This window comes from Populus alba, chromosome 1 (genome assembly GCF_005239225.2).
Source record: "Populus alba chromosome 1, ASM523922v2, whole genome shotgun sequence".
NCBI lineage: Eukaryota > Viridiplantae > Streptophyta > Magnoliopsida > Malpighiales > Salicaceae > Populus > Populus alba.
In genome coordinates, this window is record NC_133284.1 from 2,526,096 (window position 1) to 2,647,991 (window position 121,896).

Here is a 121,896-nt window from a genome sequence, read left to right on the forward strand (position 1 = left end):
TTGGTGGGGTCAAGTGTATCTATTCTTGCTCTTAATTTTAAAAGTAATTCAGAAACTTATAGATTGTTGATAAGTATAAATCTTAGATAATCAATGTAATGGTTAGTCATTATTGTTCAATTAATTTGTTTATGTTTGGAAAAACTCTTTTACTCTTTTATTTTTTTGAGGTTATTGAAGCCATACTAACCATATTTAGTTTTTGACTAAAACTTTATCTTGTTTAATTTCAGTTGAAACCTTTGAATCCCATCTTTCGAAGAAAATGTCGGTGTCCAAATTGACCAAGAAAGACTGTAGTTTGGATGTATCATGCAGATTCATTCAATTACCTGATGAATTGATTGTATCCATCCTGAAAAAAACAGGAGACCCTAAAACCCTTGTTTGTTGCTCGGCAGTTTGCAAGCATTTGCAATACCTTGTCTCCAAAGTTGACTCAGTCTCCCTTAGATTCTCGTATCCAGGCACTGCAGGCGATTATCTCCCATGCTGGAGATCACATCATCACATTCCACAAACAGCAATTCCTGGCCTCATGAAAGTGTTTGCTAATATGATCTCTCTCAAAATCGAGCTCTGCCTTTGCCCTTCACTAGTCCCTTTGTATTCTGGAATAGCCCGCACCCATGGCTTCAAGTTCCAGCTGAAGGCAATGGATATGAACGATGAAATGCACACTCAAATGTGCATGGCATTTGAGGTTGGGTTGTTGTCAAGTGATGGCGAGGGGATGTTATTACCTGAAGCAGAAGCATTGGATATTCTAAACGTCAAGAATCCTCTGATGTTGTCCTTTTTTCTTGTATTATTATGTTATCGGCCTAAATTGCTGAGAAGTGTGGTGATTTTGAGTGCTGGGTTACTGGGTTATGGATTAGAACGGTATATACCAAGACAAAAGGAGTTGTATAGATCAGGTGGGAATGTGTTTATGGAATCTGGACAGTTGGCCAAGTTTCGTACTTTGAATTCAAGTGAGAGACTGAACAGGAGCTGGCTGGAGAATCCGCAGAATCTTATATGTTGGCTTAAGAAGCATGAGGAGAATAAGTATCGGCTTGGAGAGAAGTTGTGGCTTATTCATAAATGGGAAGGAGAGAGATGCAACATGAAGCAATCAATTGTAAAGAAGACAGATGTAGATGAGTTGCTGCGCGCTTTTGATGAGGATGTTGATGAAAAACCATGAAAATGCAGATTTCTTCTGACAGTAGTTCGATAGTATAATGGTAAGTTATAGGGTTTGCTTTACTGTCTAAAGTTAGAAAATACTGCTTTAGTTAAATGGTATATCTTTAATTTTTACAACTGTGTTTGAATTTAGTCTGATGATGGAAGTGTAATGGACCATGTTATGAAATAGTTGTTTCCTTAATAACATTACAACCATGTTTTTTTATTTAGTTCATTGATTGAAGTGTAATAAATTGCAAGGGTGTGGAAGATTGTAACTTCCGATGTGAATGGTATTCAACTTTGATAGAGAATTCAGCATCTCATTGAACTAAACCACCGATGTCTGTATACATATACGAACGAATTTTACAGATTGGAAGAAGAAATACTAATCCTGTGGAGCATTGGATTCACAATCTGCTTCCAAATCGATTTGCATCAGAATCTGAATACCTGAACAGTAACTGATATGCAAAATTACTGGTCTCGGTAGGGGAAAGCTGACCGAGAGCAAGCTCAAAATTCTGTGTGAGGGCTAAAAGATTAGCAATAATCCGTCTAGGTGCAGATAAAGGAAGAGTCGATGAGTTTCAAGGCATGAACGTCAGCTTGCCAGTCTGATGCTAGAGCAATCTGCTTACTGCTTATAAACCATCTTGTTTGCCAAAGGCTAAAACATGATAAATTATCACTGCCACTGCTTCGGCAACACCGTGTTTTACTGCCTCGCTATTGCAGCAAAAGCAGGGGAAGATGGCACTTTTTTTGCCTATAGGATAGCACTTTTTTTGCCTATAAGAACAAATTAAACTTGTTGGCCAGGGCTGGTGGCTAATAGGATAGCTTGACTTTGAACTTACCGCAGGTCCGCAGGGAGCAGCCTTGTCTCATCTTTATCAGGCTGGGCGCTAATATTAGAGGATAATGTCAGGGATGTGGGCTGTAATGCTTAACATGTCTTATAAAATTGCCATTGCTATTAAACTCCAATCCTTTGTGACACATTGCTTCTCACAAGAAAAGATCTCTGCTTCTCTGCAATTTGCATCTTCAAGAAATGGGAAGACGGCTTCTCTGCAATTTGCATCTTCAAGAAATGGGAAGACGCGTATAGTCCCAAGAACCCCATAATCACGTTAAGGTCTTCAAGACTTACTGCCAAATTCCAGAAACTCCCAGATGAATTAGTCCTCCCAATCTTTTTCAAAGTTTCAAGATGATACCGAAACCCTGATTCACTGTTCCTATGTTTGCAACAAGTGGGCGTCTCTTATCTCCAAACTTGATACTCTCCCCTCCAGATTCTTCATTCCAATATCTTATGAAGGTTTTACAAACCTTAAATCTCTTGGAGTTAAGCTCCGCCTCAGCTAACTTCTAATGATCATACCTACAGATTGAAGACAATGATGGTGTATTCTGATGTTAACAGTTATGCAGGTTCTTTGTTGATGACATTGGAGATTGGATTGTTAACAAACGGTGCTTCATTGTCTCTTGAAACGAACCGAGGAAAACCTGGTAAAAGAAGTGCTGTAGTCGTTCTTTGCTGGAGGTTTATACGCTAATGTTAGAGAATATGCCTGAAACATTGACAAGTTTGGTGATTACGAGCGCTAAGGTAAATCTAAGATGAGATTAATTTTGAAGTCCTATACGGGGTGAAAGTCCTCGTGCATTCAACTCAGTGAAAAAGAATTTCAATGGCGAAACAAATGATGTTAAAGAATCCGAGAATATCGCTCACTGAAGGAAAACTCTTCTCCATTTTATGGTTCCCATGAGGGTGGAATTCATGGCTGAGTTGCCAAAAACTTCAACAGGAAACATTCAGAAATTACAGTTAATGGGATGATAAGTTGCCAAGCAAGAAAACTACTGGAAGCAGCCAACCTTCAGCATCTGGTCAAGTCAATACAGAAGTACCAGGATATGCTCAAGTTCATGAACAACAGAACAAGTTTTGCTCTGACTCGTCCTAGAACTTTGAATTTAATATTTGATTTAACATTGGAATAAGATGTGTGGAGGTTTTTTTAATAGGTAACTTTGTTAAGATTAATAAGATTAATCTCTTCTATTTATCCTTGTCCATTAAGAAAAAAAATATAATAACTAAAGAGTTATATTATAATATTTTTTGTCTCCAAATATATCAATAATTTCTCCACACACACACACACATATATATGATATTTTAGGAACGGTAAAACATACACAATTCAGTATTTGAACCAATTTTACACACTCGAAATAGAGAAATTATTATTCTACAAAAAAACAAAGAAAGAAATGGAGAAATTATTAAGGATGAGCTCAAATTCACAAAGTGATAGCATAGTTACAATACCTGACTCGAGGGCCAGCTCGTGAGTTAATGGATCCAGCTAAACTTTGATTTTTTTCTTCAAAAAGGTAAAAAAACTAAGTTGTTTTAGTAAAAAAGAATGAGCTTTTCCGCTCTGGATCAATAGATCACTAGGTTGATCCAATGGGTCAGGTTGTATATTATAACTAGGACACCACTAGAAAATTAGAAAACACGGATGAAATATTCCATCAACATTCAAGAAAAATATTCATCATTGTAGGAAATATTGATGAATGCAAGATTGGTACTAGGTTGTTGTCCATGGCTTTGAAGCTGAGCACTTTCAGGGATTGAGTGACCTAAGGTTTGGCACAGCTAGCACTTGACATTGGACCATTATGAAGAGTCATGATTCCTTTGGTTTTGTTGCCAATTTCCTTGCTTCCAGTCATTGTATGAAGACCTATTAAAACTTTAAAAATCAGATCTATTATGAGGGCTTTTACGTTGTTGTTAAAATTATTACACCAACCTCCACGAAAGTGTCTTTTGCCACGATTGAAATTGTAATTGCTGTTATACGAACTAGAAGTATAATGTTGGGCAACATCAGTTTATAGGGGGTGAATTGGTGTGGGCAATAAAGGAGTAGCGACGATAGCACCCATGGATTAAAGGGAGGTTTTGTGAAAGGAACTCATGAGTTAAGAGATGACCATGAATATTTGCATTGAAAAAGGTTATGTCTTAGTCACGAGGCTTGTTATCAAGTCTTTGAACTCACCCCAAAGACCATGAAACGTATACAAATTGAAGTCCTCTAGCGAAACTGGTAGGCCAACAACAATTAATTCATCAAATAATGCCTTTACTTTTTGCATAAATATAGTGATCGAATCATCACCTGTCAAAGATCTTGAAAAGAACCATGAAGTTGCATACTACGAGAATTAGATGGAGAAAAGAGGGTTTGCTTAAGAGTGCACCAAACATAATGCAAGGTTTGGCAATCGACAATAAGATGCAGTACATCCATTGAAAAAGAAGAAAGTAGTGCATTCAGAATAAGTTGATTTTATTGTTTCCAAAAAGAGTGATTAATCTGAAGAGAAACACTATCAATAGCAACCACACGAGGAGGAGGACATGACAAAGAGCCATCAACAAAGTGGAAAAGACCTTGTCCAAGGATATATGATTTCATCTGCATTTATCAATAAATATAATTTGTGTTTGTAAGTTTCAAAGAAATAACTTGATGAGTATTGAATAGGAGAACAATTGATGCATCCATGGTGGCAAGATTCACGGCAGCAGTAGGGGAAGAGTGCACAACATCAACAGGAGAAAGTGCATAATAGAGGGAGAAGAAATAGTCTGAAGATTCATGGCAGCAACATGAGAAGCTTCCAAAGCAGAGGGAGAAGAAAAAGTATGCATCGGTAGCTAAAAAGAAGAGTCCATTGAGAGAAGGAAAAAGAGTTTTAAAGTGTAAATGATCTGATATCAAGTTGAGAATAATAGAAAAGCTAATCTATTAGTTAACCAACCTTTTCTATTTATACATGTTGGACGATGAACAATAGTTAATGTAAGGAGTATAACACAAAAATAATAAATCTTTTCTAAATATGTACAAGCCTATATTATGTAATATACTATAATAATATATGAGTTAGAATCGACTAAAGGCAACTACGAGTTATTTATTTATCATTATTATTAATTCTATAATAAATAGTTTTCTCTAAATTCTCGACTTGATAATAAAATTGATAAAAAAATAATTAATATTCATTAATTAAATACCATCATCTCTTCAATTATAACACATCCAAGTTATAAAATCAAACTTAATTTCATGAAATGACAAATAAAACCAATTCGCCCCAAATCCCAAACAAAACCTAACATATAAATCATGTATTTATATAATAAAATTATCTAGAAAAAAGCTGTAAAACACTTGAATATACAAGTCAATTAAAAATACCACAAAAAAATCTCAATAAAATAACCTAAAACATAAATGAGTTAAAAGAATGATAGATTTACTTACTTGGTGTAGTGAAGCCTTACAAGAAATAGAACCAATAAAGGAAAGCTAACACTACTGACATTTATAGATCGATGCTATCGAGTTGGGTGGCTGGATTTGTGAATGAGGTGGTCAAATTTGCTAATTAATTGGGAGAGAGGGGCTGCCATTTTAAAAGAAAAGGTTAATTCATTTAGATTTTTCAATGGAATTTTAGTCGGCATTATTGATGTGTCAATTTATCGACTAAATTATTGATATCTTTTTATTTATTTTATTTATTTTTTTATTGTTTTGATTGAAAATTATTGATGAAAATATTTTGTTTCTTTTTTCCATCAATAATTACTAATTGAATATTTTCCATCAACATTTTCATTATTATTAGCTAATTTTCTGGTAATGGGAGTGATAGGTATAAAAGTCATGGTGAGTCTTGTTCACGCAATAATTTTTCTTTAATCAGTCTTTATGTAGGTTATGAAATCTGTTTGGATAACTTGGATTCATTCAAATGAAAAAAAATCTTTTAATAGAAGTTTTATTCAGTGATAAAGGAATAAATCTTTTTAAAGAAGTGAACCAATAAAATTGATGTGGCTATTAAATCCTCGTCCACCATAAATGGCAACTGAAACCTCGTTCTGTTCAGTACCATTCCCATATAATTTCCCTCTCATAGGAACCCAATTCTTGTCAAACTTAAACCCTACCTACTACAATCTCTCTCAACTGCATCTTAAACAAGAGAAAAAGAAAATGAAGAGATTCATATCAGCCCAACAAAGCCACAATCAAGAGTTGACGTTGAGGAGATCAACAAGATTGGCAGACAAATTTCAGAAATTACCTGATGAACTGACCACCAAAATCTTTTCAAAATTGGAAGATGACCCCAAAACCCTCATTCGCTGCTCAGCTGTGAGCAAGAAGTGGGCATCCTTTGTCTTCCAGACCGTCCATCTCTCCTTCATATTTTCCTGTACACCTGAAAGGAGTCGTTTTTTTCCAAGCTCAAAACTACACAACCATATTTCATCATCTGCAATCCCTGCTATCATGAATGCGTTTTCAAATCTGGAATCTATCGAAATTAAGCTCTGTCGTTGCCCTTCTCGGACTCCACAACCACCTTATTGTCAAAACTTCACCAAGATGAACGTTGTGTGGACAGGTGATGGTTCTCAATCTAATACATGCATGGCATTTGATGTTGGATTGTTATCAACTATAGAAGGGGCTAAGCTGTCTCATCGTTTGAGCGAAGAAAAAAAAATCGCTACCTTCCTAAGTTCTTCGGTAATGGACTTCTATTGGACAATGTTGGAACACCGTCCAAAATCATTGAGAAGGGTTGTGATTATGAGTGCTAAGATGGAAGGGTTTAGATCCGGAGGGAAGGTTTTTATAAGATACAAACAACTCTCAAAATTGCGTGATTCGGTTTCGAATTCAAGAGTGAACGAGAGCTGGCTCGAAGATCCACAGAACGTGGTTTATTGGCACAACAAGGACACTGACAAGGAGCATTTGCTTCAGGAACAGGTGTGGCTTGTTTATCACTGGCAATTTATACTAGCCAACAGACAATTTACATTGAAAGAGCTGAATTTAAAGAAGGCAGATTTGATGGAGGTGTTGGATGGATTGGATGCTGCTGCTGCTGGCGGTGACAACGGCACTGGAAAGCGCAGATTTCAGTATCAACAGTAATAATTCTTCTGTAAGTTCGGGATTCTCTTTACTGTTTGAAGTTACTCTTACATGTTTTAGTTCGGATAATGAATTTTAGGTAGTTATTACATCTTATGCTTGGATTTGTTTCAAGTTAGGAAAATGAAAGAGATTGAAATTAAAAAATGCAATTGCTGTTTTTTTTTTTTTTTTTTGATAACTAAAGTATTGCATTAAATCGCCTAAAGATGGCCGAAATGTCAAAATACAAATCTGCATAAACTCAAGTTTAGCAACTTTATCAAAACAAGAAGGAAAACAAGACCAAGAAACCACAAAACAGTAACAACAACCAAATGATGCAGCTTTGTCTCCACACAACCAAACTACCAAGCTATATTTCCAAGGGATACTTCCATAAAACCAAACTTCTATGTCGTTTCTGATTTATATTATTACTATTTCTTTCCATCTTAATTTCATCTTCTTTTTCATAACAAATCAGATCTTCAGTCCATGCTACTAACATCTTGAAACATCATCCCCTCCTTAGTCCTACTCTGATGTGCCAAAAATAAAATGGAAGAGAATGAATGATATGGTGTAGAACCAGACCGCTCCTTACCACTTGCTGGAACCAGCCATGGCCTCTCTAGAAATCAATCTTCAACACCTAGAAACAAGCCATGAAATAATAAAATCACCATCAACAACACCAATTCTAGCTAATAACCAGCCATGTCCTCTCTAGAAATCAACCTTCAACACTTAGAAACAGGCTAGCCTGTGAATTGGTGTTTCCTTTGATGAGAATATAAATTCTTATGTTAATTTCCGAGTTCTAGGATGAAAATAAGCTAGCCTGAGAACCCCGACATTTTTGTTTATTTTCTTCATAGCCCTTGTCGAAACAAACATTGCCTAAGCGCTCGGTTCAAGAGAGCTTATTGCCTGTTTGTATTTTGATAGCATCATGGACTGAATATTATAGGCGGGAAGTGCCAATAAAGTTAGAAATCGAACATTTAGATACTATTATGATGGGGAGGGATGTGAAAAGACTTGTTAGGTGATTGAAGATGCCAGCTTAGTAACTCTTTCTTTTGATTATTAGTTGGTCTCTTGCTTATCATGTTTTTTCTCATTTTTTTGGCATTTAATCTGATCTTAATTTATTGATATTGATGTCAACTTGTTTGCATTAAAGCCAAGTTATGGATGCCTCTTTTGATTTAGATTGCCTCTCTAACTAAAAATTGAGGTTAGGTTCGGTTCAGGTTGAAGATCATAGCCTTTCTTTAGCTTGACATTCACAGTATTGAATTATGTTTACATCATATTATATTGGAATTTGGATTTCCTGTACGTTTTTCTACCTTGCAATGCTAGACTAGTAAGGTATAGAGTTTGTTTGACAGTGTAATTGTGATTATTTTTTAAATAACTTTTCGTGTTAAAATGTATGCCAATGATTTTTTTTTTTTAAATCATTTTTGATATCAACGCATTAAAATGATTTGAAAATACTAAAAACATATTAATTAGAAGTTGATAAAAAAAATAAAAAATTTTAAATTTTTCAAAAAACACTTTTGAAATACAAAAACAAATAGGTCTATAGTGTCATCTTTCTTGTTACTAAGATGCATATCTTGGAGTTTTTCACGGTGCGACATCGTATTGTAACAAAATTATTTATAAAAATAGAACAATTGATTGAGTTGCGGGAGTATCATTGACATGACCGAATTAAACTAATAGTGTCATAACCAATAAAATTTAATTTGAAGTCAATGACGCTATTGCAGGTCAATGGACTGTTTTATTTTTTCAAATAAATTTTTTATCGTTCTATTTTCCCCAAAAAATTTGGACCCTGTGCTAGTGTTTATATATATATATATATATAAAACTCCATATGAAGCATATGCGGTTTTGGTCTTCTGCTATCAAGTTAGAGAAAATGATGATGATGAGATGGTAAAAATTGCAACTATTTTACAGTACAATTATGGTTACTGAGTTGTGGATGGTGATGGTATAATTATCCTTGTCTATTTAAGAACTACGGTTATGGAAAACATTGTAACATATGTTTTAATTCTCTGCAGAGTGGAAATGGCAGATGAAGAGCTCCATGTACCATTAAGTCTGGTGAGTTTTGATTAGGCATTCGACGGTGCACCGCCTCGAAGTTCAGAAAAGCTCTGCAGACATACTCAGCAGTTTTCTTTTACTGTTGTATTTTAGTACTCATACATGGTTGCTATGCTTTCCTTATTCGTTTGAAGATTAAACGTGAACCCTAAATCATTATTCAGAACTGCTGAAATTTGAGATTTGTAATAATTGGCCATGAGTTACTCCATGGTTTGAACTTCAATTTAGAGAAGCGTGCAATGCATCATCTATCTATCACAAGGTTTATCTCTCTTGTCACTCCCATATCTTAGAGATGATGTCGTGTTCGAGTATGGCATATTGTCTCCTTAGTGTAGAATTGTGAAGGGACTTCACGAGTGCAAACCTCTAATAACATCATGTTCTTTGATTACTAGAGTTTGGAGTTTTTTACTCTCGCCATCTGACACATTGCAGTGCTCTATCAAACGATTTTGCGATTAGGGCTACATCGATGGCAATGGATTTTGAAGATGCAACTGTGCATTAGTTGACTGTCGCTGTTGTTTCCTCCTTCAACGTATAACATCCTTGATAAAAATTTAATTCACTAATAAACAAAGCAAGTTTTAGAGGGCCAAAAAATAAGGGCAAAATATTTAAGTTACTACTTATATATTCATGAGTTCGAAGGTTGTTAAGGAGGTGCTTGTTCTGTTCCTTGATGATTTGAATTCAAGTCTTAGAGTTAACATATTGGAGACTAATCTCTAACGGTACTACTTGAGGTACTTGAGGTATTTGGTTGTTGAGAGACAATATTATTTTTAAGAAAAAAACTATATGCTTGCTTAATTATTCTCCACCATCTTTTATCGGGTTACTATTTGGTTACATGTTTTGTATTCAAACTTTATTTATATAGAAAATGACCTTTTTAAGATTTGCTAATAACATCTAATTATGGTATGATAAGAAATCTTAATTATTTTCAGATTTGGTTCTCCTTTTCTAGTCTTTTTGTTTCTATTGAAGCAGACCAGCACTAGTTTTTTTTTTTTTCCTGTATTCTCTTCCTCTAAGTCTTTTCCCTTTTTTTCATGTTTGGTCTTATCCTTGTATATTGCTTCAGTTAATTGATTTTATGGCCTTTTCAATATACTTTTGATATTGATTATGTATATAAAAAAATATATAATTTTTTTTATATATATAAATACACTATAAACCAATATAAGAGATGCATGTTTAAGATTTTTCGAGGAAGGATCTAATCTTGAATACCGATATGAGAGATGTGTTTTTAAGATTGTTCGGGAGGAAGCTCGACGATACCCTGCCTATAAAAAGAAAATGAAAAGCATTTAAGGTAATTCATTTGTTTTTATCTGCAATAACTCGAATAAAAATTTGAAATTCTATATGTTTTAGAATTAAACAAATTTCTTTGTCGAATCTGATCAAATCAAGAGAATTGGGAACCCTGAATTTTGCATATATATCCAAGACTACCATGAGAATGTGAGCCTTAGGGACAAGCAGGCACGGTGCGCTTGCTATCTATATAATATATTAATTAAGAATCCTTTGGAAGTTTGAGTAATTATAGGGCTTTTATAACTTAGTTAAAAGAGAAGTACATAAAAAATAAAAGAGCAATAGCCCTAAACGCAACCACATGTCAAGAGTCATAACCCTAAACGCAAACACATGTCAGGAGTCATAATTCTATCAAGAGGCATAACCCTAAATCCAGTGTGTTTTTTCGTCTCAAACAAATATCAGAAGCCGTAACCCATAAAGGGATATAATCCTTCACTGAAGAATGAAGATGGGAAACAAAAAGTCGCTTATAGAAACTGTTTTTACATACCAATTATTCAATTAAGAAAATAAAACTATCTCCAAATTATAGGTATGTTCTCTCTTTCTTTGCGAGGTGGGTATATGATTGCTAATCAAACCAAGAGACCGATTTTAGTTTTATGGAGAATTGGCAAAGGTAAGAGCCGTAGTCCCAAATTATGGGTATGTTCTCCTTTTCTTTTTCATTCTATTAATTCAAGGGATTTGTGTGTGTGTGTGTTTTCACTTGATTTAGTTATTTCTCATTAATTGCTTAATTTGTGTCACATGGAATATTTTCCTGTCCTTTTTTTAAAAAAGAAAAGTGAAACATCAAACATTAAATTGTGAGATCTTTCAATTACTACATCTTTAGAATTATTATTAATTTGATTACAATAGTAAATGATTTTCAAATTACTTCATGATGCATGTGTTCTTTTCTTGATCTTTTAGGTTTGTTTTACATATTATCTAGGATTTTATTAAATTTATCATCCATCATAGTTATTTAACTCGTCATGACTTGGCTAAACTCGATTAATTTACCCTATATATTGATTTTAGAAACCAACGACCCGAAACTTAATTTAACTCGAATTTCAAATTAAATTATATTTATTTTTAAAAAGATAACGTCACTTATTGTTTCAGGACATGTATTTACTCAACAATAGCATATTACAAATTTAATTTTGCGTTTGTGGTCCGAAATCTTTATAAAAATAAAGAATTGAAAAGGAGAGAAAATTATACTGAGAGCAAATGCGCAGGATAACGACTAGTGGTTATTTAATCCTCGTTCTCCCCAGATGGCAACTAAACTTCCTACAGTTCGACATTTCCATAAATTTCCTCTCACATGAATCTAAATGTTGTCAAACTTAAGCCCTACCAACTACAATTTCTGCACCTGCATCTTCAAGAAAAAAAAAATGAAGAGATCCAATTCAACCCAACAAAGCCAAAACCAACTTTTCCCGTTGAGGAGATCAGCAAGATTAGCAGACAAATTTCAGAAGTTACCTAATGAAGTGACCATCAAAATCTTTTCAAGAATGGAAGATGACCCCAAAACCCTCATTCGATGCTCAGCTGTCAGCAAGAATTGGTCTTCCTTTGTCTCCAAAACTGTTAATCTCACCCTGAGATTCTCGAGTACAGGTGAGAAGGGTCATTCACTTCCATGCTCAAAACGGCACCACCACATTCCATTACCTGCAATCCCTGCTATAATGAAGGTGTTTGCAAACCTGGAATCTCTCAAAATTAAGCTCTGTCGTTTCCCTTCTCAACCTTGTTGTCAAAACTTCACCAAGATGAAGGTTGATTGGGAGGGTGATGATTATCATACTTATATGTGCACAGCATATGAGGTTGGATTGTTATCAACTATCAAAGGAGCTATGCTGTTTCATGATTTCAGCAGAAGCACTTTTGCTGCCATCCAAGGTTTCCCAGTCACCTACTTTTATTGGAGAATGTTAGATCACCGGCCAAAAACACTGAGAAGAATGGTGATTACGAGTTCAAAGATGGAAGGGTTTAGATCAGGAGGGAAGGTTTTTATGAGATACGAACAGCTCCCGGATTTGCGTGATTCAGTTTCGAATTTAAGAGTGAACGAGAGCTGGCTTGAAGATCCACAGAATGTGGTTCACTGGCACAAGAATCACTCGGACAAGGAGCATTGTCTACAAGAACAGGTGTGGCTTCTTTATGAATGGCAATATTTTGTAACTAACAGAGAACTTGATATGAAAGAAATGATAGTGAAGGAGACAGATTATACAGAGCTGTTGGATGGATTAGATTATGATGTCGACCGTAATAATTCTTGTTGTAAGTTCTGCATTTTCCTTACTGTTTGAAGTTAATATTAAATGCTAAATCATGAGGTAGTTATTACATATATATTATTGGATTTGCTTCAAGTTCTGAAAATGAAAGAGATTGAGATTAGTAAATGCAACTGCTGTTTCCATAAGGGAGCCTGTTCTTGTTTTTGTCAAGCTTAGCTATTGAAGAACACCAAACAATCCCGTGTAGTAGTTCGCGATTTCTAGCCCTAACTAAGAAGTTGTTAGAAATATTTGAAAGAGAAAAGGGGAAGCATTGCGGAAGATAATCTCCTTCATATAAATATTACTCTCCCTTTAGACTTGGATTTAGATTTAAATACTCTGAGCACATATTTATACTAGTTTAGGATAATTTCATAGACTTAAAAGATAAATATATCTTTAATAATTATACATACACTTGTCGCACCCCAAAAAAATAATCAGGCGCGCGGCATCGGCTGGCGATTTTTCTCGTTGTTGCATTTGCTTTGAATTCGTTCGTGGGAGTCGCCACCTAGTAATTTATTGAGGGCTACTAGGAAACCTGATGTACTGGTCTTGTCAGAGATCATGGGTAAGGGACTGGTTGTGGTTAGGGAAGGTATTAGCACCCCTAACACACCCTACCTGAAGTAAGCTGCTTCGTGTTCTGATGTGATTTGAAAATTTAAAATATTAATTAAATTCTTAGGCTTGAATAAATCAGTTATTAAATCCCCGAATATATGTAGAAACTTGTCCTCATATTTTCATGGAAAATACAACTTGATTTTATTTGCCCTTGAGATATTTAACCATATTTAAATTACCAATTAAATCTTTTTATCCTTTTTTTATTTTTATAATTCAATAACATAAATAAAAAAATACAAACACACACATTCACATTTCACTATTTTTGCTTCTTTTCTTTTCTTTTCTTTTTCTTTTTCTTTTCTCTTTCCTCCACAATACAAATACAAATACAAATACAAACTCAAAACAAATAAATAAAAATTACATTAATTAATTTAAAATTTATAAAAAATGGTCCCTAAAAATCTAGAATTTGCAAGGGAGGACTTCTGGACCCGCAGCAACAGTAGCGGCGCGTTTTCCCACGCGCCTCCGCCACTGGAGGCGCGTGGGTTCACGCGCCGCCGCACAAACCCAGCAGCATGGGGGGCTGGATCGACTCCCCCTTTTCAGTCTCCCAACGCCGGCGGTGAGGACCGCCGTTACCAACAATAACAGAAAAGGCACAACACAGTCGATTTTAATTTTTGTTTTTGTTCTAAAATCTGCTTCGGTTCCTTTTTTTTGGCAGATCGGCTTCTGTTTTTTCTTCTTCTTGGCAGATCGGCTTCGGTTTTCTCCTCTTCTCTTTTGGTGGCCGCAGATGACTGGGAAGCTGCTGCGGTTGATGGAGTGGACGGCGCTGATGGGATGGACCGACGCTGCTGCTGAGGCGAGGTTGATGGCGGCGTTGAAGCGGAGGAATGGACAGATCGGTGGGTGTCTCTGCTGGAGGCGGTGAACTGGGTTGTTACTGCGATGGAGAGGAGCTGGAGACGCTGCTGAGGAAGGGGCTTCGGTGTTGATGGGTCTGTGGGTGCTGGAAGAGGGGAGCTAGTCCGGCTGCAGAGGGAAGGTCTTGGTCGGCTGAAGGAGGAAAGAAACCCAAATCCCCGGGGGCGCCGCTTCTCTTCTTTGCTTCGCCGGGTTGAGAGATGACGGAGAGTGGCTCTGAAATGGCCGGCCACAGGGGAGGCACCGTGGTTTTTCTTTTTTGGAAAAATGGGGAGCTGAATGAAGGGAAACGGTGATGGGAATGGAGGTCCGGTGGAGGTGGCGTCTTCGGGTGCCTGAGGAAGAAAAAAAAATCGAAAGGGAGGGGTTTGGGGCTGTCTTTGTCTGGCTTTTGTTGCAGTTTTGGGGAGGTTGAGAGTGAGGGATGAGAGACAGAGGGAGCGGCGGCAGCTCAAAGTGTTTGAGTGAAATGGAGAGAAAACCCCCAATGGCAGAGAGGGGCTGCTGTCTGGGTCTTGATGAGAGGGAGATAGAAAATCCCCAAAGGGATTGGGGCTTCTGGGTCTCCCCCCCCTCCTGCTGATCTTCGAAAAAAATGGCACCCCTCTCCCCCCTTTTGGAAAGCTCGGGATGAGAAGAAATTGAAGCTTTTAACATGAGGAAGGCCACCATTGGCTGGAAATAAGGAAAGGAAGTCCTGGGTGGGGTTGAGCTGCTTAACTTTTAGCCGAAAGAGAGGGATTAAATAATGGTAGTGGGCCAGGGGCAACGGCTAATTTCGGGTGAAGAGAAAAAAATTCTTAGGTTGCCCCCTCCTTCCAAAATTCAAAATTCCCTTAGGCAAAAATATTGTTTCGGCCTCAAAATTGGTCCCTTAATTTTCTTTTTTTTGTAAAATTTGATTTTTCTTGTTTTTTTGTATTTTTTTGAAAACGAGCAATATCAACGTCGACTCAAATACGAAAAATCAATTATTTTAAAAATGACGCGTGAAAAGTCGAACGCGTTCGAAAGACCCTTAAAAATTTAAAATTTTTTAGACGACGTTGAAAAATACTAAAATGACGAAAATATATTAACAAACATATTTTTTTGATTTTCATTGTTTTTCTCTATTTTTGGAATTTTTTGAAAATATATCAAAAACATGGGTCAAAAATTGGGTAGCAACAGATGCCCCCTCTTTACAATGCTTACGAAGCAAAAATCCTCAATGTTTTGCATAGTAAGCTTTGTAAAGAAAAACTTGTCTTTCTGTTTGCTCAATATATTTTTTTTTGTTAACCTGAGATCCCATCTGGCGACCTCCTTTACCAAAACCAAAGAATGCGTGTAGCTCGGTCAACCCGAAACCCCAATGGAGATTCCCTTTAACCAAAGCTACATGAGATCCCATCTGGCGACCTCATTCAACTGGAACAAAAATATTGTGTAACTCGGTTAACCTGAAATCCCATCTGGAAATTCCCTTTAACCAAAGCTACCTGAGATCCCATCTGGCGACCTCATTCAACTGGAACTAAACTGTGTAACTCGGTTAACCTGAAATCCCATCTGGCGATTCCCTTTAACCAAAGCTACATGAGATCCCATCTGGCGACCTCATTTAACCAAAACAAAAGAATGTGTAAAAAATGGTCTCATTGTACGGGTGACTAACCCTAGAAAAAAAAGCTAGTCTCATTGTACGGGTGACGAACCCTAGAAATAAGCTGGTCTCATTGTACGGGTGACGAACCCTAGTGCTGGTCTCATTGTACGGGTGACGAACCCTGGTGCTGCTGGTCTCATTGTACGGGTGACGAACCCTAGACAAGTGCTGGTCTCATTGTACGGGTGACGAACCCTAGACAAGTGCTGGTCTCATTGTACGGGTGACGAACCCTAGAAAAATGGTGGTCTCATTGTACGGGTGACGAACCCTAGAAAAATGGTGGTCTCATTATACGGGTGACGAACCCTAAAAAATGTTGGTCTCATTGTACGGGTGACGAACCCTAGAAAAATGCTGGTCTCATTGTACGGGTGACGAACCCTAGAAAAATGCTGGTCTCATTGTACGGGTGACGAACCCTAGAAAAATGTTGTGAAGTGCGGTCTCATTGTAATGGGTGACCTACCCACGTGGAAAAAATATGAAGTGTGGTCTCATTGTAATGGGTGACCTACCCAGATAGAAAGAATGTGAGGTGTGGTCTCATTGTAATGGGCGACCTACCCAAAAAATGGAAAAAATATGAAGTGTGGTCTCATTGTAATGGGTGACCTACCCAGATGGAAAAAAATATGATGAAGTGGTCTCGTTGTGATGGGCGACCTACCCAAATAGAAAGAATATGGAATGCGGTCTCATTGTAATGGGTGACCTACCCAGATGGAAAAAATGTGATATGACAAGTGTGAAAAATAGGACTTACCTGACGAAGTCCTGAGGGGATGACAGAAAAAGGGCTGGAAAACTTGGTGCTTCCTGATAAGTCCCGATCATAGGATTTGAAAACTCGGTGTTTCCTGACTGCAAGGGTTGAAAACTCGAGGCTTCCCGATTGCAAGGTTGATCTTTTCATTTCTTTGGGATTTTCCTAATGGTAGGGTTCATCCCATCGTCCTTTTATTCCATGATCAAAACCGATTCTTTATTATCATCACCACCATGCTTCTTTCTTTTTCCACCATCTTGCTGGACCTCCTTAAGGATTTTCCTGTAACAATTCAAAAATATGTGCAAATTTTTTTTTTTTTTTTTTTTTTTTTAGGTTAGATGATATGCATGCATCCTTACCTGATTTGAAATATAGGTCCCCCCCTCTTTGATGCTCCATCGTCATAGGGTGCCTTTGTTTTCATTCCAAAGCTTTCCTTGCTCTTTCGATGCGTTGGCTCATTCATGTGCAAGCCATCCACTCAGCTGTAAATGTAGTGCCCAACCCGGGCTGTCTTCGACAATTACTGCTTGCATCGTTCATCAAGCTTGACCCTGCCCCCAAGTGTGGTACTGCTTGATTCATCATGAAGGATTTTCTCCTGGCTTCTTCTGAGAATTATCCTCTGATTGATTGTGTGCATCATACCAATACCCATCAAAATTGTTAATCAGTCATGAACTTGCCTCTATTTGAAACAGTACTCTTCAAGTACATGTTATCATCAGCCTTCTTGGAACTCATTCAGTCATCCAATCATGCATCTCATAGCTTGCAGTACAAAGGCTCATGGTTGTATGCTCAGTGCTCTTCTCATGGACTCCTTTCAACTCTTCTAATCAGATTGTGAAAAGAAATGCCTCGGCCTCATCAATGATGCTACTTCTATCACCCATACTCATGCGGTGAAGTGCTCATCTGGCTTAAAACAAATTGTCCCACACAGTCAGTCTTCGGGGTGGGTGCCTTTCTGACATTCATTCAATGCAGTTGCGTGGTAACGTCTGTCGATAACCATGTTTCAAAGGATGACAATATGAGATTGTCCTTCAAGTGCAGCATTGTTCCACAGTCAGTCTTGGTGGTGTGCATATGTTCGATGTTCATTCAAATGCACTCACCCGATAACATCTGTCAGGAGTCATAGCCATGTTTCAGAGGGTTACCCAAGATGAAGATATGAAAATATCCTTCCAGTGCAGTGTTGCTCATCAATTGCTGCTGAAGTTCACTAAATCATGGATTGTCTTTGAACAACATTGCCCCTAATTGATCTGAACATGCTCATTCTTCTGTTTACAACCAAATGGCTTTTGTGAATGCCAGGAATGACTTTGATGGACTTTGATGACTCATCATGTGATTCTTTCTTTGCCCCCAGTTGATCTGGATACTGTTTGTTTTCCTTCTTAAGGTCCACTGTATTGCCCCCAGCTGCTCAACTTTTCAAGGAGTGTCGAGGACTTCAATGTCATTTCTATCAACGATTTTGCATACTCAATCAATGTTCTTCTGTGTTTGATATTCTTCCTTGCTCTGGAATCAACTCTCATATTTCAAAGATCATGTCTATTCAAAGTCTAGTTTGTTGAAATGAAATCAGAGATGTCCTTTTTTTGGAAATCTTTTGAAAATCAAGCTTTTTGATCAAAGACCCAACACACGTTATTCGAAATACACCGTCCTTTGATTGTCTTGTATTTTGAAAACAGAAATCGACCCGTTGTAGGATTAAAATGGCTTTTTTCCATGGTTCTTTTGTATCAATTCGAATCCTTGATATTGGGTATATCATTTGATGGTCTGTGATGAGGTGACATTTTTGTGAATTTTCAAAAACAAGATGCTCAGGCTTTATCAAGAAAAGTTGTTTCTTTTCTTAGCATTTATTTTATCAGCATGCATAATAACCAGTAGTTTAATTCATGAAGCCACGACTCTTATGGAAAAAACTCTTCAAGTTTTTGAGAGCGCCATTTATCGGTTCAAATTTCTTGCTTGATTAAAAAGGGCTTTTAAAAGCACGTAATGCAGGCTATGGTTCATGGCTATGAAAGAAAGGAATTTCACAGGCTCAACAGGTGTTTGAGGGTTTCAAAGACCTAGGATCAACATCAACTATTCATCAACTCTTTTCTATTGTTGTCTTTGTAGAGGAAACGACATATAACCTTGTTAACCTCAAAGTTTAGACTTTTCTTAACATAAGTCATAATGCAAATCCACATTTCCTTGATGAATAACCAACCTTAATCATCTGATAACATCAGAGGCTTTATAATGAACACCAAAAGTCACGTTTATAGCTTAGTCTTTTTTCTGGTATTGACTTTTGTTGTGCCTTTCCTTGATTGAAATTTCTTTTGCTCTTCATAGACTTGATAGGCGTTCTCCTTCCTTTACCTTTGACTTGTATTTAAGTGAAGGCAATTTCAACTTCCCTTTTTTTCGTTCTCTTTTTTTTTTCTCATAGCCTTCCTCAAAACTTTCTTATATGCCCCCAGTCTATGTGTCTTCTTCTAGCTCTCTCTCAATCATTAGACTTTTGTTCTAAGCCTTCCCCTTTATCCATTAATTGCATCAATGTCTTCAAAATATCTCTCGTTTGCCCCCAGTGTGAGGCGTGATCCTAGTCAGGGTTTCCTTTTGAAAGAAAATATTTCACCAGGCTCAAAATGGGACTACAAGGGATATAATTTTTAGAAAGTGAAGGGATATCAAAGATGGCCTTTTCTCATTTCAAGCAAGGTCAGTTAAAACCGATAAATTTTGACCTCGTCCAGTGTAATGATTGGGACTTGTAAGAATCATGATTCACGAGTCCATAACTACCGAATCCACTACATGTCATTATGCATACTGTTAAAACATAGCTATATGATGTGTGGTTCAGTTTCAGGAGGTATGAGTTCAAAATTGTTTAGTCACCTCATGTCATTTCAACAAGCATCAAGTCATTTTTGTAATCAAAACACTTTTAATCTTCCGGATTGATTAACCTTTATCGCATGTTGGAGTTTGATCAAAATATTTTGTCAGAATAAAATGCTAAACATCTGTTGATTTCAAAACAACAAAGAGACAAAAGCAAAGCATGTTTCGTTGAAGGATGAGATGTGATCCCAAAACAAAATGCAGAATTCCATAACAATATGATTGACTGTTCATCACCATTCTCGAATAAGCTTTTCTGGCAATATCTGTGTTTTGCAAAACATTCTCGATCACATGTGATTCTGAAGTTGTTCGGGGAACAATATAGCCAATGACACCCTTCTTCAACGACTCCACCTGTCTCTTGCTCACCAACTTTCAGACTCCATTCTTGCAATTCTTGAAACTGTTCACTTGAAATGGTTGAGGATCCCACCATGACATTACATCTCTTATCTGGATTATACCACTGAGAAATTGGTGGTTGCATGGGAATTTTTCGGAGTCAAGCAAAATTATGGAATCTGGTAGATGCTGGTCGACAAACTTAAACGGCAGAGGAATGTCCCATCTTGGCAAAGACATTTAAGCAATTGATGCTACCGTGAGACCTGGCTATACCCCATAATTAAGGGTTCACACCGTCAAAGTCATCTCCTGATTCACCTCTCATCATTGTTCTGGAATCCATGGCAGATCCTTCACTCTTTCCTCTCTTCATAGCTTGTTCAAATCTTCGGCAAATCCTCACAACATTATTTCAATCTTCCAATGTTGCTATGGTTGGTTGAGGATTGTTAGAAAACTTTCCAACAGCTTGGTAATCTTGGCAGCGCCTAGAAACTTGTAGTATCGCCACTACCGACGTGTGGAATCATGTCTTATCTCTTTTATGGGAGAAAATGATGGACATGAATCTCCTCTATTTCTTCTTTGATTCCTCTCGAACGGTGCAGCAAACAAGCACCAATAGAGGAAGTCCTGCTCTGTTGAAGTTTCAGTATTCTTCATGTTTGTTAGTCTAGGCATGTCTCTTCTCTCTACTTTTGTGTTTTAATACTGACATTGTTGGAGAGAAATCATAGATGATCTGAAACTACTGCATTCCTTCTTGGATTTCCCACTTGCGGATCCACAAACAGATTCCTGCCGAGAGAGCTCTGCTACGTTGAAGTTTGAAGTCTGCTCATATTTTCCAGACCAGGTCTGGCTCTTCAACCTACTAAGATGTCTTCGTGCTGAAACTGATGAGAGAAACATTTGTAGCATATGCAACTTATAAATCCCCTCTTGCATTCCCAATTTGCAGAGCCATAAATGGATTTTTGTAGAGAGAGCTCTGCCACGTAGAAGTTCAGTGTCTAATCATGGTTTTTCAGACCAACATCTTGTGCTGCTGAAATGGAATTGAGCTCATAATTGGGGTAGCTTCAAAGAAGACTAATGCACCATGTACAAGAGGCTAGTAGTCATTTGGTTCCATTAGATGATGTGGAGGCAATGAACACTTAAGAGTGCAACAAAGCAAGAACCAAAGTTATCATTAGTTGATGACTGAAGGCATTGTTGTTGTTGTTCATGACTGAAAAGGAGAGGCAGCTTCAATTGAACGTGGACAAGCAGTGTTCCCACAGAAGACTGTGCAGACATTCTCTTTCCATTTAATGCTCAACACTTGCTCGAGCAAATCTGAGTCCAGCTACTTCGCCTTTGATGCTCCCCACCTCAATCTGGTAATGAGCCTCTATCTGACATTTTCTTTTTGCTCCCATCATCTTTCTTTAATCACGTGCAGCACAGCTTGTGCGGGGACCTACCTTTCAACCCGGTACATGCATGATAAATGTATGAATATGTAATCTATATGATGAACTCGCCCTTCGAGGGGTGACAAAATAATCGTAACTCTTGTATAATGGAACAAGAATCGTGATTTTGCTCAGATGCAAACAACGATAGCACATACAACTTAAAGACAAGTTCTATTTATTTTACGTGAGACAGGGTAGGTTTGCTATTTGGTCTCTAAAAGGGTCTCTTGTTGTCCCAGTGATTGCCCTCGTAAAGGCAATATAGGGGTCCAGCAGGTAATTGGTTGGCACGTGTCCAACTATTACCAGTCTAAGCACTCAACAAAGAGTTGGGGTTTACACAAACTTCAACCTTGACTCAAGTCGTAAGGTAAGCTGCTAGTCCCCCACCTAACCTAAAGCTTGTGTGTGCTTTCAAAAATTAAAACTTGTGATGCATGAGAGAATTATATACAATGCATGAATAAAACACAAATAAAATAAAACAAAGTACAAAAAAAAAAAAAAAAAAAAAAAACTTAAACACATCAAAACACAAAGCTTAGTCCGATAAAGTTGAAAACAATACCTTTCCCCAGTGGAGTCGCCATTCTGTCGCACCCCAAAAAAATAATCAGGCGCGCGGCTCGGCTGGCGATTTTTCTCGTTGTTGCATTTGCTTTGAATTCGTTCGTGGGAGTCGCCACCTAGTAATTTATTGAGGGCTACTAGGAAAACCTGATGTACTGGTCTTGTCAGAGATCATGGGTAAGGGACTGGTTGTGGTTAGGGAAGGTATTAGCACCCCTAACACACCCTACCTGAAGTAAGCTGCTTCGTGTTCTGATGTGATTTGAAAATTTAAAATATTAATTAAATTCTTAGGCTTGAATAAATCAGTTATTAAATCCCCGAATATATGTAGAAACTTGTCCTCATATTTTCATGGAAAATACAACTTGATTTTATTTGTCCTTGAGATATTTAACCCATATTTAAATTACCAATTAAATCTTTTTATCCTTTTTTATTTTTATAATAAAATAACATAAATAAAAAAATACAAACACACACATTCACATTTCACTATTTTTGCTTCTTTTCTTTTCTTTTCTTTTTCTTTTTCTTTTCTCTTTCCTCCACAATACAATACAAATACAAATACAAACTCAAAACAAATAAATAAAAATTACATTAATTAATTTAAAATTTATAAAAAATGGTCCCTAAAAATCTAGAATTTGCAAGGGAGGACTTCTGGACCCGCAGCAACAGTAGCGGCGCGTTTTCCCACGCGCCTCCGCCACTGGAGGCGCGTGGGTTCACGCGCCGCCGCACAAACCCAGAAGCATGGGGGGCTGGATCGACTCCCCCTTTTCAGTCTCCCAACGCCGGCGGTGAGGACCGCCGTTACCAACAATAACAGAAAAGGCACAACACAGTCGATTTTAATTTTTGTTTTTGTTCTAAAATCTGCTTCGGTTCCTTTTTTTGGCAGATCGGCTTCTGTTTTTTCTTCTTCTTGGCAGATCGGCTTCGGTTTTCTCCTCTTCTCTTTTGGTGGCCGCAGATGACTGGGAAGCTGTTGCGGTTGATGGAGTGGACGGCGCTGATGGGATGGACCGACGCTGCTGCTGAGGCGAGGTTGATGGCGGCGTTGAAGCGGAGGAATGGACAGATCGGTGGGTGTCTCTGCTGGAGGCGGTGAACTGGGTTGTTACTGCGATGGAGAGGAGCTGGAGACGCTGCTGAGGAAGGGGCTTCGGTGTTGATGGGTCTGTGGGTGCTGGAAGAGGGGAGCTAGTCCGGCTGCAGAGGGAAGGTCTTGGTCGGCTGAAGGAGGAAGAAACCCAAATCCCCGGGGGCGCCGCTTCTCTCTTTGCTTCGCCGGGTTGAGAGATGACGGAGAGTGGCTCTGAAATGGCCGGCCACAGGGGAGGCACCGTGGTTTTCTTTTTGGAAAAATGGGGAGCCGAATGAAGGGAAACGGTGATGGGAATGGAGGTCCGGTGGAGGTGGCGTCTTCGGGTGCCTGAGGAAGAAAAAAAAATCGAAAGGGAGGGGTTTGGGGCTGTCTTTGTCTGGCTTTTATTGCAGTTTTGGGGAGGTTGAGAGTGAGGGATGAGAGACAGAGGGAGCGGCGGCAGCTCAAAGTGTTTGAGTGAAATGGAGAGAAAACCCCCAATGGCAGAGAGGGGCTGCTGTCTGGGTCTTGATGAGAGGGAGATAGAAAATCCCCAAAGGGATTGGGGCTTCTGGGTCTCCCCCCCTCCTGCTGATCTTCGAAAAAAATGGCACCCCTCTCCCCCCTTTTGGAAAGCTCGGGATGAGAAGAAATTGAAGCTTTTAACATGAGGAAGGCCACCATTGGCTGGAAATAAGGAAAGGAAGTCCTGGGTGGGGTTGAGCTGCTTAACTTTTAGCCGAAAAAGAGGGATTAAATAATGGTAGTGGGCCAGGGGCAACGGCTAATTTCGGGTGAAGAGAAAAAAATTCTTAGGTTGCCCCCTCCTTCCAAAATTCAAAATTCCCTTAGGCAAAAATATTGTTTCGGCCTCAAAATTGGTCCCTTAATTTTCTTTTTTTTGTAAAATTTGATTTTTCTTGTTTTTTTGTATTTTTTGAAAACGAGCAATATCAACGTCGACTCAAATACGAAAAATCAATTATTTTAAAAATGACGCGTGAAAAGTCGAACGCGTTCGAAAGACCCTTAAAAATTTAAAATTTTTTAGACGACGTTGAAAAATACTAAAATGACGAAAATATATTAACAAACATATTTTTTTGATTTTCATTGTTTTTCTCTATTTTTGGAATTTTTTGAAAATATATCAAAAACATGGGTCAAAAATTGGGTAGCAACAACACTTAGGAGAACTAAAAAAACTTTGACTTCAAAATTAATTCCAACACTCCCGCTTGATTTTGAAAGTTTCACCATTCTTGAAATTTGAATTTTGATTGAAAATCATTTTGTCATGACTTGCTAATGGCATCTTATTGCCATCTCTTCTATCTTCCTTTCCTTAAGAGTGGTTTGTCTAGACATGGTTACTCCTAGCTATTTTTTCTTCTCTTATGGATACTGTCACAATTCTCTAGCCAAATACTACTTTTCAAGATTTATTTTTTCAAGTGACCATTATATTTTGGCTCACTATTTATCAAACTGGTACCTTTCTTGTCATGGCTTCTTGGCCATTTCCCATCTCCTTTAGAAAGACCCCTCTCTTTATTTTCTTCATGTGTGGTATCTCTTATGCAGTAAGTTGTCAACTTGCACTAAGTCTCTTTTGTAGGCTTCTTCTATCTCTTTTTGAAGCAAAGTCTCAATTGTTTTATTGGGCTCCATCATCTTGCACCTTCAATTTTTTTCCTTGACTGGATGTCCCTTGTTCATCTACACTCTTATCTATATATATGCTTTAATTTCTCAAATACCTTACTAGATTGATCTAGCTCTGATACCATGTTACAATAAACAAAGGGAAAGGAGCTCTTACATTTCATTACACTTAGAATTATACTAGTTACATGCATATTTAAAAATCCTTTACTAATCATTTTATTCATTTTATATTTAAAGTGTTAGGATTTAGTTGTAAACTTTAATATTTGAAGGTGTAAAATCATATTATATGTATACCCTCAGATATTAAATGTACAAAGTGCAAAATAAATACGATATTAAAATTTGAGCCTTAGAACAATTAGGGTTTAACCTAATAAGGTAAAGACTTCTTTACATGAGAAGATATGCCTTGAATCTTTACATAATACTAACGAACGAGATCATGATTTAGAATAACAATTAAACAACAATGTAGCTTATCTGAGTACGTAAGATGTACTAGGGGTGATACTTTTTTTCCTTGCACAATCACTCCCTTACCAGGAATCTCGCAAATCATAGGTTTTTTAGTAACCATAATACTAGGTGGCGACCTGATTCTTATAATCATGACTTTATGATTATACCTAAACCCATTTTCAACACACACCACTCGAAAAGCAGACCCGCCTTCACTCGATGCCCTGTGCACGCCTTGCGACTGTGATTGAGGTTTAGGTGAAAATAGTTTGTATTTTTCAACTGTAGTGGTTATATTTTTTATTAGGGAAGTGATCAAAAGGTAGTTGCTTACTTAGCATTTTCTTCATTTTTATGAGATAACTTGTTTGCTAACTGGGATTCCTATCATTTCTAATCATGCAGGTTCAATTTAAAAGGTAATTCTTAAGAAAATGTTAGAAAAGCTTGGACATTCATATTAAAATTGAATGCTATTGCATGCATCTTAAGAAATTTTGAAATTTTGAGAAAATGATAAAAGAAAGAAGGTAGATTTAGGTTTGAATTTTCTAGCTAATGATATATTTTTTTACTTGCGTTGTGAAAAAGGCATTGAAGAAGTAATTAGTTACTTTACAAATATTGTGATTGAGTTGTGGACAGTTATGGCTTTACTATCACTGTCAATCGAAGAAGTACAGTTACAGCGCCATGTGTTCTCGTTATGTTTATACAGTTGCACTACTTTTTGTTGCTCACTCTCCTTATGTTTTATCTGTTCTGCAGTCAAACCTTGTAACTTGTACGTTTTAATTCTCTGCAGAGTGCAAATGGAAGATGAAATACTATGAATAAGGCTGATGAAATGCTCAAAGACAAGCTCCACAGATCTTTTGTGTTTATCCTTTTCTGCCGAATAATCCTTTGTGGAAACTAGATGTGAAACCTTAAACATTATTTAGAACAGGTGAAATGTAAGATTTGTAGTCATTGGCCATGACATTTTCTATAGCTCTTTGGATAAGGAAAAGGACTTTACAAAATTTAAAATATCAATATATGGAAGATGAATTCCATAGTCTGGACCTCAATGAAGAGGAGCCTGCTATATATCTTCTGTGCATGCACACCCACATTGTGCATTCAACTGTTTTTTAACAAGTAGATTTATCTCGTTTATCAGTGTCAATGTTCAAGGATGAAATGTCTCCTTGATTAAGAATTGCACGAAATGCAACCCTTTGGTTGTCAAGGGTAGCTTCCATCCCCAGGACCCCAGCCTCATGAAAGTACTTGCAAATCTGAAATCTACTGAAATTGAGCACTCTCGTTGCTCTTTTCTGGTTTCGAAACGACCTCTTCAGAAAAGAAATTTCGACCGAAAGGAAAGGCGAGGTGGTTGGTGATTGTCTTAACATTCCGACTCGGGAAGCATCTAACATAAGGTTGTTGCAGAAGAAGAAGGATAAAAAAACAAGGATCTAAAATTTGACGTATATGGCTATGATTTTTTTTTTTGGAATTTTTTTTTTTTTTTTTTTTTTTTTTTTTTTTTTTGGAATAAGTCGATATATTGAAAGGGCTAACCAGAAGGTAGCCAAAAACAAGATACATGAAAAGAAAAGAATCACAATAACAAAAAACAAACACAAAAAGAAAGGAAAAGAAAGTCAACAGATACATAACCGAAAAAGGACATTAGGAATGAAGAAGTTGATACGCCATGCTAAAAGCCTTTATTTGGTGTTAGACCAATCTATAATACCTTCAGGACCCATAATTAAAGTAGTGCCAGTAGCCATGAAGAACTTATCTGCAGACTTGAGCCAATTTGAGAGGCGATAAAGAATTAAGGAGAAAATATCTTCGAAGGTCGCAGTTCCATCATTGAAGATTACCTTGTTCCTCATAAGCCATATACTCCAGCTAACACAACAAGAAAGCATAGACCAAGCCTTACGCTGGAATTTTCCGAACACTAGGTTGGGCCATTGATGTAAAAGATCATCCACACAGCAGGGAAGGCAACCACTAATACCCCACCAATCCAAGAATTTCATCCATAATTTCCACACTGGTCTACAATGGAGGAGAAGATGATTTGAAGTCTCAATCTCATTTTCACAAAAGATACAAAAGGCTTGATCAATTGGGATTATATTACGGCAAAGTAAGAAATCCTTAGTGCACAGTCTATGATTACTCAGACTTGAGAACAAAAACAAGGTTCTACACTGTCCTAAAAGGCTGAGCAATATATAGAGGGCTCGTCTTTGAGGGAAAAGAATAGCGGGGGAAATTTTATGATTTGGATTAATTCGGGTTCCAGACTGCTATGTAACCTCTGTGTTTACGCCCACATTGTCTGCTCATTTTCTTATAACATTAGATTTAGCTCGTTTGTCGCTCCCGTAGCTTTAGAGAAGATGCCATGTCTCCTCGGCACACAAGACTGTAAAGAGATTTCACGAGTGCAACCCTTTTGTTGATCGGAACTAAAAATGAATGCTACTCCAGATCTTCAGGGTTGCTTCTACTTGATTCTTCACAGGCTTTCCTTATGGTTGAGGATTGATATAAACAATTTTGCTTACTCCGGAATGGATGTAATGATTAGCTCTGATGGGATCAAATTCTGGTATAACAGAATACTCACAGCTGACTTTTACCATTTTTTCCTTTGTCTGGTCTCTGTTCTCTTTTTTTCGTTGCAGCAGCCGTGCTTTTATGGCGTCTTTTCTTCTTCTTTCTGTTGTTGCCTTTTTTCCTACTTCTTTTGCTATCTTCTTATTAGACAAAAGTTAGTAAAATCACGGCTATTATCTAAAAAAACTAAAAATGAATGTGAAATCAATAAATTTCAAGTGTTGAAGTATAGGGTTGTGTTAATGAAGTGGTTGAAGGGTAAGTGTCATAAGCATATATGAAAAGCCTAGTTATTAAACTCAAATTTTAATCAAGGTTGGATTTCATTTTAAATTGTATTTTTTATTGACTTGTCCAAATTTCAATGACTTTGCAGGTTAGTTCGTGTGACTTAGATGATTTAGTTAAACCTAATTCAAAACCTATCATGTTAATCCGATGAATTTTTTTAAAATGAAATAGTATTATATATTTTAAACAAAATTAATTGATATGGATTGACAAACCGAGTCAAATCCTAAGCCACACTAGCCTAAACTACCATGAGAATGCGGGCCTCAACGTCAAGCAGGCCTAATAAAATTGGTATGGCTATTAAATCCTCGTACACCCAAATTGGAAACTAAATCCTAGTGCAGTTCAGCATTCCCCTAATTTCTCTCTCCCAGGAGTCCTAATCTTGTCAAACGTAAACCCTACAAACTACTTTCTCTTTAGCTGTATCTTCAAGGGGGGGAAGGGGGAAGATCCAAAAAACCGCCCAACAAAGCCACAATTAAGAGTTTACGTTGACAAACAAATTTCAGAAGTTACCTGATGAATTGACCACCGAAATCTTTTCAAAATTGGAAGATGAACCCAAAACCCTAATTCGCTGCCCGGCTGTCTGCAAGAATTGGGCTTCCTGTGTCTCCGAAACTGTCAATCTCTCCCTCCGATTCTCAAGTTTAGGTAATGAGGGCATTCTCTTCCATGCTCAAAACTTCACTACCACATCCCACAATCTGCAATCCCTGCTATCATGAATGTGTTTGCAAATCTGGAATCTTTCGAAATTAAGCTCTGCAATTACCCTTCTCTCGAACTTCACATCCACCTTATCGTCAAAACATCACCAAGATGAATGTCAAGTGGGATGGTAATGTCGACCAAGCCTTTTGTTAGTTACATTATATGTCTGCATTTATTTCAAGTTATGATAATGAAATTAAGGAATTGAAATTAGTAAATGCAACTTCTCTTGCGGTCGCGGAACTTGTATACAAGCTTGGTCTTTTCTTGTCCAGCCTAACTGTGACCTCGAGCTCTGATTAAGAAGTGAGGTTCTAGAACAAAAGTTGGCAAATTCAAAAACTGAGCGTGTTCATTTCTTAGCCTCTAGCTTTGTAATTCCAAACCCTAATTAAGGTGTGAGGTTCTACTAGAGGGAAGTTGTGTATAGGACCAGAATAGCTGTTCAAGTTCGATGCGAGCATGGCTTATTGCCTTGGGGAGATACGAAGACGAAACCTTTAATAAAAAATCATTTCTGAAATTTATATAAGGCTCTTCTTGCTAAAAGTAGTTGGTGGATTCTTAGTTTGGGGATATAGTTGAAGGAGTTCTGTACTGTTTATTGGGGCTTTAGGTGGAAATAGTTATCAGTTGATTAGTTTTGATAGTCGAACGTAATTGCATTATGGAATAGAAGAGAAAGGGATTCTATAGGTTAGCAAGCAGGAAACAAAGATGATTTTGTTAGATTAAGATAGTGTACAAGGTTGCTTAAGCTAGATGCTTGGAAGACGGCACACCTATATAGAAGAGAAGGGGACTAATTATCATATTAATTTACCTAATCATAATTCATGCTGCATTATTCCTCAGGAAATCTTGTATAAAAGATTTTTATTATGAAAGAATAAAATGATAAAAGAAAGAAGATGTAATAATGTTTCATTTGTTAGATATGCTTATTAGTTATTATATATATATATATGGACCATAGAACTGGATTTCTATATGTTCATAAAAGGCTTCATCATATTACAAAAATTATAAAATTTTTAATGTTTTCGAGTTCAAGATGAACATAGGCTGGCTTCACAACCTGGATAACATGGTTTATCGATCAGCTATCACCCCTAAAATAAGAGTTTTGCCTTGCTAGTTTGTATTTTGATAGGATTGTAACCACAGAAGGCAAAGAAAAGCCTAGATGGGCAACCGAAGAAACATCAAAGCCAAAATTGGCGTTCAAAAGAAAAACCAAACAAGAGAACCCAAACATTAAATTCAGTATCTTATCCCCTGTCACATCCAAAAGTGACTTCATTCAGCCATGCGTACTTTTGTATCCCACAGGCTTATAACAGTATCACAATTCCAGCTCCTGCATCCGACTATTAGTTTTATAGCATTATAAATGTTTGATCATGAATACAAGATTTACTGTGGTTTTACATTCATGAGAGTGATAAACTTTTATTTTCACTATATCACTATAGGGTTACATAATATGTATTTATAGTAAATTCTAAATTGAATGCCATAGAAGTGGAGTTAGATAGTCATTCAATTACAAGTCTCTATGAAAATGGAAGTTGTTCCTTTTGGCATACATAAGCACTAAATTTATTTCCTTCAAACTTAACTGTTGATGAATATGAAAGGATTCTTATATATATATATATATATATATATATATATATATATATATATATATATATGTTAGAGAATAATATAAATTATATTTTTGAGACCTCGCCTAACAGTTCAGTTTAAGCTATTGGGTTGAGATGGTTCTTTGACATAGTATCAGAATCTTAATAACCAAGCAATTACGAGTTTTAAATCTTATAATCCCTATTTATATGATAAAAATTAAACACAAGTAGTCATGAGTTGAAATGATTATTTAACATGATAATAGATATATTTTATTGATATAGCTAGAGTACCATTAAACCAAAGAAAAAGCTAGCTAATATGAAAAGATTCTTGTATGATATTATAGATTGAAGATCTACTCCCCCTTTATTTATCGACAAGGATAAACTTGATTTTATAGGTCTGATGTGTTAAATTGAAAAGCTATTGAATTTCAGGAAAGTTAAGCCTACGAGGATTTCTCTCCTTATTGTGGACAAATGCATCATGTATGTGCTTCCCTACCTTAAAAACCAAATCAGAGACCAGTATCACTTCAATATGAACTTCACTTATATTGATATACTCCTTTTAACATTCGTCAATGAACTCTTGTTCCATTTGTAGTTGGAAAACTTGTGCCTTTTCTTTTGAAAGTAAATGCTTTAGTCCTTAACCCTCTTTATGTATGTGTTTTCAAAATTAATTGATTGATCGGTAGAAAAGTTTCTAAATGATAGATCTCTTTGTTTTCATGTAATCATGTTCTTGCTCTATTAACCTTCAAAAAGAGCATGGACAAGAAGAAATGAAAAGAAGTGTTGTTTTAGGAAGTTCATACATAATATAATTTGGTTGCATGATTATAGTTCTTTTTTGTAGATTTATATTTTTTTTGATTTGTTTGCCTTACTGAGTTAGCAAGGAAGTCAATTAATTTTATTTGATTTATATTTAGCTTGTAAATATTTTTCTAGCTTATCTTTTATTACTTTTCTTTTTGTGTTTAGTCATCCTTTAGCTAAATCAGTTGATCAATAAAATTCTTGTCTTTTATAAAATAAAAAAGTGTTGTTTCAGGGAATTTCCATTTGGTTTTGAGTTTTGGCATTTGATTTGGTCTTTATTCAAATTAGTTTATTATCCCTATCAAATTAAGAAGTGCGGTTTTGTCGAAGCAACATTTCCATCACTGTGTTCTGGTTATGTTTCTATAGTTTCACTGATTTGTGTTGCTCATCCTGTGCCTCATCTGTTATGCCAAACATTGTAACATATGTTTTAATGGAAATCGCAGATGAAGAGCTCCATGTACCAAGAAGTCTGATGAACAAATTAAGAATTTTGATAAGAAATTCAATGGGACACCACCTCGAAGTTCCAGAAAGCGCTGAAGAGATCTTCAGCATCCTTTTTCTGTCGTATAATCTTGTGTTTCTCCTATGTTGATACTCATATATGCTTGCTATGTGAAACCTTAAATATTACTTAGAACATCTGAAATGTGAGGTTTGTAATAATTAGCCATGATTCACTCCCTAGTTTTTCTTTTTTATAAAAATTCACTCCATAGTTTGAACATCAATAAAGACGAGCCTCCAAGTAATTCATTTTGAATTTATATATATATAAAACAAAAACTACTATTTCAATGAAAAACAAATCACCAAAACCTCCTTTAGAAATATGACATTGTAGCTAAAGATTTTATTCACTGACTAGGGAATAAATCTATTTTACAGGTTATTTGTATTCTTCGAAAGCCCTCACCGACATAACCATTCGGTATTTTATTGGTTCGAAATGAGTAAGATGGCTTAGCCATGTTTCATAAATGGAAAAAAAAAATCAGGATAAAAATACATGCCACTTAACTGTGGAAAGATGATGAACAGATTAAATGCATTTCAAGTAATTCAATTTTATTTTATCTGTCATGACTCGATTCGAGATTTGTTTTGATAGAGTTGAGAGATAGGGCAAACCAAGATTTTGGTAACCCTAAACTGCTGCCATGTTAATGTGGGCCTCAAGAGGCCTAATAAAATTGGTATGGCTATTAAATCCTCGTCCACCTAAAATGGAAACTAAAACCTCGTGCAGCTCACCATTTCCATAATTTCCCTCTCAAAAGAATCCATACGTTGCCAAACGTAAACTCTACCAACTACAATATCTGCACCTGAGAAAAAAACATGAACAAATCTGAATCAACTCAACAAAGCCAAAACCAAAACCAAAACCAAAACCAAAACCAAGACATCATGCTGAGGAGATCAGCAATGTTATCAGACGAACTCGTGAATTTACCTGATGAATTGAGCACCATAATCTTTTCAAAAATGGAAGATGACCCCAAAACCCTCATTCGCTGCTTCCTTGTCTGCAAGAACTGGGCTTCCTTTGTCTCCAAAACTGTTAATCTGTCCGTCAGAATGTCGTGTACAGGTGAGAATGCTGATTCTCTCCCATGCGCAACCCTTCACAACCACATTCCCTCATCTGCAGTCCCTGGTATCATGAAGCTGTTTGCAAATCTGGAATCTCTTGAAATTAAGCTCTGTCATTGCCCTTCTCCAACACCAGAAACACCTTGTTATCAACACGCTACCATGGTAAAGGCTGAGTGGGCAGGTGATGATTCTAAAACTTACACATGCACAGCAAATGAAGTTGGATTGTTATCAACTATACAAGGACCACTGGTGTCTCTTGAATTAGAGGGAGAGAAGTTTAATACCATCGAAAATTCTTCAGCACTGGACTTGTATTGGACAGTATTATATTACCGGCCGGAAACAATGAGAAGCTTGGTGATCATGAGTGCTAAGATGGATGAGCTTAGATCAGAAGGGAAGGTTTTTATTAGTTATGACCAGCTCTCACAGTTTCCTGATTCAATTTCGAGTTTAAGTGTGAACAAGAGCTGGCTTGAGAATCCAGAGAACGTGGTTTATTGGCACAAGAACCAAAGGCGAAAGAAGCGTTCGCTTCGAGAGAAGGTGTGGCTTTTTTATCAATGGCATTCTTTAATAAGCAACGAAGTACAGAACATGAAAGATCTGATTGAAACAAAGGCGGATCTGATGAAGTTGCTGGATGGAGTAGCTGATGGTAATAATGGCAATGGAAAACCTAGATCTCAGTTCCGAAAGAAATAATTTTTGAAGTAAGTTCTCGAATCTCATTATATGCTAAATCATTTGGTACCTGTCAAGTTATATGTTTGGATTTTTTATTTTTATTTTTTATAAGCAAAGTAGTTAAAGCCTAGAAAAGACAAAGACAACTACTGATCAAGGGGTTAACCGAACAAAAACAACATGAAGCAAGACATCATAACATCTTGTGCTCCAAAAATCTATTTGAAGAAGCCGCAGTATCACATACATGCCACAAACTAATAGATTCTCGAAACTCCTTGTTTCGCAAGCTTGTCTGCCATATGATTTGCTTCCCTTCTAGCATGTGTGAAATTTACGGTCCTCAAAGCATATGAAAATTTAGAAGCCAACATGAATAGTTCTTGATAATTCCACGGTCTATTACTTGGGCTAAGCATCCACTGGACCACAATAGCAGAGAATTAGACATATGTCCATTTAACTAACCCATCAACAGAGAAATTAATAAATCTAATGCACAATATGAGAAGTCAGGATATAGTGCCTTGATCCATACATATAATCTTGTTTAAATTAGGAGAAAAGATGACTCATAATCAGGTTGTTTGTCATTAAACACAAGATCATTCCTAGGAATCCATATGGACCAAGATATGGCAAAGAACAACATTGACCACACCTTTCTTTGGAACTCGTCATGGATAAGAAACTCCCATTGTTGGAATAGATCTGAAAGATTCCTTGGGCAGCACCAAGAAAGTCCCCGCCATTCTATGAATTTCGACTAAATACTCCGATGACAGTGGTAGTGGATGAGTGAGTGACCAACCAATTCCACAGACAACATACATACAGGACATATAGCATCATTAGCCCCAGTACCTCTTACAACTAAAACTCCTCTTATGTTTATTTTGCTTAGAATAGCCATCCAAAAAAAGATTTCCATCTTCGTGGGGGAATAAGCCTTTCCACATTAATCCAAAAAGCGAGAAACATGTTTGGGATTAAAAAGTAGCGGAGATCATTCCACACATAGAATTTATTTATAGTATATTCTCCATTTGCATTTGCCTTCCAAATCATCTTATCCTTGAAACCATATGCAATAACAAATCTTGAAATCTTTTCCAATAAAGAGTTGAAAAGAGACACCTTAATACCTTTCAAATTCCTCCTTCATCTAAAGTTCCAAATCCACTGAATACCATCCTAGAATCCCATATTGGCCATAGTGGAACAATTTAACTTCAGAGAGATTATACAATATGGGGAATTGAACTGCTAGACAACAATTTCCAATCCAAACATCATTCCAAAAACTTGTATTATGGCAATTACCCACCAAAACACAAGTTTGTTGATGAGCAATATTCTTCAATCTTTCATCATTTATGTTGCTACCCATTTTGGGCTCCACATAAAAAAATCAAAAATACAAAAAAATATCAAAAATAAAAAAAATCAAAAAATGCAAGAAGAAAATAAAAAAAAATATCAGTAAGAAAAGTATACCAGAATGCCCAGGAAACTTTGAGGAAGAAATATAAAAGATTGAGAAATTTTATTGTGTATTTTCAATTGATGAAGGCCCTATTGGCAAAGAAAATTTAATTTGAGGAGGAAAATTCAAAATTAGATATTTAAGGACTCAATTAGAATATTTCAAGGATTATTTGAATTTATTGAGGGCTTAATTGCAAGAAAATTGATTTTTAAAGTCAATTTAGGTTTTAATTGAAAGAAATTAAAGTCTGCGGGTTGAATTGTAATTTTTATAAGTTAATTTAGTCAAATCAAGATTTTAATTGTATAAATATTGAAGTTTGTTGGGCAATTAGAAAAAAAAATCAAAAAATATTGAAAGAAAATAGAAAAATTGTATCAACAAAAAGAGCACACCAAAATGCCTATAAAATTGTTGAAAACTAGTTGAAGAAGAACAAATATACAAGATTAAAAATTTTAACAGTGTATTTTTACTAATGAAGTTCTTATTAGCAAAGAAAATTTAATTTGAGGAAAAATAAAAATTGGATGTTTAAGGACTCAATTAGAATTTTTCAATGTTTATTTGAATTTATTGAGGGCTTAATTGTTAGAAAATTGATATTTTAAAGTCAATTTAGGCTTTAATTGGAAGAAATTAAAGTCTAGGGGTCAAATCATAATTTTTAAGAGTTAATTTGATCAAATCAGAGGCTTAATTGCATAAATATTGGAGCTTGATGGACAATTAAAAACTTGATTAAATAAATCAAAAATCAAGGACCAAACTAGAAAATAAATGTGAATATAGGGGCTGAAATTAACAAAATCAAGAGTGAAATTGAAGAAATTTTTATAGGTGAATAGAGGGTCGAAATGTATAAATTCATAATCAATTACCAAAAGGAAAACATAATCCAACTTAGGGGCTGTCAATCAAGTTTGGCGGGGGTTAAATTGCCTACAATTAAAAAAAATTTGTGTCACTTAAGGATGCATGTGCCATAATTCGTAGAATGTGGACTAAATAAAAAATTTGTTAAATACCAAATTAAAAACCCTAATTTCTAGGGTTTAAACCCAAACAACGCGTCGTTCAACCTCTGTTCATTTTTTGAGAACTTGTTTTGGAGTTCTAGACCTCTAAATGGCATAAGGTTTTTTTTTAAATGAAAGAGGAACATCCCTTATACAACCCTATTTTTATGAAATTAAAGGTTTACATCCCATGTTTTCCATGGAAGTCCCTAACATCTTATCCTTGATTAGTCAACACTCAAATTTTCAGACTTGTAGTTGATTAGGTTGGCAACTTCAAATACATGAATGTGGAGCTACAGACCTCTAAATTAATAAAAGTTGGATACAAATAAGAGGTGTGCATCCCCTCTACCAAATTAAGGTGATCTCAGGCAACGATAATGTCATAATCGCTATGACAAAGCCTTGAAAGATCATAACTCAGCCATCCCTAACAGTGCCACTGACTTGCAAAAATCAATTTGGTTTTCTTGTGTTCACATACAAAGGCTCTTTATTGGATCCTTATCAAGGACTCACAACACTCCTCTCAAAATCAAAATGTTATAAATAGATTCAAAACCTCTTAAAACCCTATAAATACCCCCTCAAGCATGTTAAAACGAGGTAAAAAAAAAAAAAGAGAGAAAAAAAATAAGGAAAGGATAAGGAAAAAAAATAAGAAAAATGAGAGCAATAACAATAAGAAATATAAGGTTAGAGGTCCAAGAGTAAAAACCAAGTTTTTCCTAACCTTTGTAAGCTTGTGAGAGGCCAAACTTTATGGGAAAAAAAAAAAAAAAAAAACAAGAGAGAATAACTTGTTTTTGGTATACACTGTATAACCAAAAGTAGTTTTTTTGTGGCTTGCTTTTGTTATTTATTTTGTTTATGTTGATGTTTAGAAGCATAAGAAGGGGTTTGAATGCTTAACAAATAATGTTGCACTCACCTTTTTGTTGTTTTGATTCCTATTTAATCCAGTTTTTTTAAAGTTTTTTTTTTTTTTTAGTGTATTAAAGTTTCTGTGTAAGTTCTTTTCTTTATATATATATATATATATAGCTTCAATTTCTGTTTTCATATGTATTGCCTAATGTTAGTTGTTGACTCGATTATCATGGATAATTTCATGTGAACGTTATGTGGACTGAATGTATGCCAAACTTGGTAAAATTATATCGAATGTTGCATGTGGTCTTGGTCTTCTGGTGCAAGATAGAGAAAGTGATGAGATGATAACAATTGTAATCATTTTTACCACACAATTATGGTGATGGAGTTGGGGATGGTAATGTTAATGGTATTATTTATTATTCTTGTTGATGGTGCATTTCAATTTCGGTCTTTGAGTTCTGGTTGTGTTTTTACAGTTTCACTAATTTTTTATGCTCATCCCGTGCTTTATCTTTTCCACCACACCTCGGAACTTATACGTTTTGATTATTGGCAGAATGCAAATGGCAGATGAAGTCCTCCATGTATCAATAAGGCTGATGATTGATTGGGATCACCTCCACAAAGAACAGAAAAGCGATGTTGACTGTCAGCCATAGATATCTATTTTCTGTAATATTATCTTTTGTGTGTAGCTTTCCATGTCAATATAGATGGGTTGTTACGTTTCTACATTGGCATGAAAACTAGATGTGAAACGTTAAACAATAGATTTTCTAATCATTAGCCATGGCTGGTTTGAACATCATTAATAAGGAGGGGCTTTTGTTGTTCTGTGATTCGAAACAGAATATTTGTTATGGAAAGTTTTAATGAAACAGTAGTTGTCAGGATATTTGTATTTGGATTTTTATTTGGAATATCATTCAAGATGGTGATGAGATGTCTCTCCTGATATATTGTGCGCTAAGAGGAATAGTTGTTCACTTTAGAGATTATGCTCCTTTATCTGTAGCCTGTGGAGAGTACTTTGTTATGGATGAGGTTGAAAGTAGTGTTTGCAGGTGTTAATTTGGGAGGCGAGGTTGGATGAGATAGCTTTGAACGAGGTTGCAAGGGGCTGGGTTGTAGGGGGGAGGGAAGGTTTTTTGGTTTAGAGCATTTTGAAAAATCAGTGGATTCTGATTCTCTACACTTCATCAATCACTTGCATCCGAACTTGAGATTATGTCCTGAATAAGTCAATTTGCCAAATACTTGTTTGAGTTTCCGCTCGGATGAAAGTGATCCTAGAAAATATATTTTTCAGGATTCGTACACTTGTCGCGAAGTTGTTTCGTTACATATTCAAACCCTATGCATTAAAAAGTGATAAAGAAAATTAGCATTACATTTATTTCAATATCTATGCAACCATAGAAATGGATTTTAAAGATACTTACCGAATATTTGGTGATTTTCCGGAAGAAACTGCACTGCTTTGTAATAATCACAGTATACTTACCGAATATTTGGTGATTTTCCGGAAGAAACTGCACTGCTTTGTAATAATCACAGTATACTTACCGAATATTTGGTGATTTTCCGGAAGAAACTGCACTGCTTTGTAATAATCACAGTATACTTACCGAATATTTGGTATTTCCTTCTCATATTTTCGAAGGTTGCTCGGAGAAGATCGTTGTGATATTTGAAAAAGTCATTGTACTCCTTCAAACGAACAATTTTTTCTTGTGAAGAAAATTATCCGAAACTTGCAACTTAGCCCGGTCCACACCCTCCTTGGTAGATTCCGGGGACAAGCACTCGAGTAGCACCATAATCAATGACTTTCCATGTAACCAGAAGAATCAAGTTTCATGTCAGCAGGGTAAGAAATTAGCTGAAGAAAACATTGTATTTGTTCCCATGATACACATTTCAGTGGTACGTTAATTTATAGTGAAATGCTAAGTTATAGTCATTAACTCCAATCTCTCTCATTATAAGGAGAGATGACTTGAGTTTTTCCTTACATTCTGTTGGACACAAGAATGGATAAACAATATTATGATACCATATAAGAATTGATAAACCAGCCGACTTCACTGCAAATCGAAGAAGCTTGAGCAATTTAGCAACATAATTATGGAATTACATTGTTTTCAAGGTGGAAATAGTTAATCTGGTAGAAGATTATAAGTACAACAATTATGTTTTTACTTATACCAACCAAACAGAAACGTGTAATGATGAACACCAGTAGCAATTAAATTATTACCAATGTACTCAAGTTCTAACACCGTTCTAGGCATCTTAAACTTAGCATTTCCTGTGTCTGCCAAAGAATCTCCAAAACTATATATGGCATCAGAGCCGCAAATCTTGAGTTCCTTTTATTCATTTCCATCCAATGCGCTCAGTTGGGACAAAGGAAGAACTACAGTAGAGCTTAAAACAATAACAACATGAGATGAAACAACTTTGGTGGCAGCCATAATGGCTTGGGATCGAGAGTAATATTTCTTTCTGATGTTTGTCTCTCTCGCCGTTTCCTTCTCGCAAGATGGATGAAATTATTTCCCTGTCACCTTCAAATTATGTTGGCGGAGGAAGGCAAGTTGTTAACTATCTAGGATCATTAAAGTGGGGAAACAAAATGTTTGAGCTGATATAAAACTGTAAATTAAATTCGAAATCAAGACTTGAAACAGACCTCTTACCGTGGCCGCCATTTGTGTGACAAATTAAGCACACAGCTGCTCTAAACAACAAATGACAATATCTTTTTTACTCCTATGTTGTAATTTTCTGGATCCAGTCACACTGCTAATTATTGTGAAATTTTCCGGGACAGATTCGATTGCAATTTTTCATTCGACGGGCATGTAGTTACAGCTTAGTTATATTATTTTCCGTGCATAGCCAAGTCTGAGGGAAAGTTTCTAGTTAGTACTTGAAAATCATTTGTAATTTATGAATGACATGTAATAAAGCCACGATGTTTTTTAACGTATCTCAAAGACATTTCAATGTTCAGCTACGAGATGGAAAACTAGGAAGTTAGGTGATGTAGGCAAGTTCTTAGAATCTCATAGTGTTTTTTTTTTTTTTTGGTAATAGTCGAAAGTTTTATTAAGAAAAAGGCTACAAAAATAATAGTTTAACTTACATTAGATGAACAAGCAGAGAAAAAAAAAGCACAAAAGTTGTTGCAAGAAATAGGGGAATGGGGGAAATGAAAAAATCATAAAAAAACAACTCCTTCCTACAGAACATTCTCCATAATAAGCTTTAAGGAGCTGGAATCAAGCCTCAGCCATAAAGCAATACTTTGGCGCACCATGAAGAAACAGATTTAGAGGTTAGGGATAGCGTCATTAAAAATGACGTCATTTCGGTAAAGCCAAAGATTCCAAACAATGCATAAGAAAAAAAACTACCATGAGAGATTTTGTTGCTTGCATTTAACCATGAAAGATCATTGGTAGCACATATCATCAACAAATTTTGAAAAAACACTACAAAATCCCCGATTAAATATAGATCTATCACCAATGGATCATGCAAAAAATCTATTAAACTTGTTTGTAGACCAATGAGATAGAACTAAGCTCAAGAAGAGGCTTCTTCACCCCAAACAAATAGTCTCGAAAAAAAACTCACAACTTTGAATATGATCATTGGATCAAATTTAAATTTTACCAAATAATTCTACAAACTCAATTGTATGGGGCAATCAATTATTGTAACCAACAAAGCTATTACAAAACCCTAATTAAGCTTGGAAGATGTTAATTGAGCCAAAACTTTTTTTTCTTGAATTTTTAACTTAATTTTAGATTTTATATTATCTTTTATATTTGACTTAGGATTCTTATTTTTCTACCTTGTAAATGAATGTTTATAGCTTATTTAAGAAGTTGTAAATTAGAGAAAAATATATAATAATAAAATATGAATTAGAGTTCTTGTGTGATAATGTAACCCTTGCTAGCAACAATTTTGTCTTTCTTTTTTGGTAGGAGTTGAAAGTTTTATTAAGAAAAAGGCTATATAGATAATAGTCTAAATTACATTAGATGAACAAGCAGAGGAAAGAAAAGCACAAAAGCTGCTACAAGAAATAGGAGAGCGCAACAAATAGGGGGACTGAAAAAATCATAAGAAACCAACTCTTCCCTACAGAACATTCTCCATATTAAGCTCTTAAAGAGTTGGAATCAAGCCTCAGCCATAAAGCAATACTTTGACGCACCATGGAGAAACAAATTTGAAGGTTAGGGGCAACTTCATTAAAAATGATGTCATTCCGGTGAAGCCAAAGATTCCAAATTAACAATGCATGAGAAAAGAAGCTACAATGAGAGATTTTAGTGCTTGCCTTTAACCATGGAAAACCATTGATAACATATATCATCAATAAATTTTGGAAAAACACTACAAAAGCCCTAATTAGAAAGTAGTTTCATCCATATATTCTACGTGAAGTGGCAATGAATGAAAAGGTGACTCAAAGATTCTAAACTTTTATTGCAGAAAGCGCATCTTGATTTTTGAAGGGTGAGGTAATCATGTTGAAATAGAAAATCTCTTGTGGTTACTTTATTTTAGACAAGGAACTAGAGGAAAAGTTGCACTTTTGGTGGGGTTTTATCCAAATAGAAGATTGGAATGGTTTGGCACCACTGTAGAGCAGCTGGTCCATCATTTTGGAGCAAGACTTTATACTGAAGAGGCCATCGTTGTTAAGAGTCCAGATTTTCTTATCCATCTTGCTGCAGAACATAGGCTTGGAATCCAACAATGATGATAAAAGTGATAGTTTTTCTTGTTCAAAATGAAATAGAGGTTTACGCCATTACAAGGACTAGAGTCGGATTACATTGCTCCATCTACCTGTGTCAGCCACCAAAGGAGATTTAGAGGAAGACAAAAGATACAGCCTATGGAATGTTGTTTTGAGAGGGTAGTCACCAATCCAATTGTCTAGCCAAAAGGATGCTAAACTGCCATTCCCCGCCATGAATTTGCAATGATTCATGAAGATGTGGTGAACATTGGTTTGAACAACGGGCATAATTTTGTCTTTCTTTTACTTGCTATCTTTTTGTGTTGTTATTCATCTATGTCATTAGGGTAGGGGTTAAGCCATGATTCTTTCAATCTCTTGGCTCATCTTACAAATCGCATCCAGGATTGAATGAAAATGAGAAGATCCATATCGGCCAAGCAAGGCAATAACCTTGATATATCACTGTGAAAAGATCTAAAAGATTATCACGTGGTGAACAAATGTTTTGTGTAATGTCTTACGGTTTCTTTCGCTATTCATTAAGAAGTTCAGAATTATTTATGTTGAATTTGGTTAATATTTCAGGATAGAAAAGACATTTACAACAAGGATAGAAACATGTTTGGTATTTGGTTGGAGGGACAGATACATGAATATTAAAAAAAAAAATGTTTCTAAGAGGTTTTTTAATGAATTTATGTCTTTTTAAAACAAAGAGGATAAGGAAATATACATATACATATATATATATATATATATATATATGTTTTTTATATTTCAAGATAATAATCAATCACTATCTTATTATATGAATTAAAAAAAAAAAATCAACCAGTTAAAGTAATATACATAGATATAACAAAACATGTTTATAAAAACAAAGAATTCATCAATCCTGAATTCTCAACAAAGAAAAAAAAAAAGAATCCACCAATCCCACAAAACCTAAACAAAATTAGAGAGGAAAATTCAATGTACGAAAAAATTGGAAACAATAAATGTGAAAACTAAAGCTTTAGGGCTTGAAATCTCAATAACTAGAACGGTTTGAAATCACAAAGCTACTCGTTATTCTAGGTTATTGTAAACTTTCTAAGGGTAAGAAATGCACATGCTCTCTAAAGTTTTGCAATCCAGTTTAAAATAGTAATTTGTTAGTCAAATTATTGCAGACTTGTACTGTGAGGATACATTTTAGTGTTTCAAGAATGGAGGAACAATATACTCCGTGAAAGAAAAAGAAGCCGCATTCACTAATTTCAAACCCTTCTTTTTTTTTTAATTTGTCACAAATCCAAGCATATAATGTAACAACTACAATAAGATTTGGCATTTAACAAAAACATATAATATAAATTAATTAACATCAAACATGAGTAAACAAAATCAAGAACTTACTACAAGAATTATTACTGTGGGTACAAGATCTCTGTGTTTTACAATACAATTACATATCACCATCATGATCATCTAATCCATCCAACAGCTCCTTCGCGTTTTTCTCCCTGACAATTATTTCATGATGAAGTCCATTGTTGGTTACGAAAAACTTCGATCGATAAACCAGCCACACCTGCTCCTGAATCAAGTTCTCCTTGTCCGAGTTGTTCTTGTGCCAATAAACAATATTCTGAGGATCCTCGAGCCAGCTTTCGTTCACTCTTGAATTCGAAATCGAATCATGCAACTTTGAGACCTGTTCTATTGTTATAAGAACTTTCCCAGATCCAACCCCATAATTCTTAGCACTCATAATCACCAACGTTTTCAGTTTTTTTGGCCGGTGAGCTATCATTCTCCAGTAAAAGTCTATTACCAAAGAACTTTTGAGGGTAGCAAGTTTCTCTTCGTCAAAATCATGAGACAGCATAGCTCCCTCGATAGTTGATAACGTTCCAACCTCAAATGCCACGCATGTATCAGTTTGAGAAACATAACCCTCCCATGTGACCGTCATCTTGGTGATGTTTCCATAAGCAGGTGGCTCTGAAGCTGGATGGTAGACCTTGACTTCTATAGATTCCAGATTTGCAAACACCTTCATGATAGCAGGGAGGGAAGATAATGGAGTGTGGTAGTGATGTTCTGAGCATGCAAGAAAATGACCATTCCTCGAGAATCTGAGGGTGAGATTGACAATTTTGGAGACAAAGGAAGCCCATTTCTTGCTGACAACGGAGCAACGAATGAGTGTTTTGGGGTCATCTTCCATTTTTGAAAAGATTTTGCTGGTCAATTCATCAGGTAAATTCGTGAACTTGTCTGCTAATCTTGCTGACCTTCTCAACGGGAAATCTTGATTTTGGCTTTGTTGGGTTGCTTTTGATCTCTTCATTTTTTTCTTTTTTCTTTGGAGATGAAATTGCAGAGATTGTAGTTGGTAGGGCTTTAAGTTTGACAAGATTTCGATTCCTATGAGAGGGAATTTATGGAAATGGTGAACGGCACGAGATTTTAGTTTCCATCTTAGGCAGACAGACGAGGAAATGGTAAACAGAGTTATGATTGGATCAAATACCTTTTGGGGTTTTTTTTTTAATTTAAATAGTTTTGTTTTTGTTTTAAAATATTCAAACTCCATTTGACGTAAAAATCATTTGCTTAAGTTAATTGGAGGATCAATTGAGTTAGAACTATTACTTGCTTTTCAAAACTTATCAAAAGCTAAATGAAACACCATTTGTTTAAACTGAAGAACTGGATTGCTCTTCTAGGCATGGCATGTCACAGAACTTAGGCTCCATTGTAGCTGCATATATGATTTCAGTCTCATATACTCACAAGAAATTATTGAAAAATCAAAACATGCAAGAAAAAACAGAGTGGGTATTATTTTACATTAAAAATGGGAAAAATATGTATCTGTGTGTAAAATAAACTTGTGACCTAATAATCTAATGTTTGTGCATCTCCTTGAATACAAAAAGCTACTTACAAATTGGTATCAAAATCAATGGTTCTTTGAAGGGTGGGCTAGGTTTATATATAAGAATAATATATATAAACAGAAGATTATTCAACAGAAAAAGGTCTACAGAGCTCTTCTGTTCTTTAAGGTGGTGATGAACCATTGAATTCATAATCAAAGATTATGCAATCAACCCTTCAGCCTTGCTGGTACATGGAGCTCTTCATCTGCCATTTGCACTCTGCAGAGAAATAAAACGTATTTCTCGTCCAAGGTGTGGCTGAACAGACGAAGCAAAGGATGAGCAACAAATATTGGTGAAACTGCTGAGAACAAAACGACTGAAGTTGCGCTGTGCTGTAACCATAATTCTTAAATTGACAAGTATACTGATGCCATCAACATCCACATCTCCATCGCCATAATTGTACAGTGAAAACAATTACAGTTGCTGTCACCTCATCACCCTTTACCCCTACTTGACAACAGGAGACCAAAACCACTTGCAAGAGTGATATTCAACTGTGTTCGAAATTGAGAGGTGGAAAACATCTTTCTTGTTTCACTCTCATCACTCACTTTTCACCCACATAATGTAGATTGGAATCATCTAAAACACATGAAAAATCTGGAGTTGATGAATATCAACAAAGGAAGCTCAAGAACAAATAATCAGGAAAAAAAAATAAAGCTGAGCATTTTTCCTGTGCCTCGTGAAATCTGCCATCAAGTTTCTCTCCCCAAAATTTTGCATCGGTTCATCGACCATATCGGTACATAAAACAGTTCACCAACCACCTGTGCTCTGCAGAGAAAGGGCATCATCTGTTACAAAGAGCGGCAGAGCAAGTAAAGCACAGGATAGCGCAACTAGAACAAGAAGACCAGCATTGCCCACACCAGAACCATAATTCTCAAACTGAGAAAAATTATAATTAATCTCATCTCCCACCTTCTCTAGCTTGCCAACAAGAAGATCAGACCCACATGCATGCAAATGCAATATTCAACAGCGGAACCATGCATCTTCATGATAACAAGCATAATTAATTATAGCAATCCTAAATTAGCCATACATACAGAGGCTTTCCAAATAAAGGTGTTATGTAATCATAATCCAGTACCAAGACTGATAGGTAATAAAACTAGCCACAGCATTCAAACTCAAACTGAAACTGCGATCTTTAGATATAAATGCAGTCCATAATAAGACTATGCTTATAGATGAGCAGTAAATCAACTCTAACACAAACAAGTTAACACCAATACAGAAAGGACAAGAATAAATGGACAAAATAAAAAAGAAACAGAACTTTCCTACAATTGCATGATTGGAGACAATAAGAACACGGCAAAGAGACTAACCAGAACAAGAAAACCAAGGAACATGATAAGCAAGAAACCAAAGACGTTTTGGTCATTTCCCCATGGATCAATCTTATCACGACATATAGAAAGGAACCAAGCATTACCTCATAAGAAACTACCACCGATTTTGTTAACTACAAGAGAAACAAAAACACCAGTGAAAACTCGCAGCTGAATGATAGACTTCCTAACACTTATCTACAGCAATTCTAAATGATAGACAATCCATGCCTCTTCTCTAAGACAACAAACTCATAAGCCAACCCATTCACTCAAGACTCAAATATCAACCAAAGTTGCCTGGCCCTTTATTTTTCTATAAAACCCTCGCATCGTGATCCTCCAGACTCCTACATCTTCCAACCATAAATCACCAAGCTCCTTGGCCCTTGAGGCCAAATCAACATATTTTGTTAAGAAAGAAGAAATGTGTTCGATGAGGAGGAACCTTCCATAGCATCAATTTTCTCCCGATACAGTATTCTTCATAATGATATTTTTTTTCAATGGGGTATGGAAATAGAGAGAGGATCAGATTACATAGGGTGTATTGATCAAATTCAAAACAAATGCACATGTTGAAATGGAAAATAAAATTATTTAATATTTTTCCTTTCATATAATATAAATCATTGAATTCAAACTGTGATCCATTTGATCACTTGACATCTAAGTATTTAGAAGAAAAAAAATTGAAATGTCACAAAAAGCAACATACGTGTCTTTTTCTCCTGGTTCGTATAATTAATAACAATAATAAATAATTAAAGAGGTCAAAGTTCTAGAATTTTAACAATGAGCATCTAGGTAAGTTTGCATTTGAAACTCATGTCCTCTTTCTTCAAAAAGGTTTCACGTAGAGCTATTTCTTTATAACAAAAGGAAAAAAAGGGTAATTATTAAAACATAAGAATGAAATTTTAAAGATACTTTCTATATTTAGAGTGCAAATAGTTTTTTAATAACTCATTCAAGAACATGGAAAAACCATTTTATAATTCACATGTTAATACATTTTAAATCAAATGGTTTTTCTTTAAAAAAAAAAAAAAAAAAAAAGCAATTGCATGCCTGCTTAGGCTTTGGGAGAAAAGGTAGAAAGCTTGGCTTTTTTTCTCTTAATTTAAATCCAATATCCATAATAATAATAAATAAATAAATAAAGCACATCTATTTTGATATAAAACAGATCATAATGCGATATAAACAATCTAGTGCACCTTAATATATATTTACAACTTACAACCATACTTGTAATCAGAAAAATGGAGGTTTGGATCACTCACACACATATATAGATTTTTTATGATTCTAAATTCATGTTATAGGAGAGCATACTGATCCTATTTTAAAGACACCTAATATATAAATGGATTTGGTCGTGCTTTAGCACATGAAAAATGGTTTAGCTCGATATGATACAAGGCCAATTTCAGCATTGGCATTTTATAGAACGTTACCACACCTTAATGCTATCATAATTCACAGCCAAAGATGAGGCCAAGCTCCTCTTCATTCCATTCAAATAATGCATTAAGCCATGGACAAAGGGAACAAATCTCACCTCAAGTTTACTGTCCATTCCAATATTATAAATTTAGGAAGTACTTAGTGACATGATAAACAAAGGAAGCTCAACAAAAGAGACAAAGGAAAACTGGAATAGGTAAAGCCTTTTTTCGTGCCTTGTAGGGTTCTAGATGAAGATTCTGCAATCACTTCTTGAACCACATTGGTACTTCAAGCAGCTCATCAATAATCTGCACTCTGCATAGAACGAAATGCTTATGGTTACAAGCAGTTGCAGAACAAATACAGACAAGACAGCCAGATCAAAAGGGCTAACTCTGTCCCATACCATAACCATAGTTCTCACTATTACGAAGGAAATAATGCGATCAGCATTCACAAGTGATTGTCAATGCCACCACCATGCATCTTGATAACAAGAATTAATATAGTTCAAGATCGCACGGCAGTAGATACTACAAACAGACATATTCTGAATAAAACATGATGTAATCATAATTCAGTATATCAAAACTTTTTAAGTTATCAATAAGCCATAGAATCAAAAACTGAAATTGAAACTAAAACTAAATATTCATATCCAAATGCATCTTATAATGAACATATGCAGAAAGATCAAAGTAACTGATGGGCAGCTTGTACCAGTCCCAGGAACGAGACAGTAAAACAAGCAGGTTGACACCAACATCAATAACAACCAGATTGTATGGACAAAATTAAAACAAAAAGGAACTCACCTCCAATCATATGATTGGAGATCAAAAAAATCCATGCTAACAGAAAAACCCTCACATGAACATTAATACATGATAAGCCAGAAAAACTAACTTTTGGCCATATGCCAATCAATCAATCATAGCACAAATACATTAAGGAGAGAACAATTACCTTTGAAAGAACTACCACTGACTTTGCCACCTATGAAAAGAACAAGAATTCAGTGAGAACTCAGGGAGCAAAAGGGTTACAATTGTACTGTAGAAAGGAAACCAAATTAAATAGAGTTAACAAAATATGATTGGATTCAATACATCTGTACAAGACATTGCTGTAAAATCTTAGCATGCATCTCTCCTGATAAAATGAGTTGACAATCAGGAAATATGTTGGATCTATCAAGGTTAAATTACATAATTCATAAAGGGCTGAGGTTATTCATCTTCACTATGACATCTTATGTGGTAATTGTTTCATCTTCTTAAATGGTTAAGTTTTAAACATAAAATATACCGATATATTCTAAGAAGGAAACAGGCAAGAAGAAATGTCAATTGTCAAGGAGCAGTGCAATCAGCTGCATTACTTGACTAGAAAAATGAAGACTAAATTGAACCGCATTCTCAACAACTATCTAACTATTTTACATTCAACTACAACATTTCCAATTAAACTACTGTATACCTTCACAAATCACACTATCCTATACCCTTGCTAAACATATTTGAACAAAGAGTAAAACAAATCAGAGAGCACAATGCCAATATTAATAAAGATGCAAACTAATGTTAAGAAAAAACTAAAAATCCAAGCACCATATACCTTCAAGAAGTTAATTTCCATCTCCTCATTGTTGCTCATCATTATAATCATAAACACTAAATAACTCCTTCACATCACCTTCTCTCACAACTAGCTCATTGCGTTCCTCCCATGGCCATGGCAATTCCACACGACGAACAGCCCACATAATTTCTCTAAGACAACGATGCTCATCGTTAAGTGGATTCTTAAGCCAAAAAGCCACATTCCTCGGGTCATTAAGCCATTTAACCCAACTCTCGTAACCCCTCAAACTTGAAACCACATCAGCCAACTTTCCCATCACTTCTTGTCTAACAAAAACCTCCCCTTTTGATCCAGACCCCTGCATCTTCGCACTCGAAATCACCAAGCTTCTCAGCGTTTTCGGGCAATGCTGTAATATCGTATTAACAATGAGAAGATTCATTTCAACCACGCCAGTATTCACAATCTGGGGCCTCAATTTCAGAGGTAAATCTCCGCTTGTGCGAGTCCCAGACAAGAACCCAACTTCGAAAGCAACTGTTATTTCGCAGTTCATATAATCATCGTCATCATTATGACGCAAGAACTTCAACCTGGACATTTCTCCATCTTCAGAAGATGGAGAAGGGCAAGGACAGAGATTAAGTTGAAGAAACTTGAGATTTGAAAAAACCCTTATGATACCAGGAACGACCGCTTGTGGGATGTGGTGATGTGAATGGAAGCATGGAAGAGAGGCATAGTCCTCATCAGGATACGATAATCTGAGGGAGATACTGTCAAATTTGGAGATGAGAGAATGCAAGTTCTTGGAAACAGAGGAACAGCGTATGAGAGTTTTGGGGTCTTGTCGGATTTTGGACAGGATTTTAAGGATTAACTCTTCTGGTAGTTTCTTGAACTTGTCTGCCAATCTAGCAGATCTTCTCGGCGTCAAGTCTTGATCTTTATGCTGGGTCTTCTTGGATTTTCCCATTTCTTGAAGAAACTAGGTAGGATAGGAAATTGGATAAGGAAGAAAGTCACCATTTTTGGTGGCAGTTGATAGGGCTTTAAAAGGTGTGCGCTGTGGACATGCTTGCTTACACATAAGCATCTGTTTGATAGTTGAAGCACGCATGGAACTTGTGACTTCTGTCCAAGTAAATGATGTGTTTAGATACCGTTTTATTATTGACTCTGCATCGAAAACAAACTCAACTCGGACGGGTCGAATTTATATTGAAAACTGGTCTGAATTTAAAATAAATAAAAAAAACCCTCACCTAAAAGATTAAAAATCATATGAAATTAGTATTTATAACAAAGTAAATTTTTATATATTTTATTTGGTTGATGAGAGATGTTGTAAAGTAAAATGTAGAGATTTTTATTTTATTCTTAATAAATAGAAATTATTCTTTTCATTTTAGTTTATAACAAGTATTATTATTTTTAATTAACTTGAAATGGTAATTTATCTTCATCAAAATCATGTTAAAAAAAATTGATTATTGTAAAGAAAAAATAACCCATTGCTACTGCTAAGAAGATAATATAATTATAATATAATTTACTCAATTATTAAATTATCTCTCTAAATATATTTAATAATAAAATCAATCAATCACATATGAATAAGATATGTGCACCAATACAAAGGTAAGATCTAATATGGTTAAAAATGCAATATAATAATTTCAACACAAATCCATATTTATTGTTATCATTCAATCCCTGAATTTTCATTGTTAAAATCCAATACAAATAAAAACAATATAAAAAAAAATAACAAGTATAAGTATCATAAAATTCTACTAATAAGATCATCACACAAAAACTTTAATTTATAATTTTATTGTTAAATATTTTTCTTAAATTATCTATCTCTTTAATAGGTTTACAACTCCTTAAATAAATCTAAAAAATAACTTAAACAAAATATATATATATATATATATATATATATATATATATATATATATATATAAGATGATGTTTGAGCTAGGTTTTTTGTTTATATATATATATATAACCTAGCTCAAACATCATCTTATAGTTATAATTTAAGAGTCTTTTAGACCTTAACTATTATGACAAGTTAATGTCCTGTAAAATTAAACATGTAGAATCTTGTAATAAAATTTAAGCACAATCTAATAATTAAATTAAAAGTTATTGTCATGTCGAATACTTTGTGCAACCCAAACATCATGTTGGACTCATCCATATTCCATCAATTTATTTATCCACGTAGCTCAATGTGATAGATTCAGAACGGACTAGTTAGATTGGAATTACCTTTATCAAAATCTAATATTTTCTTATTATTTTTGCTTTTATATTTTCTAGATTTTAGATGGAAATTAAGTTAATTAAAATCAATGTCTTGATATGAATGGAACAATAAAGATAGATACTATAAAATGTTTAAAGGGTTATTTTTTTGGCAAGTTTGAACCAAAAATGCAGGTGGACCTGAACTGTGTTTGTGTGAACCATATCGGTCTCTTTTATATTGGTGGAAATGAATCTTTAGTCAATTTCTTAGCATCAAGAGACTTGTATCAACCTGTTACAACTTAAATATATCACTGGCTTCTTTTCTACAGCAGGATGGCTGGATCTACAAACCATTTTCTTAATCACAGAGGACTTGTATGATTGGTCTAAATGTTGGCTTGAATAGCTAGCTTGTTAAGGATAATCTCTACAAGCTAGAGAGACTGTTCTTGGACTCTCAACATTATATGTAGTTTTTCTTTTTAATACTCTTGACAATTGACTCTTGTGATCTTTTCACGTTCGGATACTGTCTTGAAATAAAAAGATAGAGATAATGGGATAAAAGTGACATGTCTCGCTTTACTATCCTGTAAAGCTTCAAATCAAGATTGTCCTGAAAACATATTTATTTTATGTCTATGTTGCTTTCTTATCCACCATTCTTTTATATTTTGTGGAAGATGGAAATATTCTGGAGGCTTGACAGTGAAACAGGGCTTGCATTTCTGAAACCAAAGATGTTGAATCAGCGAATAACCTAAACTCTGCAATTACCTGACAAAATTTCAATGCATTCAAGACAAGCCACTCACAGGCAGCTAAGAGAAACCATGCTTGAAATGGAATAAGGAAGACTCCCGCTCAAGTTGTTTTCGGCATGATTTCTGCAATGTGCAAGTATAGAATGAACACTATTAAACAATAAAATCAAACAGATCGGAGACATTAGAAACAATTGACATGATGGAACATTACACGCTTGTAAGATTCGGTGGCAACTGATATGGGAGAGAATCATGAGTATCGTTGCCATAGTACGTTTGATTGTAGACAAAAACGGAGATTCTTTACTTTCAAACATAAATCACCACTTAAAACAGATTGAACAATACTATTATTGATTCGAAGTTTGCAAGCTACACGACTCGATTGACACAATCCCAGAGAAAGTTGAAGAACACAAAGAAAGCTTGACAGCTAACTGGAAATTGCTTGCTAAGAATTCTGTTGAGTTTTCTAAAAAAAAAAACAACGAAAGAAAGAGAATCCTGCCGAGTCCATTATGGCCAACCATGGAATTTCAAGAATCCCTTGATAAACTTCGTTCCAGCTTGATGCAGCTCTGCTACAACAATTTTTTCTCCAAGATCAATGCTACTGCAAATATTCTATCATATGTATTATCTAACGATAATGTTCACCATACAAGGAAAAAAAGGAAGAAAACAATTTAAATCTAAATGGGAGATACAAAGTTACAAGGACTATACTAGAAGATTTGGAAAAACAAGTTGGTTAAGATAAAAAAGAGAAGCTAAAATTGGCTCTCTGTGCAGCTATGACTATGAATACATCCAGGTCCTGACCAAAATCATGCAAAGCATGGACTATGAAGCCTAGGCTTCCCGCTTAGGCCGGTTGCGAGTTCGTGTACGTTGAAGGACAGGCTGCAATTCCTCCTCTAAAGAAATGTCAACAATATTGTCATCAGCATCCTCAGAGTCCTCGCCATCATCACTGTCATCATCCTCTTCATCTGCTTCCTTGATTGCTTGAATGATTTCAAGCTTTGCCACAAAATTGCGAGTCAAGAATCGTCCAAGAACAATCTCACTCTCAACACATAAATATTTAAAACAAGCATAATAGGATCATTCTGCACACATTCTAGAGATCTCAAACTGCAGCCACTCTCCCACTAAATAAAATTAACCCCCGAAAGAACAAGCAGAAGTAGGAGTAAATAAAAAAATTGCCCCTTCCCATAAAAGAATACAGCAAAAGATAGACAAAAGAATTGCAATAAATCCAAGCAACTGGCACCCAATAGCCAAAATGAGTAGGTGATAGCTTTAACATTCAGAAACTCATTTCACTTTGGCCACAATTAGAAACAAGTAATCCGGCACAGCTTGAACATTTTAGACATCTCAAGTTGCATAATTTTTTTCCCGGTAAAACCTAAAGCCACTTGAGACTCCAAGATCAGAAATCTAGCCTACAAAATAATATATTAGTCATATACAATCATAATGGTTAAAAAGGATAATACTTTGCAGGCAGCTAGGAAACTGGCTTGTCTAAATTCACCATTTCACATGCTTGTTCACTAAAATCACACGATGAAATCACTTCCCAAGTTACTCAAATCATATCGGTTCAAGAACCAAGATGGAAATCTAAAACACTAAAAACTCACTAAAACATGAAACCAAGACAACCCATTTAGCAAAAGACTAAAAATTGAAGTGTTTTGTACCTCCTCAAGATAGTCTTGATCAAGCTTATCAGCAATTCTAATAGAAGTAAAGATAGTGGCAGCAAGGAGAGAAAGAGGGAGCAGGAATGCCAGCACGTAGCTGTTGGCGCTGAGCCCTGCACGTGTCACCACTGTCAAACCTCTCCTCTTCCTCCTCCAATGGTCATCGGAGATGCGAATCGCCGGTGAGGTTGGCAGGTGAAGTGGCTTAAAGAAGGCACGTGGGGGTGTGGTGGAGAGAGGAGAGAAGGGGATTGGGATACTAGCCATGGTTTTTTTGGTAGCACCGTAGCAGTGTCGGAGTGGAGATAATATATATATATATATATTTAAAAACGATAAATAAAAAGTAACGATTTTAAAAATTTATTTTTTTGGATTTTTTTCTAAAATCTTGTTTGGAATTATATATGAAAAATGAATTTTGATTTTGAGATATAATTAAAAAAATTATAAATAATTTAAAATAAAAAATGAGTTAGCTTAGAACCACGTTTAATAAAAAAAAATTGACTTAATGAAATTTTAAAAAAGGTAATATAAATAAAATGTTTAAAATTTACTATTAATTAAAGCAAATTTTGGATTCGATTTTGTAATGAGCTTATTTAAGTTAAGAGTTATTTATAATGAAATATATTTATATTTTTTTAAGTTAAAAGTAAAAAAAAAAAATTGAATAAATTTGTAAAAGGTATATCAAATATAATCTAGTAAGTATATGATTGGGATTAGGTCATGTTGTTAGCATTTAATTTGTGGTGGTACGTTTTGCATATTATTTATGCATTCAAATATCATAATTTCAGCATTTTCTTTTATCATTTTATTGTTTCCACATCATTGTTGTTGTAAATATTTTGATATATTGGAAATAAATTAAATTTATTAAAATACATGAAAGAATAATTAATTATTTCCATCATTATAATATGTTGGTTGGGAGAATTGAAATCAAATGTTATAATTTATAGATAAAAATTGGAAACTAAGGATAAAATATAAGAATAAATTGAAGCTAATTTCCAAGTGAAAAGAAGAAAAAACTATATGAATTTAGGATGATAAAATTAATGGAATTTAATTGATGGGAAATTAATTATTGTTTCTAAACACAAATATCATCATAATTAGCTAGGGAACTCATGTTTTTCATTTATCCACTCAACTATGTCTCACCAACCAATATTTCTATCAATAACATGCAAAAATCTACATAATTATATTTAATAATAAAAATAAAAAATAAAATTGAATAAATAGACTTAGTAATTTTTTAAAATATAATTTTTGTCAATAAAAATAATGATTTTCTGATTAATAATCTATGATAATACAAGGCTGGTCTTTCCTACATGTTCAAAGTCAGACTGTGAATTAAGCTATAGGCTGTGCTAATGAGCAAAAACTTTCCTTAGATTCAAGTAAATTGTAGTGTTCTTACCAAAAACAGAATTTTAGGCAAATGGAAGGAAAAGCTCAAAATTCAAAAACGTTATCCCCATTAATATAAAATAAAATAAAAAGTCATTGAACCGGTTAGATTCAAGACCTAGAGCTTAGACAAGGTTGGGTTTCTAAATAAAATTGATGAAGATTTTGACCATGCAAAACTCATGATGCAATATATTTTATTTAAAAATATATTAAAATAATTTTTTTTAGATTTTTTTTTTTTTTACATCAATATATTAAAACTATATAAAAAAATTGCTACTTTTTCAAGATAAATGCATTTAAAAAAAAAAACAAAAAACTATCATGCTTCCAATAGATATACCAAAATAATCATCTAACTTGTCAATGTAACCCTATTCTAGCACTAAAAATATGTTTGAAAATGTAATAGCAATTACGATTTAAAATATTTTTTATTCATAAATATATTAAAATAATATTTTTTTTATTTTTTTAAAAAATATTTTTTATATCACATGTTAAAATAATATAAAAATATTAAAAAATATATTAATTTTAAACAAAAAAAAATTAAAATTTTAAAAAATCACGGTTAAAACCACGTCCCCATGAAACACACCCTAAAAATACATAGCATAAATTACTCACGCACTCGAAATAAAAACTGAAAAGACAATTTCTTGTTCAACATTGTCCGCTCCATTACCAGCCACAGCTTGATCACCATGATTCTAGAAGTAATTATCTGTGCTTGCAATCCCATTGCTGTTCTTTCTAACTTGCCAACTGGATGACCCGAAACGACACACGATGGTCAATTCCACCAGCATTTACCTTGATAACAAGAACAGCTATTCTCAGAACTAATCTGATATTGCCTACAGTACATACAAACACCTCCAAAACAAGAACACAACGCAATTCTAGATCAAAAAAAGAAGCTCCCCGAGTAATGCACTGGCCACAACATTCAAATCTGAAACTGCTACTGAAATCTTGAGAGGTGAATGCAGTTTATAAGAGGTATATGCAGAAAGAAGTTGACAGCAATGTCGGCAAGGAGCAAGGTTATGTGGGAAAAACAAGAACCAAAAGGAGCTCCCCTCGAACAAAGTGGTTGGAGATCATAGAACTCCACTCCGATAGCTGGCAACCAGCACAGCTGACTGTGGCTTTTGGCCAGTCTACCACTGGTTTCCCAACTATGAGAGAGATAATAATTCACAAACAAGGTGGAAGCTGAAGGATTATAATTACTTTATAGCAGGAAAAAAAAAAAAAAAAAAAAACCTTAAAAGAGGATTAGAAGAAAAAAATCACTGGTTGCATAAATATGAGAACGCGTCTGAGTATCCATTTATCTAGCAATTCCCTATTATGGAAGGAGCAACAATTCACCGACAATTCAAAGCTAAAGGATTACAATTACTCTAGAGCAGGAAAAAACTTCGGAGGATTAAAACATTAACATGACTGATGCGTACATATGAGAACCCACCTGATAATCCTAGGATGCATGATGCATCTGTACTTAATATTCAGTTAAGTCTGGTCCCTAATTTTGGTTTGCTGAGTTATTGAAGATCTTCATGGCATTCACTACCATAATCAAAATTGTATTTTTCACAACCATCAGACCAAGGAGCACAACGTCTAGAATGTCATAAAGCACAGCATGAATTCTATGCTTGCGTTAGAGCACAATTAAGAAGAAAATATCACTTAGAATTTGACAAAAAATGAACAATAAGATTTATCATTGATAATGGCTATAAAATAAATCCATAAAAGTACGAGACTTTCCATCTTCTCCATTTTCACGCAACAGTTAGTCACATTTGCACAGGTCAAACTACATTCAGCTATATCCATAATAACTATGTAACGATTCAGCATCCAGTTAAAACACTTCCAATTGAAGTCCTATCTGATATTAATACTATGCTATTAACCTCACCAAAAACATATTTGAACACAGAGCTAAGTAGATTGAGAGCTTACTGCCAATACAAAATCTCTATATTTTCAATGTCCCATATCATCATCAACATCAAACTCAACCAGTAACTCTTTCACGTCCCTCTCCGTGGCACTCGACATGTCAAAGTGCCTGGCTAGCCCTTCCCCCATTTCATTGGTACCATGTGATTCCCATTGCCCAACAAGCCACACCTCCTCTCTAATACAATTCTCATTCTCCGAATCCTTAAGCCAATAAAGCACATTCTCCGGGTTCATGATCCAACTCTCACACACACTCTTGTGCGAATTCAAATTCACCAACTCAAACACCTGATCCTTTCTCATAAACAAATTCCCTCTAGATAATCCAGGCCCCTTCACTCTTACCTCTCGAAATCGCCATACTACACAACCCATTAAAGAAATGTGCTATCATATCATTAACAGGCAAAAAACTTTCAAGAAAAGGCAAGCATAACAACTTGAAATAACGATGATTCAAATTAAGAACCAATGGGTCATCAAGTCAGGTTGTTTCCCTTGTCAAAAACCTGATTTCCAAAGCCACTCGATGCGTAACATGGATATCACCATTACTACCAAGTACACCATTCATCATCATCATAAAACCACCATCAGATGTCGGTGGGAGTACATGATTACATAACTTGAGATCGAGAGATTTGAGATTTGTAAAAACCTTTCTAATGTCAAGACTGTAGTTTCTATACATGAGAATAACAGGTTTAAGTTTTTTTTGTTTCTAGTTGCAAAGGAAAAAACACGAAGTGGCCATGCATACAAATGGAGAAGAATCCTCCTTAGGCAAATGTACACAAGCGCTTGGATGATGATCGGGAAGAACCAATTATAACTGAACACATACACTGCAATGAGAAGCCCTGCTTGCTATTTCTTTTCTCTCCTGATTCTTCCCTTCAATTCAAACAGGAATGAGAAGCAGCAGCAATCATGCCAGGAACATGGATCATGCTTCCACAAGCAATCCTGGAGGAGAAAGTGGTGGAACAGCTGCTTCATGAGATACCGCAGTAGTTTCTAAACCCAAAACCTTCCTAGCTGTTGCTTGATTCTCTCTACTTTTGATGGTCTTTCTTGACTGCATTGTTTTGGAGGCAACTGTTCTTGACGAGTTACTACTATCGACAGATGCTAGAAACTTGTCTCGTGAAAGTGTTGTTGGGGCAGATTGAATAACAGAGCTGAAGACACCCGACTCTCTTAAGCCCTGAATTATGGCCTGAAATATACAAGCAGCAATCATAAATCAATAAGGACATCACCGAGCAATTGATGCACACACTTCAGATGCATTTGGCCTTGGGCCAAGAGATTTTCTCATCTTGATGGCAAGGATCAGCTGTTTGATTGCACACATCATAATTTTTTTTCTCGGTTTGTACAGGATAATTTCCAACATCTTAATTCTTATGCTATGAATTCCATTTGATCTGTTTATTTTTATTAGCAATAAACAATTAGCTATGAACTCCATTCAGATTAAGTTACAAGCCTTGATCTTAGTAAGCCCTCATGTCAGGAACACAAAGGGCGTGTTACCATGTAAAATCCTAATGCTTTCTCCTTCCCTAATAATTCTTGTGTTTTGGTTATTTGCTCTCCCTTAATTTATAGATGGACAGTTGGGGAAAAAAACGAACTATATTTGGTTGTATCTTTGTCGTTTTACTTTGTGAAGATGTCTTAGTCTTGCTTACCATAGGAGAATATATGCGAGTTAAAATGCTCTTCCTCAGGAGCTTCAATTTCAAGTCTTTGTCACCCCATACGACATGTTCACGATACCTAAAATGGGAATAAAACACCTTCAAGTATTGTTATGTTTCCAGAAACATGTGAATGCCAGCACTCCTCACAGAAATAAGAAAAGGAAGTTTCTTACCAGTTTCGCATTTCCTCCTCGGTTGCAGTTGACGCAATTATGAATGCCTGCAATAACGTTCACTTGATAAGATGAAGAGTTAGAAAGAAAAAAATGGAATTCAAAACAAACTAAATTTTTTGAAAACAATGTTTTAGTTATAAGCTTAAACCCCTGTATTCCTCCATCAACTTGAGCTAAAGGAAATGAAAAAACCAAAGTAATTATCTCTTGTTCATAAGAAGTGTCATTACCAGAACCCTAACCAAGAAGCAGTTATATAGGGCTTAATTCCCTGGTTCAACTAAGAATCAAGAGTTATGAGAAAATCTGTAAAACAAAAGGCACCTACACCATCTGCATTCCCTAGCGAACTGGTACTATGATACAAACACCTGATTAATGGAGCTCAGATCTTATTTCTAGGAAACGGACTGACTTTCAGTTTTTGCACTGTGCACTGACATCATAAGCCGTAAACCACATGCCTCCTATATCTGCAGAATGCAGCAGGGAAACCCTTCTCAAGGATATCATTATTAGTCAACAATGCATAATGCAACTTGGCCACCCAGTCACTGCTATATACCAATCCAACTTGACCAGCCACTAACTCGTTTTGTAAGCCACAAAGAATGAAGAAGTAGCAGCCTGGCATCACCACTATAAAAAAACATCATTACTTGAGTCATGTATCATTGTCAGCCATTTTAATGTGTTGTCCCTGTATGCTACACTGCTACTATGCACGCAGGGATGTAGGGCTAAGAAATGCACCTACTCAGCCATTTCTCAATCATATTTACTTACTGAACATGGGTTTTGAAACAAAAAGCAAAAAAAAAAAAGGATCCAGAACACAATTATCCTGACATGTTCCAAAGATCCACGTTCAAAATGATTTCTCTTTGGAAATTTGACTCTTCAAAGTTAAATATAAAAGGCACCATGTTCTAAATGAACAAACTAATCTACTTTGAGTCCCCTGTGCAGATGTGCTCAAATTGGAGACTAATTTTTATATTCATATTCTTACCGCTACTTGTCATGAAAAGGCAGCAGCAGAAATCAGCAAATGAGATAAATATTAAGAGAAAGAACTAAACTCACAGATCTGTCAAAATCCAACATAAAGCATCTTTTGACATCCTCCTTTGTAGGCTTGCAGCCACACCGATCGCGTCTAGAAGTCAAGTCAGAAAATTTGGAATACGTGTAATGTAGAACAGCGGCCTCTTCCAATTTCACCTCACTGACAATTTGGATACCAGATAAAATGTCTTTGTCAGAAAGCAAAGATACTGTTCATGTCACTATAATTGTCAATTAAGGACCAGCAGTGCCATACAAATTTTCAAGAGCTCATATTGAAGAAAATAGCATTAGCACAAGTGGTAAATCAAGAAACAAAAGGAGGAATTTAACAAATTTAAAAATAATGCTACTGCTGACAATTACTGATGTATATATATACATGCAAAAAGACATGTAACCCACAAAAATGAAGAATCTATGCTAAACATATAAACATGCTTGCCGTACTTTGGGGTTTTCATATAGTTGTGCCATCTGTGCGCACCATTAGGACGTAGATGATCTTGAACTCGAGCAGCTGACTTCCCATTTCCATAAGTTAAGAAATAATTTGGATTGCCACGAGTAGATTCCTTGTACATTCCAAAGTATGTATCCTTTGGGAGATGGTCATAATTCTTCTTGAACATCGACACCTGTTAGCATAGATAAATGAATACATGGGATAGACTACACATTTTTCTTCAAAGACAGGCAAACATTGATAATAAACAGCATTGTTCAAAACAATAAAAAAACTAAATCCAGAAAATTATGGTTAGAAACTAGAAAAATGCAGGACACACCATTGCTTCAAAGTTTCTTAAAAAATATAAGTCATCCACAATCATATAATCCCTTTCTAACTCTTAAAATTAAATCATCAGAAGCAGCTTCTCTCAAGTGTCATGCATGAAGCAAGATGAACATAAGCCCTGAAAAGAAATACTTCTAACTTTAACCATGTATAATGATCAAATACATTGCAATTGATATAAAATTTTCAAGCACAAGGAATTTAACCAGACCAGAGCACCGATATACAGCATACAAAAAATTCATCATGTTCCAAGACAAAGTGCCACGCTCAATGGATAGTTTGAGAGATTTACCTCACCAAAAGGATCCTCAATATCATCTCGTTCAATACTGCTCTCCTGACAAATAAAGAATCAACATTATTTAGAAGGAAAAAAATAGTTGAGAGATATTAATATGACTGACACTTTTACATTTACAAATCCCCTAATTGCATTATCACAAAAAAGACGTTCCACACAATGTGACTCACATAATTTGGAAACACGACCATATCCACATTTCCAGGAACATCAAGCAGCAACTGCCTCAAAGAATATTCACGGGCACCAGCAGGGTGAATCAGTTCATCAGTGTCAAGATGAAGTATCCAGTCCATTCCTGCATCCTAAAATTTTGTTGTTTGTGAGAATAGAGAATGTTCAAAACGATTTGTTATTTCTAGAAATAGGAAGAGAACTGTTATAGATGAGTAAATAGTGGTGCATAATGCATACCCTTGCCATGACAATTGCCATTTCCATGTTGAGAGATTGCTTCACAAACAGCTCATAATTGCATGGTTTGTAAAAGAAACTGGACAGCCATGTCTCATTCCATATCCGACTGATGAAGAAAAAAGGAGCATAAAAACGATAGAGTTAAGAGGAGACATAAAACAGAAACCATATTGAAAGTTTTCAAGATGATTAAGTTGTAAATACAGGAACAAAATGCATGGTTCAAACAGAATAAACACTCACAAAGAGTTAGACATAGAATCATCAACATTAAATAGCTTTAAGCAAAAGTGAATCTTTTTTCTTTCTTCATTTGAAATAAGGGTAATACAAAGAAAATATACACAGTTTGCTTCAAAATGAAACAGAAATGAATTAAACATGAACATATGAAAACTAGCCAACCTTTTAGCCTGTTGCTCCTCTAGCTCTGTTGTTCTATAAATCAATTTTACTCCCTGGGAAATCAACAAAATAGCTCATACAAAATAATTCAGAAGAAAAAACATAAGAAAATAAAACCAGAGGAACTCCAATATAAGAATAAAACAAACAATAACAAATTGGCAACATCAAACGTCATGTGAACTCACAGGAATGGACTCCAAAACTTTAGACGTGTTAGGAGACGCTGCATTCCCTTCCACGAAAAGGAAAAAGGTTGTCACCCCCATAACCTTATGATAAAACATCCACGGTAGAATCTGATCTAAACCAGCTGAAGTACTTGTTGTGATACATATCTGCACATTAAGTAACAAACCAACAAAATGTCAGATAAAATAATTCAACTTACAGACAATTGATTCACTTGATGAAGTCTTTCATTTCTCAAAATCAAAATAGCATTAACATTTTAAAGAACATTCAAAACTTAAAACTTTCCCTCATTTCCTTCCCTCATCAACCAAAGTAGCAAACAGATCACAGATAAATTAACTCATAAAATGAAACCAAATCCTATTCAACAAGCAAGAAGAGTACATCACTCAGTTTCAATTCCAAAATATCTTGCAAACCAGGATCAGCGAAGTTCACATCTTTCACGGCAAAAAAAAAAAAAAAATAAAACCATATAGTTAACCATTAATTATTCATAACTAAAGCTAAAATCTCACAGAATCTACCAAAATTCAATAAAAAAACCAAAACCCAGAAACAGATCCATCACCAAACCTCAGAAGCCAAGGCGAGTTCAAACACAAAACTCAAAACCAATCAGAATTCAACAAGGAAAAAAAACAACCCATTAAAATTCAGCAAAAAAAATCAACCCAGAAACAAAAACAAATCAAAAACAGACCTTAGGCCTCAAACTAGCTTGAAAATCAAACTTCCAATCACGAAAATAAGGAAAAGAAGGTGCCCCACTACGTCCAAGATTAGAACAGTCAGATGATTTGTGAGCTTTAGGCGATAAAACAGATAATTCCATGCCAGGGAAGATCTCATGGTTTTTAATGTGAGACCCTTGTGGGGCCCAACGAGAGTTGGCTGTTGTGGGATCCATCATGAAGCCAGAATTGCCTTTCCATTGGAGGATAAAAGCTAAGGCTGCAAGAGAAAGAGGGAGGAGAGTTAGGAGGAGGATTAGTCTTGAGGTGAAGGATTGAGTGGAGATGGTGGCTGTGGTAGCGGTGGAGGAGCGGAGGGGAGCGTGGAGGTGGTGGCTGGGCATGGTGGTTGAGAGAGAGAGAGAGAAGAGAGAGGGATGGAACGGTGGACTGCTGGTAGTTAAGTGATAGGGGAACTTAATTTTAATTTTTGGTGGGAGAGATTCGAGTGTATTCTTTATATATATACCAAAACTTAAAATTAAATATATATACAGATGGTAGTTAGGGGAATTTTAATTCGAGTGTGTGTGATTTTAAAAATATATTTTTATATAAATTTAAAAATATTTTTAATTGAAAAGGTAATAAGGATTTAAATAATATATAATTTAAATATTACACTGCCCTATAATCTTAAAAAACTTAAAAGATCTTAATACGAATAGATATAATGTCTAAACTGTGAAAATTTTTATTTTTTAAAATAATTTTGTTTTTAAAAATATTAAATTAATATTTTTTAAGTATTTTATTATGATTTTGATATGTTAATATTAAAAATTAAAATTAAAAAATAATTATTTTAATATATTTTTAAATTAAAAATTATTTTTAAAAACTAACATGCACCACGATAGTTTTTTTTACCTTTTTTTTTTTATCTTAAAAAGAAATATAATATATACCTATTATGTCATGAGCTTGTATAGATAATTTATAATAAATCCATTTTAAGATATTATAAATTAAAGCTTTTAGTTAAATTTCCTCTTATACATTATTTTTACTTTTTAAAGCACAAAGATGTAATTTATATGTTGATTCTCTAAAAACAACCTTAAAATTATATCCTCTTTATTGTTTATATATTAATTAATTGATGATATTTTAGGTCATCAATAGAAAAGAAAAAAAGCCTAAAGTCTCCATCGTTGAAATTTCCTGCTCCTTTTCCTGCTATTTTTTCAACTCTATCTGTCAATTATGCATTTTAGCACGTGCGTAGTTATAGATTTTAGCATCAACATGATGTCACACATTGTTCTGAAAGTTAAGCAACCGATTGTTTTCAAGTTTAAACACGAAAAATTGGATTTATTATTGTTTGTAAACATCTCAAAGTTGGAGTTACTTTGGATTTGACTAAGCAAAACTAACCTTGATTGCTTACTCCTTTTATCATAACCCTGATCTCTTGCTCTCTGCAAGTAAAAGAATGTCGGTTGGGGAGGTATTTCTTGCAGCATTTGTGGGGATACTGTTTACAAAATTGTCAGCTCCTGAGTTATGGAAGTTTATAAACAAAAAAAAGCTTTCAGAAGGAGCTTGCGAAGTGGAGAAGAACATTACAGATGCTTCAGGCAGTGCTCAAAGAAGCAGAAGAGAAGCAACTGACAGACCAGACCGTAAGAATGTGGCTGCATGATCTTACAAACCTGGCTTATGATGTTGAGGACATACTCGATGAGTTTGCTACTGAAGCCTTGCAACACAAGTTGATGGTGGGAGATGAGGCTAGCACTAGGAGGGTACAAAAACTGGTGACTGCTATCTTCACTAGACTGAATCCAAGTGCCGTGAAGTTCCATGGTAGAATGAGATGCAAGATAAGGGGGATCACTTGTCGGTTGAATGGCACTATGACCAAGCCGTGAAACTTGGATCTCCAAAGGAACCCCCAGGGTCCATCTACAAATTTATGGCGAAGAACACAGAGCACGTGTTTGCCAAATGGAGCTGGGATTTTTTGCAGGGATGAAGAAAAGATGAAGATCCTGGAATTGGTGTTACAGAAGGCAACCCGTCGCAATATATGAAAGGTCTCGCCATTCTTCTTACACTCGTGATGAATATGATGGCATAAAAAAGTTTGAGGCCTTTCATAAAGCCAAGTGTTCAAGGACCTTTCTACTATTCCGACATGATGAGACGAGCTACGTAACTAAAAATGTCGTTGGTTTGCTGCCAAGTTTGAAGAGGTTGAGGGTTCTAAGTTTGAGTGGTTATAACATCTCTGAGCTACCTAGTTCCATTGGGGGGTTGAAACTCCTGAGGTACCTGGACCTCTCATCCACCATGATTAGAAGTTTACTGGAGTCAACAGGTTTCCTATACAACTTGCAGACATTGATTTTAAGTGACTGTTCTTATCTCACAAAGTGGCCTTCAAAAATGGGGAATTTAATCAATTTATGTTATCTTGATATACAGATGTGTATTTGATGAGTGAGATGCCATAGGGAATTAAAAATCTTAAACGTCTTCGCAAACTGTCTGATTTTGTTGTCAGCAGGAAAATTGGGCATGGGATAGAGGAGCTAATGGATTTAAACTTCCTCTGTGGAACGCTTTGCATTCCAAGGTTAGAGAATGTGGTTGATCATCGGAGAGCAAGGCAGGCCAGTTTACCGGAGAAGCAGGATCTAGAATCCTTGGTGCTGAAATGGAGTTCTGATATCACCTATTCAAGAGATGAAAGGATTGAAAAAGATGTATTAGACATGCTGCAACCTCATCAGGGACTGCAAGAGCTGACAATCAACTTTTATTCTTCCACACAGTTTCCATCTTGGGTTGGAGATCCTTCCTTCTCTAACATGGTGCTTCTAAGTTTGGAGAATTGTGAAAACTGCACATCCGTGCCAGCTCTTGGGCTTTTAAAATCGCTCAAGGACTTTTCCATCACTGGGATGAGTGGACTGCAGAGCATAGGTCGTGAGATTTACGGGGAATGCTGCTCAAATCCTTTCCCTTCACTGGAGACTCTTTATTTCAAAGATATGCCTGGATGGAAGTACTGGCATGCCTACGGCGAAGAACAAGTTGAAGTTTTCCCTCGCCTGCATAAGCTTTCTATCTTGAATTGTTCTCAGGTATTGGGAAGATTGCCATATTATCTTCCTTCATTAGAAGAGCTAGTTATTTGTGAATCCAAGTGCTTGTCGGTTTCTATTTCAAGTTTTCCGATGCTCCGTAATTTAGATGTTGATGGATGCAAGGAATGAATCTGCAGAAGCACGACTCAGTTTAGCTCACTCAACTCCGTGGTTCTTTCATGCATTTCAAATTTCAGTTTTCTAACTGAGGGCTTCATGCAAGGGTTGGCAGAAGTTAAGAATTTGAAGATTACTTGTTGCCAGGAGATCACAGATTTTTGGCAAAAATTAGATTTCCACAACATCTAAGTTCCTTACGTAATTTGAAAATCAAAAGTTGTCCCAGACTTGTTTCCTTTGGTGCAGAAGAGGAAGGACAAGATCTGAAACTCTGCTTGCCTTTCTCTCTTGAAATGCTGAAGTTTATTGATTGCGAAAGCCTTGAGCGACCATTAGTTTTGCATGGTCTCAGATTCCTTGAAGAGCTACATATTGAAAAGTGTGCAGAACTGGTTTTCTTTGTTCAAACCACTTTGCCCTGCACTCTTAAAAGGCTATACATCAGTTACTGTGATAATTTGCAGTGTTTGCTGGAGGAGGGAAAGGATGCCAACATTAGCAGAACATCTCTTCTTTAGTACTCGGATACCAGGAATTTGTCCACCTCTCAAGTGCTTATCGTCAAGAGGAAAATTACCTGCTCCTCTTAGACAGCTTGTGATTTGGGACTGTCCAGAACTGGGTTCAATAGCTGAGGCATTTTGCAACATGTCTCCTGAACAAATCGAGATCAAATATTGTGGAAAATTCGCTTGCTTACCCGAGGGTCCGAACATGCTCAGTCATCTTCAGGAGAACACTATGTGTAACTGTTCAAGTATACTTTCGTTCCCTGAAGGAGGGTTTCCTGCCACCAGTCTGCGAAAGCTCTACATGGGCTGGTGCGAGAAGCTCAAGGCTCTGCCGGAAAGATTGCGAAGTCTCACCTCTCTTGTAGAGTTGGATATTCTTACACGCCCGAGCATTGTGTCTTTCCCACAGGTTTCCCAACGAACTTGACATCACTTCTGATCACAAATCTCAACTTCTGTAAGCCTCTCTTTGACTGGGGATTACACAGACTTGCCTCTCTTACTCGCCTCTTCATTACAGCCGGATGTCCACATATTTTGTCTTTTCCATGTGAGGAGACAGGAATGATGCTGTCAACTTCTCTATCCAGCCTGTCCATTGTAAATTTCCCGAATCTCCAATAATTATCCTCCAATGGTTTCCAGAACCTCACCTTCCTTCAAGAGCTTTGGATCTCTGATTGCCCAATGCTCAAATCCCTACCACAAAATGGCTTGCCTTCCTCACTTTTTGAACTATACATCCATGTCTGTCCTCTACTAAAACAGAAGTGCAAAAAGGATACAGGGAAAGATAACCCACATCCCTTGTGTTTATATTGATAACAGCTTCATTTATGATTCAGAGGATGAAGAATGAATTCCATTTCATCTCAGAAGAAAGCAACAGCATAGAAGCTTATATTTGCTTCCTCCTATTCTTGTATTCAACCCAGTATGCCAGTTGCTGGAAGTACACATATTTATCAGCATTAAGCTATCATTTTCTTCCATGGTGATAGATGTCAATTAAACCTCAAGAAATTGAACAGAAAAGAGTATAAGATGATGAAAAAATGGATGGAATCCATTTTTATCTTGTTTTATATACCCCGAAATTCAAAGTAGATATTTCCCTGTATTTGAAAATTGATGCCAGACTATTCTTTCATTGTCCAAAAAACAGGCACTCAGAGCCTGCTAGCATAATATGAAGATCAATCATGTAAATGGCAGAATAATGATTGTCTAATACTGATTTTTTTTAAAAAAAAAGGGGCTTTTCCAGATCTTCTGGTCTCCTATAAGTTGATATTGGCCATCTCAGTTATCTTTGTGAGCCATAAGTCCTGGTCCTGCCAGTGGTTTTCCAGATATGAAAATATTCAGAAGGAAATGCAGATGCCTCCTAGTTCCCATCACCATTCCATAACCTTGGATTGTCATGCCTCTAGTCCATAGATGCCCTCCTTTTGCAGTCGTGAACTTTCGGTGCTGGCTGGTAAAAGTATCTATTGCTACATGGATGTTAAAGGTTACTCTAACTCTGCAATGGCTGAAGTTGGGGTAGACTAATCCATGAAGAGTCTTATCATTTGTATTGATCCATTACTGTGAAGGCACAGAGAATTTTGTGGACTGTCTGTTAATGGGCTTGTAAGCACTAAGCATGTGTGTTTAGGCTGGCTATTCATGGTCTTGAAATAGTAAAGATAACGAAGAGATATCATTAGTATATAAATTTATTTTTGCTACTGAAGATTTATTGGCTGAGAAGAAAATATCTTCTCATATGGATATTTAAAGATGTCAAGAAGTTTGTGCCTGGAGAGTCAATTGTTTTTTTTCTTTTTTTCGCTTTAAAATCTCACTTTTTATCAACCTATGAGCCTAATTCAACCAAATAAAATTGGAATTTGTTTTTTCAAAAAGTGCTTTGAGCTAGTTGCTTGAACTTTTTGAAGGGTCCCTGAAGATCAGAGTAGATAGTACTCAAAGAATATGGTATCTGACTTGGCTTCATTCCTTTGAAGTTTTGTTCTTTGTTTCCAGAATGGCTGCTTGATTTCTTCTATTATTATATACCTCAAAATGGAATGCTCCTCCACCTAAATAAAAAATGAAGATATTTTTTTATGTGAAAGAACCTTCTTAATATAAAAAATATAAAAAGTCATACGTATAACATTGAAAAATAAACATTAAGCTTATAAACACTTGGTTATTAAAATAATTATTTCAATACAAAAGCATAAACATTTCATTCGATTCTCTAACACTTTATACCTAAAGAAAATTATACTATTTCTAATGTTTTGGTAAGGAGGACCTGTTTATGCATTGCTTTGGTCGGTAATTGGAATATCTTCCTTGCTTTCTCATCAATAGATGGTTTTAAATGTTCTCTTTTCTTTTATAGGGTTTTTTTCCCCTTTGTGGTCCATTAGGGTAACAATTGTCTCATTTCTGGTCCACAGATGAAATGGAAATGGCTAAAGTATTTGATATTCTAACCGAGAATTGACAGACAAGAACTAGTTTACTGCTTCAGACTGCTTGAAAAACTCCAGGGAAATATAATGGTACTAAAGTGGAAACTGCGGGGGATAAAAAAACAGAAGAAATTGATGGTTTTAGTTTCTTTCTCTGACTTGCATCTCCTAGCAAAAGAAAGTTGAAGAAAAGGGAATGGAAATTGCTTGCCAGTTCCATGGAGTAGATTCTACTGTGGAATCTTAATTTTGGAGTTTACTGACAAGTGAAAACTTACCAACTATTCAAAAGGGCAAAAAAAAAACCCTAGAAGTTTGTATCATCTGATGTTTTAAACTTCAGAAATGCTGGGCAAGTAGATAGGGCATGATTCTGAACAAAACCTGATTGGATGGAACCATGCCAGCTTCACTCTTGAATCCTCATAGGCTCCATTTCTTTCGGTGGATAATGGAAAAGGAGGGGAAAGGAGAGATGTCCATATCCAGCCTTCTAGACAATGCATGATACATTTTGGTATGTTACTGTCTTGATATATAAAAAACGAAAACAATGGAGATAAAGAAAATATATATCCCCTGTCCTTTCTATACTGAAATGACAGAAATTCACTGCAAAATTATCTGAAAGATGTTCTTGCCTCTCTCTTCAATCAAACAAGTTATTATCCCTTGTTTTGCAAAATGATCAATATCGTTAATACTGTAAAGTGCTTTAGATAATCTGTTAGTGTAGTTTGCCAGAATTTCCACGAAAAAAAGCTTGGATTTCAGGCTGCAGCAGATCAGGAAAAGTGTGACGAGAAAACGCACCTAAATCACATCTTGTTCAAAGTAGTAACAGCAGCAGGCAGATGCCTAAACAACGAGATCTGTGTTTGTTTCGAATCCTTGAAATGGTTGTCTGCTTTCGGAAAAAAAAAAAATGTTAATACAGGGAAAATTAACAATCTCCATTAATCTATAACAAGGATGAAAGGTTCAAGCAAATAAGGTAAGGATTCCTTGGCTTATGTAAATCAAACTCCTTGTTGATAAAGGTTGTAAGAAACATAAGAAGTTAAGAACATATCTTAGGGTTCTTTTCCTGTGTTGGTGGGGTAGCAATGTCATGTTCGTCTGTGACAATGCCATGTTCTGTGATATTTGTCCCAAAGCTCAACTCATTAAGCTTAATTTTGTCCATGGCAAAACACAGATTCCAAATTAGGGATTCTTAACTCTACTTAACCTCTGAAATTATGCAGATCAACCATGTAAATGACAAAATAAATATTTGTTGTTTCATTCATTGACTGATTCCTTCAACACACTAATTACAATTTATAGAAATGTAAAACCTGTATAATACCCCATTCCAAGAAGAAGAAAAATTCACAACACTCTAGAACATATATACCACAGATCTTGCCCTAGATGAGCTGCATCATCCAAAGTTTAAGCCCTAAAAACAACATACCAAAAATCAAAACCTGGAAAACAAAAAAAGGAAAAAACTTCAAACCGATCCTCTAAGGATTCAGTTTTCCCTCTGCTTTTCACACTTGAATCATAATAAAAAAATATAAAACCAATTTAGAAGCACTGCAAACACATGAAAAAAAAAAACTGGGAATCAGTGCTTCAAGACTCAACCTTGAAGGCCCTACTAACACAAGCTGATGGACTTTTCCTCTGTATTCTGTAATGTAGAGTGCTTGGGCACCCACCAGACCCTCAAACTCTTGTCAAGACCACCACTGTAAAGCAAGAACCCACCACCAACAATATTAGGTGATGCTTGCAGACACTTGACAGGACCTTCATGGCCATTTATGACCCCAACCTTGGAAAGCTTACCAAAAGCCTCTCTCTTCCATATACCAATACTCTTATCAGCTGATCCACTAAACAAAAACTCCCCCGCTAGACAAATGCACAAAACAGCCATTTGATGTGCTTTTGTCTCAGACACCATCTTCCAACTCACAAAATCATAACTCCCTTCCCACCCCATCACAAAACCATCTGATCCTCCTCCATAAACCCACTTTCCATCATCTGAAACAATCACTGAATTAAGCGAAACATCTTTATGACCCTCCAAAATCGCCTTCAAAGAATGTGAACGCTTTCCCTCTTTCCCCCAAGCCTTTATTTTCCCATCTGCAGATGCTGAATAAACTATCCCCTTACAGGCCACCAATCCATTTATAGCATCATCATGAGCCTTGATTGACTCCAAACACTTCAAATCTGATATCCTCCAAACCTTAAGAGTCTTATCCCAAGAACCAGAATAAACTAACCCATTATAAACAGCTAAACAAGAAATACTATCAGCATGTTCAATCCATAATTTCTTATGATGCCTCCTGGTTTGCACATAATTACTTTGCTTCATAAACTTTCCTAAATAATCCTTTGTAGTAGGAAGTGTATCAACAAGCCTAAACACGTTTTCAGACCTCCTTGACACCTTCCATACTCTAATTCTACTATCTTGATGAGCAGTAAAAACCTTATTGCCAACAGAAACTAATGCCTTGACAGAACCATCACCTTGACCAAACTTTGTAAACAACCTCATATCAGGCTGTTGCCAAACTATAATATCCTTGCCTTGAGAAGCACTTAGAATGAATTCCCCACATAAGGCCAAGCAAGAAACTGGTCCAACATGATCTGATAAAACAGCCAAAGGCCTATATGAACAAGCCCCGGATAGAGATTTGCTTGGACAATCATACTTGACATCTTGAAGCTCAAAACGAAATGATATTGCTGGGCTATCTTCACTGGCTTCACTGCTGCAAATACTGCTGCTGCTGCTAGTACTACTCATGCCAATAGTACTTGTAGCTGCTGCAAACAGTAATGGAGTTGAAGGAGTTGTGATTTCTGACACAAGAAGATCCATTGAAGCGATCGTAAACCAGTCTGGAATCTTGTTTCTTGGTCTGAAAAAAGGTTTTTCTTGGTCTTAGAGAGAGAAAGAGAGAGGAGCGGAGAGAGACACGGATTTCTTGACGGAAAGCTAAAGTATTAGGCGAGAGAGTATTCAAATGGTATAAGAAGGAGGTCCAACGGCTACTTTGAAAACGTTAGTTTGATCCTGAAAAAGAAGTAAGCTAGGGACCTCCATTTTTTTAACTCTCTTTTATTAGCTGTTATGGGCCTTCGGGCTTTTATTAATTTCATTTTTTTAGCAATCATGACAATGATGTGAAATCGCTGTTCACTAGACACAAAATTCTTGTATCATAATTATAAACTCCTCCTAATCTCCCCAATTAACTCGATAATTTACTGAATCTGTCATGGAAACAACATCAAGAAACAATGCTGTTTTGGTAAAAAAAAAGATTAACTCGCAAGCTCATGAAAAGACTCAACTCAGCATGTAGAATCATCTAAATTTAACCAAGTTAACTTGCAAGATACTTCAACATCTTGTCCGGATTGATGGGTCACTCGATCGACCCAGCAATCTAGTTTCTAGTATGAATTAGAGAGTCAAAATTAGCGTGGGATGTGAGCAACTAATGAAGTCTACGCAGCTTCCAAGAAAGGTCAAGCAGGGAGACAAGACCACCATGGTCCATGCTTTTCTACCAGAAACACAAGCTCAGACATTCTTCCTCGAAACCTGATACACCAAATCTTTGTTTTGAGCATCAAAAGGTTGCCTAATATTCTTCCAAGCAGAAAAAGAATGTTATTCTTTTCTTTCCAGAATCCCTTTTGCCCTAGACAAGTCCTAAAACCTCCCAACAAAATTCCTGATGTGGTGCATATCTTGGTTAAGTAAGATTCAGTGGAGCACTAATCGTCATTACATCACATGATTCACACGAATCACATTCTTGGTTCTTGATGCACAGAAATTATTAGATAGAGAAGTTCTAAAAGCTCACCTAAAGCTTCAAGTTCAATTAATCACAAGGGGAACCACTAGCTTCGATTATTGACACCACTATAACTATTTTTTATTAATAAATTACTAACCTTGTTTATTGCATCCAAATTTTAAATTACTTCCAAAGCTAAAAGTGGCCGGTCATTATATGTAATGAGAAAACCACATGCATGTCCTCCCTTTCGTTATCTTTCAATGTTATTATTACATGTATTAAACTTAGTTAACCCGGGAGATCAGACTCAAAACCGAGTTATTTATCCATTGCCTAGTTTGAGTGTCAAAAAGAAGTCTACCAAGTTTGACCCTATCAACCCATCAAATTAACCTGCGACTCGGCTGATTAATTTTTATTTTTATTCAAAACCGTGATTTTAAACTTTTTTTAATAAAAAATAATTATTGACCGACAAATCCTTCCGAATAACTATGATTATTATACTCCTAGACTTATAATGAATGAATGTGCTCGTGTTTCCCGTCAAATTATTAAGAGAAGTTGCCAGGAAAAGCATGGAATTATTCTACAAACAAGTTAGGCTAAAAAAACTGGACTGAATTTACAATGCTAATTCTGTGTTCAAACATATATTAACCCTTCAAAAAAGGCTGGTAGACTTTGAGTATACCTTTGAACAATTTCTGAAGACTTTGGTAGCTTGTTTCTTGATTTCCAATATGCTGTGCTTTTATTTTTAATGGTGTCAAGGCACGAGGCACCCCTTTGGTAGCAGACATAGATTGGTTTTAGGACAAGTAGTCTCAAACAACCCCAAACTGTGTAGGTATTCTCAATTTTGTTGTCAAACAAATTCTTGTGTCAATTTCCCCCCTTGATTTAATTTCAGAAATTTTCAATTAGATCTTTCGATCGGTATTTGGTCGTGGATTTCCTTGAATTTTACTCCCTCCCCCCTTTTTTTTTGTTGTAAGAATCGACATTGTTTTATAGGGAACTTAACTTAAAGAATACTCATAGAAGGACCCGATGAAAAAACCTAAATTGTTTAGGGATAAAATTGATACAAAAAATTGTTCAGGAAAAAAAATGATATAATCCCAATAAATGGAGGGGTGTTTTTGAAGTTTGTCCTTGATTTTTAATTAAAAATAAATAAAAAAAAGAGGAATTGCTTTGAAGACATGTGAAGCTGCAATGCATTAGCAGAAGCCGTCCAATGATAACAATTGTTCACTCAACTGCAACAGGTATGGTCATGAGACATGGTTACAGAGTGACTGATGTTTCAGCTATGGAGAAAGTAATTTGGAGGAACCTCGTTGCCTTGGTTAAACAAGCCTTCTGATCCATGTGTTCCAAGAACATTGCCTGAAAGAAAGCAAATATACTTGTTTTGTTTCCTTCATGTAGTAAGTACATTGCCTGAGTACATAGTATCCATGAATCCTCAATTGGATCCTTCTGTTAACAAATGTGCCAGAGCCTTTCCTCAACTGGGTTCCCAGCCTATAGATGAAGGAAGGCGTGTTTTTGTTGGAAGGATCGAACTGGGGATTCCTAGACAAATTGGGGACCTAATTGAGAAAAAGGGTTATAGATTGGGGGCTAATTTTAGGTAATCCCTAAAATGAAGAAAAATTCACATTCAATCTTGATTGTTTTACTGTTATTACTTGAAGGAAGCTCCATAACACATTAGCATTCACCAGCCAGTAGTTGGCAAACTGGATTTCATTTACCAACATTTACTCCATTTAAATAGTCAAACCCTAGCTGACTTTAAGTAAAAGATTGGTTTTCAGTTTGCCATGACAGTTTTCATGATATTCACCTTTAGAACAAATGCATTTACTAAACCAAAACCACATTTAATCCTCCAATTTGGAAAAGAGAAGAGGGGGGAATAGAGACGGCCTCTGGTAGCCCAAACCGACAGCGCCAAACCCAAAGACATTCTTCCACATAGATTCTCATGTTGCTTGAGCATTCATGAAGTTTTACCTCGTGCTACAAAGAAAAACTCTAACCTTAAACCTTCTGAAAGTAGAGGCATGGGTACTTCTTGAATGTTGAAACATTTTCAACAAATTGGCAATACTGGAAAATGAGTGTTTATTGATATCATAACTAGGAAGCAAGTCATTACCATCCTACAAAATTGCAGATATAAGACTTCAGACATTAAATAAATATCAACAAAAATGATGGTAACTTCTTAAAAAGCTAAGTCGATATTACTTTGCGAAACTACAGAAGCATATGCTTACAAGGCCCTAAGAAGCACATGTTTGCATTGACAATATACAAAGGCAGACCTTAGTGGCACTCTCCCCCCCCATGTGTACTGATGCACAGATACACTGACCAGGAAAATATATCTTACAGAGTGGAGGAATTTCTGGACTTTTGCCTTTTATCATCCTGAGAGGGAGGAGGTAACGAAGGAGATGAGAATGCTGCGTGGTAAGAAGAGGAAGCAAGCTGCGCCAGTGCTGGAACAGCACCACCTGTAGCATTTCCAATGTTAAGAATCTCAAAAGGCACTGTTACCCAAAATTAAAAGAATCAACAGCAACTGATTTTCCCCTTTGGGCCAGGTCCATACAGTTTAATCGTATAGTATTGATAGACGGAGCAATATGCCAAAATAAACACCAAACTACCATTCAATCCACTCACAAAATTAATGCCTGCTCAGAACATTGAGACATGATAAAAGTACATATGCTTGAGCATCTACCGACACACTGTTGCAAAGCAATAAGCAAAATTTTACTTTTACCAATCCAATAGAACAGCATCAAGACTAGCTATCGCAACTGGATCCCAAGAAAATGGGCTAAAGCGTCCAATCCATTAGAATGAAGTTCAAATGGTATGAGTACAGGATATTGGGAACCACAGTTTCAATTTTATTTTATTTTGGCTTCTTACTGAAGAGAACCAGAGAATAAGTTGAAATTTGAAAAATGCATTAGCCTGCAATTCACATGCAGGTCACCAGCCAACTATGTTTTGTTCTCTTGCAGGTGGACTGCCACCTCAAAAGACAGACAACCTCAGCCTCTACTCGCTATAGATCTTTAGTGATTAAATTAGTAGCTATGCAAGGAAATTCTAAGGAACAGAGTTTCAGAATGATACTTCCTCTTTCACCTCTTTGGAGATCATCGCACATCCCATAACAGTCAAAGGATATTTCTTATAGTCATGTCCATTTACAGAACAAGTCCCATGGATATAAAACACCATGTTCATTATGACATTCATTTAATTGAATGCCAGTAAAATAATGAATCATCCCACAAGAAAATTTGAAGATAGTATTGCTGACCTGCCAATCCCGCACAAGCTGAAGAGAATACTATTACAGGAGGTGCCTGCATGCACACAAAGACTTTGATTAGTAAACTAAAAACTGTTCAACAAGAAACTATATTGGACAAAGAACATGATTTTACAGAAGTTTCTACATACATGGAAAACATATTAAGGTGATTGAGCACTCTAGGAGCCAAGAAGTTAGAAATGAATTCCCTGCTGAATATACATATAGAGAGAGACCAAGACAAACCCTTTAATTTTTCTGGAAGTGTTTTTGAGGTTTAAGAGTCAAAGCATAATCAAATAGCCTCAAGACATGATTGCTTGAGAGGCCCTCTGTTTGTCGCCATCCTAGGATGATTATTCACTATACCAGGTCAAGTGCTCCCTCTCACATTCATGCAAATGCAATTATAGCCAGTACAAGGGGATCCAAAATGAAGGAGAAAGGAGGGAGCACTGCCTTGAGTATAGTGAATAATTTCTTGCATTCTTGAGACAAAGCATATGCTTATCTCAAGATTTTATTGCTTACAACCACCGGGCTTTAGCTTCATGGAATGGAATGAAAATTGAATACATTAAAACATTCTTCATTAATTGGGAGAGTATATATGAAAAGAATAGCAGGTACCACTTTATCAAGTTGACAAAAAATTCCATCCAATGTTTTCCTTTCTTTTCTTGGCATTGAGACTTTAGTTACGTTACTAAATTTTCTTTCTGCTATCTAAATATTATATTTCCTTTAATTAGTTAATTAGGGAGATCCAACAATGCCTTCAAGTGATTGAATATATATATATATATATATATATATATATATATATATCATAAGTTTCATAGTTTCATTGTTGTCACTAACATATATAATATTTACTAAAAAATTTCAAAATGGGTTAGATAGGTGAAAACATTAAAGGCATCTGAGAAACTTACACCAATAAAGAAATGGAGCCACATTGGTCCTTTTACCCATCTCCGGACTACTGGCATCACTGCATCGACAGATATATTCATCAAAAAGGAAGGAAAAGAGAACAACTACCAGTTGTTGCATAATTTTATTAACAAAAAAAGGTTCCTTGCGGTCCAAGCCATGAAGTTAGAACATAGCTAACATAAAGTAATTGTGATACATAATGAAAAGTAATGCAGGTAAGAAGTACAGAAAGATATAACAAATATCTTTGTAAGTTACACACATTTGTGCAGGAAGTGTGCACCAATCACATTTTTATTTGGTCAGAAAACCATATGGAAAAAAGAATTGTCAAACATTTATAATCTGAAATGGTATAAAGAAAAGCAATTTGCAATGAAATTACAATCTATGAAGTTCAAACAATAAAAAGGCTTGTCAACTGAAGCAATTTGGAGTTCTCTTTCTTCCCCAGAGCTGGCCTTTCTACCCGCATGATGATTCAAGATATAAAACAAAGTATTCATGGAAAGTATATAATGAATGCAGATTGGCAACATGCAAGGCAGATGCTAAATTGCAACTAGCAGGTCCTTTTTTTCCAGTATTCAGTGCCAAGCATTGCCTTTCTGGTGCGTAGGCCACTTCCAGAATCACAATTGTATCTTTCATTTGCATTGTTGTTCTAGATGGAAAACACAGACTTGATGAGTTCAGCAAGATGATACTCCATTGCTTTAGTTTGACAATGGTTTTATGGTTTATAAAGATCCCACTCTACCAATTTATAATGGCACTCCACAAATAGTGAAATAAATGTTTTTGGATATTCGCTGAAGTTTAGTGCTGTTATAAGTTGATGGATTGCCATTATCAATACCCTGGTTTTGTTTTCTTTCTAGTTTTTATTTCTCTCCCTCCTTTTCTTCTTCTGTTACTCCTTGTAAACATTAATGGACAACTTGGTACTGAACAAAGAAAAACAATATAAGGAAAAATGTGTGCCAAAGACTAAATAAAAGACAACAAGCCATATAATAGCTGAACATCATACACAATAAGAATTTAATAATATGAGCAGAAAGATGGTCAGATAATATCAATTATCAACTTAACCAAATCAACAACAGATAGCAAAGAGTGCAAGAAACAGAAACCCATACCATGGTTGAATCCATAAAATGCACTTGTTGTACCACCAACAGCAGAGCCAATCTAAACCAAAACAGCAAAAAGAAAATATAAGCCCCACCCTCTATCATTTAGAAGAAACTCCTGTAGCATAAACTCAAATAACAGTTAGTGTGCCACTACAAGCAATCCCGTCAAATACATGAAAGTAGTGATTGGTTACTGATCCCATAACCCAATTCCATTACCTTAGAAAAATCAATCAAACTTTCAAAACTAAAAAAGGGAACAGTCAATATGTGACATAAAGCAACCTCGTTTACACAAATAAAACTAAAGTGCTACTATATGTACTTCCACATTATACTCCCACATTTTAATCCTAGACATGCCACCCACAAGTCCAATAATATTTGAGTGCAGCGTAGGCACTACAGATAGAAGGATCATCTGATTACATGCTCTCTTTTACAGTGCCCACAATTACCTAAAATATGAAAACAGGAAAAATCGTAAAAAGTATTTACCATGGAAAAGCTATCTCTGATTAGAGGTCGAACAGTCCATTGACTAGTCTCCTGCAATCAGAAAAAAAAAAATTGAAAAAAAAAAGACAAGAGTAGATTAATATTTTATATTTCAAGGTATCAATGAATTATGCGATGAAAGATATATTCAAAATTATGCATTATACAATATTGAGCTGTGGAAGAGGGTACCATCTCTTTGGTCAGAGGGCCAGCACAGTGATGGCATCGCAAACTACTTTGAGGATTTGACTTCGATCCTGACATTGATAATCTTTACATAAACGCACCAAATTTAAAGGGTTTGGCTTTCAATCTGCCACAGATAAGCACACAACAACTCAACATACAAAACCAAAGTACAACAATCCATCATATTAACAGAAAATTCCAATCACCCCGAAAAAAATTATCCTCTTTTAGAACTAAAAAAATATGAATTTCTACTTAAGTGGGTTTTCTTAAATGTGCATTATCCTCTTTTAGAACAAAAAAAAAATGAATTTCTAAAACTACTTAAGTGGGTTTTTCTTAAATGTGCAAAAAAGACCTCTCAAAACTCAAAATTGTGAAAAACTCAGTTTGCAACCTTAAAAACAAGTATTATCCTAAAACCCAACAAAAGTATCAAACTTTAGCATACAATACATCAAACTTAACTATCTAAATATACATTACACTATATGGCATTCCCGAGAGGCTGAATAAGATAATTATCAATGAAACAGCAGCAGAAACCAATAACTATCTATATATACATTACACTATTGGGGGTTTTGATAAATTCTCGATTAAACATGCCTAATTAGGTTAGATCGTGGTAAAAACGTTTCCTGGAAACCCTCAATTTTATCGATTGAACAGCCTAAAACCAATATTCAAAGTCTCGATCGAAAAATAGTTGTTACCTGCGCTATTGAGTTCCAGGAAAAAGAGAGGGAATCTACACGAGATAAGAGCACAGGAAATATGGAAATCAGAGAAAGCAGATGACCTGTTGATTTATTTTTCAGTTCTTCGTTTTAGTCGAGAAACACAAGAGAGAGAGTCTCGAGTGTTAGGGAGGAAGAGAATGAGCGTGTGAGGTGATTTAAGTTTTCTTGCATTATATTATATATAAGAGGGCACTTTAGTCATTGTATTATTTTATTTTATTTTTATCCCATCACCAAAAATGTAATTTAAAAAAATACTGAGAAAAAATAAAATTCAGATAAAATTTTATTGGAAACTAACATAAAAAAAATTGAGAAATCTAAATTGTTTAGGATAAAATTAATTTAGAGTGTATTTATCAAATTTGGCCTAGCCTGATTTAGCCTTACATCAAAATCAAATAAAACCTTATCAAATCAAGATTTTTTTTATATTTTTTTATATTATTTTAATATAATAATATCAGAAATAATTTTAAAATATAAAAAATATTATTTTTATACGCTCCCGAACAAAAAAATCATTTTGAAAAAATTATGCTACTCCAATTCCAAACACAATTTAAATACAGCTCTCTCTCTCTCGCTGCACTGAATCACATATGGCTATGGACGGTGGCAAGAAAGAACCTCAACAATACTCACAAGAAGGCACTCTTGTTCATTTGCTTTTACAAGATTTGTTCAGATTTTTACATGGAAAGCCAAAATGAAATTGCAGGAGAGGAAAGACACGAAAACGATACAACCTTGCATGTACAGAGGCAACTAGAAGAAAGTCTTCTGACTACTCGGTGCTAGTGATGTTGCTACAAATGCAACTCTGGAACGATCGAGCATTTTCTTCAGCGAGGCTGGTGGATGTTTTGTGCAGTGCGCTTGCCAGAAACGCTGTGCAGTGGCTTCGTTTGGTACCTTGTAGGGGTTCTTGGAGATCTGGGATTTCTGTCCTTGTGAGATTTGGGCAAGTTTAGGTCATTCAGCAAAGCTTTCACATCCACTAGGAGACCTGTTTCTCACAACAAAATTACTATTACTCTTCCTGAACGCCATGATAGTGCTCGGAGGATGATGATATTCAGCTTCAGAAAATGAAATAGTGGTTTGTTCCATCACTATTGATACGAAGATCAAGTTTAACTACCGAAAAGAGCAGTGATTAACTTCGAAGTGATTGAAGTTCAATCTCCTGATTCATCATGTTATACATGTTGTCGCTAGTACTCGAATCGTGCATTAAGAACACAAATGCTATTGCTATGCATCAAACCCTCAATTTTCGAAAATGAAGACAAGAAACACAAAACCAATACAATCTGAAATCATTCAGCCTAAATCCAATCCAGTTTTGATAAGAAAAAGGTCGTAGTAAGATATATTACCATTTAGAGGAGGAGGCTTCATTTCAACTTTGGGATCGGTAGCACTGAAGTCAGTTTTCTCTTCAGCTTCAGCCAACATGACCATCTCCTCAAATTGAGCTTCCAAGTTAGGAAACTCCTCAACACCAACATCCAAATCCTCCGGCAGCAAATCCGTAAAATCATCATCAGCACCAGCACTTCCATCAAAACTCCCCTCCGGATGCTGACTCAACCAGAAGTCCCTGAACCAAGTCGAAGTTTTCACGAGCTCCCACCATTCCGGTGAGAAATCCTCCACTTGTCGATATACATTAGGAATAAAGAGAGGTGCATTGGGATTCAATGTCGATCTTCCAGAAACCAAAGTTGCCATTTCACCACTTTTTCGCGAATCAATCCAGTCACAACACTAGTTAATTTTCCTAAAATAACAACCAAGAATCAGTCTTTATTAACAAACTTAACCAATAATCACTTAGAAACCAATACTCAGTCAAATCTAAGCACCTTCTTAACAAAGATCATGAACCCAAGAATCAATGGAACTACAAAAACACCTCACAGATCATCACAGATCACAAAACAAAAGAAACCCAAAAACAAAAACATCAAGACACAAAAAGATCAAGAAAAATCCAAACCCCAGAACAAACAATCCATCTATATCATCACTAAAACGATAAAGCAATGAACTTTAAACCTCTCATCAACAATTCAACCAAAAAGAAAAAAAGAAAACTAAAAAAAAACAATATCTACATAAGCAAAGCAATCAGATCATGATCATTGCCTTACCTTCCGATCCAAAAAGAACTTGAATGTGTCCAGTGGCAAAGAGAACGGTTTACTGACAGGGAGAATCTAATAGAAATTATTGCTGTTAACGGATACAAAGAGGGAATCTTGACAAGAAGAAAGATATATTGCCGAGCCTGGTCGGTTTGGTTTCAGAACCTGAGGTTTGGGTTTTCAAAGCGAAGACACCGGTAAATCGGTGATTAAATGGAAACGAGGTGGGTGATTAGGAATTTGGGCTGTGGATAAAGGATGATGACTAGATCTTTCGTTTGAGAAACAAGAACGACGGTGGAGAGGGTTTGGTGGCCATCGGACGGTTGATTTGAGGTTACTGGGGAAGATTTTATTTTTTTTTAAATAATGTTTTAAAATTTGAAGTTCATCATGTGAAGGTCGGCGGGATGAGAAAATGATAGTAAGAGAAATAAGAAATTTTATAATACTCACGCCATAATTATTAAATATTTATAGTATAGAATAAATATATATATATATATAAAATAAAACTAAAAAAAAAAAGTGAAAGAACTATTTTTAGAGGGGTTGAATGTAATTTTTTCCTTTTTTTTGTGTCTATCTCTATCCTATAAATATTTATAATATAGAAAAGAGATAAATATAAAAAAAATCAACAAACAAATTAACAAAAAATATATATTTTTTAATGGGGAGAGAATTAGTTTTTAAAGAGGCCGAATGTAATTTTTTTTTCTTTTTTATGTTTATCTTTATGGAGTAGTTAAAGCTTAAATACTATACAATTTTTTAATAATTATCTTAGAAGAAATTGTTAAATTCCAAAAATGATTTAAATTTTTAGGTTATTTGAATTAATTCGAATTATTTTTTTATTAAAAAAATAATAGTATATTCTTTTTTTATATACTTTGAATAAGTTTAGCTAAATTATTTAAATTACTAAAAATTTGGTTGAGCTAACTAAGTTTTATTAAATAAATATATTGTTTAGTTTAACTAAAATTTAATATAGATTAAACTCTGAATCCTAAATTTTCTAAGTTAAGTATCGAAGCATGATTAAGTTTAACAATTATAATTATTGGTGTGGATATATACATAAAATCTAACAATTGTTGCATTTAATTATTTATTTCAAGAGGTTCGAACTACAAACACGTTGTCGTTTAGGGAGGAGAAGCCATTAGGCCATACTCGTAAAGTTGATTTTACTGAATTTACTTCCGAAAAGATTTCAACTATTTGATTTATAGAATTTACTAGTGAAAATCATCAAGTCAACGTGATGGACTAGAATTTAAAATATTTTTATATAATCCGAGCCTATTTTTTTACCACAGTCTGGACCTCAAAGAGGATCCAAAAACAAGCCTGTACCTAGGCTCGTAGCCTGGGCAAGCACCAGACCTCCTAGTTTGACTAAGATATCCCTGACTAAACGCTGGGCATAATATTTTAAAAAGAAATGATATTTCAGAAGTAATTTCAATAGTAACCTTGTAGGACCGATTCAAAAGTCATCAAAATGTATTTTGGACTTTTCAAATATCCATGAAAAGCTTATTTTAAGCTCCATGGATTCTGTGGGTGAATTGTTACTCAAATTCAAAAAAACTTTTAATTTTAATTTTTAAAAAAAAATATCAAAACAAACCTCATTTTTAACTTTAAAAAAAGCAATGATTTCTGATTAAATGACTTGGCTTTAAGAGGCAGGGGTGCACACAAAACTAAATAAGGATCAATAGAGCTCTATAACAATGAGTAACACTACTACTTACTTCCACATTTCATGCCATGTTCAAGTGGTTTGCCGCAAGAGGCAGCAATATGAACAACTTTTGCCATGTCTATGACAGCTTCAATCTCCGCAGTGATGTATTTACACACACATGGGAGATCAACAGACTTGATCACGCTGCAACATTCTTGAGATGGGTCCTTTTGTGGCCCAGCCCTTTGAACAAACCTTGCACATTGAGTTATTAGCCCTTGTAAGTCACCTTGGCATCCTTGGCCACGGGCTACATGGTCACCGGAAATGAGTATTCCGGTCATGGCAAAAACAGCCAAGACCATCATGGAGCTGATGTTCAAGATCGCCATCGCTTAATTTAACTTCCTCTCTCTAGCTAGCTACCTCTCTGGCTGTGGTGATTTTCTGAGTATGAACATGGTGGGATTGGCATGGCTGGTTTATATGGAGGTTTGGAGGAGGGGGGTTAGGGTCAGTTTCTTGATTTGCATGGATTTTGTGACTCATTTTGGTCCAATCTGAGCATATATTATACGTTACTCTCCTTGTTTGGTAATCTAGAAACGAGTTGCATGTGAAAAACTTTGAATTTTTTACTGGAGTAAAGGGAAATTGAGGACCTTGCTCGTTTATTTTGGGTGCTGCTTGTACTGGTGCGAGCCCATGCGTTATTTTTGAAACGCGTAACAGATTTCATTTTTCTTGTGAATGAAAACGTTCAACGAGCAAAGAAGTCATCCAATCTTTACAAGTTTTCTGTAATTTGTATTGAATGATCTGGACAATCCGAGCAATCGATTTTACTTTTGTATAATTTTTGCTTCGTGAGCTCTTTTCTTTTGTTTCTTCCATAGCATTTTTGTTTTTTGGAGGTTTAACGAAAGGTGTAAAGAGCCTCAAACTATATAAAGGGAGTAACTCTCTTCTTTACACATAATTATGCTATAGTACTTATGGAGTATTTGGTTTTTAAAAAATTTTGAATTTTATTTTAAATATATTTTTTTATATTTTTAGATGGTTGATATGAAAAGGAGTATTTGGAAACAATGTGCAAATTATATTCTCAAAATTTTTGATTTTTTTGTTTTGTTTAAAATAAAAAATATATATTTTTAAATTGTTTTAATATACTTGATGTTAAAAATAATTTTTTAAAAATAAAAATAAATTATTTTAATATATTTCTTAAAAAAAAAACATTTTAAAAAAATAATCCCTCAGCAACCATTTTGCTCATTCATTCTTTCTGACATTCATAGCTTTGGAAGAAAAGGATGCCTTGAATTATTTTTCCTGTGCTATGTTCGAGCTCGGTCAACGAAGTAAATGCTCGGGTTTTAAATTAAATTAAAAAAAAAAAAATTAACATAGTCAAACCACTAGATTTTCAGCGACCCAGTTAAGTTAGATAAGCCCTCTCCAGTTCAAACCATGCTGGATCAACATCAATAAATTAATTTTTAAGCAAGATAAAAAAAAAATGACACAATTTTAATAAAAATTGATTGATTGATGTTGATTCATTAACATGTGAATTGACTTGATGATATGGTAACTCAAATGCTTTTTCAAATTTATTTTATTAAAAAATAATATAAGTTATATCTTGAAATTTACTTAATAACTTAAACTTTTAAATCGAGATAGTTTTTTGACATGGTATCAAAGTCTTGATAACTAAGCGGTTACGAATTTAAATCTCACTATTTTTATTTATTTAATAACAATTAAGTATAAGGTAATGTGGGTCCATACAAATATCAAATTCAAAGAATTTTCACTTGAAGGGTTGTGTAGAAAATAATATAAATCATATTTTGGAATCCTCACCTAACAACTTAAGTTTTTAAATTGAGATGGTTCTTTGATAATTTTTAGATCACGTCTTGTAATTATGATTTCAATAATTATAAAATACTCTAAATTGGATTTTATCTCTTGAAACTAGATTTTTTATTATTATTATTAAATGTATGATACTTGATTGGTGCATCGGGAACAAATTTCTTATAATTTTTCTATGTTAGAACTAACGTTAATTACATGAAAGCAAATTGATTTACAAATTGAACTAATTTTTTAAAAAATCAACTGTTTTGAAATTAATTAGAACTTAAGATTGTGTGAATATTTTCAAGTTTAATAGGCGATGATCAGCAAAGCCAAAAAAAAAAAATTTTAAGGCTCAAAACGACCCAAGCACTCGAATCACTCCATTAACAAGTCTATATATCCAAATCAAGCACAGTCCACACATATATATCAAAGGCATCTTCAATAACAAAAGCCATTTGAGAAATAGTAGCTCAATACATCAACTTAAATATTTTAAAATCCTCGTTAATTATTCATACATCAACCTCAATGTTTATTCTAGTCCAGTAATTAGCAGCTCATGGCCATAACTTGGGAGTGTAGATGTCACCACTTTCATGGAATGGTGAAGCCTGCAATAAATCACGGAAAAATAGTTAGCAATTGCAGTGCATTCATAATGAAGATCCCAACTAAGATAAATAAACATCACTATTAATCAAGTAAAAATCTTGACCATGGAATAAAATTATTAAACACCATCAAGATATGATTTAAAATCCAAGTTACAAGATGAACAGCTAGCCCAAGTTGATATGAGTCAATAAAAAATAATGTTATTTTAATATTCTTTAAAATAATATCATTTAAAATATATTTTTAAAAAAAATCAAACAAAATTTTGAAACTGAATCATTGATCGGATTGCTCGTCAGAAATACAATCCAAACAGAATTTAAAAACAATGAAATTTATTCCAAATGAGTTTTTTCTGAAAATATAACGAAAACAAGAGCAACTTACTTCCACATTTGGTGCCATGCGCGAGTGGAATGCCACAATATTGAGCAACATGGGCAACTTTTGCCATATCAATGACAGCTTCAATGTCATTAGTGACTTGCTTGCACACACAAGGCACATCGAGAGTCTTGATTGTGCTGCAGCAGTCGGGAGATGGGTCTGTCTGTGGCCCTCGTATCTGAACAAACTTGGAACATTGTGTTATTAAACCTTGGAAGTCACCATGGCATTCTTGGCCAAGGGCTACATTGTTGCCCGGAATCAGAATTCCGATCACCGCGAGGATGGCTAGGATCGTAAAGTGGACATTCGAGATAGCCATATTCTGATCTTCTCCCTCTCCGGTCTTGGTTGCTGTTTGAGTGTGAGCAGGGTGGTGAGCATGGCTTGTTTATATAGGGTTTATTTGAGGGTGGGTGTGTTTTATGCATGCTCGAGGTTGGTTCATAATTTGGCAGATAATATGCTTTTGCTGTTGAAATGCCTAACATGTGAAACACTTCAAGATTCAAACACTCGAGGGATTCAAGGGACAAGTGAGGATTTTGCTTGCTTTGTTTTAGCTAGCTAGTTGTTGAGGTGGACGATATGGTGTGAGTCTAGGGTTTATAATTATTTATTTATTTTTTTATATTAAAGGTAAAGAGTATTCTCATATCAGCTTTAATATAACAAAATTATTTCTTTCTTTCTTTCTGGTTCAATCTCACTTTTCGAACCAAGTTTAAGTTTATGTTGTGTTTTTTTTTTTTTTTTTTTAATTTTCTCCTCATTCTTTTATTTTTTTTTCCTTTTTTGTTTTAGTTGTTTTTATTTTCAATTTAATATTTTAATTGAAAAAATTTAGTTATACTCTAATTTACTTTTTATTTTGATTTTTACTCTTATTATTTTTTATTATTTCAAATCTTTTTAATTTGTTTAGTTAATTTTTTTTCCCGTTATATATGTTCTTCAACTTTTATATGTTGACTATGCTCAATTTTTTTATTTTTTTTTATCTAATTTCATGCTTTCATTGTTATTTTATTTTTAAGGTATTGTGATCTTTTTCTTTTTTAAATCTGTCTATTTAATATCATTGTTTTTTTTTTTTATCGTCTAGTTAAAATAAAATCAATTTATTAAGAAAATCAAGCCAGGAAACCAAGAAAAATCAAGGAGAGGAATTTGCAGAATAATGTAGATTGATTTGTTTGTTATTTGTTTCCTTGCTTGTGAACAAATCAAGATTAATTATAGAAATTAGAATAGGATTTTAATTTGTTGTTCTTCAAGAACGAGTGAAAAAGAATATAATATTGGGAACTTTTTTTTATAAAAAAAACTCTGGATATTGAATCAATTACATGGATGATAAGTGATAAGCTCTTAAGTCGATAATTCCGTCTAAGAACATCTACAAATCCCCTTCATAAGAAATAAAAGTCACAGCTACTGCAAATATTTTATAAACATATAACAGTTGGTTGGAGAAGAAAAGCTTTTATTATAATGAAGAGATTGAAGTATACAAACATGAGTGTGGACATACAGATTTACATCTATCTATTTTTATCCTTTGGTGATGCGGAAGCTGTCTTCAACTTGTCTAGTATTTGAATTCACGAACTGCGAAAACAATGAATGATATGACTTAGATTGGCTTCGATACTAACTTTGTTCATGAAGTTGGGTATACTGACCTCTAAGTTTATGTCCTCCATTGTTGCATGCCCTCTAAGATACCCGAATTCAGAAATCCTTTCCAAACTCCAGCTCCCGGGCTGTCCACATAAACATATAGTTATTAAAGTTGGCTTGATGGACCAATCTGATAACTCGGCAATCCAAGCCAAGTTTTATTTTGAATTGTTTTGAGGTTAATTTAGTTAGACGATCTGGTTGCTTTGGCCAAGCTCGAGTGAGATTCGGCAGGGTCAACATCAAGGATTTTTTTTAATTTTTGTTGAAAGCGACATTGTTTACCCAAGCCTTGGGTCGGTTCAGACCGATAACCATGGTTATTTGCGGTTAATAAGGTAAGCATCTATTCAGAGTGTGTTTGGCAGTATGATAACAGTTGTTTTTCAAATAACTTTTCGTGTCAAAATACATGTCAATGATATTTTTTTATTTTTTAAAAATTATTTTTAACATCAGCACATCAAAACGATCTAAAACATAAAAATCATATTAAATTTTAGTAAAAAAAAAAAATTAATTTTTTAGGAACAAGGTTTCAATCGTGTTCCCAAACGGTTTTTCAATTTAAAGTTGATGTGGATTAAATGATCACGGATCAACTTACTTGTGAGAAATTGTCCAGACTGAAGCCAGCCATACCAATAACTGCTTGCATTGGGGCACTGAAATTGGTGTGGTCGTATGTGTCGAAACCATTTCGATCTTTAGAAGGCATGGCCAGGCAATTGCTTTCATGAACAGAACATGTTCTCTCGTAATTGTGAACATGGCCGAAGAGAACCATATCAACCTGGTTCATGCCAACAGGGTTACTTATTCAGAGAGCAACAAGGAAATAACCCTAATTTATATTCAACCTGTGAATCAAGCTAACCTTATACTGCACCAGCAATGGTTCTACAGCCTTTGTAAATTTGTCGTCGGTGCTAAATCCACCAGCTGAGGAATACATTGGTCTGTGTCTGCATTTGATTTGTAAAGGTCTTTCAAATTAAATCGATTGTCTCAAATCTATCAGAAAATGAAAACATGGCTCTATAACCTTCAGGAAAGTAACATATATGATGCTAAATTCAGCTTACCCAGCAAAAATTAGCCAAGGAGTTTTCGATCGATCAACCGAAGACATGTCCTGATCCATCCATTTATACTGCAAGAGTCCACTATGTCACTCACAAAAACACAAAAGAAAATTGAAGATCATGCAAGGTTAGTTCTGGCTAGACCTGCTCAGAATTTTCAGTCCAGTCATGCTCGGTTGAGATGACTGTGAAGTGAACAGGTCCTTGTTCTATAGAGTACCATGGTTTATCCTTTGCTGAGGTTGGCATTGGAAAATAGGTCTCATAAGCAACTCCACATTCTCCTCCCGAATCCGGAGTTTTGTACACAGATCCAGAATTTATGTAATCTCTGAATACATTTGTGCAGTGATTAATCCCTATAAACATAATTCTGATACTGCAAAAAGAGGGTTCAAATATTCAGGTGAAAGAGTAACCTCTCGTGGTTTCCGATTGCGGTCATGTAAGACACTCGAGAAGCCAGAGGACTTATAAGGTGAAGAAAAAAATCCCATTCAACTAAAAATCCTGTTGCATAACTTATATCTCCAATGTGGAAAATGGAGTCTACATTTCCGGATTCTGCCTCGTCTGTCATGGCTTTGATCACCGAGAGAGATCCTGGCTACATGATCATAATTTATGAATATCGGTCAGTACATTAATACCAACTTCGATAACCATCTTGATAAGCTTAAATTACTGAAGTAATAACCATTTTTCTACCTGAATGTAGTGTTCGACAGAGGGATCCAGAGGAGCCTTCCCCATATCACCAAATGCAAGAAATCTTAGTTCTGCAGAACCGCCAGCAGGTGGAGTTCGAAACTGGATTTTATCACTCCAGCCAATTGAATCACTGTATGAGAAGAATAAAGGTCAATTCCTTACTGGGAGTTTTTTTTTTTTTTTTTTTGACATTTTCAATAGTTGGGTACCTTCCATATCTGTAGGAGAATGCGGTTGAAGGTCTTAGTCCTGTCATGACTGCTGAATGAATGAATCCAGGGTCATGCCACCCAAAGTCCTTGGCAGGACTCGGAAGAGCCGAAGCTGTAAATTTCATCCATTCATCAGAAGATTCAAAATCATAACACAAATCGTTTATAAACCAAAACATACCAAAAAAAAAAAAAAAAGAATGAAGAACTCACTGCACATATCATCTTGTGAAAATGTTGTAATTGTTGATGTCATTGTTTTTCCATCTCCATACTGTACTTCTTGAGGTTCTTCGCTCCCACTAACCCATGTTAATCTCATCTGTGACACAAGGGAAGAAGCTTCGCAGTTAATTCATGTAAAAAAACATTTGTTCATGGTACATGGCGTCAAAGAATCATCTCAACTCAAGTTTAAGTAAATAAAAATGATAAAGTTATGATTTAATATCAGAACCATTTCAATCTAAAACCAACCGTGAGATGATAAAGTTGCAAGAATGACTCTATCGCATGACAGCGAAAGTAATTAATGCAGGTGGCTCCTCGAGCGAGGACAAGATCAGTGCAATTCTGACTATTGAGTTGAGGCCTAGTACCTTGGCAACATTAACAAGTATTACAGCCTTTAACGTACCGACGTTGCTGTGGAATCTGTGCTTGAAACATGTCCATGTAATGGCTGGTTTGGATTGGAAAACTTCATGGGGGCAGACCTTGTAAGAATGCAAGGTGTTTTAAAACCTCCAGCGAAGAACACGAATTCAATATCAGTCCTGATGTTGATGACATGAAATGATATTGTACCACTGCAAGTTGCCACTTCACAAACAGTATTGTTGTATTTCTTGCATTCCTGCTTTTTGCACTTCAGATAGCTTGGATCATTGCTCAAGTATTGTGCCTGCAATTTCGATGAATCAAAAATCTTAATTATACAATAATTAAGATGCTGACATCCTTCTCTTAATGTTGCGCAAAACTCATTTGTTTTGGATTGAAAAAATAATTATGACAGGTCAAAGCTTTAAATTCGGTTCCCTTAATGTTCAATGTAAAAATACATAGCAGCAAAATATACAGGTCAAAGGTTTGAGAAATTTTAGTGGTGGTATTTGAAGCTCTAGTATTTTCAATTTGAAGGTCAACGTCGTGACGAAAGGGAATTATGGAAAGAAAAATATAGGGTTTGCATATTGCAGTCTTAGTGGAAAACATACAAGACATGTACTCCTAGAAAATGAATACTGTATATAATATATAATTTGCCTACTCATAAGGACTTCTTGTTCGATGCTCAACTCATAGAAAAATCTGTCGAAGATCGAGCACATACAAGTTTTGTAGAGTTTTTCAAGGAAAACAATTTTTGAACTCAGTTTTATTGGTAAATTAACTCGAAAACTTCAAATCCAAAACCTAACTCAAATTAAGTTTTTAGGTAGTGTTTGGGGCTGCGTTTCTACCTGTGTTTTGTAAAATTTTGAATTTTTTTTTTTGCTAAAATTGAGTGTGGTTTGTATTTTTTGGATCATTTTGATGTGTTGATGTCAAAAATAATTTTTAAAAAATAAAAAAACATCATTGTCATGTATTTTGGTACGAAAAGCTATTTGAAAAGCAACCGCTACCACACTGTCAAACAAGCTTTTAATTGAATCAAAATAAAAATTTTAACATTATCAAAAACAGATTGAGGAATATTAATAAAAAATGTTTACCTACTAACTTAATAACCTAGCTAGATTTCTTTTATAGAATATCCGTGTAGTCGAATCCAACAACTATAATTAAAACCTTGTGCTCACAATTGTGAACGCAGGTATGCATGCGTCAAAGTATAAAACACAGGCCGGAATAATTAGCTAGGGGAATATTTATTGAATGATACCAAAAATCATTTAATTTGGTTAGGCAACACTACCGTATTGGCCAAGTCACTGTCCCATGAGCTGGTCTACTCTATTGCGTGGTGATTTTAAGTTTCTTGACGTGACATCATCGATCGTTTTTGCTTTCAGTTTAGGATCATACGTACTACATATTTTTCTATTATAATAATAATATATATTTTAAAAATAATATAAATGCCACATATTTTAGTCGATCGAACCTCAATACACGCACACACACATATTTCATCTAAGTTATATGGATAATACTCGATTAATCTTCAAATAATTCCCTCGTAATTGACTTTCATATTCATTGGTGAAGTGAATAAAATATTTATAGTTTTATGTTTTTATATGATTGAGAATTAGTTCATAAACTAATTAAATTAATTAATAAATCAGATTCAACCAATAATTTTTCCAAATTTAAGATAAAGTGACAAGTAAAATGATATTGCATGCACCACTAGTAAAATATATATATATATATATATATATATATATATATATATATATTAATTAATGGCTGGTTCTTCATGAAGCATCTCATTCTGCAACTTGTATACCTCCATAAATTCAACAGAGATGGACGTTAATTCATATTTAATTAAACTGATAAATCCAATCACATCAGTACTATATAAATTGATTAAAAAACAAGTTATTCATAATTAAAAAAAAGGGTTTTAAGCCGATTATTGAATCAAAACATGGCATAAATATTACCTTCACAGGATAATGACAGAGTAGAGGGAGTTTACTGATATCACCAGTCTGCACGTATTGAATTTTGTTCAAAGGACAACTTTTGACACTGCAAATGAATATTTAGAGCCAAGTAAACATCCATACCATCACACAGATACATACATGCAAGCTTGAGAATATAATAATATTGTATACTGCAAGATCTTACTTGGAATCAGAGGGTGATATCATGGCAACCCAGTCACCATCCGAAGGATGAAAAACTCCACTGACGGTGACATTGACATACTCATCGTCTGATAAAGGGCTGTTTTCTGAGCTAACATTGATCTGGAGGTGAGGGTTGGGGTCGGGACACTGAATTAAGTTTCTTCTATTTACCACTCGAAAACTCGATATTGCTGTATGGTTCTGGTGCTCAACAGTTGATCCAATGATCGACGGAGGCAGCAAGTATGAGGAAGAAAAGGGAATGAAGGCTAGCAAAACGAGGAAAGAACTTAGAACCGAAGAAGAAGAAGAAGAAGATGTTGAGGGTTTCATGGTGGTGAAGGCTTGGGGTTGATTTCCAGGGAAAGAAATCCAGGTTGTGTGCCCTCTGCTGTCATACCTGGTGTGCCATTTGTAGCGCTGGGATCTTGATATTGGTAATTAGAACGATGGGAGTAATTGTGAGAATTTATGGAGAGAAACAAATGGGGATGTTGACATGAACAGGAATATTACGTGGGAGATTTTTTGTTCCTTTACGAAATGTTGTTGGTTATATTGATGGCAAACGTGAGAAACGATGAGAGAGCTTTCTAATCTCTGTAGACTTGGCTAAGGTCGCTGTAATGGATGGCAGCTTCGTATAAATCATACATTAACTTTCCTTCTCACCGTGATGTATGGAGATTATTTTAGATTTTTCTTTTTCTTTTTCCTTTCATAGCTTCAAATTTAATTTGTTATGATATTTCTTAGAATTAATTAATCACACATTAAGGGTCCTGCACTATAATACCAGCAGATATATTTAGAGAAATTCAATAACTTCCCTAAAGTTTAATATACTTATCTTAAGTTATTTTTATCTTTTTATAATAATCAAGATATTACTGATTTAGCCAGTTTATTATTAAGGCTATAATAAACTAAAATTTAAAATATTAAGAAATTTATAAAATTATCAAAAAACCATCTTAATCCAAAAATATGATTTATATTCATTTTTAACAAAAACAAACTCCTAAATCAAGAAAACTTTACTTTAATAATAAAATATAGTTGTGATCTTATAAGTTGGTGCGTGTATGTATGTGTATATATCCCTTTGTGAACACAATCTTGAGCAAGCATGGAACACCATCAGGAGTCAAAATATAACGTACGCACCATGCCCAGCTACATTGGAGTAAATGTCAAAAGAATTGCCAAAAAAAAAAAAAAACTGGTCATTCTCTACAATAACGTTGAAGGCATAACTTTCTAGATTCTCTCTTTGCTTCTGTTGCGAAGATATGACAAATTTTATGTTGATTTTTTATTAGTTATTTTTTATATCTATTTTTTAAAAATAAACATAAAAAAAACTCCTAAAAATAACAAATATATTTACTTAAGATTTCTCTCTTCTAAGTTGCATCTTCTTTTTTCTTTTGAAAGAAAATTCAAGAAATAACTAATAAAATACCATTAATTACTCTCGAAATAACATAAAATTTCTCTAGACATTACCTAAAACATGAAAAATATGTTTTTTTTTTTAAGGAAAAGGAGTGTTTTTCTATCTTATTTTTGTTAACAAGAGACAATAGCAAAAAATGTAATGATACTAGAAAACGCAGATACCATGCCTCGTGGTAGCCAATTTATGCCCATTTGGCATTGTGATTCAACCTGTTTTTTAAAAAATTTCAAAAAAAAAAATTTGCTTGCTAAAATTAAGTACAATTTGTACTTTCTAAATCGTTTTGATGTGCTGATATCAAAAATAATTTTTAAAAAATAAAAAAACATTATTGGCATGCTTTTCGGTACGAAAAACTATTTGAAAAGTAACAGCTACCACACTCTCAAACATCCTCAAACACATTGAAGGATGATGGTAATTTTGAGAGCATAAATGCAAAATCCTAGTCAAGAGGACAAATGGGAAGAACTCAAAAGTCAAAAATTTGGTATTTCAAAAAGGAAATTTTGAGATTTGAGCATGGGCTTGCAAGTGCTATACTGATCCATGAATATATTAGATATTCTTGTTTGATGGTCTTCTTTAATCTTGGACCTGAGCCTCTTGGACTGATAGATTAACAGTGCAATATATAGCTCGAAGATCAGTTCATCGAAGATCCATCAATTCATTCGAAGGCCTCATATCTTACACAGAAAATGGAGTCTTCTGCCCTTACAGCCCCAGGGATCCATAATATTTTTCCTCCAGGCCCAACTTTTATCACTTGTACATGATTCGAAACTAGAAACAACCCATCAAAAATTGAAAGGGCTAAACAAGTTATTTTTTTATTATTATTTTGACTCGATGAGTTACATCGACAAGTCACCGAATTGACCTACTAGCCCAAACAAGTTTTGTAATTGTGGTTAGTTAGTCGTATTGCATAGTTTTTTTATTTGTAATTCTAACTTTGGTATCGAATTTTATTATTATTATTTAGATTCTCATTAGCAATAGCAAGCTAATAAATAACAAGGTAAAGAGCAAGTTGATAATTGGTTAAGAGTAAAACCTTGTCTTATATTTCACAATTTCCAATCCGTGACTAAGCTCCCAAACAAGACTTAAAACATTAGACCATCTCAATTGAAGACAAAGAGGTTGTCCTCTTCGTTAAGCCTTTCTCCTTTGTCAAATGTTCCTTTTCTCATACTCCGCCAACGTTTTTTCTTGGCTAAATTAAGAGAATCTGTCCAAATTAAGATGGAAAATAAGAAGTAGCCAAACTCCTTCATCACATCACGATTGATCGTGGGTCCTCCATTTCTTGACTCGAGTCTATTACCTCTGATGCAGTCTCCGAGGTTTAGCTGAATTCTAGGCAACTTTTCTTACACAAGCCCCTGCCTGCCATGCCCGGCCACTAAGGTACAAAATGGCAATTAAATGCATTCCCTTGAAAACACCCCCACTGAACATTGTTATGACCGATGACCCGTTCAAGACAAGAAGCTACCTTCCATGAGAGAAAGAATCGATTTATTTAGAGTTGTTTTATATGTTACGTTCGAGTCCTTCGTTGTTTATATATGATTATGTTTATATATGATTATTGGAAGTGTATATGATTATTAGTTTTAGGGTCTATAAAATTAATTTTGATATATGTAAGTTAATTCAGATATTTTTATTAATAATAATAAAAAATCAATTTCTTTTGTAGATCTCTCAAGCTCGTCTAAGCAAGAAATACCAAGAGAATACTAGTGTGTCTACGCGTAAAATCAAAACCCCTCCATTGAAGATAATAACTAGACCTTGAAATTGCACACCACGCTAGCGCCTAACGTGAATCTTGATTTCAATTTTGTATTTAGTGAGTGTTTTTTTATTGATTTTTGACCCTTTGCCAACCTAATTTGATATTAACGTGATGGATATGAGCAAACCTGGTCAACTGATGATTCGATTTCCTGTGTGCAAATATGACAAATTTAAGAAGACTTGTCAAATTTGTGCTCTCACTTTTTCTAGTCAAGAACTTCCCCATCTTGTCAAGCATTAATTCTCTTTAACTTGAGTTATCAATCAAAAATGTCTCCAGGTTCAAGAGTTTAGCATATACTTCTTCCTTTTCCTCAAATCCAATAGCATTTTGCTGTAATGCAACGTTTATTGAAAACAAGATACTTTTTTTTATTATTATTAATTTTTTTTATTATTATTAATTTGATTGTTTGGATTAACTTATACATATGTTGATTTATCACATAAGTTCTGAAATTAATAATTATATATGTTTGTAGTGATCATCATATTATCAACCACAGAGCTTGAACTTAAAATCACAAAGGGAGCAAATACTTTGATCCAAAACTCTTACCACTAGATTACCTACTAGATGAGTTTGAAAACAAGATGCTTTATATTATAAGATATTACATGGTCTTAATTCTTTATCTATTAGTTAGTGTTTGTTTTTCGTTAAAATCTATTTTTTAAAATAGTTTTTCATTTTAAAAAAAAAACTAATATGTTTTTAAGTATTTTGGATGATTTTAATATGTTTATGTTGAAAAAAATAAAAATATTATTTCAATATATTTTTAATTGAAAAATACCTTAGATCATAATAACATCGTAATAATAAACATATATATCAAATATGATAAAGCAATAATTAAAAAAATAAAACTAAAAAAGAAACTCTCGAGTAAACATGAATTAATGTGTTGTAAATTAAATTAACTTTCTTTGTAACTTAAACTACAAAATTATTCACTAATGGGAACATCCTTCAATCAAGGAGTGATTGTTATTGTCATTGGTATGATTATCACCATTAAATAGAATAAAATCACAACAATAAAGTGAGAAAAGAAGAAAACAATTCACCATTAGGTAAGTGGGTGTCATGTTAAATGTTGTTGTAACTCCCACTTAAATATATATTCAACTTATCGAAGTACAATGATGTGTTATACCACTAGCCTCACAATTACATGGCCTATGATGATTTGGTTTAATGTGATATATATATATATATATATATATATATATATATATATATATATATATATATATATATATATATATATATATAACATTTAGAAGAAACTACAAATCAATCCCCGACCTATATAGTTTTTAACAAGCTAATTTTAAATCTTTAAAATGTTGTAAATTTCTAATTTTCTCTTGAGCTCTCGTCGTGGATTTTGTTTTAGTATATTTATTAAATATTGAATTGAAAGAGAAAAATAAGACAATAAAATTGTATATCATCCACTTTTTTTTTTTTATTGTTAGATATTTAAACTTACAAATAACATAAATCGGATGGTGCACTAACTTTTTTTTTTACTTTTGGGATTTTAGACCCAACTTAATAGCAAGAAAAAACTTTGGACTTCTAAGTACTTTGTGAATGTTCATCGTATGATAAAAAAATCTTCTCTACAATTTTATTTAAAATTTGGACACTTAAAAATCATGCATCTATATCTTAAAATTCAAAATTTGACAAATTTGACACTAGGATTAATATCCATATCCAACCCCTACATTCAAGCTCGAAAACACATAGGTTTAAGGGAAAAATTAGCAAAGATTTTGAAGAATGAGAACTCATTTGTGAACAATCAAATAGATTTGGGACCGAATTGTAGTTATCTCAAGCATTCATTTTTGAACGAGGAATGGGACTAGATATTCCAAGAACTCCTACCAAAGGCTCCTCACATAAAGTTAAAAGCTTCTATCAACTTTTTGGTTTTTCCACAGGCAACTCTCTGTCTCTTAGTCTAATGGTGTAATGCCCTTTGAAAAGTAACAAATGGTGGTTTTGTTGGCACTCGCTATGGCTTGCTTTGCAATTGCCACTATCACCCACTAAGCAACAAGCAAGGGTGTTGTTTTGCTTTGTTGGGGCATCCTTGTATAGTTCTTGCGTTTGAGCATAAAACACAAGTTTTTGGCCAGCTCTTATTCCCATCCACTTCACAAGATGACAAGAATATTTCTAGAGAGGGACAGAAGCAGACAACACAAAGTTTAGAGAGAGAGATAATTTAAGGGACTCTGTTTTTCAAGAAATTCCATTATTCCTTGTGATCCCCCCAATGGACAACAAAACAAGTAGTGACAAAAACAACCACTTGTTTTGTCTCAAAAGCAGACGTGGAAAGTCCTCTAAAAGTAGAGAGCTTTAATTACCAATTCAAAGCTCATTTTGTAAGCAAAAGCTTAGGCCAGAAAGAAAACCTTTGTAGAGTAGAGCAGAACAGAGCAGAGAGCTCTTGATTCTCTTTGATGGATTAGGATAATTGAGGGACCAACCTTGAAACTTTCTTTAGTGATTTTGGTGAGTTTTTGGTGAATTTCAAAACCCAGTTGTGGATTTTGATTCACTGCTGCTTTTGAACAGTTATTGACAGGAGGAAACCAGTGAACTCTCCCTGGTAATTCCGTCTCTGCTTCATGTTTTAACGTTATTGCACTAAATTTGAAGGTTTTTTATTTTTATTTGTCTGTGTAACAAAACGTAAACCGGTTTAGCTTGCTTTAATTTTTAGTAGAAAGAGCTTGCTTTTGTGTATGTTTTCAATGTTTAGTTTGGTTTCTTGCTCTGTTTTGGTTAAAGAAGAATTGTGTGGGGAAAAAATGGAAATGGACTGTTTGAATCTTTGGTGTGATTGTTGAGAAAGATTCTTACTGGAGGGTTCTTTACGTTTTACTTTTAAGAGTTGAATGATCTTTGTCAGGCAATTCCTTGTTTCTGTTTGGTCTCTGAGAAAATGTTGGAGTTCAATTTTCTCAATTCCTAGACTAAGAAAAACTTCTCTGAGTTTAGCTTTACAAAGCTATTTGGCTAGTTCTGCTAACTTTTCTCTGCTTCTTAGTAACAAGTAGTGTTAATTTTCTTCAGATTTCTTGTCATGGATCTTTTCCCCCCCTATAAATTCAATCATCTAATGCCTTGGAACTTTGGAAGCAGAGTGCTAGAGTCTTCCCTTATATTTAGCATTTGTGTATTTTGGTATTCTAGCATTCTTTGATTAGTCTTTTGGAAGATGTAAGAAAGCAAAAACTGAATTTTGAGATTAAAATCTTTTAACTTAGATTAATCCAACAATCTTACCAGGATCATGGAAGTTGTTGTCATTTAATAACCCGAGCTACGTGAAAGAAAAGATCATATCTTATGTTCTTGTTTTTCCGATTTTTGCAGTGGTTCCTTTGGGATAATCTTTACATAGAAATAAGTTACGTGGTTTATGCATCAAGTTTGGACTTATTCTGGACTATTTTTCATGTCATATTTTGTTGTCCAGGGTAGTGAGTTTGGGCCTGTTAGTTAATGGCAGGAATGGCCCAAGAAGAAGGATCATCATCTGTAACTTCATCACCTCTTCAGTTCTTTCCGTGGATACCACTATCACCAGGGACGGGATCACCATACCCTTGGCTTAGGGAGCTGAAATCTGAAGACAGAGGTTTGTGTCTGATCCATCTTCTGCTTGCTTGCGCGAACCATGTAGCAGCTGGTAGTATTGAGAACGCAAATATTGGCCTTGAGCAAATCTCCCATCTTGCCTCTCCTGATGGTGATACAATGCAGCGGATTGCTGCGTACTTCACCGCAGGACTTGCTGATCGCATTCTTAAAGGATGGCCGGGTTTGCACAAAGCTCTCAATCCAAAACAAGCATCTTTGATATCTGAAGAAATTCTTGTTCAAAGATTATTCTTTGAGCTCTTTCCCTTCTTAAAGCTTTCATATGTGATCACAAATCAGGCCATTATAGAAGCAATGGAAGGGGAGAAGATGGTTCATATCATAGATCTAAATTCATTTGAACCTGCTCAGTGGATAAATCTTCTTCAAACATTAAGTGCACGGCCTGAAGGCCCTCCTCATTTGAGAATAACAGGTATTCATGAGCAGAAGGAGGTGTTGGAGCAAATGGCTCTTCGATTGACAGAAGAAGCTGAAAAGCTGGACATCCCATTTCAGTTCAATCCTATTGTGAGCAAACTAGAGAATCTTGACCTTGAAAATTTGCGTGTTAAGACTGGAGAAGCTCTTGCTGTCAGTTCTGTACTCCAGCTGCATACTCTATTGGCAATGGATGATGAGATGCATAGAAGGAACTCTCCATCAGGATATAAGAATCCAAACTCTAACCATTTTCAGAGAGTACAGATTAATCAAAACCGACGCACTCTCGGTGATTGGCTTGAGAGAGATGTGGTTAATGCCTATAGCTCAAGTCCTGACACAGCATTATCCCCACTATCTCTTGCTGCTTCACCAAAGATGGGCAGCTTTCTAAATGCACTTAGGAGTCTCTCACCAAAATTGATGGTGATAACTGAGCAAGAATCAAATCATAATGGGTTTAATTTAATGGAGAGGGTCACAGAAGCATTGAATTTTTATGCTGCGCTATTTGATTGTTTGGAGTCTACTGTATCAAGAGTATCATTAGAGCGGCATAAGGTTGAGAAGATGCTATTTGGGGAGGAAATTAAGAACATCATTGCTTGTGAGGGAACTGATAGAAAGGAGAGGCATGAGAAGTTGGAAAAGTGGATTCTAAGGCTTGAGTTGACTGGATTCGGGATCATTCCTCTGAGCTACCATGGTAGGCTGCAGGCAAACAGGTTTTTGCAGAGTTATGGCTACGACGGATATAAAATCAAAGAAGAAAACGGATGTTTAGTTATTTGCTGGCAGGATAGACCGCTTTTCTCTGTGTCAGCTTGGAGATTCAGGAGGTAAGACTGAGAGATTATCAAACATATGGGGAGTGTGCTTTCGTTTTTTTTGTTACTGTTATATGTATAAAGGGTGATAACTCTTAACGTGCAGTTGCATAGTGTTCTACTGCAAGTTTCAAACATTTCCTCCATTTATTTAACATTTTTGTAAATATTTCCTTATTTACTTTCTGATAGAGATTGGATGATATCTATTCCACTCACCTAAATCTAGAACTTAGTTTGGTTTCGAGAAAGAATCATCAACACTGTAAAATCAAACTTCCCTGCAAATTTCTTGTGTCAGAACTGAAAAGAAAAGCTCAGATTTCTTGCAAATGGAAGTCTTGCAAACGATGCTGTACAATGCATCATTCTAACTCTTAAACAACATTGCTTGGAAAATCAAAATACTTACTTCCCAGTAGTGTTGAACATATTCAACAAGTAGGCACTGGGTAAAAGAAAAGGAGAACCGCAGATACCACTAGTAATAAGAACATTCAGAAATGCACAACAGTCACATTGTATTCAACGACAACAGTTCTGCTCTTTTGACTAGATGAGATTGTCTTTGACAATGAATAGCCTCGAGCAAACCGGAAAAGACCGCTACCTCCAACAATTGGCATTTCCCTGATATTATCGAACACTGGACTGCGACCTAGAATACTCAGGGCACTGCCATTGTACGTACCCTCCAAAAAAGCAAAATTTAAAACCATAAGCAATCCAGCATCATGTTGAGAAGCAAAAGCATACACGCCCTGTGCTCTTCCCACAAGCTTTGAATTAGGTTCCGGCTCTTCTGTTAATGGACTATCCACCATAAAAGTGCTGCCAAAGCTATCAGCTGTTGTCTTTTCTGGTCCAGCAATTCTCATGTTTGTTTGGTTTTTCCCGCTGGGAATATCGTGGAAGTAGAAACGCAGGCGAGTCATTTTCTCCATGCGTTCAGTGGATATGATCATTGGGGATTTCTCTGAGAATTTGCCATTAGTAGTGCTACAAAACGTCAAGAAAACAGTGAAATACAAGAGAACAAGAATTTGAACAAGAAAACAAGCCATATGGAATAATTTTTCTGAGCTATGTTGGGGAAAGAATGCTGGAAGAGTCTATTTATAGGATTGTGAGCAAGAATTGATGAATATTGTAGTGTGAGATTGGCTTTTGGAATTGGGCTAATGTGGCAAAATAATTATTGCGTCAACTTGATGTTGCATCAAGAGCAAGAATTTGATGACTCTCAGAGGGGCTCAAATTTCCTGAATAATGGAAAATGTAGTTAAGAGCATTTGAGGAAATTAACTAGGTTAACCTATCCCAGCTGGTTCAGCCATTTAACAAGACCAAGCTTTCTTACTTAAATATGACACACCATTATCTGCAACAACAGAACATTTTTAAAAGATTAATTGATAATATATGCAATCAGGGTTGCTTATTTTGTGGCTGGGTGGATTCTGGAGAAAATTAAATCTCTGAAGATGCCATCATAATGAATAGTAGAAAGTGCTTTGAACATGGCCAACAGCTCAAGTCACTCAGAGCATGCTTGCTTTACAATCAAGGTTTTGCAGCCTTACATTGGGGTATGCCATCAAAGCTTACTTTACTTTTACCTGAATTTTCCAACCTGACTCTGCAAAGTTGAAGTACTCTTCCTACTATAATATAGTAACAGGTTTATGTAAGCAAATTGCATAGGAGAGAATCACATTCAGTTTCAGAACTAGCTTATAATAGGAGTCTTGCAAGGATCTTGCATCCATTTTGAAATGGAATTCTCACATTTCCACATCTAGCAATGGAAATCTGCAGTAATAGAATATGTAAAATAGCTGGCAAGATCATTACACAGTACTGAATATTGATGTTAGCTTGTTGTTTAGGCTGTGTTAAACTATATTTGATACAAATCAAACTGATTATGAAATAGATTGAAAATAGAACTTCAGAAATTTAATTTCATAGGTGAACTTAACATGCTGGTCCTGACTAAACTGACCCAAGTTTTTTTTTTGTTTTGTTTTTCTAAATGATCTTGAATCTGGCATCCTGCCTGAAGCAGAGTATTTCCACTACCCATTTAGCAAGGTGCCCTGCCATTTGCCTGCTGTCGACATGAGCCTCCTTTCTAGAAGAAGTTAGTCATTTCTAACTCTGTCAGACCTTCCTATTTAAGAATTCTCTCTCAATTTTTTGTCCTATTCTGTCAACAAATCCCGACCCTTCTGTCAAATTTTCTGTTCCTTCTCATAATTATTTTGAGAGAGTTAGGTTTATGAATTTTGTTTTCTGTTTATTCTCGAGATTGAGTAGACCTGATAATCATACCAGAGAGCAGACAATAAATTGTTTTAAGATCAGAGGGTCGATCATTGTCCCAATATATATCTTGAAATTCATGTTATGTTAACAAATCTGCAAGTTGATTTTCTTTAATATATACTGATTCATGTGTTTATATGTTTATGTAGCAATTATATCATTACGAGGGAACAGCAGTTCGAAGGTGAGCAATTCTTACCCGGGCATTCCAAATTCCCAGGGCTGCTGCCTTGACGTGGCATCAAATTTATTTAAAGGATTCAAAAATAGTGCAGCTGGTAGGGTTGAGTTTTCATGCAAGACAGAAATTTATAGGATACCACGTCAGGGAATAGTACCACTCAGAAAATGCAACGAAATACCAGGATTTCATTGCTACAACAGTGGAAACGTTCAACAAGCAGAAGTAGGTAAAATTAAAGAAAAGATAGTACCGCAAACTGATAAGAAACGTTCAGAAGTGCACAACAGACATGTATTCAATGACAGCAACTCCTGCCTTTAGATTAAATGAAAACGTCTTTGCCAAGGCATGGCCTCGAGCAAGCCGGAAAACACCGCTACCTCCAGCAACTGGCATTTCTCTCACAATATCAAAGATGGCTTTCCGCCCAAGAATACTTAGGGAACTTCCATTGTAGATGCCGTCCACAAAAGCAAAATTCATCACCATAAGCAACACAGCATTATGTTGAGAAGCAAAAGCATAAATTCCCTGTGCTCTTCCTACAAGCTTCGAAATTGGTTCTGGCCCTTCTCTCAGCAGGACATCTGCCCTAGAAGTGCTGCCAAGGAAGTTGGCAGCTGCAGTCATGTTTAGGGGCTGAGCAATTGTTGTAGATGTTTGGTTTTTTCCACCAGGAATGTCATGGAAGTAGAAGTGCAGGCTTGTCTTTTTCTCCATGCCTTTCACGGTTATAGTTAAGAGGGGACTGTTCAGAGAATTTGCCGTTAATGGCAGAGAAGAAAGTCGAGAAGACAACAAAAAACAAGATGAAAGGAATGTAGGTAGCCATTTTGGTGCAGTTTTCTGATCAGTGCTAGAGGAGGTATTTATAGGATTGTGGTAAGGGAGAACTGATGCTAGTTGTGTGACATAGCTAGGCTTCTGGAGGGGAGTTTCAGTGGAGAAGTAACGATAACTTGTACTTGGTGTTGCATCAGAAGTAAGAACCGAAGTGCAATAGAATGATCTGATGACTTTGACAAGGCAACCAAATGTAGAAAGAACACCTTTTCATTTTTCTAGCAAGAGACCATCATGAAAATATGAAACCTGAGGAACACGATGTTTAGGTGATCCAGAGCACGCTTTGAACTACATTTACTATTATCCATAATGGCAAACTGGTAAGTGCATTGCACATCACTAGGTCTCTCAGAGCATGCTTGCTTTCTTAACAGCCTTATGCATTGCTGTGCACTTCCAGCAAATTGGTGCTTGATCTAATAAAGATAACGTGTTCTTCCAATCACACAGTGTATGTTCTGATTGAGATTTGAATTTCATGGTTCTTATGCTAGTAATGTAGTTGATTTTTACACTGGATAGATTTGCTGCATACAACTATGGATTCAATCTCCAAAATTGAGCAAGGTCGATACAGAAAATATGGCAGCTATTGCTTCCATTGAATTTTTCTGATTCAACCGGGTCACTTTGGAAGCGATCTGGTCTCTCATTCTCAAAGCTTCTCACACAGCCAGCAATTCACCATGCAACGCCGGCCTGTAACAGCATCTGAGAGCTCCACGCCTCCACCATATAATAGAGAGCCTTTTGAATCTCTAAATACCAGTCATATTCCTGCCAGACCTCCCACCTTCCACCATTGATCCCATATAGAAGGGTTTGAAATAGAAAGCAGTCCCAGTCTTGAACCTGCTCTGAACCGGGACCTGAAACTGACCCAGATCAGTCTGATGCGGTCCAAGATGCACAGGCATAGCCTTAGTCGGCTGGCTGTAGCCCAATCTTTTCTCTTCCAAACCTCACGGATCCTATATAGCCTGTACTCACATGGCCTCTCTCTTCTTTTACAAATTAAATATTAAGTATAAATCTCAAACGCATGGGGAATTCACTTTGTAAAATGCTTTGTGATCCTCTCAGATAGCATTGTTAAAAAATTATTTACATTTCCTTTCTTTTGTAATTTGGCCCTTGTTGGATCAAATTATAAATCAATTTGTGGGGGATGGGGGGATTGAAAACCAGGGACCAAAGTAAAAAAAATAAGGAGGGAATGAGTGGCTTTAAAAAGTTTGGGAGAAATGTTTATTTTAGTCCCCATCATTTTCAAATTATAAATATTGTGTCCTTTTAGTTTTCAAAATTTAAGGGAAAAATTAATTTTGGTTACAAATTTTATTTTCCTTATTCTTTGGCTATTGATAAAGAGATGTGAGAGAAAGTTATTGGAATTCAACACTAGAGAAAGAAAATTTTTGTTGACACCGACCATAAAACAATCAAAATTGGTGTCAAACTATTCCATTTAATGAGGGGAGCTCAAATTAGTTTTTTTTTTTTTTTTTTTAACTTGAAATTGCCTATAAAATATATCTAAGTTCAATAAAAAATTTTATTTTGAATTTTGGGGTGGTTTTTTGAGGCCATGAATAAATTTATTAAGTTATCTAAAATGTTTTATAGGTGTTTTAGGTTAAACAATAGATTGAAAACTTGATTTTTTGATTGAAAAAACTTATGCATTATTTTCCCGGCCACTATAATGGCAAAAAAATAGGCAATGTCAAATAACGTGTGGTCTGAATACTTTTTTTTTCAAAACAAATCGAGATACAGGACATGTTGTCAACCCCCATCTAAAAAAAAAATAAATTAAGAGCCCAAACATGCAGGGCCTTACTAGATGGGTCAATCGCACTAACTTGACTTACCAGACCTAGTAGCGTCTGACTTTTTCTTTTTAAAACAATTTTTATATGTATTTATTCAAAAAAAATATTAAAATTTATATGTAAATTAATGCCACTTTTTCCTTTTATTTTTTTTATTTAAACTCTTTTAAATAACGATTATTTTTTATTTATTTTCTATGCATTTGATATTTTGAGAGATTGTTCTAATTCATCTATGAATTTTTTTTTTTATGTTTTATAGAAATTAGATTCATTAAAAAAAAATAAAAAAATATATTTATTTTCAAATAATATTTTTAATATGTGTAACTTTGCATAATACTTTTTTTTTTTGTCTTTTATTTTATTTATTGAGATTTATTAAAAAAAAATAAAAAATATTTATAATCAAGTTGTTTATAAAATTAATATTTGTGAGCAAAGTCATTAAGCACAATAGTATCAAAGATCCGAGTTACAAGGCCGAATATCTGAATCTCAATTTTTTAATTTTAATCTTTATTTATTTATTAACATAATTAATTCTCAATTTATTTTATTAGATATATACATAAGTTTTTCTATTTTTTTATTTTTTATATAAAAAAACACTTTAAAAAACCCTATATATTTATTATTTTTTTTAAAAATCCAACCCTAGCATAGCACGGGAAAAATAGATATTTCTTTTCCAAAATGTTGCAGCAAGTAGGAACTTTCATGCTCTATTTTACAGGATATCACTTGGGTCTAGTATGATTTCTTGCTTCAAAAGGCAGGATGGAACCTAATTCTAAACCATGACAGAGTTACTGCTCCCTGCTCAAGAATATTTTGTTGTTCATAAAAGAATCGATCCTGAGGGACAAATAACCAGACACAAAAAACTGTACAGTGGCTTGTAACGAGGTTGTTGATAGCCAGTAGCCAGTTCGAAGAACAATAACAATGTCTAGTAAGAAAATAGCGAAGAACAGAACAGAAAATTGACAGCATTATGCAACACTAGCTATCCATCTACTCATCATTGATGCAGGAGCTTCTCCTTATTTTATTTTTCCTTATTTAGTTTAGACCTCAGACTAGGATAAATATAATGATTTCCTGTGGTTATGATATTCTTAATATTTAAGGGTTTTTATTTGTAATAAACCTCGTTGTCCTTCACTCCTAGTCTACATCAACCATCTTCCACCAGCCTTTGCATCATTGATGTCAGGGGATGTCCTAAACACCATTGTCGTCTTGAATTCAAGTTTCGGTCTTGTATCAATCTGTGTCCTTGTACTTTTGGAAGCTAATTTGATTGTTTTAAACTGATTTCCTTTGACATACAGAGAAAGATTTCGGTTAAAACCTTGACCAGTTTCCAAATTACTTGGAACAGGGAGCTGAAAGAAAATTATCTTTAGCTTTCAGCAGTAACTAAGACAGTACAAATCTTGCAAATACAAACCAATCCAGCAAATCCCAGAGCATAAAAAGCGAGCAAATTGCGTACTCATGAAAAAGGGTATTCAGTAGTGTGACACATACACATTATATTCGACAGTAGCATCACCTTGCTCGTCAAACCAAACTGTATGTGCCAATGCATAGCCATGAGCAAGCCTAAATAGCCCACTACCTCCAACGATTGGCATCTCCCTCACATCATTCAGAATCTGGTTCCTTCCAAGGATGCTAATACTACTTCCATTAAATTCACCTTCTGTAAAAGCAAAATTCATAACCATTAGCAAACAAATATCGTTTTGCGAGGCTAAGGCATAGAGTCCTTGAGCTTTTCCAACAGGCTTTGAAGAGATTTCAAGCCCTTCCGTCAACGGATCATCCGCCATCATTGTGTCACCAAAGCCATGATTATCAGGGCCGGCAATTCTAATAGCTGTTGGATTTTTTCCACTAACAATGTCATGGAAGTAGAAATGTAGGTGCGTGGTCTTCTCCACGCGCTTGATAGCTATGGCTTCAGTTACTTCCTCATAGAAAGCCCCACAAGTGATTGTGTGCAAGGACGAGAATAGGATGAAGTGAAGGGTGAAGAGAGTGCAAGCCACATGAGAGGCCATTTTGTGATTGTGTGATCAAGTGTGTTCTTTATGGCTAGACTGGACTATAATGTGAACTTGTGAGGGTTACTACTTATAGACTTGCAGTAGACGATCACTATTGGAGGAAATTTGCTTTTTGAAGGGGTTGGCCCTGTATTGCTGCATTTCTAAGAGAACTTTTCTCCTATTTTGTCAGCTTTTTATCCTTTTTATTCGCCCATTTACTCTCTCTTGTAAGAAAGATTACTTTCCTTCCCACGCCTTCAGCAAGCAACATGGAGAGTTTCATTGCTTCAAAGCATATGAAACTATCACGCTTGTGTTCCACTACACTTGTGTGTCAGCTACCAACTTTCTGCATTTATAGGACTTAGTTTCTGTAGTTAATCTTTTGTTCCAGCAATCCTAAATGCAAAGCTTAATAGCTTTGTCCTCATTCCCATATTAACTTAATCTTCTCTCAAGAGGCAGCATAGTCCCAGATTCCTTGCTTCTACCGTAATTCTCGTGTCCCTTATCAGTGCAGTTGTAAGCAAGAACTAATGTTGGAATCTTTTCAGTCTATTCTTGATCAGAGACCCCACAAAGAGATCTCCAAAACAATCGCAACTTTATCTAGCAATGAACTCCTTGAGTAGAGACAAAGCAATTAATTCAAATCATTGAAAGTATTCTAATCAGAAAAAAAAATAAAAATTGACGGAACACACAGGATATATCAAGGAATATTAAATGAGACTGATGGCAGCTAGCTGGCTAGTTTCAATGGCCATGCTATAAAATGCGAGCAAATAACATCTGTAATTTTTTCTTCTAACTGATAATAGCTGTGTAGAGAAGTTCATTCCAAGCGTCTAGAACTCCTGCGACACACCAATGAGTACAATCCATGCCTCTAAAGCCATTGTAAGAGCTAGGATGTCCATCTTTTCTTAGCTGTGAAAGAGTTGTTATATTAAGCAAATGAACAGGTTTCTTGATAGAATTTAACACATCTTCTAATACTTGCAATGCCAGTGGTGAGCCACCAGGATAAGTTGATCCACTAACTGGCTCTGTCTCCTTTCCACAGTTTGTAACTCCTGGTTTCCCCCACTCCACTCCACTGGTTCAAAGACAAAGTTCAAGCCATGAAAATAGAATAAACCAGAGCTGGTTTTAAATGGAAAAAACTAGTTAATTCTTTCTTCATTTATCAAGAAAAGAAGAGAGCCATACTTGTAATGGGATGGAGAAATTCCCTGAAAAATAATTTTGGTTTTACATGTATCAACATCAGAATCAACCCATTTTGCCCATGTTATTAAGCCTTTCCGGAAAGCCACCATGCGATCCATGTCCTCGAGTATGGTCTCACCTTCTTGAACATAATCCCATCTGAAAATTTGAAACCGAAAAATCATCAACACCAAATCAACTTGATTCCTTTTCAATTGAATTGTAAATCTACTACTTCTGCAAGTTTTTCGAGCTCATACGGTTGCTTCGGTCCTCTCCTATACCACCAAAGCCAGGTATTGAACACTAGAACATCCATGTCCTTCCATGTGTTTCCATCCTTGAGCGAATCAAGTTTTAACACCCGGCCAATTTTTTCTTGTTCGATGTCTACCAAGTAGTGAGAATTGAACAGCTTTACAGACATACCGTAATCCTGAAAATATCAATTCCAATTAATTTTGTAAACGTAAGACTCTATTTTCCTTATAATAGCAATGGCTGCCACCTTTCCAGGACTGGTTCACTCACCTGGAATGTCACTGTTCTGACAGAGTTGTTTGTCTCCTCTGTGATAATAGAATCAGGCACAGCTGCATGAAGCAAGCATAATAGTGACTCAAAATGGTTTAGACTTACAGAGTCCCCTACAAACATGATCTTCTTGCCCTTCAACTTCTTCAGGAAATGTTTACCATCAAACCTAATGTGTTTACACATTTCAAAATAGTACAGTATCAGGAACAGAATAACTAGTGAAATTCATCAAAATCCCTTGAGTTTTTTTTATTGAACTAAAGGGAAAAAAAAAAAATTATGTTGTGCCATCTTCTAGGCATCTAGTTCAGAGTGTTTTTAAAAAATTTGATTTATTTTTAGAAATAATTCTTTTATATTTTTTATATTGTTTTGATATGATGATATCAAAAATAATTTTTAAATAATAAAATAAATATTAATTTAATATATTTTCAAATAAAAATTACTTTAAAAAATATTATTTTTTTCTACTGATGAAACTATCATTGTTTACTATGTAATTGACCAATATATGCATTCCCCTCTCTTCTATTCCTTTTAACTGAATCCTCAATCTAAAACCCTAAAAAGAAACTCTACTCGTCCTATACTACAGATCTCAACCAAACCTCAGTTTAAAGATAAGGAAGACGTATACTTTAGCTAGGTATTTCAAGAAAATAAGCTACTACACATATTTGTTTCTCAATTGTGCTACAATCAATGTGATGTAGGCAGGTTTGAACAGTCTCATAGTTCTGAAGATTTAGTTGTGGCCCTGTCACTAGTAGATTATGCAGAAAGCATAATTATATACTTGTTTATGGATCAATAGAACAAAGTTAGGCCTAAGAAAAGTCATATCTGCAACAAACAAGCAGTTCAACAAGAAAAGTCATATCCATCGTTTGATTGAATTCAAATTTTATTAGATAATTCCAGAAGCTCGGTTCTACACGAGGCTTGTTGGAAATAACTAGTCAAATTTCAGAAGATATTCAAATTAAACCTCGGAGATGCTACTTAAGCTTTGTTTTTATTTTTATTTTTGGATTTCCAAAATAATCTTGGGTTTTATATTGTGTTTTGTTTATTTATTTAGGATTCTGGTTTTCTATCTTGTAAACATTTTAAAGAGACAGATAAAAATCAAAGATAATTATTCGATAATACAATACAAATTAGGTGTGAAAAACTCTCTATGACAACAATGTTTATAATATAGAAGAGAGAAAATCATATTTGAATCCAACAAAAGTTATAAGAATATTTTTTCTTTCTCAAAAATTAATTTTTTTGAACTCCATATTTCTTGTTTCTCCTTCTTTCTTGTTATATCTCTCTTTTTTATATGTAAATATTAATAATAATAACTTTAACACCATAATATTTCTTGGCAACAACCTATCACACCTTCATGAGATAACTGTTTGATGTGTCTCTCATCAATGTCTGATCACTTTACAGTGAGGAGGCATAAGCAAAGTATTGCCAACCATATTCTCCTAATTGTCTGTATGTAAACTACAGCTCAAAAGAAGCTGGAAAAAGCTTTAAAACATCATTGCATGGAGAAACTAGAAGTTCCCTTTTGACCCATGAGGATTCATTATTAAAAAAAAAAAAATCATCTGGTTATTTAAGACTTAGTCTAAATTATTGGAGATCCTCGCTTAAGTCTTATTAGTCTTTTTCTTAAAAAAAGAAAAGAAAAGAAAAGGAGGAGCATCTTTGTCGATTCAAGAACTCATAAGACTAACAGTACAGCAATGTAGAAAAAATTACAGAGTATTCACACACAAAAGAGAGATGGATGGATGTACCTGGGCAAGTCACAGGCATTAGGCTGCCATCTATATTGAAGGTAGAGGTGATCAGGTCGACCATATTTTAGACAATCAAATTCCTTGCGAATAAAAGGGCATGCAGATGAATTGTAGAGAGGATACGACATGTCTTGAACCCAACTTCCTTGATACATATTGGAGACTTTCTTTTGCCATTTTTTCCACTTCAAGTTCTTGTTAGTTGTAAAGGTTTGGAGAATACTCTTTGATGAGGTAGCAAAACATAGACAAGAAATTGTCATGAAAATGGCTAAAAGGACACAAGAAGATCTTTTAGTCCCAGATTCCATCATTGCGGAGAGCAGAGGTAGCCAGAAAGTCAAGAGAGCTTAGTCTGTCCTGTCTGTGCTCTTCATATATAAATATATGACAGGTATTCCTGTTAAAGGTTCGGATTAACCAATCAATTGGATTATTTTTTCTTCTTTTTTATTTAAGGTTAACTGCATATGGTTTTGACAACGGAATTTCTTACATTTTTGCAGGTTTACATAACTGCTGATGTGACGGGAACACAAGCATACGAAACTATCGTGCTTGTGTTCCCCTACACTTTGTGTGTCAGCTAACAACTGTCTGCATTTAGAGAACTTATTCTCTTTGGTTGATCTTTGCTTCCAGCAATCCTATAAACAAAGCTTAGCAGCTTTGTCCTCGCTCCCATTAACTTAATCTTCTCTCAAGAGGCAGCATAGTCTCAGATTCCTTGCTTCTCCCGTAATTCTCTTGACCCTTATCAGTACAGTTGAAAGCAAGAACTAATGTTGGAATCTTTTCAGTCTATTCTTGATCAGAGACCCACAAAGAGATCTCCAAACCCATCGCAACTTTATCTAGCAATAAAAACTCCTTGAGTAGAGACAAAGCAATTAATTCAAACCAATGAAATTATTCGAACCAGAAAAAAAAAGAGACGGAACACACAGGATATATCAAGGAAATATTAAATGAGACTGATGGCAGCTAGCTGGCTAGTTTCAATGGCCATGCTATAAAATGCGAGCGACTAAGATCTATAATTTTTTCTTCCAAATGATAATAGCTGTGTAGAGAAGTTCATTCCAAGCGTCTAGAACTCCTGCAACACACCAATGAGTACAATCCATGCCTCTAAAGCCATTGTAAGAGCTAGGATGTCTATCTTTTCTTAGCTGTGAAAGAGTTGCTATATTAAGCAAATGAACAGCTTTTACCTCACTCCCATTTTGCCCATGTTGTTAAGCCTTTCCGAAAAGCCACCATACGATCCATGTCCTTGAGTATGGTCTCACCTTCTTGAACATAATCAAGTAAGAGAGAGTATACTGGTTCTAATTAAATCAATAATTATTAGAAATTAATTAGGTGGATGAAATTTAAAAGAGTAATTGCTATCACTCACCTGGAATATCACTGTAGTAAAATAATTATCTGTATTTCTTGTGGTGTTGGAAGAAGGCACAGCAACATGGAGCAAGCACAGCAAAGACTGAAAATTGTTTAGACTCAGAGAGTCCCCTACGAACACAACCTTCTTTCCCTTTAACCTCTTCGAGAAATCTCCACCATCAAACCTGCAACAAGGTTACATAATTAATTTTCGACCCAGAAATATGTATTCATCTATATGATATAATATTTTAGCATATTGTGCTATCTGCCTTGGCTGCAATAACAAACAGACTTTCTAAAAGATCCATCAATGATAGGAAACCAAGCCCTTCCCAAAGGCCCAGCCATCTAATCAAGCACAACGTACCCATTTAATATTAACAAAGAAAAGAACGGCCCAGCCTGAATCCATGACCCACCTGTCCCTTGACTTACTGTCTTTCCATCTAGCAGCTACCTCTTCTTGGACGAACGAGCCGTTTAAATCTTCGGGTTCTCTCTTTAATTCAATCACTAATCAAAGGGTAAAGACCAAAACTTTTCTTGTATTTGAACAATAATCAATAAAAAAATTAATAAAGACTTTACGTTTTTTTGAGAACAAATAGTAAAGCTTCAGTCCTTGTTGTTTCTTTACTAATAGTATTGGCCTAAATTTTGCTTATTGAGAGAAATATTTATTGTTGTTTTGAAGTTTTTTGAACTGTGTTTTTGTTGTTTCTTGTGTTGTAATAGATGGAAGGTAGTATTGCTAAGGAGCTTTACTCAGAAAGCTTGCAACTTTCAAGTGCTGAATTGGGTTCTGAGCCAATTGCCTGTGGTACGAAAAGAGATTTTTATGATATGGGTTTTGGTCTATTATTTGTTTGCTTTACATGTTTGTGATTATGGTTGCTTTGTATGCCCTTTAATATAGTTGAGTTAGTGGTCTGTGGTTGATTGCTCTTTCTCTGTTTCTGTTTTTCAGTTCTTTATTGTTATTTTCTGCTTGGAAAATTAGTTTCTTTTTAGTAATTTGGAGCTGAATGATGATCGTTGTTGGATTTACTATGTTAAGCAACAACCAGGAATTAGTGAAGGAAAACAAAAAGAAAAAGGCTGCAAATTGATTCTCTTTCGTCTTGCATGTGGATGCATGTACATATGCAATTTCCATGTGGGTTGATCGAAGAGCAAAACTAAATTATTTTCAATTGTATAGTGTTCCTTAAAAACTACTTTTCTGCTTCATGTGGCACTTTTGGTTTGTGTTTGTGTAACAATTGACTGGACCGTTTTGGCATACTTTCCTTTGTTTCTCACATGTCTGAAATTTCTAATTTATGTGAATGAATCATGACATTTTATTTGGTGGTTCTTAAATAAAATTAGTTTTGGATTTGGTATGAAGGTGACATGCAAGATGATGGGCCTTTATGGGATGTTTCTGATGAGGAGTTGGATAGAGATTCTGATTTGGACCGGGAGTGGCAAAGGAGACATGATCAATTTCACACTGTAATTTGATAACTCTGTTTAATTTGCTCATCCTTATGTTTTTTCCACTTGCATTCTGAGTTTTAAACCTTTTTTTATTTCATTACGGATGACTTCAGATTGGATATCGTGATGGCCTCATATCAGGAAAAGAAGCTTCTGCGCAAGAGGGATTCAATATTGGTTTTAAACAATCAGTGCTTGCAGGATACAACTGGGGTGTTGCTAGAGGTGTTACAAGGTAAAGAAATAAGAACATGAGAGAAGAATTATATTATGTTGTAGAATGAATGCTTTAATATTCCTATGATTTTCATTTAAATTTCTTTCTTTTTTATTATTTTTTGTGGATATGTATTTCCATGAAGCGCGCTTGCCTGCCTTCCAGATGCATTGAAGGAGAGGCTGATTGAAGATCAAGAAAAAAGAAACAAATTCATGTGCGTTTATGAAACAGTGCATTCTGTTTCAACAACAGATGCTCTCAAGTTCTTTCATGATGATGTGTTGAGAAAGAAAGAAGAGGAGCAAAGTGAGCATTCCAAGGCTAGTTCTAATGTATCTGGAATGAGTAAAGATAGCTCAGGCTGCAGTCATCTCGAAAATTATGTTGGGGAGCTTCAATCACTCCTTCTTGAGTCTCCTGCAATCAAGTCACATTTATCAGTAAAGTAACTTGTGTACATAACAGGATAGTGTGTGCTACAATTGTCTCTTTATAGAGAGGTAACATTATGAAAATAATTCTCACAATTGTATCACCAATTTTGATTTGGTCCAATTATATTGCAAGTTTGTTTACTGCCAGTAATTTAATGCATATGAACTTTCTGTTGATATTTTGTTCCAAATCTTACCGCATATTCTCTCTTAAATTTACTTTTGGATGTTGTGGCCCAGAGATGAAAGTCATTATAATCATGTTCATCATATGGTTACCAACATGTCTATGCCAATTTTGGAGAAATTGGAAGCAAAGTATCGAATCTTTCAACCGAAAAATGCATGTGAGACTGATTGAACGTTACCAGTTGGGAAGGAAAATTAAACAAAGCAACTTTGAGTTTTCAAGAGCTGTTGTTCATCAGTGTTCGGATTTTTTTTAATCACAATGTTGTGCGTTTATGAATTGAATTCAGCAGTTGCAATAACATTATGTAGTTAGCATGAGGCCTGTTGGAATGAATCTTCTGGTTGTACTTACCATTGGTTGTAGTTTGCATGTACTACAGAGCCTATGGAAACTGAAGTAGTCTCCAATGACTATCGACATGGTTGTCCCTCTGCTTTTTAACAATCTAATTGAGACTGGATAATCATGTTCTTGTTTTTTCTTGGAATTGATAGTTTAGTCTCTTCATGACCTTGACCTGACATTATCATGTATTCCGGTTATGAGGTTGTTTAATCCATAACCTCTTAAAGATTGCACAGTGACATGGATGCTGGGAAATGTGACTGGAGATAAAAATAATCAGATAAACACAAACATAAAATAGTTACTGCACAATATTAAAAATAATAACCACAATACATTAACAGCATTTGGAGGAAGAAGAGTTTCTCCAACAACATATGATAGATAGTAATCATCTGGATGACAGAACTCAGTCAGATTTCATACTGCTATTACATATATAGATAAGACTCTTCAGTTGGACTTCATCTGCAGAGATTAGGAGAAACTACCGAACACTGCATCTGCACTTGAATCTTCATTCTAGCCATCACATGATTGTCTGAACTCTGAAGTTCTGAAAGCGAACGGAATAAGATGTTTCTCTACCTGAGATTGTAGTTTACGTCTAGAACTTGGGCCCTGGTTAGCTATGATAATCTTCCTACTTTACCAGCTTTTATTATAGGTAGAATCTACCTGTGTAGCTTCCATATCAGCATGACCTGCAACGAAATGTTAAAGGAATACATGATTTGTCACATATTCTCAGTGATCTATAATGGCATTTCAACTTTCACTACTGTAGCCAAATAGAAAGAAATAACACCTGCAAAGTAATGTCTTATTTACCTCAGTGAGTGACATCAGCTACAAGCTTGAATCGGTCTTGTGTGAGAAAATGCTGCTGGTGCATGCCTGATACGAGTTTCATATTTCGGTGTTGGCAAGACTTTTTCGAAAGCTTCAACAAGTAGTGCCACCTTCCTCTTCCTAGCTGGAGCGAGTTTGGTGACAGTCTGTCGTAGTGCATAATCAATCATCCATTCTTCAGAATTTTTCCTTTCATCCATCATCTGGTGCCTGAGATCGACCTTTTCTGCCTCTGGATCAGGAACAACAGGAAGGAAATTTGGTTCTCTTGGGTTGAATTCTCTCTCTTCCTCCAGATCCATGATGGGTTTCTTGTCTCCGAATGTCCATTTCCTGTTGTTGCAGGTATCGTGAAGTTCTTGATCGGGATTTCCTCTTGTGTATAAAAATGGAAGCTTTGATCCTGTGCTGGTTCCATTGTTGGCAGAGAGGAGGGTTTCTGCGGTATCTGACTCGTTACAAACTTCCACTTCTGTCTCCTCAACATCTCTTGTATCATCTCTGGTTAAATTGATTTTATGCATTCTTGAATCACTCTGTGCCTCAAAATCCATGGCAGTTAGGATTTTGATCTTGTTAGCTTCATCTTGATCTTCCTCAGATAAGTTCTGGCTCTCAAGAACATTATTTGTCTCATCGTGCTCATCCAATTGGTGGTTATGAGGCTCAGTTGGAGTGCTGTGGTCAACAAGATCTTGACTTGAACTGCTGCCTTCAGCAGTTACATCAAGATGGCAAGCTTCAGTTGTCATGTGGTTTCCATCGTCATTTAGTTCAGCATCATCTTGATCAGCTTCAGAAAAACTCTGAGGGGAATCAGAAAAATGGATTTCAAATGTCAATTCAGCATTGGCAACTTGCTCTCGACCTTCTGTTGCATCTCCAGCTGCACCATAAGGGATTTCAGAAATGGCAAAATCTTGATTATTCTCCGCAACCTCGATCTGTTGATCAATGGAATCCTCTTTGTTTGTTCTAACCATATCCATCTTGTCAGAAATCTGAGGAGAATCAGCAATTTGGTTCTGAAGCCTCATAGTTGCATGATCTGTTTGAACAGATGTATCCTCCTGGTGACCATTTAGAACTTCAGCTGAAATGTCTGTGGTGCAATCATTTTCATCATCTCCAAGTTGAGGATGTGTTTCATTGACATCATTCTCCATTTCATGAACTCCTTCCTCCTGAATTTTCTCCCTGGCCTCCTCGGTTTTAAGCGCCTCAGATGCATCTTCAGCTGAAGACTCTTGATCATAAGCTAAGTCCCGTGCCCCTTGGATAGATTCGAGAATCTCCCAATAATGGAGTATGCCATCCGACTCAGAATCACTATCGCTACATTGCATATCAATGTAGGCAGTTTCCTCTGCAAAAAGTTCTTGCAGTATCTCATCAGCTAGAATTTCCTCTGTGCAGTTGCTGACTGCGTTGTCTGATATAATGATCTCAGAATCCTCATGCCAGTCAAGTTTCTTGATTCCTGGTGTGCCCTCGACCTTGGTGCAAAATTCATCTTCATCAGGCTTGTTCAAATAATCAGCTTCTGTAACAACCTCTGAAGTAGAAAGTTGGCCCTCCTCCCACTCCATGTCAGTTGCTTCAGAGATGTTATCATCTTCATCCATACTTGCTTGGCATTCCCCTTCAATGTCACTCCTGTTTTCACAGCTTCCCATGATTGCTTCTTCTTCGGACAAGGTCGATGAGCAGTCTGTATCCCCATCCCTTTCATCTTCTACTCCTGTAACATCCATCTCTGGTTCATTGGTATTATTGGAATTTTCCTCAAAATCAATCTCTGATTCTTGTGATTCATCTGGCAAGCTCTCAGAAACTTGATTGTTGCTGTCTTGTTCAGCTGCTCCTTCATGGCTAGTGTAAAAACAGGACTCGTTAATCCGTCTTTCAGGTTCTCCAGAAAAAGCACTATCTTCTGTATTTTTGGAGAAGATTTCAATGAAGAAATCCTTGCCAGTTTCTTGTATCATAGGTTTGTCGCCATGAATTTCTTCTGTTCCTTTACCAGATGGCCTGGCTCTACGGGGGGATAAAACCTCCCATTTCATGCTTTTCTGGACCTTCAAGGAAAGCCTCCTTGCCTTCAAGAAGCACTTAAGTGGAGGCACAGGTTTGTGATGATGACCGTTAAGAGAGCAATAGGTGTATGGGCATACCTTCTTGACAGAAGTTCCCTCTGATTCAGTACCCCCAGGATTAAGCATAAGGTATGGAGGAAACTTGGAGTCTTTCAGGGTTGAAGAACAGGTAGCTGTTTGTGCACTCACGTCTGCACAAAGAGCTACTCTAGAACATTTCTTCGCAGCACCTCTCGTTGGCTTAAAACTTGGAGTCCTCACCAGCTTCAAACTAGATGTCTTTGATAAAGTTCTTGCCTGTTTGTTACTAGAAGCAGGGCTAAATTTCGAACTACCCGAGTTTCTATGATGCAAGTTCTGACCATTTGAACCGGCTTGAGTATTCAAGGGACTCACCAGGGAACGCTCCTTTCTTGCCTCTGAACTGCTGGTGGACTTCATATAATTCGGCGAACCATCAGCTGTTTTGATCATAAGCTGCTTCTGCGGTGTTGCTTCGGTTGTTGGAGCATTGAGAGGTGGCGGCGGCTTTCCAGGCTGTGACATGGATTTCCTCAAAGGTGATGATGATTTCAAGCTCTCAATATCAGAAAGCTTGATTGATCTTGACCTTTTCATCTTCTTCTTCATATCAGGTCCTCTATTCTTTCCGTCCTGATGCTGACAGGAATTTGGTTTCAGGTTCCCCAACCGCTTCTCGGGTTTAACATGATCATCAGCTTGGATACCAAGCTTGTTGGGTACCTTTCTTTGCACCATCTTCAAAGAAAAGCCAGCAGCAGCAGCATGAATTTCAAACGGAAATCTGATACTAGTTTTCTTAGAGATGGGGAGGTCTAGCTGTGGAAGGAAAGTTGTTTTCCTCTGGTTTTGTTGAGGATTGATTAAACTACAACAGGAAGAAATGCAGACTTCTTGACAGCCAAACAACTAAAGATTCTTCTTGTAGAGTTTCTTATTGTTTTCAGTGGGTAGGCCTTTTGTTTTACTTCAATGGTCATTGGGCAGAACATATTTGAACAAAAAGGCTGAGATAAAAAGTCTGATGCTGACTTCCACCCTTTATTTAGCCATTTTCTGTATTTAATTATCATTCACTATATGTCATGGAGTTACTGTACCCCATTAAAAGTATAGGTGATTGAGATTGTGATAATAATTAATTTTTAAAGTTTTTTTATTTGAAAAATATTAAAATAATATATATTTTTAAAAAATTATTTTTAATATCAGCACATAAAAAAACTTAAAAAAATTAGTTTAAAAAATCTTTTTTAATTTTTTTTGATGAAAAGTGGGATGAAACTCAATCTCAAACACCTCTGAGAAATTGACACAAACCTTTTCAAGAAAATAAATATTTTTTAGTTAATTTTATTTTTTTAAATTTTATTTTTTTATTATTTATCATGATATTTTTCTAGTTTTTTTTTCTATTTCAATATATTAATTTTTTCTAGTTTTTTTAATCAATATTATATATAAAGATTGCAATAATTTTTAATTTTTTGTTATAAGTAGTAATGTGAAAGAATAAAATTAAGTATTTTGAGTCTTTTGATATTTATGGTGTTTTTGGTTTTTTAAATGTTTTGATCTATAACAAACTATTTTATCATTCGTTTTTGTTTGTGTCAATACTTGTGCATGAGTTTTGTTTTTTTTTTAAATAAATAGGCATTTTTTTTAGTTAGTTTTATTTCTTTCTATTTTAATTTTTTATTCTTTATTATGATTTTTCTAGTTTTTTTCTCTATTTGAATAAAATATTTTTTCCTAGTTGATTTTTCCTATTTATTATTATTACGGTTTTCTAGTTTTTTCAATATAAAAGATTGTATTAGCATTTTGACAAGTAAAAACATAAAAAAAAAATTAAATATTTTGGGAATCTTCTCATACTTATGGTATTTTTGGTCATTAAAAGTTTTGACAAATAACATCAATAACAGTTTCTAATTAAAGGCTAAACTCAAGAACAAGTTCAATTTAGATTGATTCTAAGATATATTTTTTAGAAAAATAAATATTTTTCTTAGTTGATTTTATTTCTTTCTATTTATATTTTTTTTATGATGTTTTTTTAGTTTTTCTTATATTTGGATACATTATTTTTCCTAGTTTATTTCTTTTTATGCAGTATTATTATATTATTATATTTTTTGCATATAAAGAGTTGTAACAGATTTTTGATAAGTTTAAACTGTGATGAATAAAAATTAAATATTTTGAGAATTTTTTAACACTTAAGATGTTTTTGATTTTTTATGGTTTTAACGTCTAATAAACATCTTATCATTCGTTTTCTTTGAGTTTGGATTATTGATCATCAAGTCAACTCACATGTCACCAAATCAATTTGAATCAATTATTTTAATTAAAAT

The 121,896-nt window shown here is 35.1% G+C and overlaps 16 protein-coding genes across 28 annotated transcripts in view; 3 read left to right on the top strand and 13 right to left on the bottom strand.

Annotated features, from left to right (window-relative positions):
• LOC118061199 (uncharacterized) overlaps nt 1-1,401 on the top strand; it is a 1,609-nt gene extending 208 nt beyond the window's left edge. The window contains exon 2 of the mRNA XM_035074592.2: nt 234-1,401. Within this exon, the coding sequence (XP_034930483.1) occupies nt 266-1,192 (927 nt within the window). The 5' untranslated portion in view covers nt 234-265 and the 3' untranslated portion in view covers nt 1,193-1,401. The remainder of the gene's footprint in view (nt 1-233) is intronic.
• A 43,447-nt stretch (nt 1,402-44,848) lies between these two features.
• LOC118061200 (uncharacterized) lies at nt 44,849-50,498 on the bottom strand. Of its 3 annotated transcripts, none has more exons than XM_035074593.2 (4): nt 49,388-50,498; nt 48,737-48,766; nt 48,004-48,085; nt 44,849-45,755 (listed from the first exon to the last, which is right to left on the bottom strand). In XM_035074593.2, exon 1 carries the CDS (start codon nt 50,328-50,330, stop codon nt 49,413-49,415), a length of 918 nt encoding a protein of 305 aa, XP_034930484.1. In that variant the 5' UTR covers nt 50,331-50,498; the 3' UTR covers nt 44,849-45,755; nt 48,004-48,085; nt 48,737-48,766; nt 49,388-49,412. The 3 variants fall into 3 exon arrangements, with proteins under 3 accessions (XP_034930484.1, XP_073263745.1, XP_073263743.1); XM_073407644.1 differs by having other exon boundaries at nt 46,423-48,085; XM_073407642.1 differs by having other exon boundaries at nt 46,316-48,085.
• Nucleotides 50,499-52,994: 2,496 nt separating this feature from the next.
• Nucleotides 52,995-54,396, bottom strand: LOC118061201 (uncharacterized). The gene is made up of 2 exons (XM_035074594.1): nt 54,099-54,396; nt 52,995-53,406 (listed from the first exon to the last, which is right to left on the bottom strand). Exons 1-2 carry the CDS (start codon nt 54,366-54,368, stop codon nt 53,236-53,238), a joined length of 441 nt encoding a protein of 146 aa, XP_034930485.1. The 5' UTR covers nt 54,369-54,396; the 3' UTR covers nt 52,995-53,235.
• Nucleotides 54,397-58,051: 3,655 nt separating this feature from the next.
• LOC118061202 (glycosyltransferase-like KOBITO 1) lies at nt 58,052-63,772 on the bottom strand. The gene is made up of 11 exons (XM_035074595.2): nt 63,298-63,772; nt 62,588-62,737; nt 62,400-62,452; nt 61,992-62,100; nt 61,748-61,882; nt 61,569-61,613; nt 60,925-61,112; nt 60,493-60,634; nt 59,404-59,450; nt 59,219-59,306; nt 58,052-58,740 (listed from the first exon to the last, which is right to left on the bottom strand). The coding sequence occupies exons 1-11, from the start codon at nt 63,670-63,672 to the stop codon at nt 58,468-58,470; spliced, it is 1,605 nt and encodes a 534-aa protein (XP_034930486.1). The 5' UTR covers nt 63,673-63,772; the 3' UTR covers nt 58,052-58,467.
• A 6,282-nt stretch (nt 63,773-70,054) lies between these two features.
• Nucleotides 70,055-72,675, bottom strand: LOC118061203 (protein JINGUBANG). Its single transcript, XM_035074596.2, has 2 exons — nt 71,165-72,675; nt 70,055-70,433 (listed from the first exon to the last, which is right to left on the bottom strand). The coding sequence occupies exon 1, from the start codon at nt 72,426-72,428 to the stop codon at nt 71,178-71,180; it is 1,251 nt and encodes a 416-aa protein (XP_034930487.1). The 5' UTR covers nt 72,429-72,675; the 3' UTR covers nt 70,055-70,433; nt 71,165-71,177.
• Nucleotides 72,676-75,477: 2,802 nt separating this feature from the next.
• LOC118061205 (uncharacterized) lies at nt 75,478-80,446 on the bottom strand. Of its 2 annotated transcripts, none has more exons than XM_035074597.2 (7): nt 80,202-80,446; nt 79,486-79,609; nt 79,294-79,344; nt 78,799-78,850; nt 77,653-77,711; nt 76,724-76,769; nt 75,478-75,896 (listed from the first exon to the last, which is right to left on the bottom strand). In XM_035074597.2, exons 2-7 carry the CDS (start codon nt 79,558-79,560, stop codon nt 75,769-75,771), a joined length of 411 nt encoding a protein of 136 aa, XP_034930488.1. In that variant the 5' UTR covers nt 79,561-79,609; nt 80,202-80,446; the 3' UTR covers nt 75,478-75,768. The 2 variants fall into 2 exon arrangements, with proteins under 2 accessions (XP_034930488.1, XP_073260956.1); XM_073404855.1 differs by having other exon boundaries at nt 79,486-79,553; nt 80,202-80,444.
• A 420-nt stretch (nt 80,447-80,866) lies between these two features.
• On the bottom strand, nt 80,867-82,624 carry LOC118061206 (protein EARLY RESPONSIVE TO DEHYDRATION 15). Its single transcript, XM_035074599.2, has 3 exons — nt 82,388-82,624; nt 81,611-82,014; nt 80,867-81,237 (listed from the first exon to the last, which is right to left on the bottom strand). Exons 2-3 carry the CDS (start codon nt 81,963-81,965, stop codon nt 81,074-81,076), a joined length of 519 nt encoding a protein of 172 aa, XP_034930490.1. The 5' UTR covers nt 81,966-82,014; nt 82,388-82,624; the 3' UTR covers nt 80,867-81,073.
• Nucleotides 82,625-84,142: 1,518 nt separating this feature from the next.
• LOC118061207 (uncharacterized) lies at nt 84,143-84,475 on the bottom strand. The gene has a single exon (XM_035074600.1). The coding sequence runs from the start codon at nt 84,473-84,475 to the stop codon at nt 84,143-84,145; it is 333 nt and encodes a 110-aa protein (XP_034930491.1).
• A 2,083-nt stretch (nt 84,476-86,558) lies between these two features.
• Nucleotides 86,559-87,288, bottom strand: LOC118061208 (uncharacterized). The gene is made up of 2 exons (XM_035074602.2): nt 86,967-87,288; nt 86,559-86,575 (listed from the first exon to the last, which is right to left on the bottom strand). The coding sequence occupies exons 1-2, from the start codon at nt 87,286-87,288 to the stop codon at nt 86,559-86,561; spliced, it is 339 nt and encodes a 112-aa protein (XP_034930493.1).
• Nucleotides 87,289-88,435: 1,147 nt separating this feature from the next.
• LOC118061209 (probable inactive purple acid phosphatase 27) lies at nt 88,436-94,082 on the bottom strand. The gene is made up of 13 exons (XM_035074603.2): nt 93,469-94,082; nt 93,279-93,366; nt 91,295-91,561; nt 90,871-90,979; nt 90,655-90,769; nt 90,443-90,575; nt 90,154-90,341; nt 89,879-90,065; nt 89,735-89,802; nt 89,527-89,614; nt 89,257-89,442; nt 88,652-88,732; nt 88,436-88,577 (listed from the first exon to the last, which is right to left on the bottom strand). The coding sequence occupies exons 1-13, from the start codon at nt 93,801-93,803 to the stop codon at nt 88,521-88,523; spliced, it is 1,902 nt and encodes a 633-aa protein (XP_034930494.1). The 5' UTR covers nt 93,804-94,082; the 3' UTR covers nt 88,436-88,520.
• Nucleotides 94,083-99,050: 4,968 nt separating this feature from the next.
• On the top strand, nt 99,051-101,891 carry LOC118061210 (scarecrow-like protein 3). Its single transcript, XM_035074604.2, has 2 exons — nt 99,051-99,380; nt 100,254-101,891. The coding sequence occupies exon 2, from the start codon at nt 100,280-100,282 to the stop codon at nt 101,702-101,704; it is 1,425 nt and encodes a 474-aa protein (XP_034930495.1). The 5' UTR covers nt 99,051-99,380; nt 100,254-100,279; the 3' UTR covers nt 101,705-101,891.
• A 165-nt stretch (nt 101,892-102,056) lies between these two features.
• On the bottom strand, nt 102,057-102,914 carry LOC118061211 (dirigent protein 22). The gene has a single exon (XM_035074606.2). It carries the CDS (start codon nt 102,750-102,752, stop codon nt 102,186-102,188), a length of 567 nt encoding a protein of 188 aa, XP_034930497.1. The 5' UTR covers nt 102,753-102,914; the 3' UTR covers nt 102,057-102,185.
• Nucleotides 102,915-108,273: 5,359 nt separating this feature from the next.
• Nucleotides 108,274-109,032, bottom strand: LOC118061216 (dirigent protein 22). The gene has a single exon (XM_035074623.2). The coding sequence runs from the start codon at nt 108,951-108,953 to the stop codon at nt 108,399-108,401; it is 555 nt and encodes a 184-aa protein (XP_034930514.1). The 5' UTR covers nt 108,954-109,032; the 3' UTR covers nt 108,274-108,398.
• Nucleotides 109,033-109,651: 619 nt separating this feature from the next.
• Nucleotides 109,652-114,162, bottom strand: LOC118061213 (protein trichome birefringence-like 41). Of its 9 annotated transcripts, none has more exons than XM_035074613.2 (8): nt 113,901-114,162; nt 113,713-113,790; nt 112,995-113,251; nt 112,496-112,898; nt 110,685-110,856; nt 110,414-110,589; nt 110,154-110,312; nt 109,652-110,040 (listed from the first exon to the last, which is right to left on the bottom strand). In XM_035074613.2, exons 4-8 carry the CDS (start codon nt 112,810-112,812, stop codon nt 109,749-109,751), a joined length of 1,116 nt encoding a protein of 371 aa, XP_034930504.1. In that variant the 5' UTR covers nt 112,813-112,898; nt 112,995-113,251; nt 113,713-113,790; nt 113,901-114,162; the 3' UTR covers nt 109,652-109,748. The 9 variants fall into 9 exon arrangements, with proteins under 9 accessions (XP_034930504.1, XP_034930507.1, XP_034930501.1 ...); XM_035074616.2 differs by having other exon boundaries at nt 112,995-113,352; XM_035074610.2 differs by having other exon boundaries at nt 112,995-113,368.
• A 123-nt stretch (nt 114,163-114,285) lies between these two features.
• Nucleotides 114,286-116,203, top strand: LOC118061215 (uncharacterized). Of its 2 annotated transcripts, none has more exons than XM_035074620.2 (5): nt 114,286-114,414; nt 114,626-114,710; nt 115,281-115,387; nt 115,486-115,607; nt 115,735-116,203. In XM_035074620.2, the coding sequence occupies exons 1-5, from the start codon at nt 114,301-114,303 to the stop codon at nt 116,039-116,041; spliced, it is 735 nt and encodes a 244-aa protein (XP_034930511.1). In that variant the 5' UTR covers nt 114,286-114,300; the 3' UTR covers nt 116,042-116,203. The 2 variants fall into 2 exon arrangements, with proteins under 2 accessions (XP_034930511.1, XP_034930512.1); XM_035074621.2 differs by having other exon boundaries at nt 114,364-114,497.
• A 675-nt stretch (nt 116,204-116,878) lies between these two features.
• Nucleotides 116,879-120,509, bottom strand: LOC118061212 (uncharacterized). Its single transcript, XM_035074607.2, has 2 exons — nt 117,396-120,509; nt 116,879-117,268 (listed from the first exon to the last, which is right to left on the bottom strand). The coding sequence occupies exon 1, from the start codon at nt 120,269-120,271 to the stop codon at nt 117,410-117,412; it is 2,862 nt and encodes a 953-aa protein (XP_034930498.1). The 5' UTR covers nt 120,272-120,509; the 3' UTR covers nt 116,879-117,268; nt 117,396-117,409.
• Between the last annotated feature and the right edge of the window lie 1,387 nt (nt 120,510-121,896).

Excerpts from the sequence above, each read along its gene's own strand:
- LOC118061212 (XM_035074607.2), bottom strand. The coding sequence starts at position 120,271 with ATGGTGCAAAGAAAGGTACCCAACAAGCTTGGTATCCAAGCTGATGAT.
- LOC118061202 (XM_035074595.2), bottom strand. The coding sequence starts at position 63,672 with ATGCCCAGCCACCACCTCCACGCTCCCCTCCGCTCCTCCACCGCTACC. Across the intron at positions 62,738-63,297 it reads AAGCTAGTTTGAGGCCTAAG|ATATGTATCACAACAAGTAC; the intron begins GTCTGTTTTTGA and ends CTTAATGTGCAG. Across the intron at positions 61,883-61,991 it reads TGGCAATTGTCATGGCAAGG|GATGCAGGAATGGACTGGAT; the intron begins GTATGCATTATG and ends ACAAAATTTTAG.
- LOC118061210 (XM_035074604.2), top strand. The coding sequence starts at position 100,280 with ATGGCAGGAATGGCCCAAGAAGAAGGATCATCATCTGTAACTTCATCA.
- LOC118061206 (XM_035074599.2), bottom strand. The coding sequence starts at position 81,965 with ATGGCAACTTTGGTTTCTGGAAGATCGACATTGAATCCCAATGCACCT. Across the intron at positions 81,238-81,610 it reads GAAGCCTCCTCCTCTAAATG|GTCTCCTAGTGGATGTGAAA; the intron begins GTAATATATCTT and ends TGTGAGAAACAG.
- LOC118061203 (XM_035074596.2), bottom strand. The coding sequence starts at position 72,428 with ATGGATCTTCTTGTGTCAGAAATCACAACTCCTTCAACTCCATTACTG.
- LOC118061213 (XM_035074613.2), bottom strand. The coding sequence starts at position 112,812 with ATGATGGAATCTGGGACTAAAAGATCTTCTTGTGTCCTTTTAGCCATT. Across the intron at positions 110,313-110,413 it reads AGGAGAGGACCGAAGCAACC|ATGGGATTATGTTCAAGAAG; the intron begins GTATGAGCTCGA and ends TCAAATTTTCAG. Across the intron at positions 110,041-110,153 it reads ATTTCTCCATCCCATTACAA|TGGAGTGGAGTGGGGGAAAC; the intron begins GTATGGCTCTCT and ends TCTTTGAACCAG.
- LOC118061207 (XM_035074600.1), bottom strand. The coding sequence starts at position 84,475 with ATGGCGATCTTGAACATCAGCTCCATGATGGTCTTGGCTGTTTTTGCC.
- LOC118061201 (XM_035074594.1), bottom strand. The coding sequence starts at position 54,368 with ATGGCTAGTATCCCAATCCCCTTCTCTCCTCTCTCCACCACACCCCCA. Across the intron at positions 53,407-54,098 it reads ATCAAGACTATCTTGAGGAG|CTTGAAATCATTCAAGCAAT; the intron begins GTACAAAACACT and ends TTTGTGGCAAAG.
- LOC118061208 (XM_035074602.2), bottom strand. The coding sequence starts at position 87,288 with ATGGCTATCTCGAATGTCCACTTTACGATCCTAGCCATCCTCGCGGTG.
- LOC118061211 (XM_035074606.2), bottom strand. The coding sequence starts at position 102,752 with ATGGCTTGTTTTCTTGTTCAAATTCTTGTTCTCTTGTATTTCACTGTT.
- LOC118061205 (XM_035074597.2), bottom strand. The coding sequence starts at position 79,560 with ATGTCAGGATCGAAGTCAAATCCTCAAAGTAGTTTGCGATGCCATCAC. Across the intron at positions 77,712-78,798 it reads ATTTTATGGATTCAACCATG|TGATGCCAGTAGTCCGGAGA; the intron begins GTATGGGTTTCT and ends CTGTCGATGCAG. Across the intron at positions 75,897-76,723 it reads AGCTTGTGCGGGATTGGCAG|GTGGTGCTGTTCCAGCACTG; the intron begins GTCAGCAATACT and ends GAAATGCTACAG.
- LOC118061200 (XM_035074593.2), bottom strand. The coding sequence starts at position 50,330 with ATGGGAAAATCCAAGAAGACCCAGCATAAAGATCAAGACTTGACGCCG.
- LOC118061216 (XM_035074623.2), bottom strand. The coding sequence starts at position 108,953 with ATGGCCTCTCATGTGGCTTGCACTCTCTTCACCCTTCACTTCATCCTA.
- LOC118061209 (XM_035074603.2), bottom strand. The coding sequence starts at position 93,803 with ATGAAACCCTCAACATCTTCTTCTTCTTCTTCTTCGGTTCTAAGTTCT. Across the intron at positions 90,066-90,153 it reads GCAATCGGAAACCACGAGAG|AGATTACATAAATTCTGGAT; the intron begins GTTACTCTTTCA and ends AAATGTATTCAG. Across the intron at positions 89,615-89,734 it reads CCTTGGCTAATTTTTGCTGG|ACACAGACCAATGTATTCCT; the intron begins GTAAGCTGAATT and ends AATCAAATGCAG.
- LOC118061215 (XM_035074620.2), top strand. The coding sequence starts at position 114,301 with ATGACCCACCTGTCCCTTGACTTACTGTCTTTCCATCTAGCAGCTACC. Across the intron at positions 114,711-115,280 it reads TTCTGAGCCAATTGCCTGTG|GTGACATGCAAGATGATGGG; the intron begins GTACGAAAAGAG and ends TTTGGTATGAAG. Across the intron at positions 115,608-115,734 it reads GTTGCTAGAGGTGTTACAAG|CGCGCTTGCCTGCCTTCCAG; the intron begins GTAAAGAAATAA and ends ATTTCCATGAAG.